Source organism: Canis aureus, chromosome 19 (genome assembly GCF_053574225.1).
Source record: "Canis aureus isolate CA01 chromosome 19, VMU_Caureus_v.1.0, whole genome shotgun sequence".
Taxonomy (NCBI): Eukaryota; Metazoa; Chordata; class Mammalia; order Carnivora; family Canidae; genus Canis; species Canis aureus.
In genome coordinates this window covers 56,588,486-56,711,252 of record NC_135629.1, presented here as the reverse complement: position 1 = coordinate 56,711,252, position 122,767 = coordinate 56,588,486, and the positions used below count along the sequence as shown (strand labels likewise).

Sequence of the window (122,767 nt, the reverse complement as noted above, 5' to 3'; positions counted from 1 at the left end):
GCTCTGTCCGGGGTCCTGTTTACCTCCATTCTGACATCTAATCGCATTACACTCATTTATGGCTATTATCACTACCACCATTACCTTACAGGCAGGCAACTTGCACTGCCATGGGTGAAGGGGACTCGGTCCGTCCTTCTGCGACTTCAAAGCTTCCCACCGCCCCTTGTACTTTATTACTTCTACGCACAACATATTAAAGGCGCCTTTCAACTCCCAAACGGGTTGAATCGGCTTTTGTAATAATAATTTGGCTTCAAGGGGAAACCCGGGAGGCCCCCAGAGGGGAAGTGACAGCCCGGGGACTTGCAGCCTGAAACCAGCCCCCAGTCGGTGGGAAGGGACTGAGGGAGGGGCCACGTGGGTCCCGTGTGAGGGTGGAACCCGGGACTTTGCTCTAACGACCCTGCCTGGGACACAAGCCCTTCTTCCTTCCTTATGCCACCCTGCCATCAGCTTTGGGATTAGAGAGGGCCGGGCAGAAAGACAATTCCAATTCGCAGGTCTCAGGGTTGTGCCTGGACTCCCCCGGATAATGAGAGCGGGGGTCCTCACTCCTGAATGGTCTCACCCCACCCCCACCCCCACCCCCAAGCTCCGCCCACTGGGCCAGTACAGGAGTGACTCAGTTTCCCCTCCTGTACCACCTAGCTTGGAATATCCTGCACCGTTTCTCTACACCCCATGACCTGATTCAGAGGGGCAGGGAATGCTTATAGAAGCTGGGCATTGAATCTAATCCTCAACGTGCCCGGAGAAGAAGCAGGAGTGATATGATTTCCATCTTCTATATGAGCAAAGTCTGAGGCCCAGAGAGGGACAATGAGCCGGGATGTCAAATCCAGCATCCACCTGGCTCTGAACCCTGCCAGGAGGGCTGGGGTGGGGGGGGTCCCTCAGGATGGCATACCCCGATCTCCCATGCTCACTCCTGTCCCTGAAATGAAAACAAAGAGAGAGGCAAAGCTTTGTCCAGAGCTCCCCTCCCCCCCAAAAAAAAATATACCCAAGTAGATACTATTTTAAAAGCTAGAGTTCTAAAGGACTGAGTTACTGTGTGACCTTGGGCAGATTACTTAACCTCTCTGATCCTCAGAGTCCTTCACAGAGAATATTGATAGAGACTTCCTAGGGTTGTAACAAGGGGGAGACTAAGATGGTACCTGTAACATTCACAAACCCCACGGTGCAGCAGGAGAGAGGTCCTCCATACGTGATAGATGTTATTATATTGACATGATTACTACTGTTTGGGCCAAACCCCGCTCCTGTTCCTGGCCAGGACGACGATGAAACCCACATTTCAAAGATGAAAAGTTCACACACGCTCAATGCTTTTTTTTTTTTTTTTTTTTTTTTTTACTTCATCGGCAAACCCCCATAAGATAAACTTGGCAAAAAGGTTTTCGGAGTGTGTCAAGACGAACTCCATCTTAGCAGTAAAACAACACGCGAACCAACAAATACTTGGTACACTTGTCTCAGAACAAATTTGTCCCAGGGTACGAAGTAACATCAGCTCTGGTTTTCTGAGTTCTACCTTTGCATGCAATTTCAGTCCCTCTGTGTAGCAAGGATGATCATTTCTGATGGACAGGTTGACAGCACGGGGACCCAGGGAAGGCACATGACTTGCCAAAGCACACAGCGAGTGAATGGATGGCCTTGAATTCGAGTCATGTTGGCCAGGCTGCAAATTCATATATTTGGAGCAGATCATTCTTGTCACCATAAGCAGGGGTTGCTTCTGGGATGGAGAAGTAGGGGGGGATGGGGAGCAGGGTCAGAGACTTTCTGTTCACTATCTTTGATCTTTTGACTTTTGCATCATGAATTTTTTTTAAGTCATCTCTATGCCCAATGTGGGGCTCGAACTCACCACCCAGAGATCAAGAGTCAAATGCTCTCCTGGTGGAGCTGGCTAGGCGCCCCAATGCATATATTGTTTATAATGAAATTTAAAGTATTGTCAGAGTTGCGTTTCTTAACTTTTGTGCTTCAGAGACTACCATCAAGAAAGTGAAAGAAAAACCCACGAAAGGGGAGAGAATATTTGCAAATCATAGATATGATAAGGGTCTGCTGCTCAGAATCTATAAAGAAGTCTTAAGCCCAACAATAAAAACAAAATCACCAATTGCTTTAAATGAGCAAAGGATTTTAATAGATATCTCTCCAGAAAAAGATATACAAAAAAAAATCTAAAAAAAAAAAAAAGTTGCCCAATAGTCATTAGTCACTGGGGAAATGCAAATCAAAACCACGATGAGACACCACCTCAGCCCTGCTAGGATGGGCTGAATCAAAGAAAGCAGACAATAACAAGTGTTGGTGGCGATGGGAGAGACTGGAGCCCTCGTGTCCCGCTAGTAGGGGCGCACCATGACTCAGCTGTTGTGGACGACTTCTTCCAAAAGTTAAGCAGAGTGACCGTCTGACTTGGTGATTTCACCCCAGGTGTGTACCCAAGACAAATGACATCTGGTCCACACCCAAACTTGGAGGTGCAGATCCATAAGAGCCTTATTCAAAACAACCCCAAACTCAAAACAGTCCAAATGTCCCTCAGCTGATGGATAAATACACACAGTGTGTCCATCCACACATGGGAATGCTGGCCGCGAACAGGGGCGAGGGGCCCACACGCGCCGCCCCGGGGATGGACCCTGAGCCCACGACGCTCAGGGAGGGAACCAGTGACAGGGTTCCCCCATGGGGTGTGAGTCCATGTGTGTGACAAGTCCAGGATGGGCTCCTCCACGGATGGGAGGGGGCTCGTGGGGGTGGCTGCTAATGGGGACAGGTTTCCTTGAGGGGAGAAAAAATGTTCTAAGATTAGATCGTGGTGATGGTTGCACAACTTTTGAATACACGGAAAACCACTGGATTATACACTTTAAAGAGTGAATGTTTTGGTATGTGGATGACATAAATATTTAAAAAGCAATGCAATGCCCATGTTCACAGCGGTGTTATTCACAATTGCTAAAATGTAGACACAACCCAAATGTCCATCAAACAAATGAATGGAAACATATGATGGGGCTCATTCATACATCTGGAATATTACTCAGCCTGAGAAAGGAAGGACATCTGACACCTGCCTCCACATGGACAGACCCCGAGGACACCGGGCTCTGGGAGGGGACCCAGACCCAGAAGGACACCTCCTGCACGATGGCCCCACTCCCAGGAGGTTCCCAGAGGAGGCCCATCCACAGAGACAGAGGAGGTGGTGGGAGCCAGGGGTGGGGCAGGGGGCGAGGGGTCAGTGCTTCTTGGGGATGGGGTCTCTGTGTGGGGAGATGGAAGGTTCTGGAGACAGTGGTGGGGGTGGGTTCATAATAACATGAATGTGTTTCACTCCATTAACTTCTATACAGGTAAAAACGGTTGAAATGGTAAGTTTTATGCCATATATGTTTTATCACAATAAAAAAGTAAAATAAAAAATAAGTCGACCTGGAAGAGGACATGAAGGTGGCCATGTTCTATCTGGTTTCAAAGTCTGGGAACTCATGTGGTGCCCAGTGGATGGCATATCCCATTGGTATATAAACCTGGTGATTTAAGAATAAAATTGAATTTTTTTTCTTTCAAAAAAGTAAAAGAAAAAAATACAAAGGTGCCCCCAAACAGTGTGGCAGGAAGACGTTAGCATTGTTTTAAGCAGATGACTGTCTGCGTTTATGCTCCATTCATCGCACCCACGGCTGTGTGGAACTCCTGGAAGGTGCGGAGTAGCTAGTTGGGGGTCTGGCGTGGGCACTGGGGGAGCACAGGCGGAGACACCAGTGGCAGAAGGGAGAATGGATCTATTTCGAAGGTCAAATGGAGAAGATATGGTGCTGCGTCCGGTGTTGGAGGACTTGCCAGGTTTCACGGGGCGTGCGGATGCCCGATGGACGGGTTTAGGGAGACAGCGAGCGTCAAGTGTGAGCAATAGCTCTGCTCTTCCTCTTCACCATGGACATGTCCAGCAGGTGTCCAGAGGCAGTGGACAGGTGTACCGAGGTGTCGGGGACGGTGCGGGTGTGGCGCTGGGAGGGGGTGGGTTGGTCTTCCCAAGCTCTGAGGGTGGAAGGCGTCCCCCAAGGGAGCGTGGGCAGAGAGGGCGTCCCTGGGCCGGGGGTCCCCCAATGCTGGGGTCCAGCCAAGGGGCCAGAGAAGGAGGCCAGCGGGGCGCGAGGGAAATTAGAAGACTGTCAAGTCACAGCCGCGAGTTTCCAGCCAACAGGCCTGGCCGCTCACTGCCTAATCCCCCCGGGGCTCAGAATACGGTCTGCACAGCGGCGCCCAGAAAACATTTGCTTCAAGAATGAACATTTGTCTTTAAATATGCAGACGAGAGAAATGGTGAGCTTCGGGAACCCTCGTGCGCTCCCCAGGGACGAGTCATGCAGAGGGGGGACCTCATTCGCCTGTTAGATCGGGTCATAGAGGGTGGCAGGCAGAGGGGACCCGAATCCCAGCCAAGGGAGGGGCCGGATGGTGCCCCGCAGTGAGGAAGCAGGCGAGGGCACAGCTGATCCGCAAACGGACCCCGGTAGACATGGCACGTCCCCGGGCCCGCCTGTGGGCCTGCGTGTGCACACCTTTAATTTTACTGCTGATCTCAATTATGTGTAAATAATACATGCACAATTATTGTTATTTTTTTAAAGACTCAGGATCTCTCTCTCCTCCATCTTCAGGACCGGCAGTGTGACATTCTTCCACTATCTCCCTGACCCTCCTACCCCACCCCCGTCTGGTAATGACCCTATAAAATATATAAGCTGCTGCAACAGAGCACCCCGGACAGGGTGGCACAGAACAGCTGAGAGACATTCTCTCCATTCTGGAGGCTGGAAGTCGGAAGCCGAGGTGTCAGCGGGGGCCACGCTCCCTCCAAAGGCTTCCTGGAAGCTCGGGGGGCTCCTGGGCCTGCTCCCTGGATGGCCTCCCAGCGCCTTCCCTCTGTGCCAGTGTGTCCCTCGGTGTCCAAATGTCCCCTTCTTGGGGCGCCTGGGTGCCTCAGTGGTTGAGCGTCTGCCTGCGGCTCAGGGCATGACCCTGGGGTCCTGGGATCGAGTCCCTCATAAGGGTTCCCTGCATGAGGCCTCCTTCTCCCTCTGCCTGTGTCTTTGCCTCTCTCTGTGTCTCTCTCGAATAAATAGAATCTTTTTTTTTTTTAATAAATAGAATCTTTAAAAAATTTTTTTAATAAAATAAAATAATACAAATGTCCCCTTCTTTTTTTTTTTTAAGATTTTATTTATTTATTCATGAGAGACACACAGAGAGAGAGAGAGAGGCAGAGACACAGGCAGAGGAAGAAGCAGGCTCCATGCAGGGAGCCCGACATGGGACTCGATTCCGGGTCTGCAGGATCATGCCTTGGGCTGAAGGCAGGCGCTAAACTGCTGAGCCACCCGGGCTGCCCCAAATGTCCCCTTCTTAATAAAGACAGCAGTCACATTGGATTGGGGTCCACCCTGCTGCAGGATGGCCTCATGTTAACTAATTGTATCTTCTTCAATAACCGAATTTCCAAGGAAGGTCACATTCTAAGACACCGGGGGTTAGGACTTCAATAGGATGGGCGTGTGTGTGTGTGTGTCCACATATAAACATATCCACTGGGTGCCTGTTGGTTACGTGTCTGCCCTCGGCTCAGGTCATGATCCTGGGGTCCTGGGATCGAGCCCCACATCGGGCTCCCCGTTCAAGGGGGAGTCTGCGTCTCCCTCTGCCTCTCCCCACTGCTCATGCTCGTCCTCTCTCTCTCACTCTCAGGTGAATAAATAAAATCTTAAAAAAAAAAAAGAAAGAAAGAAAGAAAGAAAGAAAGAAAGAAAGAAAGAAAGAAAGAAAGAAAGAAAGAAAAGCACCTACCTACCTGGCGACCTGTCGTTTTTACCAGCGACCTGGGTAAAGAGGCTGAGGCGCTGAAAGCGACCTCATCTGCCACTTGGGAGCCACATCTGGGGGAACAGAGCTATGTCTGGGTTCGAGGTGGACCACGAAAAGCCCCCCAGTGTACGCTGAGTGTCCTGGCAGGCCCGGCCCGGACAGTTCTGTGCGCGCTCTCGAAGGCCAGCTGGCTGAACGGGGACAGAGGTCCAGTCTGGGAGGATGAGAGCCTTCCGGAGACGGGAGGGGGCATGGCCACGCTGCCCCAGGAGAGTACCCGGTGCCCACTGAGCTGCACACGTAGAAAGGGTTAAAATGGCAACTGTTACGCAATATGTAATTTACTACAATTATTTTTTTTTAAGCGGGGTGGGGGTTGGGGTGGGTGGGGTGGGTGGAAAGTCAGTTGACTTAACTGCAAGGCGGGGTCCTGGATGGGGTCAAGAAACAGAAATAGGCTTTAGTGGGAAAACTGGTGTCGCCCAAATCCAGGACAGAGTTGTCCTGGTTGGGGTTTATGGATGTTGGTCCCCAGCTGTGACCAGTACAAGTGGGGACATAGGATGTTGGCTTCGGGGGAAGCCGGGTGAGGGGCATGGGGAAGTGTCTCCAGAGTCTTTGCGACTTTTCTGTGAAATTCTAAAATTTTTCCAAAGTGAAACTTAGCAGCCAAAGAGAGCAAAGCGTGGAGGCTACGCGGGCGGGTACATTTGTCAGACCCCTCAAACTACAGACTTAATAACTGTGCATTTTACTGTCTCTGGCCTGTATCTTAATTTTTGTAAAGATTTTATTTATTTGAGAGAGAGAGAACATGAGCAGGGGGAGTGGTGGGGGGGGGAGAGAGAAGCAGGCTCCCCGCTGAGCAGGCTCCATCCAGGACCCCCCGGGATCATGACCTGAGCTGGAGGCAGACCCTTTACCGACTGAGCCAATCCGGGTGCCCTCACCCTATACACTTTAGTTTAAAGATACCAGCGAAAAAAGTGGCACGATGGAAAACTTCTAAAGATATGCGTAGCTTCTGGCACAGGGAATCTGCATTTAAAAATTCACCAAAAGGAAACATTTTTGGGTGGCTTCAAGACGGAGCTGCAAGGATGTTCAGCGGAGCGTTGTTTATAAAAGTAAAATACGGGGAGGCGATGCAAATGTCCTGTGGCAGGAGTTTGGGTAACAAAATACGCAGCGGTGATACGCAGGATACTTGACCACCTGGTAAAGCCTGGGGACTGAGCGCCTGGAAGGAGAACTGGCCCAGTCAGAAGCAAAGCCAGAAGCCGTCTCCAGAGTGCCCCCGTGTCCACTGGCTCACGTCCACAGAATACTACTCAGCTGCTAACAATGATCTTGAACACGAATACATCTTAAATGAGGGAGACGGTTAGGCTATCGTCCCTGGAAAAGTGGGTTACCAACCAGTACATTTTAAAATGTCTCCATTACGGGCGCCTGGCTGGCCCCGTCAGAACAGTGCAGGACTCTTGATCTCCGGCTGTGAGTTCCAGCCCCACACTGGGCACAGAGATTACTTAAAAATAAAATCTTTTTTTTTTTAAGATTTTAATTTATTTATTCATGAGAGACAGAGAGAGAGAGAGAGAGAGAGGGGCAGAGACACAGGCAGAGGGAGAAGCAGGCTCCCTGCAGGGAGCCCGACTCGGGACTTGATCACGGGTCTCCAGGATCAGGCCCTGGGCTGAAGGCGGCGCTAAACCGCTGAGCCACCTGGGCTGCCCTAAAAATAAAATCTTAAAAAAAAAAAAAAAAAAAAAAAAAACCAACCCAGACGCCTGGGTGGCTCAGCGTGGTTAAGCGTCTGCCTTCAGCTCAGGACGTGATCCTGGGGTCCTGGGATCGAGTCCCACATCGGGCTCCCTGCAGGGAGCCTGCTTCTCCCTCTGCCTGTGTCTCTGCTTCTCTCTGTGTCTCTCATGAATAAATAAAATCTTAAAAAAAAATAATGCAACTGAATGTCAATTCTACCTCAATTAAAAATAGTGCACCTGAGCTCCTGAAAAAGCGCATATGATTTCGGGCCATAATACTGGAGGTCTAGTGCTCAGCTCAAGGGAGGTGGTGGTCTTGCCAAAGCACTGGGGGATGAGACCAGTCATGGGGGATGAGGCGGACGGGAAGCAAGAGCCGCCAAGGAGAGACAGGCGGACCGACAGCCGGGCCTACCTCGCCGGAGCTTTCTGTATGGCTGGCCCGTGGCGGAGGGAATTGATGCCGGAGTGCACCCGAGGACGGATGGCAGGCCAGCTCTTGTCCTACCCGGGCCTCTACCTACTGCCTGGCGGCGGCTCCCGCTCAGTCCCCGCAGCCTGTGCTCTAGCCCCGGGCGGCCAGAGGCGCGCATGCTCCCGAGTTTCCTGGAAGCCTCATGGGGAACCCTTCCACCAGACTCATTAGGTCCGGTTCCAAAGTGCCAACAGGGCTGCTGAGGCTTAAATCAGAGAATCCAGAGCAAAGTTCAATTCTTAAAATCATGTTGGTGTTTGCACACCCGTGTTCATAGCTGACTATTCACAGTGGCCAAAAGGTGCAAGCAACCCAACGGTGTCCATCGACAGATGAAAGGATGACCGCAGTGTGGCCCGTCCACACCCGGGATACGATCCAGCCTCGGGGAGGAAGGGACCCCCGACACCTGCCCCCACGTGGACGGACCCCGAGGACACCGGGCTCAGGGAGGGGACCCAGACCCAGAAGGACGCGTCCCGCAGGACCCCACTCCCAGGAGGTCCCCAGAGGAGGCCCGTCCACAGAGACAGAGGAGGTGGTGGGAGCCAGGGGTGGGGCGGGGGGCGCGGGTCAGTGCTTCTTGGGGACAGGGTCTCCGTGTGGGGAGATGGGAGGTTCTGGAGATGGTGGGGGGAGGGTGCTCCGAACCCCGAGCTGTGCGCCTAGAGACGGTTACGGTGGTGGCTTATGTATATTTTACGAAATAAAAATATCAGAGTTCTGATCTTTTTTTTTTTTTTCTTTTTTCAAGACTAAAATGAAAGAAAGCAAAGAACATCAGGATCCGGCTCCAGGGGCAGGGGCCAGCGAGGACACTAGGAAAAGGGGAGGCGCGCACTGCCCCCCGCCCCCCAGTCCTGCTGGGGCGGCCGCGCTGATCCTGTGGCGGGGACTTCGCGGGTCACAGGTGCCCGGCAAACCCGGGGCCTGCAGCTTGCGAGCTGGGGCGCCCGAGCCCTCGGCTCCCGCCGCGCGAAGTCCCCTCCCACTCGGGCTCCTCCCAGGTCCCCGGGCTCCACCCGAACGTGCTCCCGGGCACAGCTAACATTTAACCAGCACACCCAGGGCGGCCAAACCAGGTGCGCAAGTCCGAGGCCGCCGGTTCTAGTTGGCAGGTCGCGGCTGCGCGCGGCGCCCCAGGCCTCTCCCAGGCCGGCCCCTGCGCACGCAGGTCGGGGCTTCTGAGCAGCTGGCTCGCGGGGGTGGGGGGGGCTGCGCGCACCTGGGGGCGCCTCGCGCGGGCTGTTTTGGCTTGGTCCGCGCGGCCGAGGGAGGCAGGTTTTTCTGGCACCGCTGGTGCCGCTTACCCCGCCCGGCAGCTCAGTGTTCCCATCCCTGCAATGGGCCTCCCAGCCCACCACCCGCCGCGGACGCCTCCCTTTGGCCCCTCTGCCGCCGCGCCCTGGCGCCCAGACGCCCCTGCGTGCCGGGCTGGACGAGGACTCCAGGGCCCCTCGGATCCCCGCAGAGGCCTCCAAGGCCGGGGGCCCAGCCTGCCTGCCTGCCTTTGCGGCCTGGCCCAGAGCTGTGTCCCTGCCATTCCCTCCCCAGCCTGGCCCCACCTGGTAGGACTTAGCTGAGCGCTGGGTTCCGGAGAGAGGCTGATTTTCCCCCCTCCCAGGCGCCCCTCCGGGGACAGAGGCTGAGGTCTGGGGACATCTGTGGTTGTGACACTAGGGGGTGCTCCTGGCATCACGGGGTTGGGGTGGGGGGTGCCGCTGAACCCCCCCAACCGTGCTCGGGATGGGGGTGAGGGGAATGGAGGGGCCCCAAAGGCCACAGTGCCGATGGGGAGCCCCCCGGCCTGGGTCTAACTTCAATCCTGCCTGCTGCCTCTGTGCGCTCCGCAGGCAAGGACAACCTCCCCCATGGCTCAGGACAAGCCAGGACTTGAGCCACCCGCTGCCCGCTGCCCCGGCTGCCCCAGGCGGCCTGTCTCCACTCCCGGCCTCAGCTTTCCATCGGGGCAATGGGCCTGAAGCTGGAGCTGGATAAGGAGGGAAGCCTCACAGACGGTTCCCAGGGGTGGGAGGTCAGCTTCGCCTGGGGGAGCCCCAAGAGGACCAGGCGGGTCCCGGCATGTGCCCCTTAACCCCAGCACAGACGGTGGGCGAGGAGGAGAGACCAGGCCGCGGGGTGGGGGTGGGGTGGGGTGGGGTGGGGGGAGCCGGGACAACACTGCTGCATTTCTGGTCCGAGTTCTTTCTTTTTTTAAAATCACCGCAGTTGAAGGAGGGACTCCTCCCTCCGTCGGGCGCCTGCCACGTGGGCCGCCAGCGGCCGCCCCGGTCCCCCCCCTCCTTGGGCTGGGCCCTCCGGCAGGAGCTTTGGTTTCACTTTGGTGCCACCGGTTTCACTTTCGGGCAGGAGGGGAAGGAGAGGCAGAGCGAGGATGGAGGGCGCACAGGGGGCTCCGGGGCCACAGGCTCAGCCGCTGATCCCAGGGGGCTGCCTCCTGCAGCTCCTGGCCTGACCCTCCTGGGTCCTGGGGCTGCCCTTCCCCTGGGGGTCAAGGTCAAAGGGTCAAGGTCAAGTGCTCTACGTGACTGTGGGTGGCGCAAGCAGCTTCCTCCCTCTGGGCTCCTTTCCCCAAGCCCACCCCCTGCAAAGTGGGGCCGAGTCACGTCCACTGGCGGACACCCAGGCCAGCCCCACCGTGTCCCCAGTGGGAGTGGGTGGAGCAAGGTGGAAGTCGCATCAGCTGACTTTGCCCCGTGAGGGACCCTTGGCCCAGAAACCACTAGGACGGAGGCCCCGTGGGCTGAGTCTGGGCCTGGATGTGTGTGTGTTGGCGGGGGAGGACAGTGTCCCCGAGGCCACCTGCCACGGCATCTGTCTGGCAGACCCAGGCTGGAAGCCCAGCTGCCCGGCTTGCCTTCCGGCGCACCTGCCTGGCCCTGGGACTTGGTGTTTTCATCTGTGAAATGGGCGTGGCCTCCTTCCTTAGGGCCCCCCTCCAGCGCCCCCCGCAGGGCCCTGCCACCCTTCTGCGTGGTGGGGTCCACAGCCTGTGAACAGGCCCACGGCCTTTTAAGCCTGGCTGAGAGCCACACCAGGGCAGGAGCGGGGGCCCATTCCCCGCTCTCCCGGGCTCGAGGCTCAGGGCCTGGTAGAGGACTTGCCAGACAGGACCGGAGAGTCACCCGAGGGCTGCCAGTAGCACAGCAGGCAGGAGAGACGATGTGTGTGCCAGTGGGAGGGGGTGGCTTGTTTTTCTAATAACAGCTTTATCGAGATATAATTCACTTACTATATAGTTCGCCCACTGAAAGTGTATAATTCTACTAGTTGTTAGTCTGTTCGTGGTGCTGGGCAACCACCGCCACTATCTAATTCTGGAACATTCCATCACTCCAAAAGAAGCCCCGTCCCCATCAGCCATCACCACCCAGCCTCCAGCCCCCACGAGCCCCCTTCCGGTCTGTGGACGAGCCTGTCCTGGACGTGTCACACATGTGGAGTCACATCCCGTGTAACCTCCTGTGTCCGGTTCTCTCCCTGAGCATCGTGGGCTCGGAGCCCGTCCCCGGGGCAGCGTGTGGTGCCTCGCCCCTGTTCGCGGCCGAGGGACGTGCCCGCACGTGGGGGACACACTGTGTGTATCTGCTCTCAAGCTGACGGGCATGTGGACTGTTTGCACTCTGGGCTCCTGTGAATCATGTTGCTGTGAGTGAGGGCAGGTGTTAAGGTACCAAAACAAGTGTTGATTAGTGTGTGTCCACCCACAGTGAGTGATGTTTGGGCACCCTGTGTTTTGTGGGGTAACAAGCACCATAAAGTGCAGAAGGGAGGAGCACCCAGCAGAGGGGCCCTGGCGCCCGGGCCGGCCAGGTCTCTGCTGGGCTCTGGGAACCACCCCCAGCCCCCGCACCCTCGAGGTTGTCCCAGTTGTGAAGCCGGAACTCCCCAACTGAGGACTGAGAGGCTCCCAGAACCTCGGGGCCCACCTCGGGTGCTGCCTGACAGACAGCAGGGGGCCAGGCGGGCTGGGAACACAGGTCTGGAAAGTGGTCCCTTCCTTCCCTTTAAGGGGGAGGATCACTGGGCTCACTGGGCTGCAAAGGGCAGGGAAGGGAGGGGAGGGGCCGGGAGGGGAAGGAGGGCAGGGGAGGAGTTTCCTCCTTTGGCGAGTAGGAGGGTGGCTCCCCTTCACCTGTGCCCTGTGCCCTGCCTCCCTGGGCAGGGGTTCCCCCCCCACTGGGGCAGGGGAGGAGAAGGAGGGGTCACACAGGGTCTGCTTCCTGTCCATTGGGAGCCACTTCCTACTCTTTAATGAGGGGTGAAGGCAGGAGACAGCACGCCCAGGGGTTCATTCCAGCATCCCTCCTGACCCCCCACCCCAGGACCCTGGGCCTCGGCCTGGCCAAGGCACCTCCCAGGTCCCCGCGCTGGGACCCCATCCCTCTGCGGACCAGCCAGAAATCCAGCCCAAATCCAGGCGTCATCCGTGGGGAACCGAGTCCAGCGCCCGTTCACGTGCGCAGTGGCCACTTGCGTGTCATCTCTGGGGAGGTGCCCATCCGCATCCTCTGCCGGCTTCTTAACTGGGTGCTGAGCCGTGAGGATTCCTTCCACAGCGGGCGCTAGACCCGTCCCCCAGGCAGCATCTGCAAGTATCCCCTCCCGCTCTGCGGCTTGTCCCTTGACGGGGTCCTTTCACGCACCCGACTGTTTAACGTCGATGGGTCCAGCTCACCTACGTTTTCTCGCGCTGCTTGTGCTCATGTGTCATGTTGAAGAGCCCACTGCCAAGTCCGAAGCTGCAGAGATGGGAGGTGGGAAAATCCAACAAAGTAGTGATGCTGAAGGTCCTGGGAAGGTCTGGCAGCCCTTGGCAGGGGGCAGGGGGCAGGAGAAGGTGGCCCTGAGCGGGGATGTTTGTCTGGAGCCTGAAGTTCCTGCAGGAGCTGGGGGGTGAGGGGGGCGATGAGAGAAGCTTCCAGAACAGGGAGCAGCAGGTGCAAAGACAGGGAGAAGAGTGAGAGAGAGAGATGCGCACCTCCCCCCCCAGCGCCCCCCCTCGCCTCTCCTCGCCCCCGTGACCCCTGGGTAGCCCCTGCTTCTGCACCCTGGGCCCTAGGGCCCCACGGGCTTGGGGGCGGTCACGGGGCTGTGTTTGGAAACGTCCTGGGTCCCTGTGAAAAAACCCAAGCCTGTCAGTGGAAGAGAGGAGGTAGGGGTCAGGGCAGGGGGATGGCGGGAGCAGAGCGGCTGCGAGTTCTGAGCTGATGCCCGCCAGTCAGTGAGCAGGAGCGGGCAGGCTCAGAGGCAGCAGAACGGAAGCCGTGCCGGGCGGGCTTCGTCCTTTGAGGGGAAGGGGGCACCCAGGACAGCTGCTCAGGGCCCAGCCCTTACCTCCAACGGGCAGGTCACCTGGACCAGGGCTGTTGTGGAGACAGATCTAAGGGCTGGACCCCAGGGGAGGACGCGCTGGGGCCTCCAGGACGCAGCTCTGAGACCTTAATCCTGCTCGGCTGCACGAGGGGGGCCACGGGGGGGGATAGACCACCACGCACCTCGCTCCTTATTAACTCATCTTCCTGAACCTGTTTGTCTGAGGTTACCGCCCGGCTCGCGGGTGGCAGCTGTCCCTGGCACAGAGCACTGGTTTCTTAGCCAGACGTCCAACTGACCCGCTCCCAGCTCGGCCAGCACCAGCCCCGCGCCCAGGGCCGGTGTTGGGGGGCGCAGACCTAACAGGCTTCCGCTCCACCTGGGGGGAGCCCATGTCCCCGCCGTGTTCCCATCGCACCGCCAGACACGAGACAGCAACCCCAGGTGCCTGGGGACCCCCTGGCCCCCTCCCCTTCCTGAACCGAGGACCCTCCTCCACCCCCCTCAACCAGGGGGTGGACCCTACTCTGCCCCACCTCCCACCCCACCCCTGCCAGGCTAGTCTTCTCCAGGGCCCATTAAGTGGGTCCCCTGCTTGGGACGCCTTCTGCCCCCGAGGGCTCCCTGTGACCTTCCTTCGCAGGTGGGGGGCTCTCGGGGAGAACACTCAGTCCCTGGGGTTCTGCATGGCTTTGCCTTTAGCCTTTGGGGCGCCGTGAGGCTGTGGACCCCCAGCGGGGCCTGCAGAACCGCCCCGACTGTCCCACTATCCGCGGATCGAAGACAGTGACCGAGTCGGGGAAAAGCTCGGCCATGGGGCAGGCAGGATGGCCAGCCTTTGTGCGGGGGGCGGGGGGCGGTGGATCCTCTGGTCGGGTCCCCCGTCGCCTTGGGCAAGCAGCCCCTCCTCTCCGGGGTCAGACCTGTGTGCCCACAGGACGGGGTGAAGGGAGAAGGGGCTCAGGCCACTGGGGCAGGGCCTGCCCTCTTGGGTGGCCCAGGATGACCCTCTTGGCCGGCGGGGGCTGGGGGGACACGGGGCCCGGAGCCCGGGTGGGGGCACAATGCAGTCAGGCCCCAGGTTCCAGCAGGCGCCGCGTCCCCGGGGAGACGGGCCGTGGCCGCAGGCCCCCCTTGCCGGAGGCCCCCGGGGAGCCCGGGCAGAAACCCGAGCCTGAGAGCCTGAGCTCGGCGGGTTCAGGCACCGGGGCGGCCTCTCCCTCGGCCTCTCCGCCCGGCCCTCCTTCCTCCTGGGCCAGCCCGTCGTCGCCATGGGGACGGCAGACCAGGCCGGTCCTCCACCCACCTGGGCCCGAGGCCCGCACACCTGGGCAGCGCCCGGCAGCGGAGGGCGCGGCCTGGGCGCCCCTTCCCCTTCCTCGCCCCACCAGCCGGGACCCTGCTTTCTGGGAAGCCCCGTGGCGGTTTCCTCTGACCTCCGTTCACCCGGAGTCGCGGCCCGCAGAGGGAGGCCCGCTTCCGCCTCTGACCTGAGGCTTCCTGCCCGGCGCACACCTCCACCCGGAGGGCCGGCTGAGCACCCGCGTCTGGCCTCCCCACCTTCCAGAAGGTTCTGGGCCACCCCTGCCCATACCCCTCTGGGCACACACGCAGGAAGTCCAGTGGTCCAGGCGGGGCTGCCTGGGACACACATGAACCAGGGTCTGGCCTCTGCCTCTTGGACCATTCAACTGGCGGTAGGATTTCGGGCTGAGTCAGGCTCCCCCTCGGCACTGTCCACGCGGGCGGGTGGTCCTCTGCAGAGGCCGGATGGGGGGCCCTGGGGGCGGAGCCGCACCCCTGGCCCCCACCCCCTGCATGCCAGGAGCTCCCCGGTGTGACCACCACAGAGGTCCCCAGGCATTACCCAGTGTCCCCTGGGGGCAGGACTGCCCTGGGTGAGACCCTAGGTTAGGGCTTCCACCGACCCCCACGCACTGCCTTCCAGTCATCTGACGACTGGGGTCCTGGGAGGCTGCACATGTGACACATCGAGGGTCACGCGGCTCTCAGCTTTGAGAGTTCGAGCCCCACGTACAGCTTACTTAAATAAGGGGCACACGGGGGGCTCAGCGGTGGAGCGTCTGCCTTTGGCTCAGGGCGTGACCCCGGAGTCCTGGGATCGAGTCCCGCATCGGGCTCCCCGCAGGGAGCCTGCTTCTCCCTCTGCCTGGGTCTGCCCCTCTGTTTCTCTTAGGAATAAATAAATAAAATCTTTAAAAAAATCAGTAAACATAAACACTGAGTAGAAGGGAGGGGGTGACTCAGTCACTGGGTCGCCCTGGTTGTACCCTCTGACCCCTGGGGAATTACTCTGGCGTCTAGTGTGTGCAGAGGCTGGACTCAATTTCTTTTCCAAATAATTAATGCAGGGTCTCCCCCCACCCCACAGCATGGCCATTTGGGATCCTTCTCTGTGGGGTCGTCCTGCGCTGACCCGGGCGCCGTGGGGGTGGAGCAGCACCCGAGGCCCCACCCACCAGATGCCAGCAGCTCCCCGTGGGACCACCACCGATGTCCTGCAATGGCCCCGGGTCCCCAGGCTGAGGCCCAGTGGGCTGACGGCCGGAGTGGACACAGAGCACAGCCCATTCGGGCCTGCGCTGCCCGACACAGCTCCTGGCCACATGCGGCCCCTGGGCCCCGTGATGTGACTGCTCTGGGCCATCTGGGCCGAGGTGCGCTGTGACAGCAAAGGACACGTCAGGTTCCAAAGACTTCGTGGAAGATAAAAAAATAAATAAATAAGTAAAAGGAAGGCCAAATTGGTGATTTCTCCTGTAAAATGGTAAGACTGCCTCTACCGGGGCGACTGCACCACCATCAGGTTACGTCCACCTGCCTCAGCCCGTCGTGAACGCGGGTGCAGGAGGTTAGCCCGGCGCTGCAAGGACATGCGGGGGCTGGGCGGTGACCCGGGCTGGGGGCCCTTGCCCTGACCCACCTCTCCCTGCGCGGAGGAGGGAGCCCAGGCTGGGGTGAACAGAGCCGGGGGGCTTCCCCGGGGGGGGCCGCTCAGGACTCCGCGGAGAGCCAGGCGGGGACGCAGGCACGGCTCCGTGCTGGCCTGAGGTGCCCTCCCGAGGACGAAGGCAGCGCGCGGGGACAAGGCCCACGGATCTTCCTCCAAAGCAAACGCAGGAATAAAAAGGCGGAGACAACAAACAAGTGAGCACACCCAGCGCACAAGCTTCTGAAGCTCTGATGCGTCTCCCCATTTTTGGACACAGAGGTCAGAAAGACGGGGTGTTAGGGGTCCCAGGGGTTGTGTCCTCAGGGGCCCCTGGACACGGAGGCGGGGTCTTCATTCCGGCTCCCGTCCTAAGCGCTGTCGGGATCCTTCAAGAGCCAGGAAACCCCAACACAGCTGCACAAAACACTCCCTGTTTCCTAGGGGCCACCTTCCACCGACCCCGTCAGGAGATGAGGAGACCCCAAAACAGCTCCTGCGCAACCCACGAGGAGCCGTCTCCCCCGCAACAGGGGCCCCGTCCCGGGGTCTGGCTGGCCGGCGGCCTGCAGGGTGTGTGCAGGGGATTGCGGGGTGGTGGGGACTCACCCAGGGGTACTGGCCTAGGTACCCCCGGCTCTGGCGAGCTCCTGGCTTCCCAGGAGCCTGGTCTAGGGCAGAAGGGACAAGAAGGTCCTGCCGCACGGCACCACCGAGTGAAGGTCTCCAGGCGGCACCACCTTTCTGGGGTCAACCTGGAGGTGCCCCTCATCCACCCCGTAGGCCTTACCCTGAGGATTCCAGATCCTCCGCAAGCCCTCAGGACCCAGCCCTGTTTCGGGGGCCTTGGTGGCTGAGGCCGGGCGGGTGCGGATGGGCCCAGGGACGCGGCCCATCGTGGTGACCAGCGCTGGCCCCTGCCACCCAGACACCGACACCCTCTTTCCCAGGCCCCACAGAGCAACACTGGCGGACTTCGGGGTATCTTCTTTATTCTCCCCTCAACCAGGTGAGACTTTGGGGATGGAAGTGGCGGAAACCTGGGAAGCCGGTGGAAGGAGCCAGCAACTCGTCTCCTCTTTGGTGTCCACAGGAAAAAGCACAGGAGCCTGGAAAGGCCGCCCTGCAGAGCAGCTGGGACCCGAGAGCCGTCACAGTGCCTGGGGGGGCGGCCCCCAGCCTCGCCGTCTTCAGAGCTTGGAGGGGAGCGAGGGGAAGCCTCAGAAGCGGCCCTGCTCTCCCTCCGGGCGGGGCGGCCGGGCCGGGGCTGGAGCCGTGTGCATGTGCCTCCCGGACACAGGACCCCTCCCCTCTCCCAGCAGGCGCGGCGGGCCTGCGAGGGCCTGAGGGACGTGGCCTGGGCAGTCACTTCCGATCCCCTGGGCGAGCAGAGGCGACACAGGGAGCCACCTGCCCACATGTGCGGCCTGCGGGCGCGGGGACAGCGCAGGCCTCCTCTGCTGGATCTGCGAGGCTCCTCAGCCACACCGACAGCTGGGAAGCCCGCCACTTCCTTCTGCCACCGTCGGCTCGGCCGCTGCCGTCAAGAGTCAGAAGAGTCTGTTCCCTGAAGCCCGGGAGGGGCTGAGCGGGTCCCTCCTGGGGGCAGGTGGGTCAGCGGCGTGACAAGAGGTAGGGGAAGGGGGAGAAGTGGACCCCATGACCACCTCCACGGGCAGATGTCGGACGAGGGGGACGACATGCAGGAGCGCGAGGCTCCCTCTGAGGCTGCCTCCCCTGGAGACTGCGGTGTCCCCTACTGCCCCTCTAACCCCTCGCGGCTGCACCAGAGGCCGACCCCCAGAACAAAGGGAACGCCAAGTACAACGGGCACAGTTTGCTTTTTCTTTCCCTGTTTTGTTTGAAACCTAAGTAAGCAGGTCTGAGAAGACCCCGCGAGCAGCGTCACCCGCCCTGGGGACCGGAGGCCACACCAGCTGGGACAGGCGGGAGCGGGGCTCAGTGTCCACTGCGGGGTATGCGGGCAGCTCCGCGGAAGGCAGAGGGAGAGGCTGGGGTGGGGAGAGGAGGCACTGGCCTGTCCTGGGCGGGAGGGGCGGGGCGCAGGTGGGACGGCGGACAGGTCACCCGCGGGACCCCGTCACACGGCGGTGCGCGTGGGCGTGCTGGGCTGATTCAGCCGCAGCGTTTTACACAACCAGCCGGCAAAATCCACCTCTTCCACCTCGGACCGCTTGATGAACGTGTGGCTCTGCAAGGAGAGGACAGGTGCGTCAATGACCGGCTGGCAGCGCCTGCAGCAAGGAGGATGGCCGGCGGGCGCGTGGCACACAGGAAGCCAGAGCCAGAGGCTACCCTGCGCTCGTCGGGCCCAGGTCACTGTCTGGGGATTGAGCAGCATCCCCGGCCCCATCCCCAGGATGCCAAGAGTGCCCCCATCGTGAAGCCCACAAATGTCTCCAAACATGCACCGCCCCTGCCTGGGGCCCCTGGGGTCGCCCCAGCAAGAGCATCCGATCTGAACAGAAGCCTCCGTGATGCCAGTAAGCTCCTGCTGCTCTGTCTGCTGCGGCAGCCACTGGCCACGTGAGGCTCCCAAGCCCGTGACATATGGCTCCTGTGGCTGAAGAACAGGAGCCTACGTTCTGTTTCGTTTTAAGTCACCGACAGAGTTCCCGTGGGGACAGCAATGCGCCAGAGGTTCCTGGCCTGAGGCTGGGGGAGTGAGCAATGCTGTCCCCCCAGGGTGTGCAGGGGGACGGGCGGGACGGGGGCTTGGGTCCACGGGAGGAGGTCTCGTCCCCCATGACACTCCCAGGCTTGGGGACGACCAGACGGGGGGGGGGGGGGGGCAGGACTCCATGGCCTGGGGCCGCAGCGGGGCCACTTACAACGTCGGTTTAGGTGGGGCAGAGACTCGGGGGCTCCACGGGGCCCTCAGCATCAAGGACCTTCTCTAGGTCACAGATTTGTATATCACACAATGAACGTGCACCTGTGACGTCACGTGTGGCTCTAACACACAGACTGGAAACTCCCTACAGCTGACAAGACTCTTGAAGAACCAGGACACACCAACCCTTCCCACACGGTGTTCTTGGTGGCGCCCGCAACCAGGAGATGCTGGCTATCCCCGAAACTAAGGGAGGCACTGACGCCGTGACCTCAGGCTGGAGACACGCCAGCGGCGAGGAGCCCGGCACGTGTCCCCGGGGGAGGACTGTCTTTTGCAGAGGCCCCGAGCTGGAGGCTCCCTCCTGGAAAGACCGCGTCCCGACAGTGAATAGGGGCTCTTGTTCTGATGCTCGGACGCCCGGCACCTGTGACTGTCACGGGCACGGTCTCGTGTGGGGAGGCATGTGAAGGGCGGGCTGCCCCGGGCGCAGCAGGGGTGTGGGTGAGGAGAGCTGGCAGTGGAGGGCGCTGAACGTGCCTGGCCCACTGAGGCCACACGTCAACAGGCTTGCAGCCCGCCCCCACCTGCTGGGGAACGGCAGCTCCGACGCCCACCTTGCTCTCAAGGACATCAGACAGCGTGGACTCACAGGCAGGCTGGCGGGCCCTGGGTCTCCCTGACCTGCGGGGCCCCCGTGCTCGAGGCAGGAGCGGCACAGAGGTCTTAGGGTGCCACCACTCCCAATAACAACCCTGGCCGCAGGCACGGCCAGGGCTGTTCCGTACCAACGGTGCCCCGACTGCTCTAGACCACCCCACTAATGGAGTCAGGACACCACTGGGGCTCTCCAGCTCGACACGCGCTCCAGGAGGCTGAGCCCGCTCGAAGGCTGGCTGCAGTCTGCCCTCCCCCCGAGGTGAGCCAGTGCCCCCCAGGATCACTTACCATGAGCATCTTCAGATCTGCTCGCTCTGCTGGGTTCTTTATTAGGCTGGAGAGGAAGACAGAGAACGAGGGAGACAAGACAGGGCAGTTAGTCAGCGGCCACGGGAACTTGCATTTTGAGCCGTAATAGGCCAGCCCAGTCCCCGTGCCTGGCCTATCTGGATCTGGACGCAGCAGGGAACAGAATCTGCTGTTACTCCTTTGGTGTAAGACTGAGACTCCTGGGGAGGGAAGGGCAAGGGTCGGCAACCAGGACAAGAGGGAAGGGCAAAGGCTGTGGAGACACCCTGGCCGATGCTCAGTCTGAGGCCTAGAGCCAACCACAGCCATACTGCTAATAAATCCCCCCAATTTGGGAGTGTGTCAAAATAGAACTTTTCCCCTCATAAAAAAGCAGAACTGCCCCTAAAGACAGTTGCTTAAACTGGCCTGAGGACAAACAGTGGCCGTTCAGATGCAAACAAAAACGCAACGGGTAGAAAAACATTTACACAGATGATTGGGTTTCTGCGGCAGCATGCTGGCCAGCGGTTGTGCAAAGGGCCGGTGGTGCCTTCACCGCCAGGAGCAGGTTTGCTGCTGCGTGATGCAGTCCCCAGGCAGCAGCCAGGCTGGCCGACTCCAGCCGTCCTGCCACAGCCACGGAGAGGGGGGCGGCCTTCCTGGTCCTGGGCCTGCTCGCCCCGGGCCCATGCTGATGCATCAAGAACAGCTGGCCACTTGCCAGAACCCGACATGAAAAGCTTGTTTGGACACTGGTGGGTTACAGGGCTGAGGGATTAGGAAACCGGGATGGCTGCTGGTGGAAGGCAAGGCGGGAATGGCATTTCCAAAGATCTGAAATCCTGGTTTGTTCTGGGCTTTGAGGACAAGATGGGGGACAGCAGCTGGACATCACGACTACCCAGGTTCTCAGGTGAGCTCCAGGTGTCCCCCAGTTGCCTCTACCCACCGGCAGTCCCACCGTCGATCCAGCCCGGGACCAAGAAGGAAGTTTGCCTCTGGGTCGGCAGCCGGGGTGTGGGCAACTATCCCAGGAGGCAGGCGGGGCCTCCGATGGCCTGGCACCCTGCCCCGGCCCGCCCCGAGACCGTGTTGGAGGTGGTGGCACCTTACCATTTATTTACAAACTCCTGGAAGTCCTGGGTGAAGACACCATTGGGCAGCTTGGGAGGCGGCTGTGGGAGACAGCAAAGGGGTGGGGGGTCAGATGCTCAAGGGCGGTTGGAGAATCACAGGGAGAAGGTGCTTCCTGGCCCTGAACCCATGAGGACAACACAGCACCTTTTGGGGGCCCTCAGAAGGCAACTTTCCTGGCCCCAGTCCCTTCACCTGGCTAGAGGGGGCACCCCCCACCCCCCACCTTCTGGCAGCTTTGCTGCAGGCCCTGTCACCTGCCTTGCCAACTTGGCTAGGGTCTTCGGGGTTCTATGGAAAGCTCTGGGGGTTTCGGGATCATAGCTGGTTCCAGGAGGAAGGAGAACAGGGCCCAGCCTCACTTTAGGGATGTGTCACACTCTGGGCCACTGTCTCCAGCTGGGGTTCTGGAGCACTGGGGGGTGGGGTGGGGGTGGGGCAGCTAGCTCCAGAAGCGCGAGCAGCCTGGCCCAGTACACATGTGCCAGGGTGGGGACAGCTGTGTGCAGGGTCAGGCCCTTGTCAGGGGAGGCAGCGGGCAGACTGCCCGGTGAAACCCAGAGCCTTCCTCCCATTTGGGGGTGGGAGGTGCCGGCAGGCTCCCCGGGAGGACGTGCTTGCCGGGCCTAGGTGTGGCTGCCAGGTGCAGGGCACGCTGTGTCACCAGAGCCAGCCCGTCCTGTTCTGTCATCACCAGCCCTGCTCTGAGCCGCTCACCTCAACACTGAGCCCCGCACCAAGCCAGTGCCACGGGCAGCCCGGCCGCCCCATTTCTCTGCCCTGATTCCAAAGGGCCACCGCAGGCACTCTTCAGCCCACAGAACCTGTGAGAGGCGGGCTGTGGGGTCAGGGCCCGCTCTGCTTCTTTCCAGCTGCCGCCTGAGGAGGCCGCTCCCATCCTTCAGCTGCAGCTTACTCGTCTGTACAAGTCCCACTAGCTGCTCACACGGAGGGGAGGACGATCTGGTGGGCCGGGCCCTCCGTGCCTCCTTCCCTGAACTTTCCCTGAGGCAGCGGATCACTCGGGACCACACGGGCTCCAAGAAGCTCAGAGAGCTACCAGGTGACAGCTCTGTGGAGGGCTGGCGGGCTGGCTCCGGGGCCACAGCCTTTGGAGGGGGTATGGCAGGAACATCACGTTTGTCTTTACACACTCCGACACACACACACATGCTATATGGGGGCATAAACTCCTCCTGGAGAGTGGGGGACCTGGGCAGTAGGGCGGAAGGCCACGCACTTCGACACCTGATAGAGGTCCCTGTCCCGCCCTCCACCCCTTCCCAAGAGAACCCAGTCCGTGTGGAATTCCCTTCCTTCGGGTAAGGAATTTCAAGTTGAAGAGCTTAATCCGCCCGTGTGAAGACGTGCCAGAGGGGCTTCGGGTACGCACCTCGTTCACAATATAGTCCAGCAGCTCAAAGATGGCCATAGCTGGCCGGCTGTCCGTCCCATGACCTGCCAGGGCAGAGACAAAAACAGGGGTGAGGCGGGCGTCGGCCGAGTACCCTTCCCCCCACGCGGGCCCAAACCAGGGGAGGTGCCCTGGCCGGGCTCCTTGCTATGGAACTTGCTTTCTTGGGAAACCAGATTCTTTCTGAGCCTCCGGTGAATTAAACAAAACAAAACAAAACACCAAAATGAACAGGAGCATTTTTTGAGAAGTCACACATTTGGCACGGTGCTGCTTCCAGGCTGTGCCAAAGTCACAACCCCTGGTTTCTGGCGCACAGGCAGGGTGTGGGGGGTGGTGCTGACCAAGAGCAAGGACGGCAGCGTGACCTTGCAGGGAGCTGCGGGTGAAGCAGCATCAGGCCCCAAATGCTGCCCAGAATGGACGACCGGCTAGGGGAGTTGACCCCTGTCTTTGACCCAGCTGGCCAGGGCCAGGTTTGGCAGCTGGACTTTCGCCTTCTGTCCCCTGTCCTGAAATGGGCATGCAGGCCGGGGCTGGGGGAGGTGCTGGCAGGCAAAGGTGGCCTGGCATGGCCCGCCACTCCTCCCTGCTGGGATGGGGCCGCAGCTGAACACCCGTGATGCCATCTGGGAGTTGGTGCTGGGAGGGACGGAGCCAGGGCCCGAGGACACGGATGGGGGTGGGGGTGGGGTTCTCCCCTCAGAGAAAATCAAGACACCCCAGCGATGTGGGTCTGGCACCAGGGAAAGAGGAGCTAGACTTGAAAATACCGTAAATGCAACTATTTGATGGCCTGTGTCCATCAGCGGTGAAGACACATAACACAACACAGTCCACCACACACGGGACTACACGGCCACGGACAAAGGCGAGGCACCCACGCTGCCCGGGGGACGGACCCCGAGCTCATGACACTCAGGGAGGGAACCAGACACAGCAGGCCCCACGGGGTGGGAGTCCACGTGTGTGACACGTCCAGGACAGGCTCCTCCACGGATGGGAAGGGGGTTCATGGGGGCCAGGGAGGAGGGGGAGTGACGACTAACAGGGATGGGGCTTCCTTTTGGGGTGATGAGAACATTCGGGAACTAGACAGCAGTTATGCTGGCACAACCTTGTGAAGATACACAATTCCACTGAATTGTACGCCTTCAACAAGCGAGTCCCGGGGAGCACGAAGTCGGTCTCAATAAAGCTGGTATCAGACAAGCGCAGCCCGACCGCACTCCGCTGCACATTCCTTCAGACTCAACTCAACTCCCTTCCTGTCACTTGACTTAAAGAAATCAGAATCCTCAGCGCCGCTTCCTAGTTATGCTGCCCCCGCCATAACCCTTCCCCGCCCCCACCTCCAAGATGGTCAGAGGGTCAGCCTGAACCCTTCTGGTTCAGGGGTCCCCTGGGGAGCCCCCCACCTCCCAGGGGACCACTGCAGGCATGGAGAGTCCTCTGGGAGCCCAGGTGACCCCGGGGCCCCCCAGCCTTCGTCCCCTCTCACACGGTGTGTCGGGACAGGCCACCCAAGGAAATTGAGACAAGTTAGTTTCAGTTTCTGAAAGGCCCGCTCAAACAGCAGAGCGTTAGCTGCAGGGTCCAGGCGGTGGGCATACGGGTGGCTCGCTGGGCGATCCTTACAGGCCATTGTCCACGTTTGAACATTTCTGTGATAAAATGTTGGAAAACCCACCCAACCAGTGGCTCGGCTGAGGAGTTCTCTCCAGAACCGCCCCCACCCCCCCACCCCAGCTGGCCACGACACATGCAGCTGCCTTGAACGGCACCGGTTTGGGGAAGTGTCCCCAGAAGCCTCGGGACCATCTGCGGACTGCTGACCACAGCCAGCGTGACCCAGGGGGACAGGTGGTGCTGAGAGGGGCCAGAGGGGAGGCAGCTGCCACCCTCGGGCACTGCATTCCCCACGTGGGCATCACTGCTTGTCCAAATGCTAAGTTCCAGATTCAGGCCATACCGCTGATGGGGCGTCCAGGGGGTCTCGGCCGTGGTGAGATGCTGTGAGGCTCTCCTTCTATCCCGTCAACCATGGGCCGGCCGAAGATGGCCTCTAGCTCCTTGGCATCTGGTGGCGGGATGGGGTACCTTCCAATGGACAGCTCCACCAGGGACAGGCCCATGCTCCAGATGTCCGACTGCACTGAGTAATGAGTGCCCTGCAACCGCTCTGGCTGTCGGCGAGAAAGAGCAAAGAAATGCCCGGATGGTGGCTGGGACCTGGGGCTTCCATCAGGAGCCCTCACGGGGTCTCTGGCCATCCTGTCACCGACACTGTTCCCTCTGCAGCCCCATCCTGGTCCGTGCCGCCCTCTAGAGACCCAGTAACGGAAAGAAAGCAACTCCATCTTCTCCCTACACCTGCCGTGGGGCAGCGAAGCTCCCAGCCAGCACTGACAACAGCGCTCAACACCCAAATGTTTTGCACTTTTGGAAAAGGATGACCAACCCAGGAAAGACAGCGGGATGCCTCCTTTTCCATAACAGTCCAAAAAACTAACTTCTCAGAGTCCGCTCCTGGGATCACTCAGACGTTTCCTGAGATACCTGAGGGGTAGTCTCTTGGTTCAGAAACTAACTGACCGCTCTCCTGGACCCATCTCTTACTGCTGGCAGAAAGCAACCAGGCATTTCCAGCAAAAACCCTGATCAAGGAGACAACCGCTGCTAGAATTTGGACGGAAAGGAGAAACCCTGCAGAAACACGGTGTATTTGGGAGAACCTCAAGCTTTGCAAAATCTTCTGGAAAACGGAAGTGCTGACAGGACAGGGTAGGGTACAGACGGACTCACAGACATGTAGGACCGAGTTCCCACGAAGGAGTTGGCCATGGAGTCGATGAGCTGGCCGCTCACCCCAAAATCACACAGCTTAATCTCCCCTCGGGAGTTGACGAGGATGTTGGATGGTTTCACGTCTGAGGGCAGAGGCAGCTGCAGGTGAGGGGGGCCCGGCCTGCCTGCCTGCCAGCCCCACTCGACCCCTAGGTGCCCCTACCCAGCTCACCTCGGTGCATGATCTGGTGCTTCTCCCGGAGATACGCCAAACCCCGGAGAACCTGCGGGGGAGCCCCAGGGATGGGTCAGCAGGGCAGCGCCCCAGGCAGACCTGAGAGGCTGCTTGTCTGGCACGAGTTCAGGGAGCCCCCATGTTGAGGGACGGAGCAGGTGAGGTGAGCATAGCGTCCCAGGCCTGCGGGCAGATGCCTGGCTCACCCACCCTCACCTACTGCCCACCTGCCAGGCGGACACTCAGCAGGGACTGGGCCAGCGCCAGGCCCAGGCTCCGGCCCAGGGTCCAGCAGGAGGGCTGGGGGTGTACAACCTAGCTGCCCTGCCCTGAGGGTCACACAAGCCCAACGGGCACTGTCTGTCTAATGCTTCCATGCTGGGTTTATGGTGAGGCCCCGTAAGTGATGACAGCACTGTGGGATACCATGTGGCTGGGACCCTATAGGGGCAGGGAAGCATCATGTGCATTTTACAGAGATGCCCCTTGCCAGCCCCGCAGTTGCAGAGACGGGCATGGGCCACACCACCTGGTTCCAGCGGTTTGTCCAACTCTGGCCACATGTAAGGTGTAAGGGGGCAGGTTAAGGATAAACCCACACAGAGCGCGGGGCCAGGACTGTGCACACAGCCCAGTGTGGCAGTAGCCCGCGGGGGAGCCAGAGCCCGCACACTTACCGCAATGCTGACCTTCCCCAGGATCTCCTCAGGGATTCTCTTGGCTTCCTTCAACACCTGGTCCAGAGAGCCGCCATCCTAGGGTCAGCACAGAAGAGAAAAGGCAAGCCGTGCTGAGCAGTCGGCCAGGCAGGGCCCACAGTGCAGAGAAGGATTCCCAGAGGGACGCAGAACAGCAGGTATGAGAGTGAAGCATTTCCCCAGTTCCCGGTGAGCTGGAGCTCAATTTCCTCCACAGGAAATAGAGGCCAGACCACAGCCAAATGCCCCCCGCTGGCTCAGAGTGGGGCCTCCTTCAGCCCCTGCCACCTCCAGGACCTCGGGAGGGCCCATCCAGTAAGAAGCAACCAGGGTGCCAGCGCGCTCCCCAGGCAGCCCTGCCTTCCGGGAACCCCCGCCGTGACTCAGCTGCCCCTTCCCCAGGTTGCCATGGCAGCAGCAGGCGGAGCAGCGTCACCAGGCTTGCAACCAGAGCAACCGCGGAGGTGCCAGAGCTCGACCGCAGGCTCCTGGGGCCTGGGTTCTACTCCTGCCAGCCTGTGGCAGCCCCGGTGGAACAGAGACGGAGAGCCCGGAGGTGAGGCCTGGAGCTGCCGCTGCCCACTCCCTGCTCCCCTGCCCCCGTCCCTTAGGTCTTGCCCTGTGCTTGTCGCTGTGCACAGGCACGTCCTGCAAAGGACAGGACACATGTCCTCCCCGGCAGCTCCCCACGCCAGGCTTGCCTCAAGTCTACGGGGCACCTTTCAGTCAACTTGGAGATCAAATCCAGGCAGGGGTCCCTGCTGGGTCCTCCAAGACGCTAGGTGGACCCGCGGAGTTCCAACCATGGGCCAACATCTGAACTCACGGCTGGGCAGCTGCAGAGAAGGTGCTTTCTCTACCAGGCTGCTCCAGGCTGCCACAGGAGGGGGTGGGGAAGCCTGAAGGCCCCCGTATGCTGGGACTCCCGTCTCCCAGCCTTGCTCAGTTAAAACGGCCATGGGTGGGAGTTCTAGAAAACCCAACACTCTTTGAAGCTTCTACAACCTGCACATGACTCTCTCAACTACTTCCAGACTAAGAGTGCAAGACCCACAGAGAGGGTGACTGTGCCCGGGAGAAACCCATGGGACCAGGTATCCTGGCTCAGCCCAGTTCTGCCTGCAGGACCAGGGGGAGTTCCTTCTACCCTTCCTGTTTTTTGCTCAAAATGTCAAGCAACCTTTAAAGAATACAAACAAATTCTTTGAAGACTATAACCCTGCCTCCCAACACAGCTCCTCTCATTCTGAACCTTCATGGAGCTGTGGTAGGTTTATAAACCAGGACGTCGGGGGAGAACGTCCCCAGAGAGGCCAGGGCAGGCCAGGCCCCGCGTGGGAACCTCGCCAGTTAGCTGAAACGCCCGGTGGGCGGACAGTTCTGTTCTCTCTATGGCTGCTCTGCCCCCTGCACCACTCCTGCCAACCACAGATGTCCCCAGACATGGCCCAGTGTCCCCTGGGGTAGGATCATTTCCGGATGAGACCCCCTGGTCCACATGAGGAAGAGTGTAAATTGCTCAAGTCACGCTGACAGGAAGTGGTGCAGAAGATAGCACCACTGGGTCCCTCCGACCCCAAATCTCACGCTGTGCGGACTGTCACACACTTTCATTTTGTGTATGTGCTCTAAATATTCTGGAAATTGCACTTTGACGTAAGTGGTATATGAGTATCTTTTTATAAAAAACTCAACTCTAGGGGCACCTGGGTGGCTCAAGTGGTTAAGCGTCCGACTCTCAGTTTTGGCTCAGGTCATGCTCTCGGGGTCCTGATATCGAGCCTCTTGTTGGGCTCTGCTCAGCATGGAGTCTGCTTGAGACTCTCCCTTTGCCCGTCCCCTGCTCACGCCCGTGCTCTCTCTCTCCCAGCAGTTCTTTCTGCCTCCCCTGAAGTGTGACTTCCAGATCCTTCTATGTATTTGCATGGGCATCCACATGCACAGGGAAATATACACGGGAGTTTAAAAATTGTATCTAAGTGGGTTCACGTTATGCATATTTTCTCCTCGGGGATTTTTCTTCCTCTGCCAAGTGGCCAGGTAGGGTTCTTACCTCTCCCTCACTGGCGGACGTGTGACTTTTCACTATTGTACAAGGGAGCACATGCTTCAGATGGGACTGGACTCCAGAAAACACCGAGAGGTGCTTCTGAACAGTCAGTAAGCTGCCCCCTGGGACACCCACTACCCACTGTCTGCGTGGTCCATGCCAGGAGTCGCCCCAGTGACAGCCCCTTGCCCTTGGGAAACCACCAGCCCGCTGTCTCTAAGCCCCAGGCACCAACGTGTACTGGCCAGGTGCATTCACCCCCCCTAGGTTCCATCTGCGCTGCCCACCGCCAACTAGGGGTCTTCCCTGGCAAGCGGAGCTGGAGTCTACCCAGGCGGAAATGAGAGCCGATTCACACCCAACCCCATGTGGAGATAAGCCTTCCCCTCTGCTCACTGCTCTAGGTGTCACCGGAAGATTGGCTCCCTGCACCCCCATCCTGGCCCCGGGAAGCAGGCACCACCACCCTCAGCTTTACGGGGTTGGGGCTGGGGGGAGGGAGAACCTTGTCCCAAGTCATGCTGTTAGGAGGTGAGTGGTACAGTGGACACCTGACCCCATCCCCCAACAGGGCACGTGAATGAACGATGTAGAAGTGTGTCCCGCAAACACGGGAATGCCCGGGGGATGAGGCGTGGCGTTGGAGCAGATTACATGACCTGAAAATATCATGGAGGATGGTGGGGTGCGGGCCGCCTCCCCCTCCCATTACTTAACATCGTTTTGCTGTCCTCAGCCCTTCCTTGCCCAAAGAGCAGGCTCATCCCCAAGTCTAGAACAGCGGCCTCCAAGCCCCGCGCACGGGGAGCCGTCTCTGCAGCGGCGTGGAGCACACACCTCACCTGATTCTGTCTTTTCATGATGCGCCGTCTGCTCGCTCCGTGGCCCTCCCACACCCGACACAAGAGCAACCCAAAAACCCCAACTAGGAATCTGTAGAGAATGAGCACCATCAACAACTGGGGCCACTGGGCACTCCTCGTGCTGTGGGGTGCAGATGCGTCGTGCGGAAAACCTCACTTCATGCTCCCCGAGACGAGAAGCAGGAGAAGGCGGCCAGCTGTGACACTACTCCTCTCGTGCAAGAGAAGGGGCCGCTCCGAACTCCTCCTGCCATCAGGGAGAACAGGGAGAGGACCCAGACGGCTCGCCTTAGACCACAAAGTGACTCCCTGTCCTTTCTCGCCCCAGGTTCTCGTGGCAGTAACTGCCCGCAGGTTGGCGGATTCAGGGTCTGACCTCTCCCGCTCCCTCTGTAGCAGAGGATGGTCTGAGGCAGGGCACTGTGGGGCAGGAGGCCAGGTAGGGGCGGAGCGGGAGGGCGGGAAGCACCTTCTCTGGGGCTCCCCGTTACACCACGCGGCCTTACACCACGCGGCTGTCACGATGTCTCACGGGCACTTGCTCAAATTCACTTCCTGCCTCTGTTACAAAATTGTCAGAGGGGACAGTGCCGCGCCTACGAGGCATAACCGAAGCTGCGAGCGTAAGGCCACAGCATCCTGGTTTTGCAAGGGCCCCAATGGGCCTGGGGCCTGGATGGCCAGGCGGCAGGCCGCCCCGTACCTGATGAATCAGGCTCAGCACAGGGTCGGCAGCATTTCCTCCCAGGGCGCTCAGCTCTGACCACTTCTGCTTTTGTTACACCGGATCCCACCCATTTCTGAGGTTCAAGACCAGTTTCTTAACAAGGGGGCTCATCAGAACCAACCGTGGTAGTCTGAGACAAGATCGGCTCCTGTGTTCCACCCCGGAGCTTCTGATTCCATGGACCCGAGCTGGGGCGCAAGTTGGGTCTTGCCTTCAACAGAGCGACCAGATCACTGCCCTCCCTTCAGAGCCATCAAAGTCTTAACCACGCATACCCTCAGGCCCAGCAATTACGCCTTCGGGACCCTAGCTCATCTCCTGCCCCAGGACACTCGGGACCCTAGCCCACCTCCGCCCCAGAACATTCCTCACACTGTCACTCCCAACAGGCTGTAAACAACCTGTGTCCACCATCGAGAGAGTGTTTGATAAAGTACCTTATGGGCACATGCCATGGCCAGAACACAAACAGTGGGGAAAATGAAGCCGGCTCCCCACATGCCAGCAGGCAACAGCTTCCACCACCTATCTGGGGGAGGCCAGGTTGGAAGGAGGGGAACGTCTCGTGCTTTGAAGACCAAGGGATGTAGGCGCATGCGTGCTTGCAGGGCATGGAGTGTCTCCAGAAGGACCCCTTGGAAATAAGCGTGCTGTGCGTCTGAGGACGTGGGCTTGGAGGGGATGGGCAGGGAGCCCCCTACCAGCCCGGGGCACGGCGCACTCACCATATGCTCCATGCAGATGCTGATCTCGCCGTCGCTGTAGAAGGCCCCGTAGAAGCCCACGATGTACGGGGAGTTACACTCGTGCAGCACCTGCAGCTCGCGGATGATCTGGTTCCGGATGGCCGGCTTGATTTCCAGGTGGATCAGCTGCGAGGGAGAGGAAAGGGAGGGGCTCACAACCAGGCCGCTTGCTGCGGGCACCAGGAAGGAGGGGGCTTTGGCCCCTGCCCTTGATGTGCTCAAGACAGCAACCAAAACTAAGTAATCGCCTCCTAAGCATTTACCTAGAGAACAAAAAAGACATGTCTACACACAAACTTGCACACCAGTGTTCACGGAGCAGGACTCACGACTGCCAAGGTGTGGAGACCACCAAGTGTCTACCCACAGGTGAACAGATACACAGGCACCCTACTCTGCCAGGAACGGGTGAGGCGCCCACACGTGCTGCCCTGAGGATGGACCCTGAACACAGGACACTCAGGGAGGGAACCAGACACAGAGGCCCGCGATACGAGAGTCCACATGTGTGACACGTCCAGGACAGGCTCATCCACGGGCAGGGAAGGGACTTGCGGGGCCAGGGGTGACTGCTGATGGGGATGGGGTTGCGTTTTAGGGAGATGGAAGGTTCTAAAATAGATGGTAGTGACGGCTGCACAGCCATGTGAATATACTACTCACTGAATTACATATATTTAAAGGGGTAAGGGAGGTATGGGAGGTAGGGCCAAAAAAATACGTATGCACAAAGGGTATGTTCACCAGATCTCAACAAAGCTTTTTTTTTTTTTTTTTTTTCCAACAAAGCTGTTTTAAAACAAACCTCAATGGAACAAACATTTTCACTTAGCTGCCAGGGAGCTCCGATAACAGAATTCTCTTCCCACCCAACTATACAAAGCACCACACCAGCGATGCCCATGACCTCGGGCCCTCTCAGCCAGGGGCCTGCTGCTGGAGCCCTTATCCTTCCAGGCCAGAGAGGACACAGAAGGAACCTCAGGCCACCACCCAAGGAGGATCCTAGCTCTCCTTTCACCGGAGTTCAAGTTGGCAGAGGGGATGGTCACCTGCAGCAACAGTGAGAAACCAAACGACTGGAGAGACGCAGGACAGCTGACAGAGTGCCAAGAGCAATACCCAACAGGAAAGAGTTGAGACCGTGGCTCCATGTCCTGGCCACTTAGAATCTCAGCTGCTCCGACCATTGCAACTGAACAGGAAAAAAGTGATTTCCACCTGCCTGTCGGATCCAGGGTGTCTGAACCTGTCGCCATAGATCCTACAGACATTTCATCAGAACCCTGTGATGGGGAAAGGGTGTAGGAGGGGCTGCGTGCCTAGAGGGACAGGTGGGAGTCGGCCAGACAGATGTGGTGGGGGTGGGGGTTCTGGACAGGGAAACAAATAGCTGACTGAGGGCACAAAGGGGTGAGTACCAAGTTCAGGTGGGGGGCTCCCAGGCTCATGCTCACGACCCCGGCCACCTTAAAAAGTGCAGTAGGTCTAGTGCGACAGTGCCTGGGGCTCCTTGGATTCCTTAGCAAAGGCTCCTGCCTCTACCTGCCAAGGCGAGCTCTGGCCACGGGCTCCAGGCACCGCACACCCCTATGGCCATGCCGGTACAATGGCCTCTCCTCTGGTGGGACACACCTGTGACGTGATGCCCAACAGGCACACATAGGAGATGCTAGGTCCAAAGATGAAGTGCTGCTGTCCATGCGGAAAGCAGAAGGTCTGCTCCCAAAAGCTCAGAAGAACTTGTGGAGCCTGATGGATGGCAATGTAGGGTGTGAAGGCCAACAGCAGCCAACAGAAATACAATCAGGTCTTGTGTTTAATTTTAAATCCTCTAGTTGCTGCATTACAAATGTACAAGGAAACAGGGGAAATGATTTTTTCATGTGTTTTAGCTCAATGAGATATATTACACAATTACGGTTTCAACATGTAATCCGTATAAAAATATTCATGAGATTTTCCCATACTGAGCCTTCGAAATTTGGCATCATGTTTCTCTGCACGAACAGCACACCTCAGCTGGACTGACCACATCTCAAGGGCTCCGTGCACATGGCTGACCAGGGCAGCTGCCGCGAACAGTACAGCTCTTGACCAGGAACTTCACAGGAGCCACAGCCGAGCTGGGGAGCGAGAATCCCCCCAGGCTCCGGGCTCCGCAGAAGAGGAAGGGGTGGAGAGGAGTGGGCTGGGCAGAACTGGACAGAAACCCAGAGGTCATGGGAGCCCAGAGATGGGGCCTTTCATGTGACGTAAGGCCACAGAAATCTGAGGCTTTCTGGAAAGATGCAGTAGAGAAGACGCGGGGACTCACGGGCCCATTCTTTCTGGGCTTGTGGAGAGAGCCTTCCAGATCACCAAGGAGCCTCCTTGAGAGGACATGGAGAAGAAAAGACAGGCATGGGAAGCAAGGGGCATGTTTCTGAGCATGCGTGTTCACGCTTCACCCTGATGAAAGATCTGGAGGGGACAGAATAGTTGTCCCCACGGCACTGATGGGCAGGTTAAGGTCCCAAGAGGCTCAATCCTGTTCTTAGGGGGGCACATGGCTGGTGAGTGGTCAAGTCTGCATCAGGGCCAGGCTCCCAGAACACCAAAACCCAAGCTTCCTCCATGTCACCACCCTGGGGTCACGCAAACTCCTTGGAGCTGGTTACAAAGGGATGGCACAAAGCATTCAAACCCCACATCAAGTCCATCTAGGAGATGCCTGGGTGGCTCTGCGGTTGGGCGCCTGACTTCGGCTCAGGGTATGATCCTGGAGTCCTGGGATCAGGTCCCACATGGGGCTCCCTGCAGGGAGCCTGCTTCTCCCCCTGCCTGTGTCTCTGCCCCTCTCTCTGTGTCTTTCATGAATAAATAAACAAAATCTTAAAAAAAAAAGGCCCATCTAGCAGTTTAAGGGGATTTCTCCTACAAAATTGCAGGTGGGAGGAGTGCGGGGAATACAAACTAGAAAAAGGGAAATAAAATCTGAAGGTGAAATGCTGACAGCTCCCATCAAGTCCGAGTAAACTGCAAAGGAGAGACACGAAAGGGTTCAAACCCACTTCAGACGCCGACCCAACCTGCCTATTTTCTCATGTTTAAAATGGAGCTGAAGCCACAACGTGACACTGGCTCTGACACAGAGCAATCGCGTGAAGGATGGCAGCCAGAAGCACGACACGGCTTTGCACAGGTCACACGACCTCCATCGTAGAGGCAGGCGCTCAAGGCCGGCACAAACCGGAGGCCCAAACTCCCTCCTCTCCAGGAAGGCACATGTGTAACAAACATGCTAAATTCATCATACATCTCTCTTGGCCCAGGTAATGCTGCTTGGGCTCTCAGAAGGACACAGGCAGAGTCCGAACGCCACGCTCAAGTCATGGAAACATTTACAATCAAGTGTGATTATAAAAATCGAGACCGGTTCACTTGGGGCTTACATAACTGGCCTCCGTGCTCTCCCTACAGCTCATTCGGGTTAAGAAAATCCTCTGCTGATGGAAGGGGCTGTCAGGATGCTGGTGACAAAGGGTGCCGGCCCCCAGAAAAGGACCACCTCAGCCCCCAACCTCCAGCCTGCAGGCAGGCTGTATTTGGAGATCTGATAAGCTTATGCACTAGGAAAGCACGGAATCCATACCCTGCACCTGGGAATGCAGGATCCCTCCAGGGGACTAGGAAGCCAGTTTCGCAAAAACCACTTTGCCACGTCAATTTCCCATCTGTGTCCACATCTATGGCCTCGTGGGGGAACTGGCATTCCAGATGGAAGGTAGGCAGCCCCTGACCTCCGTGGACCAGCCCGAGGCCCCTGGGCTATCACAAAGACACAGCCCTGAGCAGCACGATGGCCAGGCGGCCAGCCTTCTTGGTCAGTGTTGTCCACCAAATGCTCGTGGGCATGGGTCTGTCCCACACGCAGACCCACACTGTGCCAGGCATGTGGCCACTCAGGGCACACACGACGAGGGTGCTTAGCATCCACGGAGAACAAACCTGGGGGTCCTTCTCCCCAGTACCTCGGACCTACTCTCTTTTAGCTCTTTATTGTGAGGGCTTGTGGAAGTATGGGAAAGCTGTAAAACCGGCAGTGTCCTGTGCAGCCTCCACCCGCTGCCCGACGGCGGAGTCTCACCCACCTGAAGGACAGTGTGAAAACCTGGAGACTCACGTCGGGGCTGCATCGCAACTGGGTGGCAGGACTAGCCTAGGGCCCCGGGTTTAAACTCCCAAAGTTGACCTCAAAGGCTCCCACATCGCTGTGGAGCAGCCCTCGGAGTCACACAAGGCACGCTGGTGCCCCCCGGGTGAAGGCTCAGCTGGGTGGGGACACTCCTAGGTCCCTGATGCCAAATTGAGCCAGTGCTCTGCTTGCAGCCTCCCCCCCCCCACTGAATCTCATGCCTGCCTGGTTATTCCCTATTTGCGGGGTGACGCCAGACCAGAGATTTCTGGGGCACCTCCGATTTAGGAAAAGCTGCCTGTCAGAAGGGGACACAACCAGGTCCCAGGAGGGAAGGCACTGCAGCGCTAAGTCCTGGTGGAGAGCGAGCGCGGCACTCCCAGGAAAGGCAGGGCAGCGCACGCCACCTGGGCACGGGGCGGCCGCGTTTCTGAGAACACAAAGTGGAACTCCAGGAGGATGGGCTTCCAGAAAGAGGTGGCTTTCTATGCCTGAGAGAACATGCCTGTATGAGCTGAATAACTAGTCACACAACGTCCCCTGATTATGTGGGGAGGGGCCACTATCCCCAAGGGTCACATCTTCCTCCTCCCTGCCCCTACATCTCACAGGGAGGATTCTTGACCATTTAGCTGGGAGCCCAAAGGGGGAGCCAGTCTGAAACACTCTGGACATTTCTGAGAATGGAAGTTTAAGACCTGAAAGGCAGAAGTCAGTAACTGAAGGGAAGAGCTGCTCGAGGTGGGCGGGCACTGCTGTGTGTCCTAGCCAGACACCGGCTCTTCCTGAGGACGGGGTGAGTGCCTGAGCCCTCCAAGCCCAGGAGCCAATCAGAAAGCACAGGCCTGCACCTTTCAAACCCCTCTCTATTTCCAGGGGTCCTGTCCCACCACACACCGCCGTGCAGCGCAAGGATGAAGTGCACGCCCTCGCTGACCACCTCTCACCTTTCTCGCCATGATGAGGCCAGAAGGTCTGTGCTGGACCTTGGTGACCACCCCGCCGTTCCCGGCTCCCAGCTCTGAGATCCGTTCGAAGTCGTCATCCTTGAGTTCCCCGACCTTGGCCTTCTGGGTGAGGAAGGCTTCCAGTCGCTTCTTCTGCTGCTCATCAAGTTCTAGCTCTGCTAGCTTCTTCTGGAGGTCCACCAAGTTTGCTCTGCAAAGACCCCAAGGGCAAAGGCTAGTAAGGAATGTGCAGGCTATGGGAAAGATGACGGGCCCAGCCGAGCTTATGGTGAGGCCACCGCAGGCTGGGCCCCAGATGTGTGGCTGGAAGGACGTGGGAATGCATCAGACCTGAGTCCTATGCTGAGGACATCACCCCTTTCCTCAGGACCAGCTCTGGTTCAGTGATCCTAGTCGCAGACCCAGGAGCCCTCGTTCCTGACATAAGCACTCCTGATCATATCCGAAGGAGATGCAGGAACAGGGGTGGCAGAGCCAAGGGTCAGGTGAGGAAAGGCTTAGGCTGGGACAGAGGAGCCAACTTGTTCTGAGCGGTCTCAGAGCCAAGAGCAAAAACCACAGGCAGAAGACAGAAGTTGCAGGATGAGTGCCTTTAATGTACACAGATGACACATGGGCACTTGAGGGGAAATGAAGAGGGGCACGAAGTAAACAGTGCAGATGTTTCCAGGGCATGCTGCTCAGGCAGCATGCTGTTATGCTACTATTCTAAACATTATGCATTTATATGCACAAACATTCCTGGAGCTGGTCATTTAAAAAACCAACCAGGAGGGGATCCCTGGGTGGCGCAGCGGTTTAGCGCGTGCCTTTGGCCCAGGGCGTGATCCTGGAGACCCGGGATCGAAATCCACGTCGGGCTCCCGGTGCATGGAGCCAGCTTCTCCCTCTGCCTATGTCTCTGCTTCTCTTTCTCTCTATCATAAATAAATAAAAATTAAAAAAAAAAAAAAAAAAAAAAAAAAAAAAACAACCAGGAGAGCCGGGGTGGCACAGTCAGTTGAACATCTGATTCTTGGTTTCAGCTCATGTCATGATCTTGGGGTTGTGAGACCAGGCCCCGTAGGGGTTCCATGCTCAGTGCAGTGTCTGCTTGGGGTTCTCGCTCCCTCTCTCTGCTTCTTTCTCCCTCCCCTCCAGCCTCCTGACCCTCCAACCTCATGCACATTCTCCCTTGCAAATAAATACCGGCCCCCCCCCAAAAAAAACCCAAAACCAACCATGTACACTGTACTTCACCAGGTGATTTGAGGGATTTTTCCAAGGAATTTTGACAATAAGCTATTTTCACTAATGCCTTGATTTTGAACCAAATCCTGGAGTCAAAAGCAGCTCCCGGTAACAGGTGGGCAACATTAGCTCAATGCACACAGGACTAACCCAGTGCTGCCCAAAAGAAATAGAATAAAAGTCATGTGTGCAACTTTTTAAAACATGTGTGCAATTAATTTTTTTCTACACACATTATAAAAGATGTGTCAGGTGAAATTAATTTTAACATACTCAATTTCACCCACCAAAAATATAAATTTCAACATGAAATCAACGTAACCAAATTAATAAACACTTTCTTCTATTTTTTTTTTTTTTCATATAAAGGCTACAGAATCTGAAACGCATATTGCACTTACAGGTCCCCTGAATTTGGACAAGCCACATTCTGAGTGCTGGTGGTGGGTGACGGGACCAGACGGGGTGGGCAGCTAAGAAACATCTCTAAAGGACTGTGAGTGATTTCTGAGGGCATTTAAGCCAAGGCCGACTCCCAACCTGGGGGAGGCCTGCTGGGGAGAACTGGAAGAATGGAACTCTCTCAGACACCTTTCGATCCTCAAATTTGACCATAACTAGCCTAGAACTTAGAGGCTTGAGCAAGGGGCACAGGCTGGATACAAGATGACCTGTGGCTGGCGGAGGGAAGTCATCTGAGCTGGTATAGCAAAGCTACTAGAAGGCAGGGAGCCAGGTGCCACTTCCTGAGCACATATCAGGGCTTTACAAACACCACCTTGTTTCATTCTCAAGATCCTTCTGGGAGGTATGTACCTTGTAGTCCCAGCCCATGCAGGAGGGAACAGGCTCAGAGAGGTTAAGTAACTTGCCCGTGGGCTACAAAGCAAGGAAGTGGCAGTGCCTGGAATCAAACCTGCATCCTTCCTGATTCCAAAGCCCTGTTCACTGTAGCAATTCGCTGAGCCAGGACCGTGGGCCTACTAGGTGCTCCCTGAATGCCTGGTTAACAAAGACCTGATGAGGAAGGGATGGAGGACGGAAGAAGGAAGGCGAAGGAATGAATGTACATGACATGCTTCCGTCCTGAAGGGTTGAAGAGGCAGTTTTTGAGGCCAGACTCTGCAAAAGTCGTCTTCACACTGCCCTGTGATATCTAAGATGCATTCTACAGTCAGCTGATTAATCCACTTTAAATTTAATAGCAACTCAGCTGTGGTTATTAAAAAAAAAAAAAAAAAAACCAACACCCTAGAATCCTAATGGCTGGTTTTCTCTGCCGGGGGTTCTAGAAGGAATGGAAATCAGAAGCCATGGAAGAGAAAAGGGGAGAGAATGAAGAAGGTGCTCTCCTGTGATTAGAATAGGCAGCTGACCTTTGAATATAAGGAACACGTCCCCACATTAAGCCACATGCTCAGAGACAGAAAAAGGTGTCAGGTCACACACAGGCATCAAGACTCTCACCCAGGACACAGGGGCCAAGCCCCCCAAGACACAACATACATGCTCTTCAGCATCACAGCAAATAGATCCCAGCCAGAAGCCTCAGGATCAGTCCTGCTCCTCTGGAGCGTGGGGAACAGGAGTGCGGAGGTCACTGGGACTGGCTCTGGGGCCAAGGGGTCACTCTCGCTGGACCTGGCCAGCACGTACCCCTCCCACAATATGATTCTGCTATCTTGAGACCCCACCCCGGATGCTCCTTTCTGCCCCTTCCCACAAGTCCTCCAGTTCGCTTAGGTGCCTACATGGCTCCAGCCCCAGAGGCTCCCTCTCCCCTCCCCACCAGGATCCTGCAGTTGACCTCACTACTCTGGGGCCTCACCTTGCCCTGTCCCCTTAGAGACACTTCCACCAGTCTTCTCCCCTCAGGGCCTCCTGGCTCATCTTACCCTTCGGGGAGCCCTCAACTGCCCTCTCCTGGAGGGACCCCTCCCCCTCCATTCCTCTCCTCTCAGGAACCCCTTCACCCCATTCTTTGGTAAGCAAGGACCTCCATCCACCCTCTACCTCTCTATTCAGGGGCCTCCTCCTACCTTTTCCCTGCAGGAACCTCTCCATGTCTTGATTCACCACTAAGACTCCTCCCCACCATCCTCTCTGGTCAGGAACCCTCCCTCAACTCCACTTCACTCCTTGAGACCCCCATACCCCATCTTTTTCACTCAGGGACCCTCTCCCCAAGACCACACCACTCAAGGACGCCTTCTCCTGACCTCAGCCCTCAGGGCCCCCACCCCATCCTCTCCACTCAGGGACCCCCTGCACTCACCTCACCACTCAGAGCCCCCACCCCATCCCCTCCACTCAGGGACTCCCTGCACCCCCCTCACCACTCAGGGCCCCCACCCCATCCTCTCCACTCAGGGGCTCCCTGCAATGACTTCACCACTCAGGGCCCCTACCCCATCCTCTCCACTCAGGGACCCCCTGCACCCCCCTCACCACTCAGGGACCCCCTGCACTGACCTCAACACTCAGGGACTCCCTGTAACCCCCTGAGCACTCAGGGCCCCAACCCCATCCCCTCCACTCAGGGACCCCCTGCCCTGATCTCACCACTCAGGGACCCCCTGCCCTGACCTCGGCACTCAGGGCCCCCGCCCCATCCCCTCCACTCAGGGCCCCCGCCCCATCCCCTCCACTCAGGAGCCCCCTGCACCCCCCTCAGCACTCACTGCATCTTCTCCTCTCAGGTGTCCCCCTCCGACCGACCTCATTACTCAGGCACCCCCTCCCCTTCCTCACCCCGGCCAAGCCCGGCCCACTCACTCGGAGGCGCCCTCGCTGGTGGGGGACGGGCCCTCGGCGATGGCGGGGTTGATAGTGAGCGCCGGCAGCACCGGCTTCCTCCGGGCCAGCATCGGGGCTCCGCGGGCCGGCGGCGGCGGCACCTCTAGCCGGGGCCCATAGGGGGCGGGCCGGGAGCGGGCGGCGCCGACGCGAGCCCGGGGCTGCGGCTGCGGCCTAGGCGGGCGCCGGGGCGGCGAACGGAGGCGTCGCTGCGGACCGGGCCGAGGGGCGCCGAGGGGCTCCGGGCCTGAGGCCGAGGAGCCGCCGCCGCAGCCGAGGAGGCCCGTCCGAGGCTGACGCTGCAGCCGGAGCCCGGGAGGCCGAAGGCAGGGAGGGGGAGCGACGAGATCGCGGGCCGGCCTCTCGCGAGAGCCAGCGCCGGGAGCCGCGAGGCCCCGCCCCTCACCGCGGCGCGTGCGCACCAGTCGGAGGCCGCCTTCCTGTGGGGAAAGGGGCGGAGACCTACGGAGGCGGGGCCGGGAGCATGCGCACTCGCTCGCTTCCCCACTGCGCGTTTGCGCATGCGTCTGGGGCTCTGGGCGGAGGCGCAGGGGAGGCGGAGCCAGAGGGAGGACACTTAGGGGCTGATGAGAGCGGGCAGGTGCGCGGGGCTGCGGCTGGACCGCCGTGAGCCTCGTGGGTGCTCGGCTGGGGTGCATGAGCCAGGAAAGGCCCCCAAAGCTGTGGGAGACCACCCAGAGTCAACTTAAGTCTTTTTGTCACTTATGGGCATGCAGCCCCCACCCCCATGTCAATTACCCAATTCTTTCATAAAAGAAAGTTCATTTCAAAAAATAAATATATTTTAAATTGTGGTAAATACGTATGACATAAAATTTACTGCTGGGGACTTCTGGGTGGCCCAGCGGTTGAATGTCTGCCGCTGGCTCAGGGCGTGACCCCGGGGTCTTGGGATCGAGTCCTGCATCGGGCTCCCTGCGTGGAGCTTGCTTCTCCCTCTGCCTGTGTCTCTGCAGCTCTGGGTCTCTCGTGAATATATTAATAAAATATTTAAAAATAAATAAATAAATAAATAAATAAATAAATAAATAAATAAATAAAACTTACCGCTTAATATTCTATGTGCACAGCTCAGCGGCACGGAGCACACTCACATCATCGTGCAAGCACTTCCACCACCGTCTCCAGAACCTTCCACCTCCCCACATGGAGACCCTGTCCCCAGGAAGCCCTGACTCCCCACCCCTGGCTCACACCTTCTCCTCTCTGTCTCTGTGGACAGGACTTCTCTGGGGACCTCAAATAATTGGAGTGATCCTGTTAAAAAAAGAAACAACAGGCCCAAAATGAATTCACTCAGCATTAAGTCCCATGTTGGAAAAACAAGACTTAATACCTAACCCAACTGCAGTTTTAGCCTCTCCCAAGAATGTGACCTTTAACTGGTTGATCTGGAATTATCTGGTCGTCCCCAGTGAGGTAATCTACTTGATGGACCCCCACAACCACCACCACTGACCCTGCCTGAAACAGTTCACTCTTTGCTAGAAACTTCCTTTTTCTGCCTGCTTCTGCCTATAAAAGCCTTTCCTTTTGTACAGCTTCTCAGAGTTCCTTTCTCCCTGCTAAGATGGGATGCTGCTCATTTCTTTAATCATTAAAAGAAGCCAATTAGGGAACCCTGGGTGGCGCAGCGGTTTAGCGCCTGCCTTTGGCCCAGGGCGCGATCCTGGAGACCCAGGATCGAATCCCATGTCGGGCTCCCGGTGCATGGAGCCTGCTTCTCCCTCTGCCTATGTCTCTGCCTCTCTCTCTCTCTGTGACTATCATAAATAAATAAAAAATTAAAAAAAAAAAAAGCCAATTAGATCTTACATTTACTCAGTTGAATTTTTTTTTTTAACAATAGGATGTTCTTTTGTAGCTGCCTGATTTCACCAAGCGTAGTGTCCTCAAGCTTCATCCACATTTTAGCAGGTATCGGAATTTCCTTCCTTTTTAAGGCTGAGTAATATTTCGTTGTGTGGATGGGCCACATTTTGTTTATCCTGTCATCTGTTGTTGGGTCTTTGAGTTTTCCCAGCTTCTGGCTGTCATGTACTGCCACTATGAATACAGTGCACAAGTATCTGTTCAAGTCCCTGCTTCTAATTCTTTTGGGTATCTACTCAGAAGTGGAACTGCTGGGTCATATGGTAATTCTATGTTTAATTTTTTGAGGAATCAGCATACTGTTTCCCATAGCAGGTACGCCATTTTATGAGAAAGGACACTTTAACACCAATTGGGGAAAAAATAAAAAAAGGAAGTACATAGCACAGAATAAAGAAGTCATTTAAATAGGAAAAAAGTTGACTTCATAAGAAACTCACCAACCACATTGAATTTTTGTCACATCCCTGAGCACCTGCGTACATAGCGTGGTGGGGCACCTTTGGGAACCACGTGTAAAGAAACAGGCTCAGGTGACACCATCTGCCAGGGTCCAGCCCAGATTCCTTGGTCACCCTGACTTAGTCCTGTCCACTTCATGTCCAGCTGCCCCTCAGTCATCTTTTGACAGCTGGATTGCAGTGCTCTTAAAAAAAAATTATTTATTTATTTATTTATTTATTTATTTATTTATTTATTTGGGAGAGAGAGAGAGAGAACGAGTGCACCAGCAGGGAGAGCAGCAGAGTGACATGCAGACTCTCTGCTGAGCACAGAGCCTGATGTGGGGCTCAATCCCAGGATCCTGGGATCATGACCTGAGCCAAAATCAGAATCAAATGCCTAACGGACTGAGCCATCCAGGCACCCCTGCAGTACTCTTTATTTATTTATTTTTTAAATATTTATTTATTTATTTATTTATTTATTTATTTATGATAGTCACACAGAGAGAGAGAGAGAGAGAGAGAGGCAGAGACACAGGCAGAGGGAGAAGCAGGCTCCATGCACCGGGAGCCCGACGTGGGATTCGATCCCGGGTGTCCAGGATAGCATCCTGGGCCAAAGGCAGGTGCCAAACCACTGCGCCACCCAGGGATCCCCCTGCAGTGCTCTTTATATGACAGTAACTGCTGGGCACCAATATATATATATGAAATGTAACAATGATCGAAAGTGCAGTGTAACTAAGGTTCTCCAGGATTAAGGCTCAGCCTGCCTGCTTCTCACTTCTACAAGCTGTGCCTTCTCAGCTTTTCCTCTGACTTCTCCTACCCACTCACTTAAAATTAAGGGGAATGACTATCTGACTTCAAATAATGCTACAAACTTCCCCAGCTCTGGGCGTTCCTTCTGTCTGCAAAGTGATCTCTCCATTATTTTATTTCATTTTAGGCTGTGCATGCATATAGTCTTTTTTTTTTTTTATTGAGCTGTCACTCCCATATAATAAACGCACAGGTCTTGAATGTTCAATTCCTTGAGGTTTTACAATTGTCTATACCCAGGTGAGCGTACCATGCAGCGAAGAATGTATGGAGCCTTTCCATCACTCCAGAGAGCGTCCCCTGTGCCCTTTTCATTGAATCCCCTTTGCTCCTACCAGCAGTGGTGTGCTAGTAAATGTTTAACAGAGGGTTTTTGAAATGACAGATGGATTGGAAGACAGATGAAAAAGAGGGGGTGGTGCAGGGAGAGAGAGTGAGGCAGCCTGGTGCATAGTATTTTGCCCTTTCCCATGGTGTAAATATTTCCACCGTGGCTGATTTTCAGCGATCAGGAAGCTGGAAGGAATGGTAGCAAGATAAGCTGGCCACAGCACACCACTAGCCTACAGACACCCTGGATTCTGACTTCTATGCCCATAGATTAGATCTCCATGTTCTAGAGCATCATAGAATTGGAAGTGTACAGTACGTACTCGTTCATGTCTGACTTCTTTTGCCCTGCACGATGCTTTTGTGATTCATCCATGCGTTTGCATGTAACCATGACTGGTTCTGTTTCCTTGCTCTAGGACACTTCACGGTGTGTATTCTGGGGATTGTTGTTCCCTCTTCTTGAGAAGGACGAAGAGATCAAATCTTTTCTAATACTCATAATTGTTGGTTTCCCCTATTTCAGATTTTTTTCAATATTTTATTTATTTATTCATGAGAGACACACAGAGAGAGGCAGAGACACAGGCAGAGGGAGAAGCAGGCTCCATGCAGGGAGCCCGACGTGGGACTCGATCCTGGGACTCCAGGATCACGCCCTGGACCAATGGCAGGCGCTAAACCACTGAGCCACCTAGGCGTCCCCCCTAGTTCAGACATGAGGGCTCGGCTCGCAAGCCCCCTTTGCCACAAGCTCTGTTTCTGCCAGTTGCTGCCTGTCATCTACTTCGGGAATTTCTGATGCACCCTGCCTGTTTCTGGTGTATAGCTCTTGTCTTCCAACCCACCGTACTGCTCTTTCATTATGCCCTCCCCACAAGTGATGAACGTTCTGAGGGCAAGTGGGGTCTTGGATTTGAAAGACCCTTGGATTAGGGTCTTTCTCTCCAGCTCCAGCTCCTCGAATGCAGTTAAAGCTTCCTACATATAGGCCGCTTCAATCAATGTAATGGGTGTTTCTGTCCTGGGAGAGACAAGTTTCCTGCTAGTCACATGGTTCTCAGCACTTGATATAGAACATGAGCTTTTACTGTTGAGATAACAGTACAGATGCACGCCCTCTACCCTCTTCCCTATCTTTATTAGCGAGCACATTTTGCTCTGCAACCTCTCCCTGTTACATATCTCTGTACTTATCAATGATTCTGATGGAAGCTCTCTCAGTAGATCTGTTCCCTGGTCCCAGAAACTTGAGTATTTCCTACATCTGCCCGCCCCCAGCCCAGGAAATAAATTTCTAATAGCTTTGTTAATAGATTCGATCCAAGGTGACATTTATCTCATATTTAGGCACAATATCATATTAATATCACATATGTACACTCTTCTCATTTCGAAATGCACCCTGAAAAAAAAAAAAAAAAAAAAAAAAGAAATGCACCCTGAACTTTATGTCTCTCACATGTACAATGGATTAACAAAAATAAATGTTGACATGACCCTTTTAGAGAGCAATTTAGTCCTATCTAGAATACATAACCCAGAATTCTACTCTTAGCCATCTAGCCTAGGAAGTTCTTGGCTTGTATAACCAGGAGACACAGACATGAATGTTCTCAATGGCACAAATCTGGAAACTACACAAATACAAGCCAATGGACAAAATATGTTCTAGAATAGTCCCACAAAGAAATACTAAGCATCAGAAAACTCACAAATGACAGAAACATTAAAAAAAGGTCTTAGGAATATGGGGCACCTGACTGACTCACTCCATAGAGCAGAGGACTCTTGATCTCGAGGTCATGAGTTTGAGCCTCTTGTTGGGCGTAGAGCTCATTTAAAAAAATAAAAATCTTAGAAATATAGAGTTACATAATATGTCTTTATGACACCGTATTTATAAAGTGAAGTTGGCTCAGCATCATTAGCCACTGGGGAAATGCAAGTTAAAATCCTGATGAGAGGGACACCTGGATGGCTCAGTGGTTGGGTGTCTGCATGGTACCAAGAGTCCCAGGATTGGGTTCCACGTAGGGCTTCCTGCATGGGGCCCGCTTCTCCCTCTGCATATGTCTCTGCCTCTCTCTCTCTCTGTGTCTCTCATGAATAAACAAATAAAATCTAAATAAATAAATAAATAAATAAATGGGCTAAATTTAAAAAGGCTGACAATACCAAGTGCTGGCAAGGATGCAGACCAACTGGGACTTTCACACTTTGCTGATGAGAAGGCAAAAACGGTACAGCTTCTCTGGAAAAATGATTTGGTGGTTTCTTAGGAAGTTAAACAAACTTACTCTATGACCTAGCAATCCCATTCCTAGGTTGTTTCTCCAAGAGAAATAAACTCTTGGGTTCATCTCACATCTGAACATAAATGTTCATCAAAGCTTTATTGGTAACAGAAGCAAAAACTGGGAACAACCCAAGTGTTCTTCAGTTGGTGAATAGATGAATAAATTCTGGATTGAATTATTTAAATATATATATATATAGATTAACTCCACACAATGGAATACTACTCAGTAATAAAAAGGAATGAGGGGCTCCTGGGTGGCTCGGTGGTTGAGCGTCTGCCTTTGGTTCAGGGTGTGATCCCGGGGTTCCAGGATCAAGTCCCGCATCAGGCTCCCTGCATGGAGCCTGCTTCTCCCTCTACCTGTGTCTCTGCCTCTCTCTGTGTGTCTCTCATGAATAAATAAAATCTTAAAAAAATAAATAATAAAAAGGAATGAACTGAATACACACACGACCTTGAGTGAATCTCAAAGACGTCACACTGACAAAAAGAAGGTAATCGCGAAAACTTACGTGATGCAGGATTCCATTTATATGAAGTCCCTAAAGGAGTCATATACATTGAGATAGGAAGTAGGTGGTGGGAGCCAGGGACTGGGGGGAGGGGAGGGAGTGAAGAACAATCTCTTAATGGGTACTGGGTTTCCTTTTGGGGTGATGACAATGTTTTGAAACCAGATAGAGCAGATGGTCACAAAATATTGTGACTATATTAAATGCAACCAAATTGTTCACTTTGAAAGAGTTAATCTCATGTCGTGTGAATCTCATCCCTTCCAACTATATGACATTTTGCCATTGTATATGCTCTTTATTTTGTTTGCCTTTATTTTTGTTATTACACCCATTTGGTGGAAATAGTGTATGATGGTGAGCTACTTATTGTGTGCCTTTTTAACTTGGCCTCATTGACATCTCATTGGCAGCTTGAAGTGGGCCAGGGTGGTAGTATTTACACCATGGGAGTTGGCAAATGTTACAAATGAGGGCTTCATGTAGATGTTGTTGAGTCTCTAGATCAAGGGTCAAAAAAATTTTGTTTAAGATTTTATTTATTTATTCATGAGACAGAGACAGAGACACAGGTAGAGGGAGAAGCAGGTTCTCTGTGGGGACCCTGATGCGGGACTCGATCCCAGGACCCTAAGATCATGTCCTTAGCCAAAGACAGTTGCTCAATCACTGAGCCACCCAGGCATCCCAAGGGTCAGAAAAAAATTTATGGTAAAGGATCAGATAGTGTATATTTTCTGTTTTGTGGATCCTTCCAGTCTCTATTATATTTGCTCAGCCCTGCAGTTGTAGTGAGAAAGCAGCCAACAACCCAGTGTGCATGGCTGTGTGCCAGTAAAACTTTATTTACATAAATGGGTGCAAGGCCACAACATGCAAACCCCAGGTTTAGGCTTTAAAAGAGAGGGGCCCCTGGGTGGCTCAGTTGGTTGAGTGTCCAACTCTTGGTTTTAGTTCAGATCATGAGCTCAGGGCTGTGAGATGGAGCTCCCCTCATCGAGCCCTGCATTGGGCTCCATGCTCGATGCGAACTCTGCTTGAGATTTCTTCCCCCACTTCTTCCCCTCCTCTGCTCCCCTTGCCCCAGCTCATGCTTGCTGTCTCTCAAAAATAAATAAATGAAATCTTTTTAAAAAACGGGGATGGAGGGCATCCCTGGGTGGCTCAGGGGTTGGGCGCCTGCCTTAAGCTCAGGTCATGATCCCCCGATCTGGGATCAAGTCCCGTATCAGGCTCCCTGTGAGGAGCCTGCTTCTCCCTCTGCCTATGTCTCTGGTTCTCTCTCTCAGTCTGTGTCTCTCATGAATAAATAAATAAATCTTTAAAAAAAGATTCAAGTGACTATATAGACTTTATAATAGTGCATTATATATTTTATTATTATTTGTAAATTGTGTGCTACACATCCTTTATGTCAGTAACTCTTAAATATATATATATATTTAATATGCATGCAGCATATACGATGCATTCAATATGTAGAGATATATATGGTCCCCTCTCTTGAGAGCTGGTTGTTAAATATTGACCAGCACACCATTACCTTCATACATTTGAGAGTTGACTTACTTCTTTATCTACACCACATACATTCATTCTACTATCATTAATTTAGTGTCTATTTCCTGCCAGGCAGAGAGACATATTCTAAGAGATATGGATATTCAGTAATTTTTTTGTCTTAAAGATTTTTAAAAGATTTTATTTACTTATTCATGAGAGGCAGAGAGATAAAGAGACAGAGATTGAGAAGCAGAGACATAGGCAGAGAGAGAGAAGCAGGCTCCATGGAGGGAGCCCGATGTGGGACTCGATCCCGTGACTCCAGGATCACACCCTGGGCCGAAGGCAAATGTTCAACCATTGAGCCACCTAGGCGTCCCTTTTCTTAAAGATTTTTATTTATTTGAGAGAGAGACCACAAACAGTGGGGAGCACAGGCAGAGGGAGCGGGAGAAGTAGGCTCCCTGCCAGGCTTGATCCCAGGACTCTGGGATCATGACCTGAGCCAAAGATAGACGCTTAACCGATTGAACCACCCAGGTGCCCCAGGACTTATTTACTTTATAACTGGAAGAAGTTTGTACCTTTTGACCTCCTCCACCCATCTCACTCACCTCCCACCCTAGTGCTACTTTATGAGTTAGTACCGGGTCCTGAACAGTGGGTGGCCTAGGTGGTACCCTTTTTATAGCCGTGCAAAAAAAGGATCCTTGTAGATGGGAAAGAGCCAGGAGGGAATGTGGGAAAATGGAAGGAACATAACCAGGGTAATAGGTGAGATTTAAGTTTTGCTTACCATTTATTTATTTATTTATTTATTTATTTATCCCTCAGCACTGTCATTAGCAATAACCTACATCAATGAGCATTGTCTGTTTTACTTTATTATTTTATCGACATGGCGTGTATTTACTGTCAAATCCATCCTCCTCAGGTGTACAATTCAATGTACTTAATGTACATGGCACTTAATGTACTCACAATGTTTTGTGACCGTCAGCTCTACCTGGTTTCAAAACCCTGTCATCACCCCGAAAGGAAACCCAAGACCCAGTTTTTAGTGTATTCCTCGTCTTGTGTAGTCATTTCCACAATCTTCATCTGGAATATCTCTACCGTCCCGAAAAGAAACTCCATCCCCATGAGTGGTGACTCCCCATTCCTCACCCCAGCCCCTGGCAATGACAAATCTTCTGTCTCTGTGGGTGAGGGTCACCTCTTGCTATCAACTTCTGACCGTGTTAATACAATACCTCCTGAAGGGATCAAGTCAAAATGGGGTTTTGATATGCTGTCGTAATCACTCCGATCAAAGTCCTAAACTCAAGGTTTCTAGAAACAGCAATGACTTTTTTTTTGTTTTTACAGGGGCAATTAAAAAACCTCCAGGGCTTGGCAAGATCAAATGGGTGTGTTGAGGTTTCTCCCTCAAGGTTGGTATCCTAGATGACCTTCAATTTATGGAGATACTCACTTGTCGGTCAGATTTCTGTGTTTCTTGTGAAAAACAGCAACAACACATTTGAGGTATTGTTTGGATGATTTGGCAAATAAGGGATCCCTCAGAAATGTAAGGTCCTGAAAAACTCGCTTCAACCCTTGGGGCCTCTGTTTCTCCTTTGGGAATATGATTTCTGCCTTTGACACTAAAGGAGGCTCTGCAAACCTTTTCTGTAAAGGACCTGATGGTAAACATCCTCTGCTCTGAGCACCAGATGGTCTTTGCCACAGCTACTCAGCTGCCTGGTAGCTGGAAAGCAACCACAGCCGGTCTATGGGCAAGTGGGTGGGGCCACGTGCCAATAAAACTGTATTTATGGACATTGAAATTTGAATTTCATATCATTTTCAGTCTCAGAAAATACTCTCAAGTTTTTTTTTTCAGGGGCACCTGAGCGGCTTAATGGTTGAGTGTCTGCCTTTGGCTCAGGTCATGATCCCGGGGTCCTGGGGTTGAGCCTCGCATCAGGCTCCCTGCTCAGCGGGGTAATGAGCTGGGTTTGGCCCATGGGAAGTGTAGAAGGCAGGATGAGGACAAGGGTGCAGTTTTAAACAGGATGTCAGAGAAGGTCTCATGGAGAAGATGACATCTAGCCAAAGGCATAAATAAAAGGTGGGAGTGTGTCCCATGGATATCTGGGGGAAGGATTCCGAGCATAGTAAACAGCACATGCAAAGGCCCTGGGGCAGAATCAGGCGTGGTGTGTTGGAACAGCAGGGAGGAGGCCTGTGTGGCTGGGGCAGAGTGAGAGGGGGGAGTCGGGACATGGCTGAGGGATGGTTGTAGGGTGGGAGAGAAAGAGGCAAGTCAGGGACAATCCCAGGTGTTGACCTGAGCCCCTGGAAGGATGGGGGCCTCCAGTTAGTACATCAGGAATGGTGGGAGGAGGCGCAGGTCTAGGGGCAGAGCAGGAGCTCAGGTGGCCGTGTCGTGTTTGACATTCTTGTGAGACCCCCACACGGAGACGCCGATAAGACCGTTGGATACACAACCCATTCTCCAACCATCCAAACCAGATCAGGCTTCCAGAAAGGATGGACATTCCTCCTGCTGTAGGAGAAACTGAGACGGTTCATTTTTAATCTAACAGCTCCCATCTGCTGCCTTGGAGACGTCACACTGGATTTTTAAGCACAGCTCTTTGGAGGGAGACAAGTCCATGTGTCCTACTAAGACCTGACACGGAGTCGATAAAGGCTTATCACGCTAGGTGTTCAATAAGCGTTTGATGATGGGAATGAATGATTGATCGACCGAGGAATGAAGGCTCTACGGGGAGGGGGACGAGTTACCTTGCGGGGAGTCCCCAACACAGCGGGTACGGATGCCTCCCCCCAGGGAAGCACCCTCCTTTCTCACAGCTGCGTTGTGGGTACCCTGTTCACACGATCCCAAACCCGACTCACTCGCACCGCTTGGGGAATATTGTTTCTGCTTTGTAGACAAGGAAGCCGAGGCCAGCGGAGGTGGCCTGAAGTCACCCAGCAGGAGCACTGAGACGTGATCTGGGCTCTCTGCTCACAGGCCGCACTGGCCCCAAACGAGAAGCCCTGGAGATGCTCTGGGTGAGCAGGAGGGTGGTGGATGCAGCCGGCGCAGGGTCAGAGCGCAGCCAGGAGCCCTGGGTCTGGGCCGGCCGCTTAGTGTGCACAAGCTAGCCCCGGAGAGGGAAGCCTCTAATCTGTAGCGAGTGTCCGATCCTGCGGGGTACATCCCCCCACCGAGTTCAGGCGACCCACGTGATGTCGTTGAACGTGGAGTTGGACAGAGGCGCGCATCCTTCACCATCAGCAGCGGGCGAGCCAGCTCCAGCGTGCCCTGGACCCGAGCCTTTCCTGCGTGGGGCCCCAACATTCTCTGCCAGCCTGAGCACATATGCCACTTACCCGTCCTTCTATTTCTTTTTTTTTTTTTTAAGATTTTATTTATTTATTCATGAGAGACACAGAGAGAGAGAGGCAGAGACACAGGCAGAGGGAGAAGCAGGCTCCATGCGGGGAGCCCAATGCGGGACTCGATCCCAGGTCTCCAGGATCACGCCCTGGGCTGAAAGTGGCGCCAAACCGCTGAGCCACCCGGGTGTCCCTATTTCTTTACTGTGAAACACCAGCCGGTCCTCAAGGATGTCAGATGAAATGATGCGGGTCGGAATACATTGGGGGAGGGGCGCCGGGATGGTTCCGTCAGTGAAGCATCTGCCTTGACTCAAGGTCATGATCCCAGGGTCCTGGGGTGGAGTCCCGCGTCAGGGGGGAGTCTGCTTCTGCCTCTTCCTCTGTGCTCTCTCTCTCTCTCTCTCACTTGCTCTCTCTCAAACAAACAAATAAAATCTTTTTTTAATAAAAGGAATACTTTGGGGGGTCGAAGAATAGCATGCATACAAATGTACGGATAAAAAGCACAAATTGGGAGTTTGTAGGTTCATATGGGAAGCGCCAACGCGGTTCAAATTTGTTGGCATCTTTGACTCTAGCTGAGTGTGGTTGAAATCAAGTGGGAGCATGGTCCCAGGAGGGAGGAGGTCTGGAGACCTTGGCAGGGGGTAGGGGGCGGAATCAGGGCAAGGTAGGAGAGCAAAGATAACCCCCCTACTTCCCCTGGGTAGGGGTGTGTCAGGAAGGAGGTTGGAAAGCAGTTGCTACTAGTGCCCACTAGAGAGCGCCAGGGACTGGGAAGCTGACCTTGGGCCTGGCCTGGGTGGGTGCACCCCAATACTGGGTGGCTAGGAGGTGGGGGTGGGGGTAGGACGGTGTCTATGTCTTTGAATCTGGGGAGCCTTTTCTGTGCTTCCAGAGTGTAGGGGGGGGATTGGAGGAGAGGGGATGCCAACTTAAGGGCAGGAGTCTGCAGACTTTCTTATGGGGCCACAGAACCGAAAGTTAAAACCCTGTGTCTTCACCAACTCCTCAGTTGTAACTTGTACCCCCCAAGCTTCGACACTGCCGTGCACACCTCCACGCATGCGTGTGGCTCAGTGCCAGTGAAATCTCGGTTTGGGAAGCTGAGATTCGCATCTCGGATAACTTTCCTGGGACACAAAATAATTTTTCCCGTATGCTTTAATCATTTAGAAAGGCAAAAACTGGGGACACCTGGTTGGCTGGGTCGGTAGTGTACACAACTGTGGATCTCGGGGTCATGAGATTGAGCCCCACATTGGACGTAGAGGTGACTTCAAACAAGCAAGCAAGCAAACAAACAAATTAATAAATAAAATGTAGAAAAACTGCAAAAACAAAACTGTTCTGAGCTCTTCTGCTGTACAAAGGTAGCCTGTGGGGGTGTAGTTTGTCGGTGGGGTGACTATGCTAATGAATATTTGTTTGACACTTACTGGGTACCAGGTAATAAGCGCTGAAAGGCAGTGGCTGGTGTAGCACATGTAACACCCCAAGTGGACCTTGTTTAAACATCCCTTCCTCTATATCAGAAAAAGCGTCAGGAATAATTATGAAAAGCAAAGTGTAATAGTAACGGCCAGAAAAGATATCTAGACTGAAAATATTCTTTTATTGAACATCACATAGAGAATCATGCCAGTAACATGCAGAAAATAAATGCCACAGTCCAATAAAGTGAAAGGAGTAATTAATGGATGGATATCTTTTTGTTCCATTAATTGTTTTATTATTATTATTTTTAAAAGATTTTATTTATTTATACATGAGAGACACACAGAGAGAGGCAGAGACACAGGCAGAGGGAGAAGCAGTCTCCATGTGGGGAGCTCGATGTGGGACTCCATCCAGGACCCTGGGGTCACGTCCTGAGCCAAAGGCAGGAGCTTAACCACTGAGCAACCCAGGCGTCCTTTTTTTTTTTTTTTTTTTTTTTTTAATGATTTTATTTTAAAGGAAAGTTAGGGGTGCCTGGGTGGCTCAGTTGGTTAAGTGTCTGCCTTTGGCTCAGGTCATGATCTAAGGGTCCTGGGATCAGGGCCTGTGTCTGGGCTTCCTGTTCAGCCGGGAGCATGTTTCTCCCTCTACCTCTGCTTGTGCTCTTTCTTGCTATCTCTGCCTCTCTCTCAAATAAATAAATACATAAATTCTTAAGAAAATAATAAAGAAAAAGTTATCTTAAAAAAAAAGAAAGAAAAAGTTATCTCTACATACTGGTCTGTCACAGCGATGAGTAATAGCATGGCTGTTTGACACCTAGAAACAATAAAAAAAAATACCAATTTAAAGGAAGAAGATATTTTAATCTTAAAGATACGGCTCAAACTCAGCAAAGATATTCTGTGCCTGAATGAAAATCTGAGCTGACCAAACAAAAATTGTATAAACTGCAGGTCAGCACACTGTCTAAAAATTGTCTAAAAATCTTAGACACAATTACGAACTTCCAAGTGTTCAGATTCAATAAAGGAAGTGAAGTAGTGCAAACCCTATTTCTTTGTATTTAAGACCACTGGGCTGTCATTTCTTTTGAATCTACTGTTTAAAGATCTTATTTATTTATTTATTTATTTATTTATTTATTTATTTATTTATGGTGGCGGGGAGAGACAAGTAGACTCCCCACTGAGCACAGCGCCGGACGTGGGCCTACATCTCACGACCCTGAGATCATGCATGACCTGAGCCCATATCAGGTTGGAGGTTTAAGCAACTGAACCACCCAGGTGCCCCGAATCCACCGTTTAAACAGAGCGTGCAAAGTCACAAGGTGCCCAAAGAGGGCTTGAGATTTGGAATAGTTAAGTAACTAACTCTCAGGATGAACATGTGTAGCTGAGTTGGTTTGAGCTCAGGCCAAATGTACGGCTCACGGAGTTCTCCAAAATCTCTCCCGAGTAGAATACAATGTTTACCAAAGGATAAACAATAAAAATGTGCTAACTCACAACTTCTAACTATTAAATATCACTAGTATTGGCAGCAATTAGACCAAGAGTTGACAAACCAAGCCTTGCTGGCCAAATCCAGCTCCACATCTATTTTCATAGGAGCTAAGGATAGTTTTTCAAATGGTTGCGGGGGGGGGGCATTAAAAGGGAAATGATATTTCATGACATGTGCAAAGTATATAGGATTCAAATTTCAGCGTCCCGAATAAAATTTTGTTGGCACACAGCCACGCCCGTTCATTCACAAACTGTCCAAGGCTGCTTTCCCACTAGGGCCCCGGGCTGAGTAGGCGCCATCTGGTGCGCAGTGATGAAAATATTTACTGTCTGGCCCTTTGTAGGAAAAGTTTGCTGACCCCCTGTTTGGACCAACAGAAGATTTTTTTTGGGGGAAGATTCTTATGTTATTGACATTGTTCAGAATTGCCTATACACAGAGATAATAAAAACACAGATCATAAAATAGGGTTTATTATCATTTTTTGAATTTTCTGTCTTTTTTTTTTTAAGATTTTATTTGAGAGAGAGAGATGGGATCCCTGGGTGGCACAGCGGTTTAGCGCCTGCCTTTGGCCCAGGGCGCGATCCTGGAGACCCAGGATCGAATCCCACGTCGGGCTGCCAGTGCATGGAGCCTGCTTCTCCCTCCTCCTGTGTCTCTGCCTCTCTCTCTCTCTCTCTCTCTCTCTGTGACTATCATAAATAAATAAAAATAAAAAAAAAAAAAGAGAGGGATCCCTGGGTGGCGCAGTGGTTTGGTGCCTGCCTTTGGGCCAGGGCACTTTCCTGGAGACCCGGGATCGAGTCCCACGTCAGGCTCCCGGTACATGGAGCCTGCTTCTCCCTCTGCCTGTGTCTCTGTCTCTCTCTCTCTGTGTGTGTGACTATCATAAATAAATAAAAATTAAAAAATAAAATAAAAAAAATAAAAAAATAAAAAAAAAAAAGAGAGAGAGAGAGCACAAGTGGGGGAGGAGGGGAGGTGCAGGCTGCCTGTATTCCTTTGGGCAAGACATCTCTCCTCCCTCTCTCCCTGTCCCGCCCTGTGCCTCAGTTTCCTCATCTGTAAAATGGGTTGACCAAATAACCCACTCACTGAGATTTCTGGAGGATGGAGTTTACTCGTGTACTTAGCATGAGGCCTGGCATAGTGAGTCATCAATAACTGTTAGCTGTAGGGGTGCCTGGGTGGCTCAGTAGGTAAAGCATCTGCCTCTTGATCTCTGCTCAGGTTTGGATCTCAGGGTCTTGAGTTCAAGCATGGAGCCTACTTTAAAATAAACAGATAAAAAATAAAATAAAATAAAATAAACAAAGAAATAGATAGATGGAGACATAGATAAATAAATATTGACTGTAGTTTTGATTAGATTGTGTGCTTAGATCCAGGAGCTGGGTCTGGAGGGATGGCATTGTTCTTCTTGGACAAGGTAAGTCCAAGAGAATGGGGTATGGCCAGTGTGGGGCTGGAACTCACAACCCTGAGGTCAGGAGTCGCATGCTCCACCGATTGAGCCAGCCAGGTGCCCCTCGATCCCCTTTCAAATCTTCTGATTATATCGAGAAATACTCAGATTGGGTGCTGCTGTGTCTTTCATATCTATTTCTTAATCTCTTTTTAAGAGCCACCTATTCCAGAACCTTCCACAGTCAACAGTAGCTGCGTAAAATTTAATAACATTGTTTATTTTCCTCTGCATCTAATTTGGGCGTCCCCCAAATTTGTTTTGTTTTATTTTAATTTACTCTCAAGGTATAGCGTTTCCTTTTATGATAACTGTATCAGAGGAGAAAAACGTAGTACAGTCTTCCACATTACTGTGAACTCTGGTTTTTTCCTTCATTAAATTTATTTCAGAAAGACAATTAGTGACACAATGGTAAATTGAGATTGATATTAGATGCCCCCAATAGAAGGCAACTGTACAAAATACATGTTATTATTATTATTTTTAAGATTTTGGTTTTTTTTTTTATTTATTCATGAGAGACACGCAGAGAGAGGCAGAGACACAGGCAGAGGGAGAAGCAGGCTCCCTGCGGGGAGGCTGATGCAGGACTCGATCCCAGGACTCCGGGATCATGCCCTGAGTCGAAGGCAGATGCTCCACCACTGAGCCACTCAGGCACCCCAAAAATGTATGTTATTAAATCTCTCCAAAGGTGGGTGTCCATAGGCTGGGCAATCTTTCCAGTTAACTGCAACCTGGAGATTCTGAGCTGGAGATTCTGAGGGATCCAGGGCTCACCTTTCGCAGGAAGGAAATTCCTGGCACGTCCCAGTGAGAAGAGCCAAGGGGCGTACTTTCTGAGCCCCTTCTCCGCATGTAGGCCTCGGTGGGGGTTGACCTCTAGCTGGTGGGCTTCTCTGTGAGCCCAAACGACGGGGCCCATCCCTCCAATTGAATGCCCATCCTGATCAGATTTTCCCTGGGATTAAACATTAACCCCCATATTTGGCCTTGCGGGGGCTTTATATAACCTTTAGGTCAATCGTCACATTTTACAGACGGGGAGATAGTCTCTGGGGGGAGAAATGATGTGGAGTCACAGCCAAGTTTACTGCTGAGCTGAGGATAGGAGCGAGGTCACTTGGCACGCAGTCCAGAAAGCCACTGGGCACAAAGTGGGAGAGTATAAGCCATGAGCTCACATGAGACAAGGCTCACATCCCAAACTGGCCAAGGGCAGGCACATTTATCTCGGGATCCACAGCGCCCACGGAATTGTGGGGTTCATTGCACAAACGTGTTTGGGGCCACTCTGATGGTCAGAGGTCAAAATAGGCTGGAGTGGACAGGTAAGATAGATAAACAGAGCCCCTACTGCCCCGAAGGGCTCTGCTGGAGCCACCGAGGTGGGGGCTGCCTCTGGCTGGGGTGCTCAGGATGGCTTCTTAAGGGAGGTGACCATTGGGCCGAGAGCACCCACTTTGAGGAGGTGTTGTGGGTTGAATTTTGTGGACCCCCATTCATAAATTGGAACCCAGGCCCCCAGGCCCTCAGATTGTAACTGTATTTGCAGATAGGGTCCTCACAGAGGTGATCAAGTCACAATGAGGTCCTCTGAGCGGCCTGATCCATATGACAGGTGTCCTCATACAAGGGGGAACTATGGACAGAGACACAGGGAGAAGATGGGGCCTACACAGCAGAGGAGGCCTCGTAAGGAAGCAGCCCTCTGACCCACGGATCTTGAACTTCCAGCCTCCAGGACCGGGAGACAATAAATTCTGTGGTTTCAGCCACCGTGCCTATGGGATTCCTTTGGGCAGCCTGATGAACTCATGCAAAAGTTGAAGGATGAACGGTCAGGACAAATTCAGGATCTGGAGACGTGGAAATGCCCCTGCACCCCCACGCAGCGGGCTCCTTTCCGGGGCGGAGCCAGAGGAGACACCCCTCCGCTCCACCGAGGCTGCTGCAGGATGGAAGCTGGGATGATCACAACCTCAGCCAATGGAAGCCTCCTTCCCTGGGAGAGCGTCCCTGTGACCCTTGCACGGCCATAAAGTAATCACCAACATCTGAGGGCTGCTAGACGTGGAGGGAGGGGTGGGGATGGGGCAGAGGGGTGTGGGCCGGGGGAGGAGTGGGGGGCCGGCTCCACGTGCTGCCCTATGCTCCAGGCCCGCAGGGGCATGACCCAGGGGCCGCCCATCCTCCTGGAGCTGGGGGACCAAACACCTGCCTGTGGCCGCCTACAGGCTCGGGGAGCAGAGACCCTGACAGCTGGGTCTCCCAGTTCTGTCCACATCCGTGCCCCACCCAGACCCCCACAGGAACGTCTAGAGCCACCCACGGGCCCTCAGCATCCCTGCCCTCCCCTGTGCCTTGCTCACCACGCTTGGGCGCCGTCCCTCCTACCTCGCTCTATTCTTCTATGCACAGTCTCGTCATCTTATTTACATGCTCGTGTGCAAATGATTTTGTTCAGCCACCGTCTCCCCGCATTGGAACATCAGCTCCAGCGGGGCGCGGAGCAGGGGGGCGATTTGTCTGGGGGGCCCCCTCCCTCGACTACTAGGTAGGCCCCTACTCGTCTAGCGCATAGCAAGTGCTCAATAAATAGTGGCCACAGGGCTGAATGAATAAATGTAGGAATCCCAGGCATGATGTCCTTTATCCTTTAGGATATTATGACAAGCGGGAGGCGCCCAACCCCTGCCAAGCTGTCCTCGCTTGTGGTCCTTGGAGACCCTGGTTCAAATCTCTTGTCTTCACCTCCCCTCAGGAGCCCGGAAGGGCCCAGACACACGGAAGTGCACAGTGTCTAAGAGGGAGGATTAGGTGCTAATCAGTGGGCATTGGCCAAGAGGTGATCAGAGTCCCCCTGCCCCCCCAGCCCCCGCCTGCCCCTGCCACACCCGTATCACGAGGGTTTTGCTCACTGCCCGGCCTGGCGGTTCACCAAGGGAGGGTCCCCCGAGGTAGACGAAGAGCAGGAAGTGGAGGAGGAAGAGGAGGCAGGCAGGGAGTTGGTGGAGGAGCTGCTGCTCCCAGACCCCCTGCCTCTTCTTCCCAAACTGACCCTAAAGAGAAGTGTAGAGAGAACTCTCCAGTAAGAAGTCAAAGTAGTGGGGAGGTGACATGGTGGCCGGGCGGGGGGCGGGGAGCCCCCGCCCCAGCGGGGAAGCTGGGTGTTGTCTTAGCCGTGGCTGACTCATGGGGTGGCCTGGTGAGTCACAGCCCTTTATTAGCCTCCCCGTCCTCGTGTGCAAAGTGGGGACTGTTGTCATGACCTGACCCGTGCTGAGGCCAAAGGGCTAAGGCGGTCGGAAAGTACCAGGCAGGCATCCACCTACTGGGCCAGCATCCCAGGTTCCAAGCGTCGGGAATTTCTAACAGGTGTCCCTACTGGTGATGATGGAAACCAAAACAAAGACAGCCGATTTGGGGGCCTGGGTACCCAGAGGTTCCTTCTCAGCACCTCGTGTGCTTTATTTTATCCACCACGCCTGTCGGCTGTTGGGTGACGCCGGGCCTCTACCCCCTTTCGCAGATGAAGAAACTGAGGCAGGGAGCAGCAGAGTCGTGGGCCGTGGTGACACAGTGGCCCACGGCAGAGGAGGAGGCGAACCCAAGTCTGCTCTAATGCAGCGCCGTTGGATGGAAACACCGCGTGTCACTTGAAAATTTCTAGCACGGATTTAAACCGCACAAAGTAAAATCAAGTTCCATCTTAATAATGTAGTTGGTTAATCCAGACAAGTGGGTTAATAAATCCAAACTATTATCATCTCAACAAGTAATCGATACCCAAGCTATTAATATTCCACTTTAAAAAATATTAATGTTTGCGTCTCCCTAGTGTATTTCACCCTCTAAAACACATCTCGCATTTTGCCCCTAAATTTCCATCAGAAATACTTGATCTGAAAAAAAAAAAAAAAAAAAAAAGAAATACTTGATCTGGGGACGACTGGGTGGCTCAGTGGTTGAGCGTCTGCCTGTGGCTCAGGAAGTGATCCTGGGGCCCTGGGATCGAGTCCCACATCTGGCTCCCTGCAGGGAGCCTGCTTCTCCCTCTGCCTGTGTCTCTGCCTTTCTCTCTGTGTCTTTTATTAATTAAAAAAAAAAAAAAAGAAATCCTTGATCTGTATTTATAGAACTTGTAAAATGTACAGTTAAAAACATAGATTCATGTATCCAGGCTGCTCCACATGCACCAAAAGTAGTCCATTAACTGAATTAAGTATTGGCCTTTAAATATAAATCAACAAAAATGAAATAAAGATTTCAAATCCAAAAAAAAAAAAAAAGATTTCAAATCCAGTTCGGGTCAATCACACAGTATACTTGAAATGCGTCGATAACTGTGTGATGTGTTCCCTGCACTGAGGCAGAGCACGTCTAACTCAGTAAACCTGTGAATCACAGAGCACTTTTTCCGTAAAGGGTCAGATAGTAAATATTTTCCACTTTGCAGGCCACGGGGTCTCTGCTGCAACTTCTCAACTCTGCCAATGTAGCATGAAAGCAACTATAAACGATCAGTAAACCAAAGGGCATGGCTGTGTGCCAATAAAGCTTTATTTACAAAACAAGCAGAGGGCCAGAACTGGCTCACAGGCTGTAGTTTGTCAACCATGTGCTAAATTCTGTGGTTACCTTTATACGTCTTCGGTTGTTCCTTCTGCAAGCATTGCTTGGGTAGCTCCTGCACGACAGGCACTGGTGATGCTATGTAGGTCAGGCCATAATTTTGCAGATCATCCTAGCTGGAGACTTTCTAGCTCTCCACCCCACATCCCCTCCTGTCACTGACTACTTAAGCACCTGGATCAGTGTTGATGCACAGAGGGATCAAAAGGTATTTTTGGTTAATGAGACAATTAATGAATATTCATATCCCTTACGATGTGTCCCTCTGCCTGGTACAGGCACTCCATAAATGTTTGCTGAGTGAATGCGTGCCCTGATAAATTAATAAAATGTACAGTGTGTCAGATGATGGTAAGTTTCTTTCTTTTTTTCTTTCTTCTTTTTTTGATGATGGTAAGTTTCTATGAAGAAGTGTAAAGCAGGGTGGGGGTGAGGACTGAGGGGGGAATTGCAATTTTATTATTTATTTATTTATTTATTTATTTATTTATTTATTTATTCATGAAAGACTGAGAGAAAGAGAGAGAGAGAGAGGCAGAGACACAGGCAGAGGGAGAAGCAGGCTCCATGCAGGGACCCCGATGTGGGACTCAATCCCAGGACTCCAGGATCACGCCCCGGGGCCAAAGGCAGGTGCTAAACCACTGAGCCACCCAGGGATCCCCATGGGAATTGCAATTTTAAAGAAGGTGGTCAGGGAGGGCTCCCTGGAGCAGGTGAATTTGAACAGAAATCTGAAGGTGAAGAGGACCAGATCTAAGAAAGGGAATTTCAGAAAGAGAGGGCAGCAGGTGCAAAGGCCCTGAGGCAGGACTCTGCCCGGTAGAGGTGAGGCCTGTGCTGAGTGGGGGGTAAGGAAGACGATGCTAAGGTGGAGAGGGGGAGGGCACTTCCATGTCATAATATGGACGGCAGCCCGGGCATGGGGGTGAGGTTGAAGCCAAGCCAGAGAGAGGGGGCATTTGGAGGGGAGTGCTGATGGGGCCGGACCAGGACGCGGGAACGCAGCAGGCAGGGAGCGCACATGTTTGGAAGGCAAAGCTGTCAAGACTCACGGACGGATTATAATAAACACGAGCAAATTTCATTGAAAGATAAAGATAAGGACATGTGGGTGGCTCAGCAGTTGGGCTCTGCTTTCGGGTCAGGTCGTGACCCCGGGGTCCCAGGATCAAGTCCCTCATCAGGCTCCCTGCAGGGAGTCTGCTTCTCCCTCTGCCTGTGTTTCTGCCTCTCTTTGCATCTCTTAGGAATAAATAAATGAAATCAATCAATAAATACATAATTTAAATGATTTCAGTGATTCGATAATGGGACCTTGAAAGTCAAAAAATAGGGAGAAAGAAACCAAAGATGTGTGGGTGGGAAAGAGCCTTTGTGGTAGTTTCAGAACTGGAGGAGCCCTCGGGGCCTGTGTTGTGTCAAGGGGACGAAATAGACCTGCCTCCGAGGGGCTCATTGTAGCTGTGGGAAAGGATGAGACCCGCTCAGCTGACACCCAAGGACAGTGTGTCCGTGCCAGTTGCCACACTCCGTATTCCAGTGTGTGCCATTGGAATGAGAGAGAGCTCTGTGGACAGAGTTAAATAGGGGGAGAATGAATAGTAAGCTCTCCGCACCCCCTCAGTCCACCCCACCCCACCCCCCGCCATGGAAAGGTCAGAAAGTCAACCTAGATCAACTCAAAATTTTAAGCCCAAAAGGGAATCCACTGACTCACATCGCTGCCACGGGTCTGAAGCCAAGGATTGGATTTCAGGTATGGCTGGATCCAGGACATCAGACCATGTTGTCAGGGATCAATTATCTCCATCTGCTTTGCGGTGTTCTGGGTGGGCTTCATCCTTCCATCGTGGGGTAATGATGGCCAGCAGCCCCAAACCTGCATTCCTTGCAGCCTGGCATCCCCAGCACGCCCAGCGTACCCTTTCTACAGATGTGGAAAGAGGAGGTGCAGAGTGAAGTTCCTCCCCCGGGGTCTCACACAGCACTTGTGAGCAGTGAACGTGGAGTTCACGCACCGGTCTGTCTGGCTCTAAGCCCTGCGTTCTTCACCCCTGAATCAAACCGCCTCCTGGGGACCCATCCTCAGGCTGGAGAGGAAGTAGGTAGCATTCTCTCAATTTCAAGAATTCTCTTATTTTAAAAAAAAAATTTTTTTTTTAAAGAATTCTCTTATCTGAAACGTTCCCAGTTTTTTCTAACTGCCACGTGTCTGAGCTCGAATCTGGTACAGTGTGTAATCTCCAGTCAGTAAAGATTCAGGAAGCTGTTCCTCTGGGCCCTAAATGAGATGCTGGGGTTTTACAGTCACAAAATTTATACGTGAGATTGAATATAATAATTTCACGGTGTTTCACAGAGAACCCAGCGGCTTTTTGGCCATCTTACCGCTTGAGTACATCTGAAACACACACTCACAGAGAAGAAGGATTTGCCCTAGAAAACGTTAAAGAGCTCATATAGATCTGAGGTATAGGGCGCCCATGTGGCTCAGTGGGTGAGTGTCTGCCTTGGGCCCAGGGCATGACCCCAGGGTCCTGGGATCGAGTCCCACATCAGGCTCCATGTAAGGGGCCTGCTTCTCCCTCTGCCTGTGTCTCTGCCTCTCTCTGTGTGTCTCTCATGAATAAATAAATAAAATCTTTTAAAAAATCTCAGGTACAATTCCTTGAGGTTCCTTGAGAATATAAATGCTTCCAAGAAAAATCACATATTCACCTCATATCTGTCATCACATTGTAACGGGACCTAGTTATATCTAACATCCAAGAGGGGTGATTTTTGCCCTAGGAGAAAAGCTAAGAACAAACCTTTGAATTACAATGCCTTCGAGTTCCACAAGAAAATATAAATTCTCCCATGAAAAGGAATATATGTTGTTGGTGTCAGTTATTCACCTTTAACTAGAACTAGTTATACCTAATTAACATCTCAGAGTGGGGCGGAGTTAATCCAGGCTTCAGCTAACAGGGTTCCTCCAAACCCCATTAGAAAATGTCACTGTTGGGATCCCTGGGTGGCTCAGCAGCTGAGCACCTGCCTTAGGCTCAGGCTGTAATCTCGGGGTCCTGGGATCGAGTCCCACATCGGGCTCCCTGCATGGAGCGTGCTTCTCCCTCTGCTTGTGTCTCTGCCTCTCTCTTTCTGTCTCTCATGAATAAATCAATAAAATCTTAAAAAAAAAAGAAATGAAAAGGTCGCTGTTTCCAAGAAAAGGAATCAATGAGCCTGATATCAGCCGTTCACACTTTAGTTAGAATCAGCTCAAAGAGCTTTGAGTGCATTTCCCCCTCTGTGCTGTTGGAAACCACGTGAGGTAACTTTAGGGATGGAAAGCAAGAGGGACCAGTGAGAAAGACCCGGGTTTCCTGGCTGGGCTTGGCTGGCAATCATTGATAGTAGTCACATCAGAATAAAGCGATCAGGGTGAAAGAGAGGCATCTCCTTATTTAAGGAATGTCACAAGGGAGGCATCCAGTCCTGGCGGGAACGCTGCTTTGGGGACACGGGTGCAGCCACTTACTGTTGTAGGAAAGGCAGCTCTTAAATACTAACCTGAACACCAGGAGAGCTTGTATTAGGCAACTGAACGACTGTGAAGAGCGAAGAGCGCATGATCTCGCTTTATTGGCAATGTTTTCTTTCTTTCTTTTGTTTCACATGAAATTGTACTTCCTTGGAAGATATGTCGGAGGCACACGGGTTCAAAGTCCAGGAGACTAGAGTTCCATGCAGCAGAAGGCCCTCCTCCTCCTCTGGGAGCCCCCAGCCCTGAAAGCTACCCCCATCCCCATCGTGTCTCACTCCAGAGATCCTCCCCTTGTCACTCACTTGCCACATCCCGTGTTCTGCACTGTCCGTTTTTTACTTACCTGGTGCATTTTCAACGGGTAAGATACTGTCTTCGAGGGGGTGAAATCCTGTTCTTTTTTTTTTTTTTTTTTTTTTTTTCAGATTATTTATTCAGTGGCACCGGGGTGGCTCAGTGGTTGAGCATCTGCCTGCAGCTCAGGGCGTGATCCCGGAGTCCCGGGATCGCGTCCCACATCGGGCTCCCTGCATGGAGCCTGCGTCTCCCTCTGCCTGTGTCTCTGTCTCTCTCTCTGAGTGTCTCTCATGAATAAATAAATAAAATCTCCTTAAAAATATTTATTTATTTGACAGAAAGAGCACCAGTAGGGGGAGAGGGAGAAGTAGATTCTCCGCTGAGCAGGGAGCCCAACATGGAACTCGATCCCAGGATCATGACCTGAGCGGAAGGCAAACGCTTAACCAACTGAGCCACCCCGGCGCCCTGAAAACTAGTTCTTAGGGGGTGGAAAGGATCTTCCTCTTGTGTAGAAAGCACAGATACACACAGAGCACATAAGCAGATATATAATCTACGTGTGGTATTAAAATTTCATTGGGGGGGTATGCCTGGGTGGCTCAGTGGTTGAGCGTCTGCCTTTGGGTCAGGTCATGACCCCAGGGTTCTGGGATCGAGTCCTGCATCGGGCTCCCTGCATGAAGCCGGCTTCTCCCTCTGCCTATGTCTCTGCCGCTCTCTCTCTGTCTCTGTGTCTCTCATGAATAAATAAAATATATTTTTAAAAATTTAATTGGAGAGGGGATCCCTGGGTGGCTCAGCGGTTTAGCGCCTGCCTTTGGCCCAGGGCGCGATCCTGGAGACCCGGGATCGAATCCCACGTCGGGCTCCCGGTGCATGGAGCCTGCTTCTCCCTCTGCCTGTGTCTCTGCCTCTCTCTCTCTCTCTCACTGTGTGCCTATCATAAAAAAAAAAAAAATTCATTGGAGAAAAGAGCACAAAAATCAAAATGGTGACAAACACTAACATTGGAGCCACATACACTAACATTGCCCCAAGTCAGGGGCGCCTGGGTCGCTCAGGTCATTAAGTATCTCACTCTTGATCTCAGCTCAGGCCTTGATCCCAGAATCGTGAGTTCAAGTCCCCTGTTGGGCTCCACCGCTGGGTGTGGAGCCTACTTAAAAAATAATAATACATGTTGCCCCATATAGATACGTACAAATAATTTGCATTCATTTTCTTTCTTTTTTAAATTAAATTTAATTTTTCTGATTTTTAAAAAATCCCCATTCATTTTCAAAGCCACGTAACATTCCACGCTCGGGATACACCAGACTCTATTAACCCATCCCCTCTGGATGACTGTTTTGTGGTTTCTTTTTTTTTAACATTTTATTTATTTATTCATTAGAGATACACACAGAGAGAGAGGCAGAGACACAGGCAGAGGGAGAAGCAGGCTCCATGCAGGGAGCCTGATGTGGGACTCGATCCCGGGTCTCCAGGATCACACCCCGGGCTGCAGGCGGCGCTAAACCGCTGAGCCACCTGGGCTGCCCCAGGGTGTTTTGTGGTTTCTAATGTTTTACTAAGTGTCTTCTGTAGGCGATTAGGTATTTTGTGCACTTTTCATCGAGGGGGAATTCATTTACAGTGATACTACGCGGGTCTCCGCTGTGTTCAATTTGACGAGTTTCGACAATTCTATACGTTGCTCACATAACAGCGTCTGACAAAAAGATCTAGAACATTTTCACGTCCTTTCGTGCCCCCGTCCTTCAGGTCCCCGCTCTACCCAGGCAGCCACTCTCCATCCCCAGAGATTACTTCGCTGGTTCCCCGGATCCCACCAAATGGAATCCTAACGCCGCGTATTCCTCTGTGACAGGTGTCTTCTGACACAACGTCTGTGACATTCACGCACGAGGTTGCATGCGTCACTGATTTATTCCCTGCAGTGGGCTGATAGCGCAATGGTGTGTGGATAAGCCAGTCAATTTATCCATTCCCCTGTCCTTGGATATTTGAGTTGTTTCCAGTTCCGAGCGATGATGGGATAAAGCCGCTCTGAACCTTCAAGTACAAGTCTTTCCGTGGATGTTTCATTTGCGGGCCTCCTAGGCAAACATCCAGGAGCGAACTTGCTCAGCCATATAGTAGACGCGTGTCATTCTGGCGAGTGCCCTTAACATTGTCACCTGGCGGGGCGCTTGAGTGGCTCAGTGTTGAGCGCCTGCTTTGGGCCCAGGGCGTGACCCCAGGGTCCTGGGATCGAGTCCCACCCACATCGGGCTCCTGGCAGGGAGCCTGCTTCTCCCTCTGCCTGTGTCCCTGCCTCTCTCTCTGTGTCTCTCATGAATAAATACATAAAATCTTAAAAAAAAAAATCCAAAACATTGTCGCCTGGCAGTCGTGGTGCAGAACGGGCCAAGCAAAGATGGAAAACAAAACCTCGCGCCCCCACGATCATGTTTGGGAAGCGCCACAAGCCCCGGCCGCCCCAGAACATAGCACAGCGCAGCGCCCGTTCCTCCGTCGGCTTTGAGCAGAGCATCCTCTCGTGCTGTGCTCACACTTACACGCGGGGGCGGAAGCTACTGTGGGCATGCTGCCTTGGATTGCAGCCCAGCGTTGCCTTGAAGTCCGCGTTCATGTTCCGTAAGTGAGATAATGTGATGCCAAGGGCATCAAAAAGTCCTCCTCTCCCGCACTGCTTATCCTTATCGGACTTGTGTCATAACTCTCCATGGGGGCATATAAATGCCTTCTAAAGTCCATAATTACATAAAAAATTTAAATACAAATATCTGGGGGAAAGGCACCCTGGAGTCTAAACCTCCAGGGAGGGGTGATTGAGTGATGCCCCTGCTGGCAGGTGAGAGAGCTCTATGTGAAGGAGCCTCCGGGCTCGGGGGTGGGGGTGGGGGCGGGGGGTCATCAGGGAGGGGGAGGCGGGGAGAAGCCAGAAGTCAGACCTCGCCTACCTCGGGCACCTGCCGCAGAGAAGCGCCTCCAAAGCAAAGGCTGCACAAATATGGCTGGGATGGTGAAGGCCAAGCCGACAGAGCCCTTAAAAATTCAACACAGGGGGGCTGCTGGGGGGCTCAGCGGTGGAGCATCTGCCTCTGGCTCAGGGCATGACCTCGGGGTCCCGGATTGAGTCCCGCATCAGGCTCCCTGCAGGGAGCCTGCTTCTCCCTCTGCCTGTGTTCTCTGTGTGTGTGTGTGTGTGTGAGATAAATAAATAAATAAAATCTTTTTTAAAAAAATAAATAAGTACAGTTCTGAATGATGAGAAAGAGGCAGCCATGGGGAGATCCAGGGGAAGCGTGTTTCAGGCTGAAGAAACAGCACATGCAAAGGTTCTGGGGTCACAACCCGGTCTGGCATGTTGAAGGAACAGCGAGGAGGCCCGGGTAGCTGGAACAGACAGACCGAAAGGGGAGAGAGGGAGAAGGCAGGGCAAGCAGAGGTCGGGGCGCGGCGTTCAGGGCCTTGGGGGGCAGCCCGCGGCAAGGAGTTGGGCTTAAACTAAATACAGCGGGAGGTGGTTAGGAGCTTTGTGAGTGGAGGAGAACTGAACGGAGCCTCGCGCGGGCCGGGCACGATGCTGGGCGCCAGGCTCACGGCGGCGACGGAAACACCCTCCTTGCTCTCGAGAAATTCACATCGCGCCGTTTCTGTCAATGGACTCGGCATCATTAATTCACGGAACAAACATTTGATGAGGGGCTGCTGTGTGCCCGCCGGGTGCGGCCCTTGTGTCTGACGGGGACTCACAGCAGCAGTCGCGCCCCCAGGACCCCCGGACTACGTCGATGTGGAGCCCGATGTGGGACTTGATCCCAGGACTCCAGGATCACGCCCTGGGCCGAAGACAGATGCTCAACCGCTGAGCCACCCAGGCGTCCCCCAGGACTGTACTTAAATGTCACCTTCTCAAGGGGCGTCTGGCTGGCTCAAGCTGGTAGAGCATGTAGCTCTTGATCTTGGGGGCTGTGAGTTCAAGCCCCACGTTGGGTATAGAGCTTAATTAAAAAATTAAGAAAAGGTCACCTTCTTAAAAGAGGCTTTTCCAGCCCTCGGTTGCCGTTCACTGTGGTTCCACCCAGTTTCTTGGTGGCCCTTGCTTATTTATCTGTTTCCTGATTTATTTATGTATTTATGGTCCAGCTTATTCAGTGCTTTATCCGTAGCGCTTAAAACAGTGGTGGGCACAGAGAAGGCGCACGACGAGTAAGGGTGATTGAGCACCGCTGTGCACAGGTACTTCCTAGATCCTGGGGGCCCAGCAGAGAACACAGGAAACTCCATTCTAGCCTGGAAGGCCCTGGCGGGGGAAGGGAGGAATCAGGTAAGACAAAACAAAAAACAAAAACAAAAACAAAAAAACAAAACACAGGTAGACAAACAAGACAATGTCAAACAGTGAGGGGCTCCTGAAGACAGCAATGTCACACAGAGCTCTGGGGATGGGCTCCTGGGGTGATGGTGGGGGGTGTGTGGTCACACATAACCTCTCAGCCTTCTGGGCCAAAGACAGTGAGAGTCAGGGGTGGAAGAGGGGGGCGCAGTTCCACGCAGGGGGAACAGCAAGTGCAAAGGCCCTGAGGTGGGAGCCAGTTTGGGTCAATCAATACTCGGTGGATAGACGAACGATGGAAGATTCTAGAAGGAACTGATTGCTGCTTAAGTTTGGCTGTGGAGGGCTTGGAGGGTGGGTAGGAGGTTGCCAGCTCCAGGGAGAAGGGAGCTTCTGGCCAAGGAAACGGCTTCGGCAAAGGCCTGGGCCGTCTGTTTTGGTTTTGTTCTGTCCCGGGAGTGGACAGGACCCAACCAGGGGCCCTGGGCCTTCTTGGAGCCCCACATCCTGGGACACAGAACAGAAACAGTTGCTGAAAGTAGGGGAGAGGTCATGGCAGAGCTGAGGCACCCAGACTTTGGCCTTTGCCCACTGCCGGCTTGAAAAGCACAAAACACCGAGATAACGGTCTTCCCTCCCTTCCCCCAGCCTGCCCCGGTGTCACTGGTCCTTAACCCCGTCCATCTCGCCTGTCCCCCAATCGGCAGCCAGGGACGGGCTGGGAGCTCTGGAGCCTATTTCAGCATCTTTTGGGGGTGGTGACAGAGCCGGGAGAGGAGCGAGCAGAGCCCCGGGGCCTGGTGTCACAGCCACCCGGGAGGGCACCCCGACAGAGCCCGCTGGCCTGGCCTCGTGAATGGGGATTTAGCAGCTGGAAAGGTGAGTCCTGCCCAGGGCGCTGCGGGAGGGAGGGTCGAGGCCCAGAAGCCCTCCGAAGCTCGTGCGGGGTTGGAAGGAGCCTCACACACCCCATCGGACCAGCGGGAAGACCCAGAGGCCCAGAGAGAGCACGGAATGGCCAAAATCGTGCCTCCATCCCGGGGTGCCCTGTTCTCTCCTCTGGGAGCGGGGGTCCCGTTGGGCGGGATGGGAGGGCAAGGCGGGAGCTGGGTTTCATCAGCCTCGTAGGAGTTGGCCGAGCTGCTCACCCCACGCATGCACCTGTTGAGTACTTGGAGAGAAATCGGCTGCCGTGGCCCCGGGAGGGCCTGGGTCAGCTCCGCGGCCCGTCTGGAGATGGAGGCTCCAGGGCCGGGGTGGGGGTTGAGCTCGAGCCACAGACGGACCTGGGTGGTGCACAGGTGCGATTTGGGAGGAGCGGGCACTGTGCGGTCCTCATGCCTGTCCCCTCCCTGCCCCAGATGGCTTCCTCCGCTGGTCCCCTGGACCCCATTGGCAGCCTGGAGCTCCTAGATCTCCTGTTTGATCAGCAGGACGGCATCCTGAGGCATGTGGAGCTGGGTGAGGACTGGGACCACGTCGGGGACCAGGTGAGCACACGCCGGGCTTTGCGCAGCATTTAGGGCTCGCAGAGCTTAGTCCTAGCAAAGCGCATCATCGTGTCAGACCTCTCGGCCACCCTAAGGAGTAGCTGGCATCAGCTGCTTCTCACAGATGAGGAAACTGAGGCTCGGCCCAGAGAGGGGCCGTAACTCACCCGGGGTCACACAGCCGTTTGGGGTTGGGGTCAAACTCAAACTCAGGGCTCAAGCCTCCGGAGTGGGTACCCATGCGACAGGATTGTGTTCAGGCTCCGACAACCCGGGAAGAGGAGGCATCAGCTTTCTGGGGCCCAGAAAGGACAATTGAGGCCCCGAGAGGACCCGTGGCTGGCTCGGAGTCACACAGCCATCCAGAACAAAGCAGAGCGCTTTTAATGCCCCCACCCCGTCCCCCTCTGTTCCCACCAGGTCCTACCAGGCCCGGACTCTGACGATTTCCTAAACTCCATCCTGGCTCCTGGAGACTCGGTCCCCAGCTCTCCGATCTGGTCCCCTGCAGCCAGTGACAGCGGCATCTCCGAAGACCTGCCCTCCGACCCCCAGGACACCCCTCCCCGCAGTGCAGCCGCCGCCACCCCTGCCGGCTGCCACGCCCTGGAGTCTGGCAAGGGCCTCTGTGCCTCCTACCACCCCGGACCCCCTTGCCTTGCCGGCGGCCCCGGACCAGCGACCCAAGCCCTGGAGGCCTCTGTGGCCATAGACTTGGGTGGGTTGCGCATCTTCGTCCACTTCCCTGGCCTCCTTCCAGGCGCACATTGTCCCCGCCTCTGGGATTGATGCTGGGGCCTATTCCCCCTACGGCGACCTCGAGTCCCTGTGGGGTTTAGAAATGAGTCAGAGCCGCTGAGCTGGGACGCAACCCTGGCGGGCTGGCTCCTGCCCCGGGTGCCACACTGTCAGCCTCATCTTTGAACCTCCTACATCTGGATGCTCCATGAAAGCATGGGAGGTCACGGGACCCTGGGCCTCCGGACGCTCCTCTGGGTCTGGGGAAAACTAGCCTTGTACAGAAGGCACCCCCACCCCACCCCCATGCAGCACCAGCAGGGTGTCCCTTGTCCCTTGAGCTCTTACTAGACTCATTGAGGAGTTGACAAAACTGAGGCTCAGAGACGTTTAGTGAGTTAACCAAGGTCATACAGCTCTGCCCAGGCAGGATGAGAACCAAGAGCAGTGTGACCCCGAAATCTGTGCTCCGGAGAGCAGCCTGCCTGTGGGTGCCAGGTGGGAGGGAGCCTGCGGTGACTTAGAGCTGTCCCTGCCCCCAGGGGGAGATAAGGCGAAGCCGGCTGGAGATCTAGCCTATAATCCTGGGCGATAACAGCCGCTCCCTCCTGGGCCAGCGGTGGGTCCCTCCGTAACGTCCTGGTGAATCGGCTTCCCCTTTGCCATCAGAGCGAAGACGGAGGCACCGCTTGGGGCTGTCTGCTTCATCCCAGGCCGTGCCCCAAATCTCCACCACGGTGTGGCTGGGGGCTATCCTGGCAGGCTTCCTGGAGGCGGCAGGTGGACGCCGGGAGCTCAGCTGCCCCCCAACCTGACGCTTCCCTGTCTGTGTCCCCATCTGCCCTGCTCAGAAATGTGGAGCTCAGGCCTCGGTTCTGAGGAGCTGGGGGAGCTTGCAGGCCCGCCTCCGTGCTGCAGCCTCACGGTGAAAGACCTCCTCCTCTCCGGCAGCGGCGCGGACTTGGTGAGCAGCCCCGACCCCAGCCCTCAGAGCATTAGGGCTGCCGCCGCGGTTCTTAGGACCCCAGTACCTCCACTTCAGAGCCCGGGGATACTGAGTTACAGGCAGGGTAGGGCACTCTCCACTGCGGTAGTAAATAACAATTTAAAAAATAGCCAAAACTGACCAAGCGTCTGCTTACTATAGGCCAGACATTCTCCTAAATGCTTTAGGAAGATCACCTTTCAATTCGCAGTGATGCTAATTATTGGGGCTCCTGCTGTATTAATTTTACTCTTGAGGAAGCGGGCACAGAGAGGGTCATTGATTTGCCTGAAGTCACCCAGCGGCCACTGGCTCAATCCCTGGGTTGGCCTATGGGGTCGTTGCACACCCACCCAGGGCCACCTGCCTTTCCAAGGGCTTCGAGTGCCCATAACCCAGGCCTGACAACCCAGTTAGTGCCCCCACTTCACAGATGGGGAAACTGGGGCTGATCAATGGCCTGGCATTCCTGGGTGGTGGGGATTGGTCCAAAGACCAACAGACTGCCCCAGTCGGTACCTTTGTCCTGGGGTCTGCTGTTCCTCAGGGCGACATCTCCAGGACTTTGGCACTTGGATTACAAAGTGCTTTCATTTCTAGTGCTTAGCTTTCGTGATTTAAATTTAACTAAACACTTAAAATTTTTTTAAAGACTTTATTTATTTATTCATGAGAGACAGAGAGAGAAAGAGAGAGAGGCAGAGACACAGGCAGAGGGAGAAGCAGGCTCCACGCAGGAAGCCCAATGTGGGACTCGATCCCGGGACCCCAGGATCACGCCCTGGGCTGAAGGTGGTGCTAAACCGCTGAGCCACGCAGGGATCCCCTAACTAAACACTTTTTTAAAAAGGCAAATGCATCCACACAGGCCAAATCCCAAAGGCAAAGACAGGCAGCAGGGAGAGCGTCTGCCTCTCCCAAGGCTGCAGCTACCTCACGTCCCACAGAGGTCCCAGTGACTCCTTCCAAAGGGATTCCTTCTCCTTCTTTTATTTTTTTTTTAGGTTTGACATAATAGGAAGCATCCCACACTTACCATTGTTTTTGTCGCTTTATTTTTTAACTTGAGGGTTTTTTGTGCCGATTGCTTTATATCATGATACGGGGCCCCACCTTTTTCACAGCCCCCCTCCCCGCACATCTGGGTCATGCCTTATTTAATCCGTCCTGTATTGCCAGATAGCCCCGCTGTGTCCAGCCCTTTGCTATTGCAGACAGCGCTGCAGGGAATTGTCAGAGCCCAGAACAGAGCCTGGCACGTAGTAGGTGCTAACTACGTAGTTTTCACATGACTATTTGTTAAATGGATGAAAAGCCTGCGTGTCCGCCGTTTCGTCCACGTGCAAGGGCATCGGTAGGATCAGCTTCCGGCTCGGGGGCGTGGTACTGGCTCTCTTGAGCCCTCGCGCTGATGGGGACCTGACAGCAGGAGAGACTCGAGAGTTTTTCAAATCCAGGGCCGCTTTTTCATTTCCTGGAGGCTGTCGGTTTCCCTGCCCCCAGTGCCACGTCCCCATTTCCCCCACAGCAACAGCATCACCTGGCAGCCCCCCACCTGTTGCGACCTGGGCCCGAGCAGTGCCAGGAGCTGGTGCTGACAGAGGACGAGAAGAAGCTTCTGGCCAAAGAAGGCATCACCCTGCCCACCCAGCTGCCCCTCACCAAGGTGAGCTGGGGCTCCGGGCCCGGCCCCCTTTCCTGCAGCCACCTGCTCCTGAGTCCCCCCCCCCACCATGAGTCTCCTGCGCTGCAATGTTAGGGCACATCTGTCTGTCATTGGAGCCTGGAAATCCATCCTAAAAGCCAACTCAGCAGGCAGGACTTGACACCCCAGAGCCGAGGGTGGGCTTACAGGCAGCGGCGGTTTGGGTGCTGGGAGCCATCCTGGTGCCCTTCACTCTTTATCACAGCCCCTTGCAGGCCAGAGCTGCCCAAAGGGGTGACCTGCAGGCCAGGTACGTGCAGCAGACAGGCTTCCTCTGCTGCATTAAAAAAAAAGATTTTATTTATTTATTCATGAGAGATGCACAGAGAGAGGCAGAAACACAGGCAGAGGGAGAAGCAGGCTCCCTGCGAGGAGCCAATTCGAGACTCGATTCCAGGACCCCGGGGTCACGCCCTGAGCCAAAGGCAGACGCTCACCCGCTGAGCCACCCAGGTGTCCCTGTGCTGCATTTTGTTTAAATTGGTTGCTAACAGTTCTCTGGCCGGGAGTCTTCATACAAGAGTTCCGTGACTGTGGGCCACGTACTCCCACCTCCACGTGCAACCAGCTCGCGGCAGCCCCCCGCCCTCCTCTCCCCCCCCAAGCCTGCTTCACTCAACTCCCAGTCCTGGGCTTGCGGTTCTGGCAGGCAGGACAGTCCTTGGCCTCGGTACCCGCCGGCCCAGGCTTGGCCAGAAGGTGGCGCGAGCGCACCAGTGTGCAAAGTCCGCGGGCCAGTTCCTAACTGGGATTGGGATCTGGGAAAATCTCAGGGCCCAGCCCCTCCCACCCTGGAGACCCTGCAAGAATTTAGAGGGAGTCATCGGGAGTCTTCCCCGGGCGGGCCGGGAGGGCTCCCGCGGGAAGGGCGTGGGGCCGGGCAGCCGAGCAGACCGTCCTCCCCATGTCGTTGTGCAGTACGAGGAGCGAGTGCTGAAAAAAATCCGCCGGAAAATCAGAAACAAGCAGTCGGCCCAAGAAAGCCGGAAAAAGAAGAAGGAATATATTGATGGCCTGGAAACTCGGTGAGGCTGGGGGCCTAAGATGCGGCCCTTGGGGTGAGGGAGGCGACCGATGCCCGGGGACGGGTGGGTGCCACGTGGCTAAGGTCACAGTGTGGGGGGCCTACAAAATTATAGAGGTTTCCTCGCTCTCTCGGGCAGAGGTCATTTTTCATGTGAATTGCAAGGTTGGAAAGATTCCTAGAGAAGACAGAGGCTTGGTCTCGGGGATCCCTTATTCTCCTAGAACCAAGAAAGGAGAATATATATTTAACCTGTTTTGTTCTGGCTCTCTGCCCGAGGGTGGGGGGCTTACTCCCCTGGTCTGAGCATCCCTGGTCCTCAGCTGGCAAGGCTTCCTCCAGAGTGTGTATGGGAAGGATGGGGATGGGGGTTTGGGGGGGGTCAGTCCTTCTCGGCAGAACTTCCTCAGCTGAAAAACTCCAACCCCCGTTTCATCCAATCACCTCTTTTTTTTTTTAGCTCCAATCACCTCTTAACTCATATAAGAGGACAGGCTCCGGTTTCTTCTTTACCAGAAACATAACAAGGGAACGAACTCAGTTTTTTTTTTCTTTTAAGATTTTATTTATTTATTTATGGGAGACACAGAGAGAGGCAGAGACACAGGCAGAGGGAGAAGCAGGCTCCCCATGGGGAGCGCAATTTGGGACTCGATCCCGGGACCCCAGGGTCACGACCTGAGCTGAAGGCAGACGTTCAACCACTCAACCGCTGAGCCCCCCGGGCGCCCCACAAGCTCACTTTCCAAACTGGAACGGACTCGATGGAGTGTTATATGTTTTCCCAAGTCAGTTTTGGGGTGCCATACATTTCTGGGAAGTTGTCCGTTACAAACATACCCCCCAAAACGGTTCGTAGTTGTCTCTTATTATCTTGCTAAGCTCTGCGCCGTCGGCAGTCGTGCCCATTTTAATAAACTCATGCTGTTCATCTGTGCCTTCTGTTTCTCCTTCATCTTCTTGACTCATCTTGCCGCAGACTTATTTATTGGATTATTCTTGCCAGAGAACGGCTTTCTGGCTTTCCCCTCCCCCCCGCCTCCCGGATTGTTGTGTTGTAGTTCTTTATTTCTGCTCTTAACTTTACTATTTGTTAAAATCTGTTTAAATACGATGAGTTGCCATATAGTGTATTACTAATTGCAGCAGTAGAGTTCAGTGATTCATCCGTCTTATTGCTCTTAGCTTTGGTACGTTCTTCCTTGATGCTTCATGTTGGAGGAAGTCTGTTCTGTCGTCCTTTTGCTAATTTTCAACACGTGTGCGTCCAGCTTGTCGAGCTGTATAAAGGCTGGTGAAGGTCCGAACCCGCCACGCCTCCCTGCCCCAGCCTTTCCGTTAGCTGCCCCTCGTGCACATACTGTGATTTGCACCATTGTCATTACCACTGGGTTCTTGGGTCTTCCTTAATCCACATCATGGATTCTTCTCTATCCTGTGAGTTATTAGGAGGGCCTCTCAGTTGTGGGTGGGGGGCTTATTCCTTCCCCTGGGTACAACATGAAGACCTGCACGCTGGGATTTGAGTGCTTCGGTTCCACATCTGAGTGGTCTGGGCCAAGACATGCTCATAGATGGCTGCAGGTGGGAAAGGTGGGGCCCCCACTTGGATCTGGGATCCCTAGGTGGACGGATCTCCGTCAGCATGTTCCTCAGATGCAATCTGCGAATCTTTCTTTCATGTCGTTCTCCCAAACACCGTGAACTAGGTAATTGTCCCATTTTACAGGTGAGGGGACTTAAGGCAGAGAGTAGAGTGGCGTGAGCTCACGGGGAGGGTGAGGATTGTAACCTGGTTCTCCTCCGACTCCCAGTCATCCAACTACTTGGTCTTCTGGAAGCATCCCTGCCCAAGTTTGGCATCCCATTCCCAGTCCTAGGGGCACTGGCTGGAGTGAAGCCCCCACATCCATGCAGAGATGGGATCTAGGAGCCAGGCAGACCTGGGTTCAAATGCTGACCCTGTCCGCAGACTTGCTGGGTGGTTTTCGATGAATGACTCCCCGTCTCTGGCCTCAGGTTCCCCACCTGTAAAATTGGACCTCATGGGGAGATGTCAGCTGGGCCGGTTGGTGACATGGGCATATGATGAAGGTCACTGTAACATTCTCCTTGCAGGATGTCAGCCTGCACTGCCCAGAACCAGGAGCTTCAGAGGAAAGTCTTGCATCTCGAGAAGCAGAACCTGTGAGTCTTGGTCTAGCTGTGGCAGAGGATAGGGGGAGCGGGCCCCTTGCAGGAGAGGTGGACAATGTGGGGGACAGCCTCTGTGACGGCGAGGCAGAGCAAGGGGTGAGGGCTCCCCCTAGAAAGGGGGCAAGGTGCATGGAGGAGGGCACTCGGATGTGGGGGCAGGTGTTTCTAGTGAAGGAAATGGCAGGTGAATGTCCAGAGGCTGGAAACTCCGTGTGCTGGAGGACTGCATGTGGTTCTAAGAGATGCAGCCATCTACTCGATATTTATTTGGCACCTCATCTGTGCCAGGCATCGTTCTGGGCACTGGAACCCAACAGTAAACAGAGTCTCCCTACTTTTGGAACTCATGGTCTAGGGGGAGACATACTCAAGACAAATGAAACTATATTAAAAAATTATTTTCAAATACTAATTGTCACTGAGAAGAGGTGAAGGCACTGGAGAATGAGTGGGGGCTATTCTGGGCAGGGAGGTCAGATAAGGCAACTTTTGAGCTGAGACTTGATGGATGAGAAAGAACCAGCTGCTGCAAAAAGACCTGAGGGAATAACGTCCTTGGTACAGAGGGAACTGGCATGTGCAAAGGTCCTGGAGCAGGACTGGGTCTGGCATGATGGTGGAACAGCATGTGGGCCCGTGTGGCTGGAGCAGAGTGGATGAGGGGGAGAGAGGGAGGAGGAGAGAGGAGGGGGAGGACGGAGCAGGTTGTGCAGGGCCTGGGGGCCATGGGGGAGGACCTGGGCTTTTACCCCAGGGAGGTGGGATCCCTGGGAGGGTTGAGAGAAGCCCACTTCCATTGGAAAAGTGCTGTCTGCCTACTGCTTGGAGCATTAACCCTAGGGGGCAGGAGAGGCCTTAGGGGGGCAGAGTAGAGGCTGGGGCTGGCGTTTTGGTGAGAGAATAGCGGCCTGGATCAGGGAGGTGGGGGTGCAGAGAAGTGAGTGGGTGCCTGGGGGTGGGATGTTCAGGGAGATTTACTGAGGCAAAGAGGGGGAATCTGGGACTTTGAAGACCAGTGGGGCCATGAGGGATGAATGGGATTCAGACACCAGCCAGACTAGGAGACCCCAGAAATGGATGGGAGTCAGATCATGGCCCTGTGGGGCTCAGCCAAGGCCCACCCATTCCTGCTAAGGTCTCTCCTGGAGCAGCTGAAGAAACTCCAGGCCATTGTGGTCCAGTCCACCAGCAAGTCAGCCCAGACGGGCACCTGCCTAGCGGTAAGTCCTGGTCCCCAGAATAACGGGGGTCCTTGGCCTCGGCAGAGGGGTCTGTGAGGGGAGCTGAGCATAACCCAAGCCCCAATTTAAGCACGATCCTGTCTTCTGGGCCTTGGTTTCTTTGCTCACAGGGTGGGGGGAGGGATGGGGTGACCTCCCCCATCTCTGCCAGGTCCTGCTGTTCTCCTTTGCCCTCATCGTCCTGCCCTCCATTAGCCCTTTCGTCGCCAACAAAGCCAAGCACGCCGGAGACTACGCACCTGTTCGAGGTAGGCGGGCTAGGGACGCTCTGCCCCCCCAAACCCCTCTGGGCTGCACCATGCGCATTGTTCCCTTGTTTCCCCAAAGGGCCTCTGGGGGACGGGGAGGGGACCCCCTTGTCGCTACACCGTGATGCTGGGGCTAGAGAACGGAGGGACACCAGTCCCCCACCCCATCCCTCATGATCCTCCCAACCCCTGCTCAGTTTTCTCCAGAACTTTGCACAACGACGCTGCATCTCGTGTGGCCCCCGACGCCATACCCGGCTCCGAGGCCCCAGGACCACGGCCCAAGGGTGGCACACCCCAGGAAGGGTCTCCCGGCAGCCCCGTGGCGGACTGGGAATCTCGCACATCGGCTCTGGACAACTGGACAAAGGGGCTGGACAACTCGACCCTGATCTCGGACAACTCGACGCTCACCCTGCGCAACTCAACACTCACCCCGGACAACACAACTCTTGTCCCAGACAATGCGACACTCATCCTGGGCAACGACTCGGAGAAGCTGAACCCGCCAGCCACCTTGCTGGGCTGGACTGCGCCTGAGCCAACGCTCAGCTCTGGGCGGGTGGGATTGGAGGCAGCGGGGGAGGAGCTGTGAGCAGCATCGGGACGTGCCCCCCGCCCCCCAGCCCCTGGGCTGAGGGGCCCTTGTGTGGACAGCGACGGGCAAGGGGGTGAGAGGCGAGACCTGGCGGAGGAGCCGGGATGCAGACGCACAAACTGTACACTCACGGACCCAGAGACGCACAGAGCACGCTCAGACACGGGGCGGCCACAGGGCCACAAAGCCTGAGAAATACACAGACCCAGGCGGAGGCCAGGCGGACACACGCACACACCCCGCGCCCCCGCAGCTCGCCTGCCCGGGACTCCTCCCTGCGCCTGCACACAGGGAAGAGAAACCCGCGGACTCTGCAGGGACCCTGACCCCGGAACCACGGCCCACGGCCGCCCCTCTTTTCTAAGATTGTAGAGATCCTTAGTAAAGTATTTTGGCAGAACACGGCCGGCGCGAAGCAGGGCGGGGGGGGGGCCTGTGCCACAGTCCAGGGCCCGGCCTCTCCTCTCGGAAGCGGCGGGAGAGCCTTCAGCACCTTGGAGAGCGGCCGCGAGCGCCGCAGGGCCCGCGGGGCGTCAGGTGTGTGTATGGGGAAGGTCTGGGGCCCTGCCCACCTGCTCGGGCTTACGGATGAGGAGACTGAGGCACGATGGAGGTGAAGGGCCCGGCTGGAACCGGCCGTGCCTGCACTCTCCGAATGCGTGGTGACTCCCCACCTGCTCTGCGCAGGTGCAGGTGCTTGGGGCTGTGAACCAGACCAAAGGCCATGGCCTCTCCCCTCGAGGCGCTCACAGCCCAGGAGTGGAGGGCAATATTTAGAAACCATGCGGCTGGGGAACTGCCCTCCGCCACCGCCCCCAGGCCTGACTGCACGGAGGCCTACAGACTCCATAAGGGGCAAGGGGACCATGGATTCCGGCTCCGTGGCCCCTCCGGCCCCCTCCTCCCTAGGACTAGGACCTGCCACAAGGTTACAAGTGTCAAACACAGACTCAGATGCAAGAATCTCTGCTTTTATTGCATTGAAGACTTCTCTGGAAGTCTGGAGGAAGGCAGGTGGACACACCTGTTTCTCCCTCTAGCTCCAAAGGCAGTGCAAACCCCTACTGTCTGTGCCACACAAAGTCTGGCTTCGTAATGGTGGCTCTGCCCCAGCTTGCCTCCTAAAGGGACTGTGAAGGCGATTTGGGGGAGGCAGAGGCTGGGGAGTGTGAGAGCCCGGGGGGGCAGAGAACGTCAACTCCTGTTTAGACTGGAAACTAGGGAGGGCCTGGCCACACCTCCCCAGAACACCCTGAGTCAGGGACTGGGGCACGGGGAGGAGCAGGTGCCTGGGGTGTCAGGTCCAAGGTCAGCTTCCAGGGTGAAAACGCTCCTCCCCAGGCCCACACCAGAGGCCCCTAGAGCTAAAGAGAGAGGCAGTGGAGAGTGAGCCTGCCCCGGGGCCTGGAGCCCAGCAATCAGCACCCTGAGGTCACCCTCTCCCACCCTCAAGGGCAGGTACGAGTAACAAAGTGAGACCAATAAGAAAAGATGAATCCACGGTTTCTACAAAAAGCCCCACCCTCCCCGGGCTCCCTGGTCAGCTGGGGGCCACCTCGGCCTTCACCCTTTTGGGGGGCCTGTGTGGTACAGGACTGTCCAGCCGCTCCCTCTTGGGGCTGCCGGGCCCAGAGCCATTGTGCTGGGTGCAGGGCTCTGTGGAGGGCTCCTGCTTGGGACTGGCGGGTGCTGGGCCATTGAGCTGGGCAGGCGCCTCCTCCTTGGGCTCGGGCTTGGGTGCGGGTGGGCGGGGCAGGGGTGGCAGCGCTCTCTCCAGCACGCGGGGACCGTCCCAGGCAGGGATCTCCAGGCCCAGGTGCTTCATAAGCCTGGTCATGACCTCATCCACATAGCCGTGGATGCGCAGGTCGGCATGGCGGTCCTGTGGGGGCAGAGACAGGTGGGCTTGGGCAGAGGCCTGGAGGGGAGGGAGGCAGGGGTAGGGAGGATGTCAGGGTGGGCCCAGGACATACGTGCTTTGTGGGCTGAAGGTTGACAATGACCAGTCGGCCTCCTCGGCGCTTAGTGGCGAGTGGCAGGTTCCCGCTGGGCCGGATTTGCAGGGAGGTGCCCAGCGTGATGGACAGGTCTGCGTTCCTGGGACAGGACGGCAGAGTCAGATCGAGCCCCTTCGACCCTGTGCCTGGGTCTGGTGCCCTCTGACCCCTGGGGTTCAAGGCCCTCTGCCCCCCCACCCCACCCCGTGCTCCTGCAACACGCCCAGCCCTGGGAGGCCAGCTCTCTCCACACCCACCTCTGCTCCCAGGGGCCGCCCACAGCTTTCAGGCTGCCCTGGGTCCTGCTCCGGCCGCTGCCCTTCTGCCTCAGCCACCTCCCTACCCCGTTGCAGAAGCAGGGTCATTGATGGGGGCAGGACCTTCAACACTTGGGGCTCAGGTTCTAACCTGGCTCAGCCACTTCTGGGCTGGGTAGCACTGGACAGAGAAGTCCACGTGCTGAGGCCTCAGTTTCCCTGCCTGCAACACAGGCACGGGGCAGAGTGTGTGAGTAGCTGCTGTTATTAATAAGCCAGTGAGGCCCAGAGAAGGCGCAGCCTGCTCTCCCAGGAAGCCCTTCCTGACGGCCCTGGGCTGGCGCCACCTGCGCTTCCACAGAGACCCCCCACCCCCACCCCATCCGGGCTCATCTGAGGGTCAGACCTGCTGGCCTCGTCGGCAAGAGTGAGGTCCCGGTCAGGCAGGGCGTCCTCCCAGTCCAGGATGGTATCCCTCAGCTCCCCCCTGCAGCGGAGGGCGGGGATCAGCACAGAGACGTGCACCCTCCCCTGGAGTCCAGGCGCCGCGAGAGGTCACTCACCTGCAGGCCCGCAGCCCCCTCGCTTTGGCCACAGTGCAGAGCCGGCCTGTGGCCCTGAGGCCCATGCTGCCCACTACGGTGTCCCGGACGTACTGCCTGTGTTGGGGGAGGAGGGGGGCCAGCAGGGCCGGGTCAGCCCACCACTGATCCCGGGGTTCCTGCCCTGCAGCCTGAGCGAGGCTGCTCTCGCCCTTCCCTGTTCTCCCAGGGAAGTGGGGGCCGTACGACCAGAATCTAAGCGTGAGGAAACATGCCACAAACCCAGAGCAGGGAAAGGGGGGGCTTCCACAGCGCAGCTGGCCTGGCTGCACCCCTGACACCAATGCCGCGGAAGCAGAAAGGTTGGGAAGTGTTCCAGCAAAGGAGACTGGAGACTGGATCCTAGGCCGGATCTCAGACCAGGACAGAAACAAGCCACAGGAGCACTGGGAACCCAGGTCACGGCCTGATTGTCTACATTGCCTTCCGCGTCCCGGCCTGCACGACTGGCTGTGGCCGAGAAAGAGCAGAGCTCCTGGGAGGTACGTGACCTGCGGGTCAGGGGTGGTGGACACGAGGGGCCCGCCACTTACTCCTCAACAGCCCAGCAAGTACTGACAAAATGTGGCAAAACAGTAACACAGCTGTCAAACCTATGTCGGGATCAGCAAACTATGGATCAAACCTGGCCCTTGGCCTCCTGTTTTCATGAATAAAGTTTTATTTGCACACGGCCAAGCCCATTCCTCCATGTGTGGTCTACGCGCCTCTCACGCCACAACAGCAGAGCCTGTAGTCCTAACAGAGACTGTCTGGGCCACAAAGCTGGAAATGTTTGACCCTCTGACCCTTTCCAGAAAAAACCTGCTGAGCCCTGGTCTAGGCAAAGTACGAGTTCATGATAAAATTCTTTTGAGTTTTCTATAGATCTGAAATTTTTTCAAAATAAATTTGGGGACAAAATTTTTTGGGGGGGACAAATTTTTTTTGAATTGGGGGTGTCCCACCTGTGCGGCCGCTCAGCCAGCAGGAGGAGACCCCCCGCCCCAGAGCGCACCAGCTCCACGAAGGGCTCTGGTTCAGCCTTCCCAGAGTGGGCGGACACACTCCTGTCACACTCTGCCATGGGTTGAATTGTGTCCCCACCTCGCTGCCCACACCTGGCGCCCCCGCCCCCACCCTCCCGCGGCACTCACGTCTTACACTTGACACATTCCTCTACGAACATGTTTCCGTGGAGCTCCGCCAGCTTGTCCCTGTGGGAGGAGAAGGGAAACACTTGGCTGTGGCACGGGGTTCCGACTCCTGAGGCTTCAGGCTGAGCACTAAGCCCTCCTCCTCCAGGAAGCCTTCCCGAAGCCCTCAACCATAGATCAATGGACTCGGTCCAGCGCCTCTGGCTGCTGACTCCATCATCCTCACATACAGCCTTACGCAGATGACCCAGCCTCCCTGAGCCTGAGGAATCATTAACCCTCACAGCTGACCCCACCTTCGTACACAGGCAGCCTGGTCCGTTCACAAAATCCATCCACAATCGTGTTGGAACCTCCGAATGTCACCAGGTCGAAAGGACAGGAATTCTAATCCCTGGTTTGCAAAAGAGGAACCTGAGGCGATGGGTGGCCCAGGGGTGGGGGGCAGAGGAACGTGGAATCAACTCCCGGCTCTGTGGCTGTGTGACCTTGTGTAGGTCACTTAACCTCTCTTGCCTCGGGCCCCCATCTGTGAAATGGGACAACAGAGCCTAACTTTTGGGATTTTTGGGAGAACAATGATCAGGCCTGGAAGGCTCTTCTCCTGGCTCCGTCACCTCCCTCACGTCCCCACTCAAATGTCAGCCTCCCTGACTTGCAACTCCTGCCCCACCTTCCCCATTTGTTCCACAACAGTGATCACCGCCTGACACAGATTTTGATTTGCTCATGTCTTCTGTTTCCTCCCCACTGGAGCATGAGCCCCAGGAGGGCGCACCTTCTGTCTTGTGCACCCAGTGTCCCGTGTCTAGAACAGTGTGTGGCCTGCAGTGGGCTCGGGGTAGTTGTTGGGTGTGATCTACTTTGCTCCTGTCTGCGCACAGTGGGTGCTGGGCAATTAGTGCTTATTCCTCCACAGTGGGACTCAGGCCCACTTCAAAAGAGGATGGGACAGGGGCCTCATTCACCTGTATAAGCAGAGAAAAGTCTTTTTTCCTGGACCCTCGCCTACCAAGTGTCGCCCGCTCATGTCAACCGCTGACCCGGCTCTTGCCTGCACCCCAAGGGGAAGACCCGGCCAGCCCTAACACAGTGCTCACATTCACTACACGAGTGACAAAGGGGAATGTTAAAACCCAACAACAAGTTCTAAACTGTGAGCACCCTTCCTCCCGCACCCAATTCCCTCTCGGCCTCACCCCAAGCAAGATTTTGTAGCGGCCTGTGGCTGGGCTATGGTGCTGGTGGCTGAAGGCTGTGCTGTAGGACAACAGAGGTCCAGAGCAGTCTGGGCTGGAATCACCCTGGGACCAGAAACAGGGACCCCATTTCTCCAGATATGCCCAGGAGGCAGCGACAACACACCATAGGGAGTCCTACTGAGTGCCAAGTGCTTTTCCCTGCTGCCTCACTCCATTGCCACGTTGGCCTCACGAGCAAGGGGCCGGCATCAACGTTCATTTTACAGATGAGGAGACTGAGGCCCAGAGAGAGGGAGGGGTGGCCTGCCCCAGGCTGAGCCAGCCCGGGAGCCTGGCGTTACCTGGGGAAACCGGAGCGCACATGCAGCCCATCCACATTCTGGCTGACCAGGAAGCGGAGGAGGCCCACGCGCTCCAGCTGCACCAGTGCCATGTGGGTCTGCGTGGGCCGCGCGCTCTCAAAGGTGGTGTCGAATTTGGGGGCCAGGCCCCGCTCCTCCATCGTCCAGACGCCATGGGGGCCCCTGAAGGCGGCAAGTGGGGAGAGACACGGAGAGTTTAGGATTCAAGGAGACAGGGGTAGAAAGAAAGAGACAGAGCATAGACAGAGAATCTTGGAGACAAAGGGAGACAAAGAGACGGGAAAGAAAAGAGAATGGGGGCTGGGGGGAGAATGCGGGGCAAAAAATTATTCATTCCAATCCACATTTTCTGCTGCTGCACTGAGCCTGGCCCTGCACTGGGTGATGCTGGGGTCCTAGCAGACCCGGGCCCTGCCCTTGAGGAGCCCTCCATCCTGTGAGAGGAGGAGACACAAGTGGCCACAGACTCTGCAGCTGTGGGGCTGGAGGAGCCCAGTGGAAGTGGGTGGGGGGGGCTATGCATGGGGGCCTGGGAAGGCTTCCTGGAGGAGGCTGAGCTGTCTCTTCAACTGTGCGAGGATAGGGCAGAGCAGAAGGGGTAAGCAAAGGCCGAGGGGGCTGGTGATAGCCTGTGAGCTTGGGGACGTGCAAGGGGTCTGGGGGCCCCAGTAGGAGTAGCAGGGGCTGAGGCTGGAGAGATGTCCCGAGGTGGGGTCAGGAAGGGCTTGGATTTCCAGCTTGAAGTACCTGGGACTCTCCTGTGTGGCAGTGGGGAGCCACGGCAGATTAGGGAGGAGGGGTGGGGGGGAGTCACCCTTAGAAGTCTCACATTCCTCCCAGAACCAGGAATCTGCCCTCCTGCTGCAAGTCTGGGCTGAGGCCTAGGGAGGGAGTATGAATGCGATAGGCCTGCTCTAGGGGGCAGGGTTACAAACTCAGCCCCTACTGGGGTCCCTGGGGTGGGGTGCCAGGTTGAGACCCTTACACTTCAGCAAGGTTCTTGTCTAACAACAGGATGCCTGAAGCAGGAAGGAGTCTAGACACTGTCTGGTTGCACGCCCTTGTTAATAGGTGAGGAGGCTGAGAGCTTGATGGTTAAAGCCACTTGCCTGGCGCCAGGTCTGATAGAAAAATATTTGCAAGTGAGCATGGAGCTAACTGCTCCTGACCTTCCCATCATCTGACGTAAATAGAATCCCTTCCCCCCACCCCCCACCCCCGCCAAAAAAAGGGACACCTGGGTGGCTCAGCAGTTGAGCAACTGCTTTTGGCTCAGGGCATGATCCTGGAGTTCCAGGATCGAGTCCCACATCAGACTCCCTGTATGGAGCCTGCTTCTCCCTCTGCCTGTGTCTCTGCCTCTCTCCTTCTGTGTCTCTCAAGAATAAATAAAATATTTAAAAAAAAAGAAAGAAAGAAACCCAATATTTAGGCATGTGTGATGAGCCCAGGCAAAAGACTACATTCTGGAGATCCCTGGGTGGCTCAGCAGTTTAGTTCCTGCCTTTGGCCCAGGGCATGATCCCAGGGTCCCGGGATCGAGTCCTGCATCGGGCTCCCTGCAGGGAGCCTGCTTCTCCCTCTGCCTGTGTCTCTGCTTCTCTCTCTCTCTGTGTCTCTCATGAATAAATAAATTCTTAACAAAAAACCCAAAAAACAAAAAGACTACATTCCCCAGAATCTCTTGCAGCTAGGCATGGCCAGGTGACCAGGTCCTGGAATGGGATGTGAGCAGAAGGTTGAGCATGCCTTAAAGGGACATGTCTGCAAGGGCAGGGTCTTCCCCAAGCTCAACACCCCCAGGGGGAAGGTGGCAGGAGGGGTTCTGATGCCCAAGCCTCTGTGAGCTGACAGGGAGCTGCTGGCTGTGTGGCAGGCCCTGCCTCGGCTTCCCCTCCACGCCCACAGACCTGAAGTCTGGGATGCCCGAGGCGGTGCTGATGCCAGCACCTGTGTGGAACACCACGTTGGAGGACTGCCAGACCAGCTGTGCCAGCTCCCACACCTTGCGCTCCAACTCCTCAGGCGGGTCGAAGATCTGTCAGGGGATGGAGCAAAAGGGGGAGGTCAAACTGTGTCCCGGAGGGCAAGGTCACTAGCCACAGGCGGGGAAGCCCTGCCTCGTCCAGGGGAGAGAACTCACTGGAAAAGGCAGCTGGTCCTCAGGTCCCCCCTCTGCCCACAGCCCTCCAGGACTCCCCCAGGGTAAAAGCCTAATCCTTCCCAGTGGCCCCCAAGGCCCTGCACACCCGCCCCATCCTGTCCCCCTCTCCCCCTCGCCCGCTCTGCTACAGCCACCCATGCCTCCTCACTGTACCTCCAACACACCAGGCCTAGGCCTGATCCTGTGCACGGGCTGTACATGGCTCCTCCCTCACCCCCTTTAGGTCTCGGCTCAAAAGGCCCCTCGTTTGCACACCCAATGTTCACAGAAGCATCATTTACAATCGCTAAAATGGGGAATCAACACAAGCATCCATCGATGGATGAAAGGATAAACACAATGCGGTCCATCCATGTCTGGAATATGATCCAGCCCTAGAAAGGAAGGGATCCCGACACCTGCCCCCGCGTGGACGGACCCGAGGACACCGGGCTCAGGGAGAGGACCCAGACCCAGAAGGACACGTCCTGCAGGACCCCACTCCCAGGAAGTCCCCATAGGAGGCCCATCCACAGAGACAGAGGAGGTGGTGGGAGCCAGGGGTGGGGCGGGGGGCAGGGGTCAGTGCTTCCTGGGGACGGGGTCTCCGTGTGGGGAGACAGAAGGTTCTGCAGACAGTGCTGGGGGTGGTCGCACAACAGCATGAGCGTGTTCTATGCCGCTGAACTGTGTACTTAAAGATGGTTAAGGTGGTACATTTTGCCACAATAAGAAAGAAAGAAAAGAAAGAAAAGAAAGAAAGAAAGCCCAAAAGTCATGTAAACGATGCCTCCTGGGCTCTGGTTTCAGTGCAGCCCCAGCTCTCACCACCGCTCCCGGCCTTACTTTTCTCCACCCTCTACTTTCTTATATTTACTTGCTCCTCGGGCGTCTTCCTGCCAGAATGAGGGGGTTCGGGATGCCCTGTGCCCCACTGTGGCCCCAGGGCCTAGCAAGCACCTGGCTGGTGCACAGCAGGTGCTCAAGAAATGTCTGTGGGCTCAGGCGACCGACCGGCAGGAGGAGGAAGCGGAGGAGACAGGGGCTGGGGACGGGGCTGAGGGCTCGGGCTGCACGAACCGCTCACGCAGAAGGCACAGCCCAGCCCGCAGCGGATGGGGCGACCCCCACCCCGACCCCGCCCACGGGGGGGCGGGGGACCCAGAGGGGCAGGGACTCCCCGCTCGTCCGGCAGCGGCGGAGGGGTCTTTGCGACACCTGAGCCCGTCCCTGCAGCCCAAACCCTCCCCCACCGCCTGGCACGTGCGGCCCCCGCGCTCCCGCCCCTGGGCTCCTCTCCGGCCTAACTCGCGCTCCGAGGGTGTTTATTCGCCTCCTCGCCTCGCCCTCCCTGCAGCTGCGCCCCGGCTTCCCCCGTCACCCGCTCGGCCCACCCGGGGCTGGGGGCGTCCGGGTCCCCGGGAGCGCAGGGGGCGTCACTTCCCGCCCCCTCCTCCCTGGGAAGTCCCTCCCATTGTCTAGCCTCGGTGCCTCCCGATGTTCCCACAATGCCCCGCTGCCGTCCGGCCCCGCCCAGCCCGCGGCGCTGCGGGCGGCCTGCCGGACTCCGGGCCCCGCTCACCTCGGGGAGGCCGCACTTGCCCTTGTCCGCATACGGCGACAGTCCCGCCGCGTAATTCACCGACATCCTCGCCGCCCCAACGGGAACAATAAAGTTTCTCTTGTTGAGGCCGCTTCCGCCGGAAATGGGGCGGGCCGGGGGGGCGGAGCCGCGTTCCACCGCGCTCGCCGGGCCGCTCCCTCCAAGGCGCATGCGCCTCGCCTGTCGCCGCAGGAGCCATGTCAACTGCTGGCAAAGGGAAGCCGGCCCGCTTGGACGCGGTGGCGGCTGGAGCGAGACCGCGGCGAGCACCCCGCGGAGATTTGTGCAGTCACCCCTGAGATGAGGGGCACAGGCGCGCCTGGGTGGCGCAGTCAGTTAGGCGTCTGCCTTCGGCTCAGGTCGGGTCCTGGGATGGGACGCGGGTGCGGCTCTGCTCCCCTGGGAGCCCGCCCCTCCCTCTCCCTACTTGTGCTCGTAAATGAATTGAAAAAAAAAAATCTTGCAAAAGAATAAAATGAGGGGCACAAGTGGCCAGCGCGTCCCCTTTGCTCTTCTTGCAAATGAGCAAATGGAGGTCCCCACGCCACCCCCCGCCGTCGCCGAGGCCAGGTGCTTCCCGTCGAGGCTCTTTCTGCTGCACATTTCGGGAGTTTATGAAAGTCACAAACGCAGGGTACTCGTGCAAGTGTGCGGCGGGGGCCTGGTGTGTGCAACGTGGGGCCTTGGACGCCGCTGCGGATTGCCCAGCGCTGCCCAGGTGCGGGGCAGTCTCCCCTGGGCAGGGCAGGTGCGCCGCTAGGAGACCGCTCAAGGGCACTGGGGCTGGTGGCCTCGAGGATGCGTTGAAGAAACGCGCGGGGGAGACGCTGGAGAACAAAGGCGGCACCTTGTGGCGAGAGATGGACACAAACCGGTGACCGGGGGATGGTGACTCTGGTGTGATTAAGGTGCCATGAGGGCACCGGGCGACAGGGAGCTCAGAGGAGGCACCTGACCCAGCCTGGGTGCACCTGGGAAGGCTTCCTGGAGGAGGGGGTGTTGCAGCAAAGATCCGAAGAGTGAGTAGGAATGAGATGGGGAGAGCGAGCGGGTTGGGAGTAACGTAGGGTAGAGAAGGGGCATTCCTGGTGGAGAAGCAGCAAGTGCAAAGGCCTGGAAGGGAGGTAGAGGGTGGCAGAAGAGCTCGTTGGCCAGCAGGCAGCCCCGCGGCCAGCCTGTCTCCTCCCTCTGCTCATCCCCGGCCCCCTGGGGCAGCTGCCTTCTCAGAGCCGATCGGGTGTCTGAGCTGAGCGCTTGGAGCTGCTGGTGTGAGCTGGTGGCCCAGCCGGGAGCAGGTAATTGGAGCCGGCAGTGAGCGCGGAGGCTGGTGCTAGAGTCACTGGAGTCGCAGGAGGTAGGAGAGGAGGAAGTGAGGGAAGCCTGGGATGGGGCGCCCCTTAGGACTTCAGCCCCTTGCCTCTGAGCCCTGGTGTGAGGGAGAAAGGAGAAGCCCGCATGTGTCCCAGCTGTGGCGAGGAGCTACCCAGGCACCCTCACATGCACACACACACACACACACACACACACACGTGCACACGCTCATGCATGCACTTCCCACTTCCCAGCCTTTGCACTGTCTAGGGTACATACCCTCTTTAACTGCCACTGTCCCTCTCAGCATCCTGCCTGGCCATCAGGTCCTGCTTTATATACCATCACCTCTTCCGGGAAGCTACTCCCGTCTCCCCAAGCCCATGGTTCTCTCCTGTCCTGGCAACCTGTGGACTCTCTTGGGTGTCTTATTACACCCTGCTCTGGGTGTGATTGAGACAGAGGTAGAAGAAAAAGAGTAGGGTGAGTGCTGAGTGAATGGGTATGCTGATTGGTGGAGGGGTGGGTGGGTGAATGAGTGGTCAGTAGATAGAAGGGTGGGTAGATGGAAGGGTGAATGGATGAATGCGCCGTGGAGTGAGTGGATGGGTGGGTGTTGGGTGTGTAGATAGGTGGGTGGGTGTGTAGATGGATGGATGTGTGGGTGTTGGATGTGTAGGTAGGTGGCTAGGTAGATGAGTCGGTGGGTGCATGTTGGATACGTAGGTGGGTGAGTACGTGGATGGATAGGTGGGTGTTGAATGTGTGGATGGGTGGGTAGGTGGATGGATGGGTGGGTGGGTGGGTGCATGTTGGATGTGTAGGTAGATGGGCACGTGGATAGATGGGTGGGTAAGTGGATGGATGGTTGGATAGGTAGATGGGTGTTGGATGTGTAGGTAGGTGGGTGGGTAGGTGGATGGATGGGTGGGTGTTGGATGGGTGGCTAGGTAGATGGATGGGTCGGTGTTGGATGGGTGGCTAGGTGGATGGCTGGCTGGATGGGTGTCCAATATGTAAGTGGGTGCATAGATGGATGATAGGTGGGTGGTGGATGAAGTATGATTGAAGGGTCATGGGAAGGTGAGTTGGTGGCTGGTAGCCAGCGGGTGTCTGTACAAATGCTCAGGTAGGAGGATGGATGCACTGGGGAATGGATGGGTGAGCAGACAGACGGAAGAATGGCTTCGAGAATTCACAGGCAGGTTGGACAGGTGATGAGGCCTCCATAGAAATCCGACTCCCAGTGGGGAGGAATCCCTGGCCGCCCACCTTGAGATGTGTCTGCCCTCCAGCCCCGTACACGGGAAGAACACGTAGGGGGCCCAGGCAGGCATGTATAGGCGGACAGGTGCCGATACATGTACACAGCCGTCGCCCCCGACCTCTCACCTTGGGTGACTGGCCTCCGTGCTCTCCGTCACACAGACACCGCCTGGTGGAAGGACACTTGGCTGCAGATGATCTTCTCTGATTATCCAAGAAACGTGCCTTTGTGCAGACCAGCCTCATGTACTAATACCAGCCCAGACACTTCCAGCCTCCAAAGCCAGGGCCGGGGCAGAGGAAGGGACCCAAGCAGGGCTGGAGGAAGCCGGTTTGAGGAGTTGAGAGTTCAGCCTGTGGACAACAGGCGAAGCTCATCAGAACATCGGGTTCTGGAACGGGGCTGTGAAGGGTAAATAGGAGTTGACCAGAGAAGGAGAAGGAAGGGTATTCTATGTAGAAATAACTGCAGATGAAAGCTTAGAGACCACAGAAAGCTTTATCTGCGTGCACAACAGGGAACACCGGAGAGGTGCATATATTGAGCACCTACTGTTTGCCAGGCCCTAGGCTAGGGACTTCACTGAAAACTGACCATTGGTCAAAAGGGGATTCTCTCCCTCAGGTTAAGGATGAGGCAGGTGAAACTCAGGGCAAGTGACCTGCCAAAGGACACACAGCAAATAGGAGATGGGGTGTCCTGTGTCTGTGTCCTGCTCTAGGGTCTGAAATGGCCCAGGGAAGACGAAGGGGTCCTTTCGAGGAGAGGGAGGCAGGTGACCCTCCTGCTCACCAGGTGCTGCATCCTGCCCCACCCTCGTGCTTCCCCAGGTGGCCTGCCTGTGTTGAGGAGAAACGTGGGACGCTGGCCATGAAGACCCTCCGGGCACGATTTAAGAAGACAGAGGTGAGTCTGAGGCCTCTGAATGCCCAGTGTCCCCTAGTTTCAGGCTTGGGTGCCTCAGGGCCTGGCTGAGGAGCCACTGGGCCCTCAGAGCACTGTCCCCCAAGCTTCCTCTGATCCTTCTGGCAGCTTCCTTACGACCAGGCCCCTCCTGGTCAGACTCTCCCCGTGGTTCCTCACCCCCCACAGGTTCCGGGTCTGCTCCCTCTCCTGCCTTTCCTGTCGACTGCACCCTGCTGCCGTCATGTCCCCACCTCTTCCTGCTCATGTCCCCACCTCTTCCTGCTCGGTTTCCAGCCACCAGCCCCCACCCCCCTGCTCTTCCTTCCATGGGGAAAGCCCTCTCCTGCATCTCCCACCTGTCCAACCCTCTACAGCCCCCGCCCTATTTGGCCCCAGTAACTCTTCTTCTGGAAGAATCTCCATTCTCCCTAGTTCCAGTAACCGCTTGCTTTTCGGAGGACTCACTTTCTCAGGGACTCTATCTCTTGCTTTTGAGCATTCACTCAGCAAAGTGTTTGTATCAGGCCCTGTTCTAGGTGTTGAGGAATTGCCTACCCTCTTGGAGCTGACAGCCATGTGGGGTTGGTGGATATTAAACAACATAAATGAGTGAAAAGGCATTTTTTATACCACAGAAACAAAGAAAGCAAGGAAAGGGAGCATCTGGGGCAGGGGAGTTGGTTGCAGTCCTAAAGCAAGGTGTCAAGAAAGGCCTCATCAAGGAGCTGATATAAGAGCAAAGGTCAGAAGGGAAAGAGGGGGGGAATCGTGCGCATATTTCAAGAATTGCGTTCCAGGCCGAGGGAACAGCCAGTGCAAAGGCCCTGAGGTGGGCTGGAGCTGGCCTCCAGTGCAGAGGACTGTGAGCTCCCGGAGGGAGATGTTCCTTCCTCAGTTGTACCCACCCTCCCCTGGTCCCCCAAGTGTAGGGAAGTATGGGGGCTGGGCCAGGCCTGGGTGATTCAGGGCCATCTTGGGATGATGATGAGCAGGTTCTTGGGCTGGAACAGAGCGTGTGGGCGGGCTGATGCTGAAGAGGGTCCAGCCCGAGGAGAGGAGCTCTGGAAAGCTGAAAAGGGGGCAGAGGAACAAGCCTGTTTGTAAAGTCAGGTGGCTCTGGGTTTGGGCGCGTCCTCCGCCTGACTAGCTGGGTCACCGTGCGTCTGTTCCCGAGCCTCCCGTGGCGCCCTCGGTTTTCCCAACTCATCTATTTCTGGAATATGTTCAGCTTAACATTCCATTTCCCTTTCTTTAATTAATTTTGTTTTAAAGATTTTATTTATTTATTCATGAGAGACAGAGAGAGAGAGGCAGAGGGAGAAGCAGGCTCCCTGCAGGGGACCCTGATGTGGGACTCGATCCCAGGACCCTGGGATCACACCCTGAGCCAAAGGCAGATGCTCAACCACTGTGCCACTCGGGCATCCCATCCTTATTTTAATTTAAACTTTAAACATTTAAATGTAATAGCATTGAATTCATTTTTGCTGATTGCACCCGGTTCGGGCTTTATTTCCTTGTTTTGGTTTTATGTGTGTTTTCAAACTCTGTAAGGAGCTTAACCCGGAGCTTTGCGGATGTTAGCTCATGTCTTCCTCATGACAATCCTATGGGGTAGGAGCTTTTATTATTCCACTTTACAGATGAGGAGAGGAGGCCCAGAGAAGTTAGAGACTTGCCCAAGGTCACACAGCTAGGAATGGAGACACCAGACTTCCCCCAGGTTGGGGGTGGGGGGGGTGGGGAGTCTACTGATTGGAGAGAAGTAGCAAGAGATGGAGTCAGAAATAAATAGCTCGCTCACCACCTACAAAAAAAATGTGGGCACAGAGTCAGACTCCTTCATTGCCAAATGATCCTTAAATTCTTCATCCCGTTTGGAATCAGCTCCTAATCTGGACTCTTCACATTTACCCCTTCCCCCCCCCCCACCGCCGAGAATTCCTGAGATGTTGAAGGCAGCGGTAAACCAAACCCTACAATTGTTTAACTTCAAAAGTAGAATTATAACCGAAATTGAGATCAAATCCTTGAAAAAGTTTGCGCACCAAAAAAAAAAGAAAAGAAAAACAGACACCTAATTTGGGACACGGGTATGTTGGGCATGTAGCACAGGTGTGGGGGTGCATGGGGGACAGGGACACGTGTTAAAGCCTCGGGCTGGGTGTGAGGGTGTCGGGGCATCTAGAGGGGCATCTGGGAGGTGGCGGGGCGGGGGCTGGGGGGACACGGACGGGACGACCTCGTCCTCTACATCCCCCCATCTCCGGCAGCTCACTGTCCCTCCCTCCTGCGGCTCCAGTTTCTGGGCAGACAGCGGGAGTCAGGTTCGGCTTTTGTTCAGCTCCCCCGAGGGAGGAAAGCGAACACCGTGACTGCGTGACTGCAGACACACAGACACCCCCGCCTCCCCGCCCCCAGCTGCTCCCTCATCTCAGCTCACAGGCCACCCCCACACCTTTGCTGGTCCTCCCTCCCTGCCGCTGCTGCTTCTCTGCCACCAGCCTTTGCTTTAAGACCTGAACACATCGGGGCGCCTGGGGGCCTCAGCAGTTGGGCATCTGCCTTTGGCTCAGGTCGTGATCCTGGGGTCCTGGGATCAAGTCCCACATGGGGCTACCCCTGCAGGGAGCCTGCTTCTCGCTCTACCTGTGTCTCTGCCTCCCTCATGAATTAAAAAAAAAAAAAAAAAAAAAAAGACCTGAACACATGGCCATACTCGCCCTGAGCCTTCTCAGAGCCTTTCTGGGCCTGATTTCCCATCCATAAAATGGGATTTAACTGAAGCCGTGAGCCCAGGCCTCAGTTCCCACCAGCCTCCTGCCCTTATTTCAGGTTTTAGGAAAAAACCCACAAGCACAAGATTGGAGCTTTGAGACATTCACAGATTCCCAGGGCCTCACTGCTTCCTGGAAAGTCTGTCTCGCGTTTTTGTTCTCCAGAGTTACCTGTTCCTTGAATTCATTCAACGGACATTTAGTGGGTCCCTCCCTGCTGTAGGTGCTGGAGGTCAGGGTGGCTTCACAGACCCACCCTCAGAAGGGCCCCATGCTTGGTTTCATGCTGACTCCTCTGACATTGTACGCGGGGAGTAGCCCGAGAGGAAGCAGGGAGTATTCAGAAGGGGACACGATGTGGCATCAGGAGGGGAAAGGAGCAATGAAAACAACAACAACAACAAAAACCCTGCTAAAAATACCCTGTTCAGGTGCCTTCCAGTGTAGACAAAAGGAGAGGAATGGGCCATGTGGACAATGGAGGCGGGAGGGTGCTCTGGGTGGAGGACACCACAAGAGCAGATGCCCCCAGACCAGAAAGGAGGGCACCGTGACCTCAGGATTGGGTCTGAGCAGGGCAAGTGTAGGGACTTGACGGGGGTACTGCTTACAGTAGTGGGGGGCAATTTCTCCCTGTAGAGCCAGGCAGTAACATTTTTGTTTCTGGTGGGGGGTGAGATGTAGGGGGGGACCCAGCCCTCCTGTCTGCCACTGCAGCCCGAGAGCAGCCAGAGGCCCCAGCACACAGATGGGCAGGGCTCCGTCCCAATAAAACTTTATTTACAGACACTGATATGTGAATTTCATGTCATTTTCACGTATCAGAAAATATTACGCTTCTTTTTGACCCCCCCCCCCACTTCTAAATGTAAAACATTCTTAGTTCTCAAGCTGCACACAACGAGGCAGGGGGTGCGATTTGGCCCAAGGGGACCAGTTTCTATAGAAACCTTGCGGGGATACCCACCCCCCTCCCCAGAGCAGTCTGGATTTTATGCTGAGTGGGGCTGCTGGAGGCTTTCGGGCAGGAGGGAGAGAAGAGCTGATGAGGCTTCAGGAAGCTGGGGGCCCAGGGCAGGGCCGGGGAGACCAGAGTGGAGGTGTCCCCAGATGGAGCCCACAGGGATGGGGCTGGACCAGGCAGGATGGGGTACCTGGATGGAGTTCACAGCCAGTGGGGTTTGCTGGTGGAGTGGGTGTGGCATGAGAGGGAGGAGTCAGGTGAGGTCCAGACTTGGCCTGAGCCCCTGGGGGGCAGCAGGGGGAGGTGAGGGGTATTTGTCTGAGCTCCTATAGTATCCAGGAGGACCGGCCAAGGCGCGCTGGGAAATCCGAGGCCTGCGCCGGGAGATCCATTTCAGCTCCCTCCCCGGCCAAGCCTGAGAGGGGCACTCTGCCTCTGGGTGTGGGAGGCAGGAGCCCTCAACACACACACACACACCCCAGTTGCCTATCACCAAACTCTCCATTTATCTGCCCCGCCTCTCCCTCCCCCTGCCCAAAGATGTCCCAAGAAGAATCACAGACAGATCTTGCCCCTGGAGACATGGGGGTGGTGTTTGGGGACATCTGTGGTGGTCACACTGGGGGCGCTCCTGGCATCGAGTGGGTGGGGGCCAGGGATGCTGCTCAGCCTCCCCCCCAACCCTGCAACAGAGAAGGATCTGGGGCTGAAAGTCTGCAGGGCCTCAGTGGAGGGACCCGGCCCGATGGTGCCTGTTGCTTTATCTATCCCATTTAGCAGTTGGGGAATTGAGACCCAGAGAAGGAGCGTGACTGGCCCAAAGTCACACAGCGTGCGTTCCGTGACCAAGTTGCATTCAGGCCCCCCCTTCCTGTCTGCAGTCGCAACTGCTAACCTGTTTCCAGAAGGCTGTCTCTGCACTCATCCCTTCTCTCCCCTCTCATCCCTGTGCCCCCCCACCCCCACCCCACGGCCCCTATGGCTCCTATGTGAATTTGCAACCACATCAACAGTGAACCATTCCATTTTGGAACCTTCCGTGGCTTCCCTGAGGTCCCCCATTCCTGGTTCCCCCCCCTCCTTCCATGGATGCACCTCCTCCTCCACCCTACCCTTAAGTATGACCTCCAACCACCTGGTCGTGCACCAGCACACAGGCAACTGGGCGGGTGCAGGAAAGACATAATTTTATGATCTCTCCTGAACTTGATCGTGTCCCTGCCCCCCCCAACTCCTGCCCATCCTCCTAGTTTCAGCTCAGATGCCCCCTCTTCTGAGAAGCCCTCCCAGACTCCCCTGGTGTCAGGGGACCTCTCTGAGCTCCCAGCTGGCCTGGGCCTCCCCCATCACAGCCTTGATCACCCTGGTTCATCAACCTATGGGTGTATATCTCTCCCTAGAGACTCCCCGTGCAGCACCAGGCACCCCATAGGACAAACGGACTCCGTGAATGAGACTCCCATGGCTCCGAGGGCCTGGCCTCCTCAGTCATTCCTTCACTCAGCAAAGACTTAACCAAGGGCTCCACCCCACCCTGGGGTGCCAGGCCTATGTCAGGGAGGCCTCGGCCTGGCCCTGCTGTCCAGGGGCTCCCAGTCTAAGACAATAGCCAAGAGCTGTGTCCTCTCCGGGTCTCGGTGATTTCACTGACCACCTATGACGGCCCGTGTCCCTAGGACTCAACATTAGATATGCACACGGGCCCACGCACATCTGTGCTTGACGAATGAACCCATGATCGCTGCACTTACTATGTGCCCCGCCCCGGTGCCTGCTTGCATAGACCATCTCCTTAGTCCTCCTCCTGCTAATAATAACCCTCTGCGGGCAGTAGCTACTGTCTATTTTGAAACCCATTCTCCAGGTGAGGAATGTTAAGTCCGAAGCAGGTAAGCAAGTATCTTCTGGGTCGGGTAGCTGTGAAGCGCGGAGGGCCTGGGGGCAAGGCCCTGGGTTCAGATTCAAGTTTGTCAGACTGACTGCTGGGTCCCACCGCTGCCTGAGAGCGTGAAAGACGGCCGGGCGGAGGGGGCGTCGAGGGGACGTCCCCGGAGTCACCTGCGACCCGCCGCCGGCTCGGACCAGGCGGAGACGCCGCAGCGGGCAGCCGCCCGGGCGGGGCAGCCCGGCCTCCTAGGCCGCGTCCGCCTCCAGGCTGGAAGGTCAGGGAGCGTCCAGCGGCACCCCGCCCCGAGCCCAGGCCCTCCCCGCGCCACCCCTACCTGGGGGGGCGGGGCTGCGGAGCTCTGCGGGACACCGCCCCTCCCTCCGGACCCCCAGCCCCTCCCTCCGGACCGCCATCCCTCCCTCCGGACCCCCCAGCCCCTCCCTCCGGTCCTCCATCCCTCCCTCCGGACCCCCCAGCCCTTCCCTCCGGACCCCCTGCCCCTCCCTCCGGTCCTCCATCCCTCCCTCCGGACCCCCCAGCCCCTCCCTCCGGTCCTCCATCCCTCCCTCCGGACCCCCTGCCCCTCCCTCCAGACCCCCTGCCCCTCCCTCCGGTCCTCCATCCCTCCCTCCGGACCCCCCAGCCCTTCCCTCCGGACCTCCTGCCCCTCCCTCCGGACCCCCCCAGCCCGTCCCTCTGGTCCTCCATCCCTCCCTCCGGACCCCCCAGCCCCTCCCTCTGGACCCTCCAGTACCCGCTCCGAACGCCCCCGGGTCCCCCCTCCGGCCTCTCCCCCGGCCCCTCCCCCTGGCCCTCCCCGCCCCTCTCTCCCGCGCCACCTGCCCCTCCCTCCGCGCTCCCAACGCCCCTGCCCCTCCCTCCGGGCCCCCCCAGCCTCCCCCTCCGGGCTCTCCCAGTCCCTTTCTCCGGCCCTCCCCAGCCTCCCCTCCCGACTCCCCAGCCTCCCGTCCGGCCCCCCCACCCCTCCCTCCGCGCCCCCCCGCCCCCGTCCCTCCCTCTGCCCCCCGCCCCCCCTCCGGCCGGTGGCCTCCCGGACCTCGGAGCCATGAAGCAGCTGTGCGTGTGCTCGGCCGCCTCCTCCGCGGTAGGGCCCGGGCGGGGGGCGCGGGGCGGGCGGGGCTCGGGCCCTCAGTCTCCCCTCCCCGCCCCGCCCCGCCCCGCCCCGCCCCTGGCCGCGCCCGGCCGGGACCCCCGCCCCCAGACCCCCGGCGGGACCCGCAGCGAAGGGGGGGCAGGGGGTGGGGGATGGGGGACATTCGAGGAGACGGGGACGTTCTGGGAGGCAGTTCTGAGAACAGACGAGGCAAATCTGGAAAATCTAGAGGACAGTTCTGGGTGGGTTCGTTTGAGGGGACAGTTTGGACTCTTTTGAGGGATCGTTTTTGGGAAAACATATTGACATTTGGAGAATAATTTCAGAGAACATTCAAGGGATTTTTTTTGGAAGGACATTTTTAGGAGAGATGTTGGGGTCATTGGGGGGGGATGATTTTGGAGAAACTTCAGGAATTTGGGGAAGACATTGTGGAATGCATTTCATGCTAAGTGAGGTATTTGGGGGGCAGATCTTGGAACATTTGGGGGACAATTGTGTCATTTCAGGGTCAGTTTAAGAAGGATGAATGTCAGAGGATGGTTCTGAGGGACATTTAAAGGGGCCCTTTTAGGGATTCCTATGGGAGGGTTTTGGAGGTGCGGGTGATGTTGGAAAGGTGGTTTTCACAAAAGGACCAGCGTAGGGGAGGACAACTTTCAGGAAAGATGCTGGGGGCTGATCTGGGGGGAATTTAGTGGGTGTAGGATGGACCTGGGGGGCAGCTGCTGGGGGAGGCAGGCTTGGGGGACGGTCTCAGGCCCCCACCCAGGACTGCCTCCCCCTGCAGCTGCGTCTCAGCCCCACTGACCTTGGCTCCTGCCCGCCCTGTGGCCCCTGCCCCATCCCGAAGCCGGCAGCCAGAGGCAGGCGCCAGGCAAGTGCCCAGGGACAGGTGGTGAAGCCTGGAGCCCCAGGGAGGGGGAGCAGGGAGGGGGTGGCGATCGCAGGGCCCCACGACCCTCTGGGTGTGTCCCACAGAGCCAGGAGTGGGGCAAAAGTGACGAGCGGCTGCTACAGGCCGTGGACAGCAACGACGCTGCGCGGGTGGCTGCCCTCATCACCCGCAAGGGACTGGTGCCCACGAAGCTGGACCCCGAGGGCAAGTCCGCGTGAGTGCCCACGCCCTGGGGGGGCGGTGTGAGGGAAGGGGGGGCCGCCTGCAGCTGATCCCTGGCCTTTGACCTCCAGATTCCACCTGGCTGCCATGAGAGGTGCGGCCAGCTGCCTGGAGGTGATGCTGGCACACGGCGCCAATGTCATGAGCACGGATGGGGCAGGTACTGCCTGCTGGGCCCCGGGGGGGGGGGGGGGGAGGGATGAGGAACTCAGACCTGTGCCCAGCCTGAGGGTCCAGGCAAGCCGTCCCCTGTGGCTTCTGTGACCTGCTAAAGGAGGGGGAGTTCCTCCTTTCCGTGCTCCCCGGGACAGGTCGGGCTGCAGTGCCCATGGAGGAGGACTCCAGCCGGCTCCAATCAGGGTCAGTGGACAGCTTGCGGTCGGGGAGTGGCCAGGACTCAGGTCATGGTTAAGTCAGAGGATGTACCTGCGACAGAGGAGTACCTGAGCGTGAGAAGTCTCTGGGGTTTAGAGGGAGCTGGCGCTCTGGGAGTAGCTGGGATAAAAGGAGAATCTGGGCGGATGATTTAACTAGGGCGCTGAGGGAATGTCTGAGGTAGGATGCATGGCCAGAGGGAGTGGTTGGAGCTCAGGATGTAACTAGGTGTGGGCCAAAGCCATGTCTGAAGCTTTGGGGCAACGTAGGAGGCAACGTAGCAGCCAGGGTGTATGGAGCAGCTGAGGGTCTGTGGAGCATCAGACAGGGAAATAGGTAGCGCATGGAGTAGCAAAGGTTTGCAGACCAGCAGGAGCAGATAGAGTGACTGGGTTCCGGGGCCATCCCTGAAGCTTCAGTGTCATCGACCCTAAAGGGTCCCCCAGGGGGCTTGAGGGGTGGGTGGGTGCGGCGTGTAGTCTGGGATACAGACTTGCTGGAGCTTGGAGAGTCTCTGGCCGTGGGGAGTAGCATGGTTTAGAGAAGTAGCTGGAGTCTGGGGACTTACTGGATGCAGGGAAGCTCATCGCAAATAGCTGGCACAGTTTGGGGAGCAGCTGGAAGCTCCTTGAGTATGGGGAGCCCTAGCAGACACTCCCTGCCTTTCAGGTTACAATGCCCTCCACCTGGCCGCCAAGTATGGGCACCCACAGTGCTTGAAGCAGCTGCTACAGGTCATTTACTTTCTTGTGTCAGATACTCCCTCAAACCTGGATACTTCCTTCCTCTGAACCCCGGTCGAGTCCTAGAAATCCCCCCACCCCAAGCCTCCAGATACTTGCTGGATCCTAGATATATGTCTTGGCTTCTTTAACACCTGATCCCCAGCTACTCCCTGGACAACCGGATACTCCCTGAATGTCCAGATACTTCCCACACCCAGGAGATGCTCCCAACACCAGATATCTTCAGAGCGCCAGCTTCTCCCCAAACCCTAGGTAGTTTCTCAGCCACTCTCGGGGCTCCCATCCAGCCCCTAAGCCCCCAGGGCTTCCTGAGCTCCCAGCGATTTCCTCTTTCTCACCAATTTTCGTAAAGGCCAGGTCACCTGGGGGCCGTGAGGGGATGGGCTCCGCAGAGCAGGCATGAGGGAGGGAAGACGGCTGAGGCGTGAAGGGGCAGTTCTTAGAGACCCTCCGGTGACCCGCACACGCACCCCTCCCCAGGCGTCCTGCGTGGTGGATGTTGTGGACAGCAGTGGGTGGACGGCCCTGCATCATGCAGGTGGGTGTCCCCCAGCTTCGCCCTCACCACAACCCAGGGGGTGCCGGGCTTGGGATGCTTCCACCCGGGGCTCACCACTAATACCCGGCAACCCTTTGCTCCACAGACAGTGACCCCATTGCACAGGCAAAGGTGACTGAGGCTCGCCCACAAGAAAGTGGGGGAGACCCAGGCTGTCTGACTCCTAGTCAGCACAGCCTAATATCAGCCAGGCCTGGGCGAACCCCGTGGTGGCGGTGGGGGGCGGGGGGGCGGGGGGTGACCAGAGTGCAACTTCCTTTGACAAAATCCTGGGGTGTGGAGGGAGGGGTGGTCTCAACAAGGCCAGAGATCCGAGCGCCCTTGGTAACCATTAAATCCGGATTCCTTCCGGAGGGGCGGGGAAGGGTCCCACCTGCGGGAGCCAGATCCCAGCCCAACACCTGCCCACATCGCCCGTGAGACTAGGAAGTGACTTTCCCTAATGATTTAAGGAACTGCTGACCCTTTGGGAACACAGAGTACTTTTGTGTGTGCTTTGGGGTTTCGGTGGCCGGGGAGGTGCCGCCACCTAGTGATGGTAACGCCCTGGGTCGCACTGCGGAGGCTCACTAGGTGTTTTTTTGTTCAGTAAAGATTGATTGAGTTCCCGCTTGGTGTGTCAGGCTCTAAGCATTGGGGTTCCACCAGAAAACAAAATGCCGTACCCCCCCCCCCCGGCGCACAGCACGTAACCAGATCGCGCTCATTGGCTTTGCCAGCGGACCCCCCTTCTTCCCGGGTCACCACATTCACACCGCCTCCCACTTGCTTGACTTTCCCAAGCGCTTCCCCACTTCACGGCTCTTGCCTCCAAGAAACCTCTAAGCTCCTCCTTTCACCTTCAAAACCCAGAACCCAGCCCCAACCCCAGTCCCAGCTGACCCGTGATCCCCAACAGTAAACGTTCATATTTGCCACATGAGGTTGGCTGCACGACAGGTGCCCAGAGCCAGTTAAATCAAAGAGATGAAATACGTAAAAATCCGTCAAAAGTTCTACCTTAAGAGGGAGCCGTGGCGGAATGTGGAGAGAGCGAGGGAACAGCGGGTTTGCTCTGTCTCTGACCCTACTGGCTGGACCTCAGTTTCCTCATCTGTCAAATGGGACTCATACCTTTGCCTGCCCACCCAGGAAAGGCGGGAACTTCTCATGAAACCAGGGCTAAGGATCACACCAGCCAGAAGGCCCCCCCCAGAAAATGCCTAAACCTTGTCCTACCTACCCTCCCTCTTTTTCCAGCTGCGGGCGGCTGCATCTCCTGCTCAGAAATGCTTTGCTCCTTCAAGGCACAACTGAATCCCCGAGATCGGGTGAGCCTCTGGAATCTTTTTGGGCAAGAGAATGTATTTGAGGTACGCTGTCACCAAGTGGCAACATCCCAGGCACCTTTCTAAAAGGGGCGAAAAGGTCTGGAGTGAAGGTCAGGGTCACTCGTAGAGGCTTCCCTACCTCCCAAAGTCAGCCTCTCACGTTTTTGTCTCCCCCTCCCCCTCATTCCCACCAGTCAGGCACAACGCCCCTTATCATAGCAGCGCAGATGTGTCACACAGATTTGTGCCGCCTCCTCCTGCAGCAGGGGGCCGCTGCAAATGACCAGGACCTGCACGGCAGGTGAGTATCTCCCCTCCCTCCCAGTCCATCCATTGTACACTGTGTGACCTTGGGCAAGTCTCTGAACTTCTGTGGGTGGCGGGGTTCTGGTTGACCTTTTCCCCCCACCACCCCCTGCCCACCCTGACCCGGCCTGGGTAACTGAGGAGGGCTTGGGGGCTGGGGGGGTGTTAAAGAATGTCCTCACATCCTTAGCGGCCCCTTCCCCTGGTAGGACGGCCCTGATGATGGCCTGTGAGGGCGCCAGCCCCGAAACGGTGGAGGTGCTGCTGCAGGGCGGGGCCCAGCCGGGCATCACCGACGCCCTGGGCCAGGACGCCGCTCACTACGGAGCCCTGGCAGGAGACAAGCTCATCCTGCACCTCCTGCAGGAAGCTGCGCAGCGCCCCTCACCACTCAGTGGTATGCAAGCCCCGCACCCCAAAGCAGTTTCAAGCATCCCCCCCACCTGTGTCTGGTCTAAGCAATGTCTGGTCACCCCCTTTCTCTGATCTAGAGAGTTTCAAGGTATCCCTGTTTGCTGCTTTCCAGGGTGTGTGTGTGGCGGGGGGGATTCATGTGTCCCCTGATGCTACTCAGATCAGTGTCAAGGAGCCCCTGAGCTTCTAGAATGATCGAGGCATCCACTCTGTTTTCCTGGGTTATCCTTATGCTTGGATCTTTCCTAAGAATTGGCGCCCCCCCCCCGCCCAGTCCCATCCTGGAGGTGCCACTGTCCTTCCCCTTCGGAGGGTTCCAAGGCCCCTCAGGTTAGCTTCTGCAAGAATAATTGAGTCTTACTTTAAAACTCCTGATACTTGGGGAATTGGGAGCTCTCCCCAGCCGTAGGTCCCCTCCCTAAGAGCCCTTCCTAGGGCTGGGAATGGAGTCCCCAAACCACAGTGCCTGACCCTGCTTCTCTCCCTTCCCTGCCCTCCTAGAGGATGACTCAGGCGAGGCATCATCTCAGGTACGGATCTCAAAGCAGTGAATGAGTCCCCTCCCCCTGCACACACTGCCTCCCCCACCCCACCGCCACCTCCCCCGCCCTGCCTTGCCCCACACTTTATGGGAAGAGGACGAGATGGACTTCCATCCCAGGGTTGTGACCTAGGAAGATGTATTTGGGATGAATGCTACCTCCAGGGTATGCTGCCACCAAGTGACAGCAGCACCCACAGTGTAGGAGCCCTCGGGACTGGGTGAGAACACTGCAGTGGGGGGCAAATCGTGGGGCTGAGTTGGGTGAGGGCTGGTGTAGGTCAGGGAAGGCAGGTCTGCCCCCCACCCCGTCTCTCTCTCCCCCCACCCCGCCCCCGGCCCTATGGCATCTCAGCTCCACAGGGAAAGTGAACCTGTAGACAATCCAGTCCTAGTACCAAGTGCCGAGTACAGAGAGGGGCAGAGAGTAAAGCACTAGATCTGGAACTCTCAGGAAGTATGGCCCCCCCTTTATGTGGCTAAGCAATGGCCAGGGAGAGGCAGGGACTTGCCCAGGGTCGCACAGGAAGTGAGGGCAGAGTTGGGGCTGATGACAATGGGGCTGCACCCCGGAGTTGCCATGTGCCCCCCTCCCCTCAGAACTCTGTGTCCAGCCATGAGAAGCGAGGGGCTCCCAAGAAGCGGAAGGCACCTCAGCCCCCCGCCAGCATCCCCGTGCCGGTGAGAGACGCCCTGGCCCCTAGGAGGGCGGATGAGGGAGGGGAGACGGGGGTCGGGGGAGCTCTGACTCAGGTGCGGCAGCGGACAGCCCCTGGGCCTCATGTGAAGGTGGTGGGTCCCCGGGGCGGCGGGGGGGCCAGGATGATCGAGACGCCTATGAGGAGATCGTGCGGCTGCGACAGGAGAGGGGCCGCCTGCTGCAGAAGATCCGGGGCCTGGAGCAGCACCAGGAACGGAGGAAGCAGGAGGTGAGGGGCCGCAGGGACACAGGCCTGGGCGGGGAAGACCCCCCCTTACCTCTCCTCGCTCCCTCCTGCCTGTCTCCACCCTTGCTCACTCCCCTCCAGCCACACGGGCCTCCTTGCTGGCCCTCCAGTGTTCTGGGCCTCGTCCTGCCCCAGGGCCTTTGCGTGTGCTGTGCCCCTTGCTTGGAACACTCCCCCTCCAGAAGTTTCTGTGGCTCCTTCCTCCTTTTCCTATAGGTCTTTGCTCAGAGAAGACATCTCCCCTGGTCCAACTTATTTAAAATTGTGACAGTCCCACTCACTTCCCAATTCCCTTCATTTTTATCCAAAGCATGTAACTGCTATTGTGGCCATGCCACGTATTTGATTCACGTTTGCCCGTTTGACTGCCAGCGAGCCCGGGGAGAGGCGTGGTTGACCGCGACTGGCTCACGGTAGATGCTCGATAGTTATCAGAGGAAGGGATACGTGAGCCGACGAGTGAAGGACTTAGTGGCCCAAAACAGGGTCCGACACTTAATAAATGTTGGTCATGAGTCGGGGGGTGGAGCCGTGCTGGGTGCCCAGTGGGTGCTCGGCATATGCCCACGGTGGGGCCCGAGGGCTACTCGGGAGGTGGAGTGGGGAGGCCCCCAACCCAGATTCCAGCCCTGTCCCCCATTCTTCCCATCAGCTGCCAGAGGCCGAGGCCAGCTCCCTCCACAGCCTGGAGAGACAGGTAGGTGGCAGGTGCGGAGAGAGCCAGCGCCCTGCCGCCCCGTGTTACCCCCCACCCAGGGGCTGGCCGAGCCCCCACTGCCACCCACCCTTGCAGGTGCAGGAGCTGCAGCAGCTGCTGGCTGAGAAGCAGGAGGAGAAGGAGAGCCTGGGACGGGAGGTGGAGAGTCTGCAGAGCCGCCTGTCGCTGCTGGAGGTGGGCGTGCCCCCCACACACACACCGTCACAGACGGCACGCTCACGCGCGTGGTCTCACCTATAAAACTGGCAGCCACCCCCGGCGTCCATGAACGTGGACTCACAGGCACATGCTGGAGATACTGGCGCACGCGCGACAGACACTTCTCCATCACACGCAGACGACACACCCACAAATGCACGCACGCACGCAGATCTACCCCCAGATACATGATCACACAGACACAGGCATGTGCGTAACCGGGCTCACGCACACAAACCCACACGAGTACGTGAATACGGTTGCAGTCATCACATGTACACACACCAGCCTACAACACAAGCACAGGGTCACACGTCGTCAAGGGAACTCACACCAGGAAGCAGGGGCCGTGCCACATGCCCACACACCCCAGACCCACAAACCCTGAGCCACACAGATGTTCTGTGCCGGGTACTCACATGTGGACACCCCAGTGCAGAATCTGGGACACGTCCTTGTGAGGACACAGCTCTGCACCCCTCTCTCCATCCCATACGCACAGGCCGCACGTACAACCCCAGGCATCGGGTAGGGGTTACACATTTGTGTGGCTGCTGGGCTGTTCTCTGTCCTTCCTGGGGAGCCCAGTGCAGCCCCATGGCCCGCGGTGAACACTGGGGGGCCAGACATGGCCAGTCTGATGCTCCCGGGGGGTGATGGAGACACGCAAACTCCCCTGTTCTCTCTGGATTCCTTGGGGGGCAGTCTTGGGGGTGGGAAGAGGGTCAGACCCGAACTGGACCCTGTCCCCCGTACCCTCCAGAATGAGAGGGAGAACACCAGCTATGATGTGGCCACCCTGCAGGATGAAGAGGGTGAACTGTCTGACTTTCCAGGTGAGCCCCCACCCCTGTCCCCCCTCCACGTACCCCTGTCCACCTTGTCCCTGGGGCCCCCTGGGAAATGGAGCCTTGACTCACAGGCATGGAGAGAATTTGAAGCTGGCAGGGACGTCGACCCCCACCCATTATTCATTCCACGTGCCTGCCTTGGAGGCCCCGACCCCCTGCTCCGGACCCCCAGCCCCCACCCCCTGTGGCCGAGGACCCTTGGGGCTGACTCTGTGTGCCCACCAGGGGCCGAGGCTCTGCTCTGCAAACGGCTAAGCCCCTCAGCCCAGGAGCTCTTGGCCTCGCTGCAGGAGCAGGTGGCTGCGCTCACCAGACAAAACCAGGAGCTGATGGAGAAGGTCCAGGTGGGGACACCGAGGCCCAGGAGGGTGGGGTCGGGACAGATCTGAGGACCCGAGGGATGGTTCCCCCCGGGGAGGTCAGGGTGGGCACATGGCTGAGTCTGTGGGCAGGGCAGGCCCTCATGGCCACAAGCTCCCGCCAGCTCCCTACTACCTCCCAGATCCTGGAGAGCTTTGAGAAGGATGAGATGGAGGTGAATGGGTCAGCCGAGGTCATCCCTCTGGCGCTCTATGACTCTCTCCGGGCTGAGTTTGACCAGCTCCGCAGGCAGCATGCCGAGGCCCTGCGGGCACTGGAGCAACTGGAGGCCCGGGGGGCCCCTGGAGCAGAGGAGGCAGCCGCTGGGGAGGGCCGGGGCACGGGACTCAAGACCACCAGGAATGGGCCGATGGAGATGGAGCTTGATGGCCTCACGGCTGCGGGATCCAAAGTTCACGGAGCTGAGACCACAGAGGAGGAGGCTGCAGGAGGTGACACTGTGCAGACAGCATCTGTGGAGGCCGAGGCCACGGAAACAAAATCCACGGGGGCCGAGGCCACAGAAACGAAATCCATGGGAGCCGAGGCCACAGAAACAAAACCCATGGACCCTGAAGCCACAGAAACAAAATCCACGGGGGCCGAGGCCACAGAAACTGAGGCTCTGGAAGAGGGAGGAAATCCAGAAAGGAAGGCCACAGGAGCAGAGGCCACAAAGCCCAAAGCAGAGGAACCAGAAGTGAAGGCCAACGGCGTGGGTGCTGGGGAGGCCAAGCCTACGGACCCAGAGACCGCGCCCGTGGAGGCCGCCCCGGGCCCAGCCCTCTACCCTGGAGCCGCGGAGGCCTCAGAACAGCTGCAGGCAGAGCTGGAGACCAGGATTCGCGCCTTGGAGGAGGCGCTCCGGCAGCGGGAGCGGGAGGCGGCCGCCGAGCTGGAGGCAGCGCACGGCAAGTGCCAGGCCGCAGAGGCCGAGGCCGGCCGGCTCCGGGAGCGGGTGCGCGAGGCCGAGGGCGGCGGCGCCGCGGGGGGCAGCGGCGGGGACGTGGTCCAGCTGCGAGCCGCCCTGGAGCAGGCCCGGGAGGACCTCCGAGTCCGGGACGCGCGCCTCCGGGAGCTGGAGGCGGCCTCGGCCTGGCTGAACGAGGCCCGGGCTGGCCGGCTGCTGGCCGAGGAGGAGGCCCGGGGCCTGCGGGCGGAGCTGGCCCGACGGGACGAGGTGCGGCTGGAGCAGAGCCGGGAGCTGGAGGCGCTCCGGGGGCAGCTGGCCACTGCCACGGCCACCGGGGAGCAGCAGCGGGCAGCGGCGGCCCAGCTGGGCCAGGCCCGGGATGCGGCCGAGGCCCGAGCCGCCGAGCTGGCCGCGGCCTGCGAGGAGGCCCGGCGGGGCCTGGCGGAGCTGCGCGAGGCTTCCGAGGCCCTGCGCCAGTCGGCGGTGCCGGCGTCCGAGCATCACCGGCTGCAGGAGGAGGCCCTGGAGCTGCGGGGCCGGGCGGCCAGCCTGGAGCAGGAGGTGGTGGCCACCGGCAAGGAGGCCGCCCGGCTGCGGGCCGAGCTGGAGCGGGAGCGTGTGGGGAGCGTGGCCCGCTTGGAGCACGAGCGCGTGGTGGGCGCGTTGCAGGCAGACGTGGCCCGGCTGGAGGGGCAGCTGGAGGACCTGGGACGACGGCACGAGAAGACCAGCGCCGAGGTCTTCCAGGTGAGCGTGGCCGGGCCCCCCCAGCATAGCCGGTGGCCACTGGGGATCTGACCTGCAGCCGGGGTGTGGGGGGGTGTCCAACCCCGGGGGTCCCAATCCTGTAGACACCTGACCCTGTTAGCCTCTCTAGCTGGATGGCTGACCTCGAAGCCGTTCTGATCTCTCGGACGTTTCAACTTGCGTTATCCTTTTAAAAACCTCTGGCCATTTTGACCCTGTCATTTTTCTGCTGGTTGGCACTTTTTGTGGTTCCTTTAATGAGACCTCCGTGCACCCCAGGGTCACACTGTTGCTTTGTTCCACAGCCGAGCTCATGCTTCGGCTCTCACTGTGCATATGGTGTGAGGGAGGGATCAATGGCCGCTCAGTGTTTTGTAGGCAGTGAGCTGCCCTGATGCTGTCACCTCGTGTCCATCTTCTCCACTGCTCTGAAATCTCCCTGTGGTTCGTCCAGCTGGCTGTTTTGAGGCTGTGGTTTTGCCTTTTGAGCATGTTTGATGTTTCAGCCCAAAAGTAGGGAGGACGTCATGCCCAGAGATTTTTTTAATCTAATATTTTGAACCCAAAATATTTTAGATTTTGATGCTGAGTTCATTTTTTTTAAGGCCAGGGTATATAGATATATATATTTTTTGTCCCTGGCGGTAGACTTTTGATTCTGTCTCTTATCTTAAAAAACAAACAGGGATGCCTGGGAGGCTCAGTGATTGAGCATCTGCTTTTGGCCCAGGGCTTGACCCTGGGGTCCCAGGATCGAGTCCCACATCGGGCTCCCTGCATGGAGCCTGCTTCTCCCTTTGCCTGTGTCTCTGCCTCTGTCTGTGTGTCTCTCATGAATAAATAAATGCAATCTTTAAAAAACAAGCAAACAAAAAACCTAAAACTAGCAGGTGTTATAACAAAATATGGGAATAAGGAGCCACGTCCATTAGTTGTTATCAGGAAAACATCTTTCTCTCCACACCTCTGTTTACTCAGCCCTGTGACAGAGATGATAATACTACTGAATCCTCATATGAAAATTCAGTGGTTTAACCTATATAAATTAGAACAGTCGTAGTGTAAGAGATCAATAAATGGCAGCCAGAATTATTATTTTTCCAAGACAATGCTCTGTTAGAACCAGTAAAACCCATGATCTAAAAAAAAAAAAAAACAACCCATGATCTACTTAGTAGAGTCCACAGTCCAACCAAAGGATGTCTGTTTTCATCTTTATTCCCTGAGATTTATCTGCTTCATGACCATGTGTTGTGGGGAGGGGGTAAAGTTTGCAAGTCTGATTGGCTTTATCAGTCAGTGTAGTTGATTTTTCTTATTTTGATTGTTAAAGTGTAGCCAGTCCATACTGAGTGGAACACCTACTTTTTACCCTTGTTCCCCTGGAACTATTATTTCTATAAAGGCCAAAGTTTACCTTGGGGACTCCCCGCAAGTCCCCACCCCAGGGTCAGTTTTTGCAAGCTAACATTGTCTGATCTTGATATTTTTGTGAAAATGTAGTCATCAACTCCCAGACATTTGTTTGCTTTCCACCCAAATTCTTCTGGTTTTCTTTCCTCTTGTAAGAAAAGCTGTAAGCCTTTACAACAGGGACAGAGAAGGGAAGGTGGGTGTGAGAACAATGCGACGCCTTGAATGTTGTACTTCTCATACGCCCGGTGCTGTTCTTAGCCCATGCCATGCATTTGTCTATTTTCTCTTCATTATTGCACTGTGAAGTGGGGGCTGTCATTACCCTTATTTTACATGTGAGGAAACAGACACAGAGAGGTTAAGTCAGCTGTCTGAGGCCACACAGCTGGCACGTCACAAGTGTCTGGTGGAGTCATTAGAATGTTCACGCTGTCTGGGAAGAACCCAGAACTCCCCCGAGGTCAAAACGGGCTTGAATGGGCTCAGGCTAGAATAGAAAGGTTGGAAGATGCTGGGTTCCAGGCGCCTGGCGTCCTCATGTCCTCAGGGTCACACATGGGCTCGGGCTGCAGGTCCAGAGGGAGGCGTTGTTCATGAAGAGTGAGCGGCACGCGGCTGAGGCCCAGCTGGCCACAGCAGAGCAACAGCTGCGGGGACTCCGTACTGAGGCCGAGCGGGCACGCCAGGCCCAGAGCCGCGCCCAGGAGGCCCTGGACATGGCCAAGGAGAAGGACAAGAAGGTGTGTCCCGCTTTCCTGTGCTCAATTGGGGGGGGGGTTCCCACCCATCAGAGGTTGTGGGAAATCCAAGAGTGTCCCAGATGAAAGAGTCTTGGGAGATCGGCCCATCTTCTCGATGGGAGACTGAGACACAGAGAAGGAAGAGGACAACGCGGACACACGGGCTACTGTTCTAACCACGAATGAGAACCACAGTGCCGTTTATTGAGCACTTACTGCATGCTAGGCCCTGTGCTATGTATTGGACACATTTGGTTCTCACATCAAGTTCCCATAAGATCGGTGCTCTCATTGCCCCCATTTGAAGAAACGAGGCACAGAGGTGATGCCGCTTGCTCGAGGTTGCACAGCCTTGCAGGGGTTCAGCCGGCGTTTGGACCTAGGCTCCCGGGTTCTGGTGTTTGGTGACGATGACGGTTGACAGCAGCCCACGGTTATGGAGTTGGGTGGTTTTCACACACTATCACTTTTAATTTCCCTCTAACCCTGAAAGCCAGAAGGCATTCTGATTCCTGTTTTCTAGATGAGCAAGCTGAGAGGCAGAGTGAGTGGCTCAGAGTGACACATTATATCACTCACCCGTTGGACAGTGGACGTGAGTCCCGGAGCCGCAGGGGCGTTAGCATAAAGTCACCCAGCCCTAGCTTACTGTGTGGTCTTAGACAAGGCACTCGACCTCTCTGAGCGCATTACTGCCTCTGTAAAATGAAAATAAAACTCTAGTCGAGATTATGGCTTATTTGTTGCAGGATCTCTCCCCCCTGGGCACTAGCGACACTCGGGTCAGGTCGTTCTCTGTGGGGGGAGCCGTGCCGGACACTGCAGGGGGCTGAGCGACATCCCTGGCCCGACCCTCTCAAAGCCAGGAGCGCCCCCAGTGTGACCAGCACAGATGTCCCCGGACACTGTCTGGGGTTCCCTGGGGGCGAGACGGCCCCTGGTTGAGAACCTCTGATCTGTAGTATAATAATAATACAGCTCGGCGTTCATTGAGCGCCTGCTGTTTGCCAGGCACAGTTTAGATTTAACCTCTGCTCCGAATCACAGTAAGCTACCAAGGTGAGAACTGTGATTCTCCTTCCTTTACAGATAAGGAAACTGAGGCTCAGAGGGGTTAAGTCGTCTTCCCGAGATCTCCTTCAAGAAAGGGGTAGGGAGGGACCCAGACCCAGGGCTGCCCGACCCAGCCCCACCAGGCCAGGCTGCTTTGGGCCTCCTGTTCTGTCAGCCTCCACTTTCCAGAGTCCGCAAGCGCGGCTGTGACAGGATCGGCAACCTTCTGGAAAAAGCCAGAGTCCGTGTTTTCGGCTCTGCTGTGTCGATGAATGGGCGTGGCCCTGCGCCAATGAAACTCGATGTACGAGCACAGCAATGTGAATTTGATTTGGTTTTCATACGTCATGAAATATCACTTTTCTTTTGACATTTCCACGCACAACCCCCCACCCCCACCCTGACCATTTTAAAAACTCGGAGGCCGCTCTCTTAGCTCGCGGGCCAAGCCCGGCCTGCAGGTGGGAGTGGGTTGGCCTCTAGGACGTGACATTCCCCTACCAGCCTCCTCCCGACATGCTGGAGACGTCCCAAGCCTCCCAGCCCCAGGTCCCAGGCTCAGGGTGACCGGAGGCCCCCCCCTCCTTTGCCCCTCCCCACCAGATCACAGAGCTCTCCAAGGAAGTCTTCAGTCTTAAGGAGGCATTGAAGGACCAGCCAGCGGCCCCAGGCCCCCCCGAAGTAGAGACCCTCCGTGGCCAGGTCAAAGCCCTGCAGGAGCAGCTGAAGGTGAGGACACAGGGCAGGGGACCCCAGGAGAGCCGCGGGCAGAAGGATGACAGTATTTTAGCTGCTGTCACGCGGGTGCAGGGGCTCTGGGTGTAAAGGGGGCTTTGGGGTGTGTTGGGGGGGCTGCTTTTCTGAGTGCCCATCCCCCATACCCGCAGCAGGCTGCCAGGGACCACAGTGCCGTGGTGGCTTTGTATAGGAGCCACCTCCTGTATGCCATCCAGGTGAGTGTGCCCGGCCGCCAGCACCCTGGGCCTGTTTTCTCCTCCGACCAGGGGGGCAGGTTCAGAGCCCTCAGGGGTGGGGAGCAGGGAACAAGGGATATAGGGGAACGGAGGCAGGAGGGCCCAGGCTCTCTCTCTGCTTCCCCCACCCCAGGGTCAGATGGATGAAGATGTGCAGCGGATTCTGAGCCAGATCCTCCAGATGCAGAGACTCCAAGCTCAGGGCCGCTGAGCATCCGAGCACTGACCCCCCGGCCCCCAGGCTCCGCGAGGGGGTCCAGGGTCACCCTCTGACCTACTAAGCTTGGACAGCGGCCTGGGCCCTCTGGGCTGTTCTTAGCTGCGTCCACTGCCCCACTTGTGCCCCGCATGCCCTGGCGGTGCCCCTGCCCCACCCGAGGATCTGTGAATCCCCTCCCCCACTTCCTGTTGGTCCCATAGCCAGGCGGCACCCCGGCCCCCAGGAACCCCAGGAATAAAAGCTCTCGGAGCAGAAGATGAAAGTGTATGGCCTGATCGCTGCAGGGAGGAGAGGGTGGCCCAGGGCAGGGATTAGCAGGTGAGGCGCGCAGTCCCCGGTCCCCAGAGTAGGCACCGTGTGGACGCAGTGCTGTAAAGTGTCACAGTGAACGACCAGATGTCCACGATCAACAAACCATCCAAATGTTAAGACAGCCTCCAAGTCTGCATTCTTGAGTATCTTTCCTCACCCCAAATCCAGCCCCGCTGGGACCCTCCCACCTGCAGCCTCCCTGCCCTTGGGCAAGTCCCCCGAAAACCCCTGGGGCTTCTTAGCTCTTTCCCTGCTAAGGCGGGCGAGGCGGGAATGTGGCCCATCCCCTTGAGTGTCCAGGGTGGGCACCGTGTCTGTAGGGGCCCAGCCTGTCCCTCGGGGTCCCTGTGGCTCCGAGTAGGTCCCGCAGGTGGGGCTGCCTCCCCAGGGCCCTGTTTCTGTCTCTGTGGCCCTGAGCGTGGAGCGCTGGCCAGGGTGGGTCCCCGCACTGTGGTCGGCGAGTGCAGGGGCCACTTCCCGTGTCCTGCCTGCGTCTCTCTTCACCCGGTGTTGGTCTCTTGTGTTTCTGCCACTGGCTCACGGGCTCCCAACGCTGTCCCCGTCCCTCTCTCTTCTCTCCGTCTCTGTGTCTCTCCCCACACTGTCCTTTCTCAACCTTCACCCTGTCATCGGTCCCCTCCTGGGGTTTTCCCATCCATGTGTTCCCTGAAGCCGGAAGGAAGGACTGGCAGTCAGGCTGTTGTGGGAAAGGCCACGGGGTCTCCACTTCTCTCTTTCTCGAAGCCTCCTCTCCCGCCTCCACCCTCAGGGCCTCCGGAACCCTGTGCCCAGCGGTGACAGGTGAAGGGACCAGGGCTCCTCTGCCACCACCCGCTCAGCTCTGCTGGCCCCGCAAACCGCAAACCAGCCAGGGAGTCAGACCCCGGGGGAGGGGAAGTGGGGGCTTTGACAGGGTGCTGCGCTTCCTCCTCTGGTGGAACCCGAGTCCCCTGCCTCCCGGAGGTGCTCCCAGGACAGCAGAGCCCGCCGACTCATGGCCCCAGGACTTCTGCTGGTGCTCGCCCTCTGGGTGGGCTGCTCACCCTGCCGAGGGAGAGAAGGTACGTGTGACCCGCCGGGGGCTTGGGGGGCATTGCCTGGAAACTGGAGTTGGACTGTGTACCACGGAATATTCTGGGCTGGGGCGGGAGCTCTCACGCCTACTGGATCACCCACTGGTGGGAGGGGGTTACCATCCCATGGCATGGATGGGGAGACTGAGACACAGGACGAGTCTCCCCTGCAAGTGACACCAGAAAGTGGCAGTGACAGCAGGGACGGAGAGAGAGGGAGGCAGGGAGGGAGAAGGGAGAGAAGGAGACATTTTAATTACGTGCATTCGTTCCATGTGCTACTAAACAAAGCTGCTGGGAAGAGGGGCTACAGTAAGACAGCTCCCTCCCACCGGGGCTCCCCCCCACCCCGTGTGGCCCTCGAAACCTCAGTTTTCCCATCTGGAAAATGGGCTAATGCTCCCTGCCTCCGCAGGCTGTAGTGGAGGCGAGAGATGATGCAGCCGTCTTTCGTTCACCTATTCATTCGCTCCACAAACCTTTATTAGGCACCTACTGTGTGCCCGGCGCCGGCTGGCAGGGAAGCTGGGGCTGAGCATGCTCAGGGCTCAGACAATCCCGGGGGAAGGCGGCGTGGAGGCTCACGCGGCTCCTTCTCCCTCCGGGGCCCCAGCAGCCCCCACCCAGCCCCGAGTGCGGTGCCGGGCCTCTAGGTACCCAGTTGCCGTGGATTGCTTCTGGACCCTGCCGCCTGCTCCCCGCTCCGCCACGCCCACATCCTTCATCGCCACGTACAGGTCAGAGTGCGGGGAGGGTCCCCGGGGGTTTTCTCGCGGGGCCGGGCGCCCTGGGGCCTGGACACCTGGAGGCCCAGCGAGCACTCAAAACCCTCCCGGATTCCAGAGCAGCCCCGGCCAATAGGAATATACTTCCTAAAATACAACTTGTGAGTCACATGCTGAGTTCAAAACCTTCTAGAAGCCACATTCTAAAAAGGAAAGAGAAATGGAGTTAATTTCAATATTTTTAAAAAAGATTTGATTTATTTATTCATGAGAGACACACGGAGAGAGGCAGAGACACAGGCAGAGGGAGAAGCAGGCTCCCTGTGGGGAACCAGATGTGGGACTCGATCCTGGGACCTTGGGGATCACGACCTGAGCCAAAGGCAGACGCTCAACCACTGAGCCACCCAGGCGTCCCCCAATATATTTTCTTCAGCAACATCTAAATATTCCAAATATTTCTTTAATGGGGTTGCGTGTAACTTAACATGCTTACGTACAATTTATATATTTAAGTTTATAATAGAAGCCAATGTTACTCAGTAGGATTAAAGCAGGATCACTTTGGGCCTCCCAGGTGGCCCAGCAGTTTAGCGCCGCCTTTGGCCCAGGGCATGATCCTGGGGACACGGGATCGAATCCCACGTCGAGCTCCCTGCATGGAGCCTGCTTTTCCCTCTGCCTGTCTCTCTCTGTGTGTCTCTCATGAATAAATAAATCTTAAAAAAGAAAAGCAGGATAATTTCAACATGTAATCAATATTTTAAAAATTAGGGCAGGCCCAGTGACGCAGCGGTTTAGTGCCGCCTGCAGCCCGGGGTGTGATCCTGGAGACCTGGGATTGAGTCCCACGTCGGGCTTCCTGCATGGAGCCTGCTTCTCCCTCTGCCTGTGTCTCTGCCCCTCTCTCTCCGAATAAATAAATATTTCAAAAAATATGTTTTAAAAAAAATAGTGAGATACTTTGCATTCTCTTTGTACTAAGCCCGAGATTCCATGTGCATTTTACACATAGGGCACTTTTCAGCTCTCATGCTAAATTTTCACCGGAAATTCTTGATCTCTGATTAGATTTTATAAAATTTGTGGGTGGGGAAGTAGAGTGCCCCACCTGGATGGTCCTGAACAACCTTTTCACGTTTGCTGATGGCTGGAATCTGGACATGGAAGGTAGATAAAAAGCCGCCCTTGGTTGCACCAGCCACATTTTGAAGTGTGGACAACCACTCGTAGGCAGTGACTACTGCATGCGACAGCGCTGTTGGAGCACGTGGAATGTTCTGGAAGGCTGAATGCACAGTGCTGAGCTTGTCTCTAGAGTCCAAAATCTTGGAGCCTCAGAACTCAGGACAATCAGACTCTTATTCCAGAGTCTGTGAGTCCCTAGAGTTGGGAATATTGCAATCGCAAGGGTGAAGTGTGGATGTTCTAGAGACCTGTACACTCTGGGCCCCCGCATCTCCGTGGGGGGCGTTCCCTCCCCACCCTGGGTCGCACAGGCTCTGTGGGGTTGGGATGAGCGCGCCCCCCCAGGGTCACACGGCCAGCAGCAGTGTCCCAGCCCCGTCCCTGAGTACTGCCGAGCAGTGTCCAGGGCAGGCCCGGCCTGCAGCAAGCACCGGGGCCCTGACGCTGCCCCTGCGTGTCCAGGCTCGGTGTGGCCGCCCACGGGGAGAGCCTGCCCTGCCTGCAGCAGACACCCGAGGCCACCAGCTGCACCATCCCCGACGTCCACATGTTCTCCATGGTGCCCTACGTCCTCAACGTCACAGCGGTCCGGCCCTGGGGCAGCAGCAGCAGCTTCGTGCCCTTTGTCCCAGAGCAGCTCAGTGAGTGTGGCCAGTGGGGGGAGAGGGGTGGGGGCCGTCAGCTTGCTCCTGCCCCTCCACGCTCCCACCACCCGCCTCCCGCCCTCCGTCCTGTCCGTCCACCCGGGGTACTGTCGGCTCCACCTTTGCATTTCTTCCAGAAGCCGCCCGCTTCTCCCCACACTGAGCCCCCACCCGGCTCTGTCTCCATCATTGCTCGGACCAGTGCAGTCGCCTCGGCCCGGGTCCCCGTGGCGGCCTTCAGAGGGCGCCCCTGAGCACCCGAGTCAGGTCCCGACCTCCTCTGTCAGCCTTTCAGAGCTCCCACCTGCCTGGTGTAGAAACCCAAGTCCTCCCCGAGGCCCCAAGGCCCCAAGGCCCCGAGGCCCCCCAGGCCCTGCACGACCTGCCCCGTCCCCTCCTTGTCCTCTCCTCCTCCCTGTGTCCTACTCATTCATTCAGTTTTTTCCAAGATGAAGGTTTTTAAAAAATATTTTATCTATTTATTTTTGAGAGAGAGAGTGGGTGGAGGGGCAGAGAGAGAAGCAGAGTCCCCGCTGAGCAGGGAGCCCCATGTGGAACTTGATCCCAGGATCCTGGGATTGTGACCTGAGCCGAAGGCAGACGCCCAACCAACTGAGCCACCAGGCGTCCCTTCATCACTTACTCTTCTCCAGCCACACACGTCTCCTTGTTGCTCCAACACCCCAGGCAGGTCCTGCCCCAGGACCTTTGCACTGGCTGAAGCCTCTGCCTGGAACCCTCTTCCCCCAGATCTCCACACAGTTCACTTCCTCGCCTCCTTCACATCTCTACTCAGACATCATCTCCTCAGTGAGCCCTCCTCTGAGCACATTATTTAAAGACTGCAACCCCTCGCATGTTGCTGGTGCTTATTAAGAAAGCCTGGTAGCCCCTCAAAGGGCTAAGCATGCGTGATCATATAAGCCAGCAACTCCAGTTCTGGGTGAACTACCCCTGAGGAATGAAGTCACACACGCTCAGAAACTCGTGCGCTGATGTTCACGGCAACATTATCCATACTCGACAAAAAGCGGAAACCACACAAGTGCCCATCAGCAGATGAACGGATACAAAAACATGCTCCATCCACATTCTGGAACATTAGTCACGAGCGGGAGGGAGGTGCCCACGACGCTCAGGGAGGGAACCAGACACAGGAGGCCCCACGGGGTGTGAGTCCACGGGGGTGACAAGTCCAGGATGGGCTCGTCCACGGATGGGAAGTGCATTAGTGGTTGTGAGGCAGCGATGCTGATGGGACAGGGTTTCTTTTTGGGGTGATGGAATGTTCTAGATTTAGTGAACGTTGCACAACTCTGTGAACGTATGATGACCCCGGATCTGTACGTTTTAACCGGGGTATGTGTGTGTGTGTTTGCAGTCTGTGAGCTACGTCTCAAAAATCCACGGCAACCCACTCTCCTCGCACTCTCGATCTTTCTTCCCTATTCCTCATGACCCATGCATTTGCTTCATGTTTCCTGTCTTTTGCCCTGATGGGCTGAGCTCCAGGACAGGGGCTGGGCTTGTGGTGGTCAGCGCCGTGTCCTTGGTGTCCAGGACACCCCTGGACACTCAGTGGACGCTGGCTGGCTGGCTGGAAGGAGGCGTGAGCCCGCCAGCCCCTGACCCCGCGTCCTGCTGTCTGTCAGTCAAGCCCGACCCTCCCGAAGGCGTCCGCCTGAGTGTCCTCCCCAGGCAGCGGCTGTGGGTGCAGTGGGAGCCGCCCCAGTCCTGGCCCTTCCCGGAGCTCTTCTCGCTCAAGTACTGGATCCGATACAAGCATCACGGATCCCCCCGCTTCCGCCAGGTGAGGGGGACCAAGGGAGGCTGAGGGGCCCCGGGGAGAGGGGCCAGCACGTGCGTGGGGGCCACTCCCGGGGGCCCAGAGATTGGGCTCCTGCCTGTGCACTCAAAGGACAGCAAATGGGAGCGCAGACAAAGCCTGGCAGCCGGTGTTCACGGGAGCACCATTCCCAGCAGCTGAAAGGCAGAAACTGCACAGATGTCTGTCGACAGGTGAATAGATTAACACACGTATTCACCCACGTGCAGGCCTGTCATTTGGCCAGGAACAGGGGCGAGGCGCTCACATGTGCCACCCGGGGCACAGGCCTGAGCCTATGATGCTCAGGGAGGGGACCAGACACAGGAGGCCCCACGTGCGTGAGTCCATGCGTGTGACACGTCCAGGATGGGTCCCTGCACAGACAGGAAGGGGGGTCTAGCTGCCAGGGCCTGGGGAGGGCGGGGAGAGACGGTGGATGAGGACATGGCTTCCTTTTGGGGCGACAGAAGCTTCTGGAACGAGAAGGTCGCGGACGGTGGCACAACATTGTGAATGCACTCGATGCCGTGGGATTGTCCACTTTAACTGGTTGATTTTATGCCCGGTGAATTGCACCTTGATTAAAAACACCGATATTGTTTTAAATTTGTACAAAGTGAAAGATAAACAAGGCAGGGGTATTGCTGAGCGTCGGAGAAGGTCAGCCGTGCACCAGCCTGGTATGGCAGCCCCAGGAGCTGAGCGCCTGCAGGGTGGAGGCTCCCGCAACCCTGGCCCATAGGACTTTCCGGGGCCATGGAATTGTGCTACATCTGCACCGACTAAATTGTACCACGAACCACGTGTGGCTGCTGAGCAACTGCAATGTGGGGAGTCGCCAAGGAGCTGGCTTTTAAATTTTATTTAGTGTTATTTTTTTAAGATTTTATTTATTTACTCATGAGAGACAGAGAGAGAGAGAGGCGGAGACACAGGCAGAGGGAGAAGCAGGCTCCATGCAGGGAGCCTGACGTGGGACTCGATCCTCCGTCTCCAGGATCAGGCCCTGGACTGAAGGTGGCGCTAAACCACTGAGCCACCCGGGCTGCCCTATTTAGTGTTATTTTATTTTAAAGATTTTATTTCTTTGAGAGCAAGAGCGCTTGCATGCGTGGATGAGCAGGCGGAGAGGCAGAGGAAGAGGGAGAAGCAGGGAGCCCGATGCAGGGCTTCATCCCAGGACCCTGCGATCCTGACCTGAGCCAAAGGCAGATGCCTCACCAACCGAGCCACCTCGGTGCCCCCATTAATTTTATTTCAAATATGTTTGCAATTTATTTATATGTATATAAATTTTTATTTTATTATAATTTTAATTTTTACATTTTTTAAGATTTTATTTCTAAGTAACCTCTACATATAGCATGGGGCTCGAACTCACAACCCTAAGGTCAAGAATTCCATGCTCTCAGCACCCGGGTTGGCACAATTGGTTAAGCATCTGACTCTTGGTTTTGGCTCAGGTCATGATCTCAGGGTCATGAAAAGAGCCCCACGTCAGGCTCTGTGCCCAACACAGAATCTGCTTAAGATTCTCTCTGCCCCTCCCCCTGCTCTTTCTTTCTCTCTCTCAAATAAATAATTAAAAAAAAAAAAAAAAGAAAAAAGGAGTTGCATGCTCTACCAGCTAAGCCAGCCCGGTGTCCCTATTTTTTTTTCTTTTTTGCAGTTTTTTTTTTTAAGGTGAGAATCGGTGATTTTTTTTTTTTTAAGATTTTATTTATTTATTCACAAGAGACATAGAGAGAGGCAGAGACACCGGCAGAGGGAGATGCAGGCTCCATGCAGGGAGCCCGATGCGGGTCTCGATCCCAGGACCCCGGGGTCACAAAGGCAGCAGCTCAACCACTGAGCCACCCGGGCATCTGGAGAATCTTAAGCCGACTCCCACCCTGAGATCGTGACCTGAGCCGAAACCAAGAGTCAGACACTGACTGAGCCACCCAGGCGCCCCGATTTCGGCAATTTTTAGATTAAGACAGAATTCACAAGCCGTGAGACTCAAACAGCTGCAGAAGGCAGTGGCCTTGCGTACATTCGCAGTCATGCAACCGCTAGTTAATCTAAACGTATAAACATAAACCGCCACATCCTGCGAGCTTCCGGACGCCCCAGGACACAGCGGGGAGGGAGACACAAGTCAGGATACTCGGATCTGGGGCCAGGAAGTTGCCCAGGGTGGGGGGCAGGGGGGCTGCTGGGACATCGGGGTCGGTCCTCCTGTTCTGAGGATGAGGGGGACCCGGAAGGAGGGCCGATCCCAGAGGCTCAGGCTGGGGCCGGGAGGAGGAGCGGGGTATTGGCGGTGGGGGCGTGCGGTCCACAGAGGAGTCCTGAACCGGTGGCTCTGGGGCCAAGGACGGGGAGGGGGCTGCGGGCACGCTGGTTAGGGTGGCGCCGGGACCAGACTCCGCGTCCCCACTGACCCGGCCTCCGGCCTCTGCTCCCTCCCAGGTGGGGCCTATTGAAGCCACATCCTTCACCTTCAGAGCTGTGAGACCCCAAGCCAGGTACTGCATCCAGGTGGCTGCTCAGGACCTCACCGACTACGGGGAGTCGAGCGACTGGAGTCTCCCTGCTGCTCCCTCCACGCCCCTGGGCAAGTAGCGGGGGCTTCCCAGCGCCCCCGGAAGAGGGGCTGGCTCCCAACATCTGCGCCGTCCCCCTGCCCTGCTGCCACCCACTCAAGGATGGATGGGACCCAACTGGCCTGGGTTCGCTGCTGCCAAGTTCCTGCGCGACTTTGGACAAGTGACTTTGTCTTTCTGAGCCTCAGTTTGTCAATCTGTGAAATAGGGATGTACACAGAGCTCCGTGAGCTGTGAACGTGTGATTTTCCTTATTGTTTAACTAGAAAAAGATTGTCATTGCCGACATCAGGACTCCTCCTCCCTTCTTTTTTTTTTTTTTTTTTTAAAGATTTTATTTATTTATTCACAACAGACAGAGAGAAAAAGGCAGAGACATAGGCAGAGAGACAAGCAGGCTCCATGCAGGAAGCCCGGTGAGGGACTCAATCCCGGGCCTGGATCACACCCCAGGTCAAAGGCAGATGCTCAACAGCTGAGCCACCAGGCGTCCCACCTCCCTTCTTTCAACAGACGCAGTGGAGGCCCAGAGAGGAGAGGATGGGGCAGGACATACAGCAAATCCGCACTCCCATGGATGGGGTCAGGGCTGGACCAGAGGAGGAGGAGCCTGGGCTGGCGGCGGGGGGTGTCGGCCTGGGGTGAGGTGAGGTTGGGGCTGAGACCCAGTCAGTTCAGTACACCTGCCTCCTGAAAAGCTGCCCGCGGGTGAGCCCACTATGGCTGGACACAAACAAGACATGGGATTGGGGAAGATTTCTCCGGGAGGAGGCAAAGCAGCCAGGACTGGGGGATGGAGAAAATCCACTGGGCTTCTCCATGATTTTCACTCGGGTCTAATCTCGAAGGTCACCTTCTCCAAGAAGCCTTTCCTGACCACTTCCTGTGTGGCCAGCACAGTCACGGCCCCCAAAAGACAGTCGCCTCCTAGACCCCAGAATGTGGGAACACAGCCCCTTACAGGGCAAAGGGGACTTAGCAGATGGGATTAGAGTCTTGAGGGTCCTGAATTTAAAGTTATATCCCGCATCAAGTTGATGGATATCAAGGCAGGTGGTCCAGGTGGCCTAATGACAAGGGTCAGACAGAGGGTGAGAAGGTGATGTGACGACAGAAGCGGAGGCCAGAGTGAGGCCAGGCCGTGGGCTGTGGCGTGTGAGTGGCCTCTGGAGGCTGAAAAAGTCAAGGAAATAGATTCTGCCCTGGAACCGCCCCCCCAACTCCCATTGCTTTAAACTCCTTCCCGCCCCACCCATGTGCACGCGCACGCGCAGGAGCACGAGAGAAAAAACACACAGGAGGGGGAGGGGCAGAGGGAGACTCTCAAGCTGAGCGCAGAGCCTGATGCAGGGGTCAGCGTCGCCACCCTAGATCATGGCCTGAGCTCAGAGCGAGTATCCGACGCTCAACCAACCGAGCCACCAGGCGCCCCAACTCCAGACCTCTGAGCTTCTAACCACAGAGTAATAAACACGTGTGGTTTCAGGACACTGAGCTCGTGATGACCATGCAGCTGCCACGGGAAGCTCACACGCCATCTCAGGTGCCCTTTCTCTCCCGTGTCCCAACACTGCCCTGTTGCACTGTCCACAGATCCCTTACCAGGTGTTTGGGTGTGAGAGCTGGTGTGTGTGCATGTGCAGGGGAGGTGG

At 56.2% G+C, this 122,767-nt stretch overlaps 5 protein-coding genes and 1 long non-coding RNA gene across 38 annotated transcripts; 4 read left to right on the top strand and 2 right to left on the bottom strand.

The window, feature by feature from the left end:
• Nucleotides 1-9,188: 9,188 nt before the first annotated feature.
• LOC144290835 (uncharacterized) lies at nt 9,189-16,234 on the top strand. Of its 2 annotated transcripts, none has more exons than XR_013358350.1 (2): nt 9,189-9,313; nt 15,869-16,234. It is a non-coding gene; the product is annotated as an uncharacterized LOC144290835 (long non-coding RNA). The 2 variants fall into 2 exon arrangements; XR_013358351.1 differs by lacking the exon at nt 9,189-9,313 and adding an exon at nt 14,736-15,173.
• Nucleotides 16,235-17,401: 1,167 nt separating this feature from the next.
• MAP2K2 (mitogen-activated protein kinase kinase 2) lies at nt 17,402-40,211 on the bottom strand. The gene is made up of 11 exons (XM_077860462.1): nt 40,036-40,211; nt 36,010-36,220; nt 30,865-31,011; nt 26,479-26,556; nt 25,799-25,850; nt 25,585-25,709; nt 24,752-24,965; nt 22,759-22,823; nt 21,345-21,406; nt 20,229-20,274; nt 17,402-18,638 (listed from the first exon to the last, which is right to left on the bottom strand). Exons 1-11 carry the CDS (start codon nt 40,125-40,127, stop codon nt 18,528-18,530), a joined length of 1,203 nt encoding a protein of 400 aa, XP_077716588.1. The 5' UTR covers nt 40,128-40,211; the 3' UTR covers nt 17,402-18,527.
• Nucleotides 40,212-69,218: 29,007 nt separating this feature from the next.
• Nucleotides 69,219-79,122, top strand: CREB3L3 (cAMP responsive element binding protein 3 like 3). 2 transcript variants are annotated; one of them, XM_077860447.1, is made up of 10 exons: nt 69,219-69,374; nt 69,857-69,985; nt 70,406-70,703; nt 71,575-71,687; nt 73,237-73,374; nt 74,332-74,438; nt 76,556-76,624; nt 77,769-77,853; nt 78,070-78,122; nt 78,320-79,122. In XM_077860447.1, exons 2-10 carry the CDS (start codon nt 69,857-69,859, stop codon nt 78,660-78,662), a joined length of 1,335 nt encoding a protein of 444 aa, XP_077716573.1. In that variant the 5' UTR covers nt 69,219-69,374; the 3' UTR covers nt 78,663-79,122. The 2 variants fall into 2 exon arrangements, with proteins under 2 accessions (XP_077716573.1, XP_077716572.1); XM_077860446.1 differs by having other exon boundaries at nt 78,026-78,122.
• A 553-nt stretch (nt 79,123-79,675) lies between these two features.
• Nucleotides 79,676-91,739, bottom strand: SIRT6 (sirtuin 6). Of its 11 annotated transcripts, XM_077860449.1 has the most exons (9): nt 91,684-91,739; nt 90,726-90,953; nt 86,187-86,314; nt 84,256-84,438; nt 82,713-82,772; nt 81,538-81,633; nt 81,381-81,461; nt 80,694-80,817; nt 79,676-80,602 (listed from the first exon to the last, which is right to left on the bottom strand). In XM_077860449.1, exons 2-9 carry the CDS (start codon nt 90,843-90,845, stop codon nt 80,261-80,263), a joined length of 1,134 nt encoding a protein of 377 aa, XP_077716575.1. In that variant the 5' UTR covers nt 90,846-90,953; nt 91,684-91,739; the 3' UTR covers nt 79,676-80,260. The 11 variants fall into 11 exon arrangements, with proteins under 11 accessions (XP_077716575.1, XP_077716574.1, XP_077716578.1 ...); XM_077860448.1 differs by lacking the exons at nt 90,726-90,953; nt 91,684-91,739 and adding an exon at nt 88,002-88,158; XM_077860452.1 differs by lacking the exons at nt 90,726-90,953; nt 91,684-91,739 and adding an exon at nt 87,297-87,664.
• ANKRD24 (ankyrin repeat domain 24) lies at nt 88,205-113,019 on the top strand. 20 transcript variants are annotated; one of them, XM_077860435.1, is made up of 22 exons: nt 88,205-89,041; nt 91,431-91,506; nt 99,040-99,126; nt 99,231-99,361; nt 99,441-99,529; nt 100,414-100,478; nt 100,971-101,028; nt 102,289-102,401; nt 102,554-102,660; nt 102,875-103,062; nt 103,581-103,609; nt 104,221-104,301; nt 104,442-104,549; nt 105,220-105,264; nt 105,361-105,459; nt 106,247-106,319; nt 106,560-106,678; nt 106,837-108,354; nt 110,343-110,510; nt 112,167-112,292; nt 112,451-112,516; nt 112,671-113,019. In XM_077860435.1, the coding sequence occupies exons 2-22, from the start codon at nt 91,471-91,473 to the stop codon at nt 112,746-112,748; spliced, it is 3,384 nt and encodes a 1,127-aa protein (XP_077716561.1). In that variant the 5' UTR covers nt 88,205-89,041; nt 91,431-91,470; the 3' UTR covers nt 112,749-113,019. The 20 variants fall into 20 exon arrangements, 19 of the variants coding, with proteins under 19 accessions (XP_077716561.1, XP_077716567.1, XP_077716563.1 ...); XM_077860437.1 differs by lacking the exon at nt 88,205-89,041 and adding an exon at nt 89,099-89,317; XM_077860436.1 differs by lacking the exon at nt 88,205-89,041 and adding an exon at nt 89,099-89,376.
• A 744-nt stretch (nt 113,020-113,763) lies between these two features.
• On the top strand, nt 113,764-121,401 carry EBI3 (Epstein-Barr virus induced 3). Of its 2 annotated transcripts, none has more exons than XM_077860460.1 (5): nt 113,764-114,130; nt 114,756-114,879; nt 116,518-116,696; nt 118,352-118,509; nt 120,982-121,401. In XM_077860460.1, exons 1-5 carry the CDS (start codon nt 114,064-114,066, stop codon nt 121,132-121,134), a joined length of 681 nt encoding a protein of 226 aa, XP_077716586.1. In that variant the 5' UTR covers nt 113,764-114,063; the 3' UTR covers nt 121,135-121,401. The 2 variants fall into 2 exon arrangements, with proteins under 2 accessions (XP_077716586.1, XP_077716587.1); XM_077860461.1 differs by having other exon boundaries at nt 113,766-114,130; nt 114,759-114,879.
• Nucleotides 121,402-122,767: the final 1,366 nt, after the last annotated feature.

Bases quoted from the DNA above. Each gene is read 5' to 3' on its own strand.
- CREB3L3 (XM_077860446.1), top strand. From the start codon at position 69,857: ATGGCTTCCTCCGCTGGTCCCCTGGACCCCATTGGCAGCCTGGAGCTC. The intron at 69,986-70,405 runs GTGAGCACACGC...TGTTCCCACCAG, and splicing joins GGGACCACGTCGGGGACCAG to GTCCTACCAGGCCCGGACTC. The intron at 73,375-74,331 runs GTGAGCTGGGGC...GTCGTTGTGCAG, and splicing joins CCCAGCTGCCCCTCACCAAG to TACGAGGAGCGAGTGCTGAA.
- EBI3 (XM_077860460.1), top strand. From the start codon at position 114,064: ATGGCCCCAGGACTTCTGCTGGTGCTCGCCCTCTGGGTGGGCTGCTCA. The intron at 114,131-114,755 runs GTACGTGTGACC...CCGGGGCCCCAG, and splicing joins ACCCTGCCGAGGGAGAGAAG to CAGCCCCCACCCAGCCCCGA. The intron at 116,697-118,351 runs GTGAGTGTGGCC...GCTGTCTGTCAG, and splicing joins CTTTGTCCCAGAGCAGCTCA to TCAAGCCCGACCCTCCCGAA.
- MAP2K2 (XM_077860462.1), bottom strand. From the start codon at position 40,127: ATGCTGGCCCGGAGGAAGCCGGTGCTGCCGGCGCTCACTATCAACCCC. The intron at 25,851-26,478 runs GTAAGTGTGCGG...GCTCCCCCGCAG, and splicing joins TGGGGAAGGTCAGCATTGCG to GTTCTCCGGGGTTTGGCGTA. The intron at 22,824-24,751 runs GTATGGCCTGAA...CTGCCCTGGCAG, and splicing joins CCCTGGACGCCCCATCAGCG to GTCATGGGACGGACAGCCGG.
- SIRT6 (XM_077860449.1), bottom strand. From the start codon at position 90,845: ATGAGGCTGGTCTGCACAAAGGCACGTTTCTTGGATAATCAGAGAAGA. The intron at 81,462-81,537 runs GTGAGTGACCTC...CCTCCGCTGCAG, and splicing joins AGGGGGCTGCGGGCCTGCAG to GGGGGAGCTGAGGGATACCA. The intron at 80,603-80,693 runs GTATGTCCTGGG...CTGCCCCCACAG, and splicing joins ACCTTCAGCCCACAAAGCAC to GACCGCCATGCCGACCTGCG.
- ANKRD24 (XM_077860427.1), top strand. From the start codon at position 91,330: ATGGCCCAGGGAAGACGAAGGGGTCCTTTCGAGGAGAGGGAGGCAGGT. The intron at 103,610-104,220 runs GTACGGATCTCA...CCCTCCCCTCAG, and splicing joins CAGGCGAGGCATCATCTCAG to AACTCTGTGTCCAGCCATGA. The intron at 112,517-112,670 runs GTGAGTGTGCCC...CCCCCACCCCAG, and splicing joins ACCTCCTGTATGCCATCCAG to GGTCAGATGGATGAAGATGT.